Consider the following 144,179-nt stretch of genomic DNA (forward strand, 5'->3'; position numbering starts at 1 on the left):
TCATGCTATCGGCCACACGATTTATTTTGTCTGAGAATGTAAAATTGTTGTTATATGATTCACTTTCCTTCTTAAAACTGTGCAATTTGTACCTTGTCTGGGGCACCACAATGAGTTCCAACATACAAAGGCTTTTTTGATTGCAAACAAGGACTGCCCGTTTGATTGTCAATGCTCCGTACAATGAACACACAAGACCTAGCTGTACAAAAACCTAAACGTAGTACATGCTGTCGACATGTACGATTATATAGTAATAACCCGGTACAAACACTGTATTCAGACAGACAACCTGTACTTGAAGAAACTTACTAATTTGACAGAAAGGGTGAATGTCTATGACACGCGCGGAATCAGTTTTTAGTTTTCATAATGGCTTCGTATTGCCTAGTCTTTTGAAGCCACTAACATCGTTTTCCGTAGTACTGATATTGCTTTTTCTTTCTGCAAGATTTAATGAATTTTGATGTTGCGCAGAAAAGTATTTCTTTCTCGTGTTAGTTTCTACACATTTAGTAATATATTTCACATGTGTCAGTGTATGTTTCTTGGAGACGAATATTTTGTTTTGCTTCTGTCAAAGTGCAGTTATGGATTACAGACCCCGTGAAGCCTTTTGTGGCTTTTAGTCTCTGCCCCAAGCATTTTATGCTTCAAACGTACCAAAATGCCGAAATAGATCAATAAAGAAAAACTCGAATGAATGAATAAAATAAGGCTGCACAGCGTCTGTGCATATCGACAATAGTTTGCTGTGTCCACACCATTAAATTTGGTTGCTGTTGTTCTTAGGCAGCTATTAATTTTACTCGTGTAAGTATTTTTATCACACGCTTTCTTTATGTTTGATGCAGTGTACTTCTTTATAACATGTCAAGTGTTAGACTGCACGCCATAGGCAGCACAAGCTCTGCCAAGCCTTTGAAATTATACTGTCCGCGCTTCCATGATCTTAGATGTTAAATAAGTATTGATTTGACTTGGCGGTGCTACTGTAAAGCATTGCACGTCAATAAGCTTGTGACTACAAGCAAGTGAAAGAAAAATGTGAATTACAAAGGCGAACTTCAGATGCCCTGAATCTCGAAGGAATGTGAAGTTTCCGGTACTGTAGAGAAGATAAATTTCCTTAAAGCTTTTAAATTGTGGGTCTTGTTTCTTTGTCCATATTATTGGGCATAATATCCTGTGTGGTGTGGTGTGGTATGTGGTGATGCTGATGGTGGTGACGATGGTGGTGACGATGGTGGTGATGGTGGCGGCCGTGCAAGCGACAATAGCCTGGCAGGCTGGACTGACAGTTGTATCTCCTTAGAATATCATTGCGCATCACGATGTGACACCTTGAGTCAATCAATCTATGTCTTGCATAAAAGTGAGCAGAATGCGCGGCTACTACTTAATTTCAAAGTGTCCGTGGTCCCCACGGGAAAAACTTACAGTTCCGTGTGCTCATCAGGAAATCCGCTTAGTGTTATGCGGACCTGCCTGGTCAAAGCTGCGGAAAATAGTTTTTGCAATATTGGCACTATTATATTTGTAATCACTGCTTTTTAACATGAATCTAAGTGCTACTTGCTAAACAAAAAGAAGTAGCTAGTGTAAACTAAAGATGCCGAAACCTGACTGCCTTCACGTAAGTAATAAAAAAACATTGCTATATTTGTTTTGTTTTATTTAGCACATGTTAGTTCAAAGAGCAATTTAAGCCGAAGCGTTACAAAAGAGATGGAAGTAATAGACTCGATCAGTATAATCTAGACGAAGTGCTTACCAGTAAGCTTTCTTTTTGCATTTCGCCTCCACTAAAATTCGGCTGTCGTGGCCGAGACTGGAACCTACGACCTCGAGCCCATCAGGAGAGCGTGGTAGCCACTAAATTACAGCGGCAGGTACGGCTCAGGGGGAATTTTAGGTTTGTGAGAGACGTAAGCACATAAACAAAGCGGAAATAATCTTAGATGTCATGACTTGCGAAATTGAAGCGTACACGGTTGTTAAAACACCATGAATGAGGACAAATTTTCTTTAAGTACAGTTTTTTTGTTGTGCATGTGTTTTTGAAGGGGAACAAGAACATTCGCATGTTCAAGCTGTGTTCTTATTGACGACTTAATGGCCAACAGTTCTTCGTAAGATAGCCCCTCCTTTAGGTGGTAGCGTATGCATGCAGTGAATGGAAATAAACTGACAAAAACGATCGCGACGAGGACGGTAGACAGGGAAGACCTTTTCGTTGTGTGCTCGCGGAGTTGAGGTATTAGCCTAGGTGCAATGAACCATAGTCGCCAATGTGGTGAGCGCCTGCAAAATTATAATAATGATTGAGTCTTCGCGCAGTTTCTGGAAATAATTTATTTCCGCGTTTTCGTTTGATTTGTGCCGTGTTAGGATCAGCCTGCAGGGGTATTGCTGCAGGTGCGTCCGCTGCAGGTGCGTCGATCGATCCGGGGTGGTGGCGCCCTTCAGAGAACCAGCGACGACAGCGCTAACCAACCGTGAACTTCCTTTGGAGAACTGCGGGCTACGGCTGCTCTGGAATTTAGGGGCGCTGCCTGGGTTCGGGCGTGACCATCTGACTACAGGGCGCAGGACAATGGATACTACGACGACTGCGCTGCAAAGGTCGTCGGCCCTCGAGAGAGCACTGAAACCTGAGCGGCACCTGTATGTGAGCCCTCCTCCTCCAAAAGGGCAGGTCATCTTCAATGACGTCGAACGATGACGTCGAGCGGAGTGCTTATAAGCAGCGATTGTCGGCTGCTAGTGTGTGCTCGTTGTCGTGCTCGAAATGTACTCGTGAGCTGTGTGCTCGTTTGCGGTATGCTTCGTCTTGCGGGCTCCATTTGGGAGTCACGCATAGACTGTGTAAATGTATCCTCATGTTCAAAATGTTAATATGTAAATAAATCCTGCTCGCCTAAGTCCCGACGAAGAGTCAAGGTCCTCACTGCAACTCCGACTGCCCAAATCTTGCATCTGGTTGGCAGCGGTGAGAACGGCCTACGGCTCGTAGATCGGCCTACGACTCTAAGACAGCAACGGCAGCTGACGGACATTGGCACATGGTGACCGACCGGTATCCTGATCAAGTTGGAGGCGACTTGGGATTGACCACTTCTTGCAACTGACTGGATACGGCGGAGAAGGACTGGTGATATGGTGCTGCTTCAGTGGGTAAGCGTTTGGTTTTGGCTGTAAGATTTACCAGGCTTCAATTTCTCTGTGTTTGTAGATTTGATTTGCTGGGATATTTTACTTGTATTTTGATTTGTGTGGGTATCGCAGCAAGTATTGTGTGACAGCAGAGCCAAAGCATAAAGGAGCGACCATGGTCCTAATATGTTTGATGAGAGCTGACCTGTTGGGGTTGTGTGAAGAGATCGAGGTAAACGTAGATGAGGACTTGACGGAAGCGGAAATTCGTAAGACAATTCTAGAAAGTAACAATGATTTGAAATTCATCGAGCAAATGGGCAAACGAATTCTAAGTAAAAGACAGGAACGGGAATCAATTAGGCAAGAACGCCAAGAGCGTGAGCAAAAATGCCAAGAGCGTGAGCAAAAACGGCAAGAGGTTGAAAAAGAAATGGCAGCAGTGAACAAGCAGATACAAGATTTACAGCAGTTAAACGCACAAAGTCAACAGCGGCTTGAGAAATCTGTAGGCTGGACGCAGCGAAAGTGGGAAGTAGATAGCAGATTTTGCTGGAAAGCCGAGGAAAGTAGTAGTACTTGTGAAAGTAGCAGCACGTTCATAGTTGAACTCGAAGTGCTAGCAGCTAACGATGCCTTAGTGGCAACAGTGGCTGTTAAAGGCCAGGGTGAGAGCGACGAGGTGCTGTGCCAACAGCGGACTGTAGAGACTGCTAGGCCAGCTGCGAGCAAATTGGCACAGTTATCGCGCGTGTGCGTCGCATCTCATGGTATCGAGGTCGTTAGCGAGGTACAGGGTACTGTGGACCCGACAGACACGGGCACCCATGTCGGGCCAGATTTGCGTGCAGAAGTGAAGTGCAAGCTGAGCGATGCACTTGAGGGTAATTCTCAGGATTGCGAACTGCGTAGCTCAAGAGAAGACAACTGCATTGTTCAGGGATCGGTGCAGCTCTCCGCCAGTCTAGGTAGCCAAGGGAGGGGTGATTTAAGCGCGGGCTACATGGAGCGAATTGTCACGGCGAACGCGGCGCGGCGAACAAGGGCGCGGCGGCAAGACGTCGAAGATGCGCTGCATAGTAATGAGGCGAACAGCGGGCGGACGCCGCCGCGAGTTCGCCGTGTTGGCGCCAGTGTTATCAGACTTAGCATACGCGTTGTGGTAAACGATGAAACAAATATAAGCGCTTTTTAAAGTGGCATATACCGCTTTTATAACTGAAAAATACACCAACACTAGCGCAGACACCAACGTGGTTGCAGAAGACGAGAAAAGGCCCGCGCGCGAAAGACCAGCATGCCTAGCGACCGGAACTGGCGCCTCCCGATTTGCTGTCGTCCGCCGCTGCGCGCTCGACGCTTCCGGCGGCCGGACGAAAATATTTGGACAGGCAGGTCGGCGGCGGCCGCCAAATTTTTGGACGCCGGCCGTCGGGCGTTCGCCGCCCAAGGAAGTTCGTCGCTCGGACGCCGGTTATTCGCTCCATGTATTCCGGGCTATAGTTATTCATCACTCAGACTGTGCGGGTAAGAGACCGATCCGGGCCGACGAAATGTGTACCGGCCAGCACGAGGCGCGGGAGGACGGCATGAAAGAGACTTCAAAGAGAAAGCGCCGCAGTAAGAAGCACGCTAAAGATCGGAATGCGGTGGCTAAGGTAGCGCAGCCAAACACGGAGACAGATGCAAAAAGCCACGGCGCGAGAAAAAGAAAGATGTGGTCGTCGTTGACGATGTTGTCGCATCAAGCATGTTCCAGCCACCGGTCAAAAAGAGACCAAGAAGCATGTTCTGCACAGACGCGGACAAAGGGCACGGGGCAGTCGTTCTTGTGGGTCCATCGTTCTTTTTGAAGTTCAGCGTGTAGTACAAAGAAGCGCAAGGTTGCAAGACGAGACCAGGTGGTAGGGAGTCGTGACGCGGTCAGTCAAGTTAGTCATGAAAGCGTGGCGCCAGGACGCAAATTGGCAGGAGTCTGTAATGTCTTGGAGGAGCTGACAGTGAGTCAGCCCTTTTGTTGTTCCTCGGTAGGCAGAGTAGCTTTCGAACCGCGACCACCTACGGCTACGGCTCAAAAGCATGAGTCAGTCGTAAGCGTTTGGAACGGGAGGCCAAGAGAGCTTCCGTAGACGTAAAACGCGTTATTTTGTTTTATTTTTGAGCACTTGAAAATTTCACGTTTTAAGCTTCTTTCAATATGTAAAGGTATGAGCTGTGTTTATGTTTTCGTTTGAGAAGCTCCGAGGTTTGAAAGAGGTGTTTTGTTTAAGCATTTATTCTCGCGAGGTGTTCATTATTGAGTACATAGGCTTTCTTTTTCTTTTTTTGGTGTATGTGAGTAACCTGAAGGTCAAGGTTATCGTTGAGAGGCCTATCGTAACGCGCGTGTGTATTTGTTAACCTTGTTTTTTATGTGTTTTCTTTTATTTTCTAAGGTTAAGCGCGTAGGTTTTCAGTAAGTGCGTGATTTGCACTAAGAGCTCTTAGGTCCATTAGCGCGTGTCCTGTGTGGACGGAGGGAAGCAGAATGTTTATGACTGGGTTGCTCGTCTGTGTTGAGGGCGGCCGTGTTCTGACTTCTTTAGTGAGCGTGCGTGGAACAAGTTATTAGAAGACACATTTGTTTAAAGGTTCCTCTGAGTTGCGTAAGCTACGCAAGTTTGGTTGTTTGTTTAAGGAACGTGTCCTGTCTGGATTAAAGGAACAAATGTGCGTAAGCGTGATGAAAATTTGTGTATGACGCAAGTACGCGTTCAGAATAGGGATCACAAAGCTAGCGCGATTGTAATTACGTACCTGTGGAGTTGGCCAGACTGTTCAGTGGCCACCGTACATGAGATAAGTAGGCCACTGTGATAGGGTAATGTACCGTGCGCTGCCAAATAATAATAATAATAATAATAATAATAATAATAATAATAATAATAATAATAACAATAATAATAATAATAATAATAATAATAATAATAATAACAATATTAATAATAACAATAATAACTGCAAATTATTGTGCGCAATTGCCCCTTTGCTTCTTATACGACAGGATTGCTACAAAGTCATCGGAATTTTGTGGAACCAATAGTGCGACGTCTTTGGGCAATTTATGCTTTTACAGTCAATACAATACATTCACGTTATAGTGTACTGCCGCGTCGCCTCGCGATCCGGTACTATGTGACAGCTTCCAGTTCTGCAACGTATTTATTGCGCCATGTCAGAGAAAGTTTACTTACGTGACCATATCGCACCGCACAGGCTCTATAACGTTGATGTGCCTTTTGTTGCGCTCAGGGATATCAAATTTACAGAAGACGTCCTTGCGCGCAACTTCCTGAATTTTATCGCCAGGGGCATGAGTATCGCCGAAGCTTACCTTCTGGGTGAAGTCTTCATAGCATGTTACAACGAATTTTATTTAGTGCCAATGTAAAGCAGTGAACAATGTCTAACTTTCACAATTTTTTTTTGTATAGAGAATATCGTAGGTGGTAAAAAAATTTATGGAGTTTTACATGCCAAAACCACGATCTGATTATGAGGAACGCCTTAGTGGCGGCTTCGGAATAATTCAAAACACCTGGGGTTCTTTAACGTGCACCTAAATTTACGTACACGGTTATTCTTGCATTTCACCTCCATCGAAATGCGGCTGCCTTGGCCGGGACTCCATCGCGCAATCATTGGCGGTCAGGTAGGATGCAATGGCATTCGACATTACGAAACTATGTACCAGGTATCGCTATACGAAAGAAGAAGACAAATGCACGGTTGAAGGTATGGAGCTCGATGTTTCAAATAATCACCCCTCTGGTATAGCGTAATCAATCAGCCATTTCAGCACCTCAATTTCGAATTACCTGCGTCCCATGCAGGAATAGATTATTGCTTTTCTTTTTTCTGAAATGAGAATTTAGATTTGCGTTTAATGTAATCAACTGCTATTTCGCACTTTGCACGGAGGCTTCAAAGCTCTGTCTGTTGGGGTGCAAACTGATTAGTCACTTCAGCACTGCCTGAGAGCTTTTCGACCGTCATTGACACTGGGCTGAAAACAGGGGCTACACGCGTGTAAAAATCTAATGGGATCAGCGCGGAGCTTATCATGTAAGTTTAACACGCAGGCTACGTTGGGTAAAATACTTGGTGGCCGACATAATTTGATACTACGCTGCTATCACGATGGTTCTTTCTTTTTGAAAGCTCACAATGACGCCTGACCCAATACACCCAGTGTTGAAGAAGTCTATAGCGCATGTCGGCGGCCTTCCATGGAAAAGAGTCCGCTGATCGGGTGCCTAGGGATTTTGTGCCAGCAAGCTGAAACAGCTACTCAATAAATACCGTGTATTAATTACTTTTCAGTTGGGAGATTATAAACAACACCACTCGTTCAAGCTCACTTCTTGATTCTGTGTGTGTCATTCGTGGTTTTACGTAAATTTCGAGGCCACATTCAAGCGCTTAACTCTTTAGAGACGTAAGGCTGCTCAAACGGTGCGCTGTTCGAGCAACTGTAAAATGGATATCGTAGGTCTGACAGTGTTTCTTGCTTGTAGTGTAAGGATTCCACAATGCTCAGCGTGGCGATTTATTCACTTGTTTAGAGTTCGCGTTTGTAGATAATACAAAACAAACCAAACAAAGCAACCGCAAGGCTTGCACTTTTGCCTAATTAGAATCTCTCGGCAATTGAGCAATGAAAATTAACACAGAATTACGAGATAAATATATAGTGTTGTGACCCGCAGAAAAATCACATAGTTGCGCTTCTTACTAGTTGCTACCTCGTTATTGTCCTCGTGTATTCTTCGAAACTGAAAGTAAAGTACACGGCTAGAACACCGAAGCCAGTTTGCTGATCATAACGGAATCAAGTCGAGGCGGAAGATCAAAATGGCTTGTTACTAGGCAAGTTGGTGGGGCTTTACTATACAATATTTTTATTTTCTCGCTGCGCACTGCAAAGCCTGCTCTTGTGAAGAACGACTGCTAGTCGGCCAAGTGAGAAGGAATTCGTTATAACTGGCGCGCAAACTGAGCGAGGACACAAGCAAAGAACGACAAGGACGGTAGGCAGCGTCCTTGTTCGTTTCCTGTATCCTCGTTCCTTTTTGCGCCTGTTACAATGAACGGCTCTTGTGAGCCTTGCTTTTCGCATGCCAGGATTCTGCGCAAGACCGCGAAGCAAATAGCACCAGAACTGTTGGAGACATGCTATACATGTAAAAACGAAAAAGAAGAAACGGCTAGTTTGTGTTAACGACATGGCATTATTGCATCCTACAGAGACATTTTTTACACGTGCGATTAATGCGCATAAAGAAAGAAGAAAAGAAGAAAGGAAAATAAAAAGAACCGCACGATGTAGTGTCGATGTATTGCACATGCAGAAATAATATTCGTTCTTCTTACGCCTTTCTTTCAGTAAACAGTTGGCCATGGAGCTTATGTTTGCCGGGTTCCCTCTGGGTGTCCACTGTTTACGGCATTAAATAGACTGTATAATAAAGGCGGCCGATTACGGCGTGCGCATTGTGTATCACAAGAACCTCCACGGATTTTATGGCAAGACCCCGGCCCTCACTCCTCAAAGTTTCTCGTGAGATACGACAACTTACGGATTGTAGTATTGTGGCTAGGATGACTTGTTGAAAGTATATAGACCCGGTACTGCTCGGCCAGTGGTACTATAACTTTAAAGCTTCTTCAATAACCCGCAGCAACGTTTCTGGCCTCAAACGGGGCTGTCTCACGGGTTGGTTGTGTGTGGACGAAGAGACCGCCCAGAAATACTAGCGTTTGCAAGTCTTTGTGTTAATTTTTGTTCATGTTTGATCGCGTCAGGCGGTTGTGTAAAACACGAAGTAGGCATCATACTGTTGTAGTACTTCAGCTCAAAATTCAAGTAATTAAGCTTGGTAGTACTTACTCTCTTCCTTTCTTCTTCTTTCTATTCCCCTTTCCCCCACCCCCAGTGTAGAGTAGCAAACCGGATGCTGTTCTGGTTGACCTCCCTGCCTTTCCTATCCCTCTTTTCTCTCTCTCCCTCTCTCTCTCTCTTGGTGGTACTTGAGTTTAGTAGTAAGTAAGCTCTGCAACGAAGCTAGGAAAGCGTTCTGTATCTCGCGGCTGGTATGAGTGTTGTGCCTGCATACGACTGCAATCGTACGGGGCCGCTGTGTGCATACCACACCTTGTTGTATGTGCATACAGGTTGTCCCAGCTATCATGCACCGAGCTAAAAAAAATAAAAAAAAAAACGCGACCCTCTATACACGAATCAGACCAAGTGAATATTTTTGAGAGTGTTGTTGAGAAAACGCCAGAAATTGTTCAGTCCCTTAAATCCAATTCTTTAATTAAAGGTAATCACCCAACTTTTTGATTGTTGTTCTAATTGTCAAGGTGTCAATTAGGCGGTTGCAGAGAAACGTAAGACGCGTCAAAATAGGGTGTTTCGAGCAAGGTACACAACGCGTATTTACTTTTTCCGGCAAGTATAGTTAAAGCCCACGAATAATGAAAAATAGCGAGTGACTGCGCATTCTTGCACCCGAGATAGCAACAACATCGAACCGTCTCAGTGACGTACTCAAGGGATTTAAGTCGCCCATGGCGGAAGATTCTGCTGTCGTTGAGGCTGCACCCAATGCGATGTGTGCGCGCATGTTTGGACTTGCAATCAGCCTCGCAAATCAGTTGTGTATTTCTAAATATTCGTTTCACAAATATACGCTTATTACAACATTCTTCTTGTAGTTATAAGGTGCTGTTTAGCAGCAATGAGTTGATAAATAGCGTACGCAATGACGGCAACAGCGTGGGTACCATGCCGCTATGGAATAAGATGTGCTGTTTGCTTTGACAAGCGTTGAAAAAATGCTATATGCAAATACATTGCGCAACGACCTGAAGTTTTTCGCTTACGAACAAAAATAGCTTTAGTTACTAATACAGCATATCGTGCAGCGTGAATCAAACTTGGGTCGAGTGGCCAGCGCTTGCCTGCGGACTGCACGAGCTTCCGTAGCAGCGACTCAGCGGTAATTGTTGGGTTTCAGATATGGTTATGCCTGCTGCCCGTGTTTGCTGCAGAAAAAGAATGTAGAGATAACTAGGCACATCCTAATGGAATGCGAGGGCACCCACCCAGCGAGACTCGTAGGTAACGTACACGTTGGAGAAACGCTGGGATTTGAAGTAGATGGAAGCATTGACTGAAGAGTAGTAGAAATATGTAAGAGAAGTTTAGATCATTGCTGAGAAAAAATCAAGGAAGAGATTGATAGGATCGGATCCCCTACAGGCATATGAAATCATCATCATCATCATCATCAGCAGCAGCAGCAGCAGCAGCAGCAGCAGCATAATCATCATCATCATCATCATCACCATCATCATCATCATGGTTACGCCCACAGCAGGGCAAATGCCTCTCCCATACTTCTCCAACTACCCCGGTCATGTACTAATTGTGGCCCTGTCGTCCCTGCTAACTTCTTAATCTCATCCGCCCACATAACCTTCTGCCGCCCCGTGCTACGCTTCCCTTCCCTTGGAATCCAGTCCGTAGTCCTTAATGACCATCGGTTATCTTCCCTCCTCATTACATGTCCTGCCCATGCCCATTTCTTCTTTATATATAGCTTTCGTTTATTACAAGAGAGCGTTTGATTCTGTCGAAACCTGAGCAGTCATGGAGGCATTACGGAATCAGGGTGTAGACGAGCCGTATGTAAAAATACTGAAAGATATCTATAGCGGCTACACAGCCACCGTAGTCCTCCATAAAGAAAGCAACAAAATCCCAATAAAGAAAGGCGTCAGACAGGGAGATACGATCTCACTAATGCTATTCACAGCGTGTTTACAGGAGGTATTCAGAGACCTGGAGTGGGAAGAACTGGGGATAAGAGTTAATGGAGAATACCTTAGTAACTTGCGATTCGCTGATGATATTGCTTTGCTTATTAACTCAGGGGACCAGTTGCAATACATGCTCACTGACCTAGAGAAGCAAAGCAGAAGAGTGGGTGTAAAAATTATTCTGCAGAAAACTAAAGTAATGTTTAACAGTCTCGGAAGAGAACAGCAGTTTACGATAGGTAGCGAGGCACTGGATGTGGTAAGGGAATACATCTACTTAGGGCAGGTAGTGACCGCGGATCCGGATCATGAGATTGAAATAATCAGAAGAATGAACTGGGGTGCGTTTGGCAGGCATTCTCAGATCATGAACAGCACGTTGCCATTATCCCTCAAGAGAAAAGTATATAACAGCTGTGTCTTACCAGTACTCACCTACGGGGCAGAAGCCTGGAGCTTTACGAAAAGGGTTCTACTTAAATTGAGGACGACGCAACGAGCTATGGAAAGAAGAATGATAGGTGTAACGTTAAGGGATAAGAAAAGAGCAGATTGGGTGAGGGAACAAACGCCAGTTAATTTCATCTTAGTTGAAATCAAGAAAAAGAAATTGGTATATGAAATGGTACAAGTCAAATATGGAAGCTTCTAAGGAAGAGAGAGAAGAAGTCGGAGACATAGGCAAAATGCTAGACTGATATAAGCATATATATGCAAGGAAACTTTCTTCCCTTTGTAGAATATTACTTAACAGAACAATTGACATGACCATTTCAGCGCGCATTCTTGCAAACAGGAAATGGGGGATATAAAGAAAGGAGTGATTGCGGTGGAATATCCCGATAAGTGGGGCATACAACGCGTACTGCATTCTTGCTCTGGCGCATGCCTGCAACGTATACAGTCGGCTGTCATGATGGCGGTGCGCATTTTCGTGGCCGCGACGCGAGTATGAAATCCAGAAATCAATGAGACAGCCACGCTTTCGAGCGTTCAGACGTCGGCCGTTAAAGTATTACTACACGCTTGCATTGCTTCCGTGCACGAGGGCTGCGCAGTGAACACGTGTATACAGTCCAATGTATGCAATTATGTATGTATGTACGTATGTATGCATGTATGCATGTATGCATGTATGTATGTATGTATGTATGTATGTATGTATGTATGTATGTATGTATGTATGTATGTATGTATGTATGTATGTATGTATGTATGTATGTTAATGCACAGTTGAGTGGCGGTGCTTTGATCACTTTACCTTGGGCGAACTTGTGCCCGACAAACAGATAAACGAGAGCCTCACGAGAACGTCCACAGTCTTTTTGGAAGAGACCCGCACCTCTTCTTCTTCCCTCGTGTCCCGCGCTGATGACACGTTGGTCCGATTGTGCGTGCTTTGCGAGCCCATGTTGCCCGCTTCACTGCCGCTATCTTTCGCAGATAGCAGTAAACAACTGGACGGACGCAGGAGGCGGCTGTCGCGCGTAATGTGAAATCATCTTGTGTCATTGTCCCCCTTCCAAGAGTGTATGGTCCCGATGCTCATACAGAAGGTGGTGGTTTCTAGACTGTCATGAATTCGCAATGCTTGTAGGCGGAAGCAGTTATTGCCTGTAGTAGTACAGTTTCATTCGGACGACATGGGCGATTTCTGTTCGATGCCGCCGTCGTGATGAAGTTACTTGACGTTCTGGAACAACTTCGTAGTCCAAGGGAATTATCCTATACGGGCGAAAATAACGACGAAGAAGCTTCTTGGATAGGCCGCGCATCCGTACGGGAGTCCACACCCATATTCTGTCTCCAGGTGCATACTGGACGTCTCTTCGTCGCAAGCTGTATCGATCTGCGTCGCTTTGCTGTTGCTGCTGAGTTTGTTGTCGCGCCAGCTGCCGTGCTTCTTCAGCTCTTTGTGTGAAGTCGCTGATGTCATTGTCATTTTCTGATGTCTCATCTACTGACAGCATTGCATCTAAGGTTGGGGTGACGGTACGGCCAAAAACGAGTTGGAAAGGTGTCCTTTGAGTCGTGTCTTGCACAGCGGTATTGTACGCGAACGTTGCGTACGGTAGTACCCTGTCCCATGTTCAGTGCTCCATGTACACGTATATATTGACAACATATCAGTCAGCGTTCTGTTGAGTCGTTCAGTCAGTCCGCTTGTCTGCGGATGATATGGGGTGGTTTTTCGGTGACTGGTGTGCGTCAATTTCATAATGAACTGCGTCAAATGGGTAGTAAATATGGTTCCTCGGTCTGTGATGAGAACTTTATTAGCGCCATGCCGTAGTAGTATGTTAGTGGCAAAAAAATCAGCTACTTCACTGGCCGTTCCCTTGACAAGAGACCCTGCCTCGGCATATCGAGTTAGGTAGTCAGTTGCAACTACGATCCAACGCATTCCTGATGGCGATGTGGGAAAGATGCCAAGTAAGTCCATTCCCATTTGTGCGAATGAAGTTTCCAGTGGCTGTATCGGTTGTAGGAGACCTGCTGGCTTGAATGGTGGTATTTTACGTCTTTGGCAGTCCCGGCAGGTTCTTACGCAGTGTTGCACAGAAGTCAATAACGTTGGCCAGTAATACTTCATGCGGACGCGTGCGAATGTTCTGCTCACTCCTAAGTGTCCTGCTGATGGGTCGTCGTGGCATGCTTCCAATATCTCGAGTCGTAACTTTGAAGGTACGACGAGCAGAATTGTCTCTGCACTATGTTCAAAAGTTATTTTATACAGTATGTATGTATGTATGTATGTATGTATGTATGTATGTATGTATGTATGTATGTATGTATGTATGTATGTATGTATGTATGTATGTATGTATGTATGTATGTATGTATGTATGTATGTATGTATGTATGTATGTATGTATGTATGAACATGCATACAGATAGATAGATAGATAGATAGATAGTCCATTTGAAGAAGTTATCTTGAGCAAATAGTGGGAATTTTCTTTAAAATTTATTCTTTTGGATCATACAGCTTTCCGTAACTCCTGCAGCAAATATTGATGCTGAGCAGCAAGCAGTTCCGTTTTTGTCGAATAACGTTGAGCTTCGTTCGCCTGTGCACGATTTACTGAATACTTTAATCATCGTTGGCTCGAGAATTGGAATGTGTTGGAATGATACTCGCGCCAAGGCCACGAGCAGGTGTGCACCCTGAACGCCGCCCGTACATATAACAGCGCAAGAAAAACAACTCGCGCTCGGTTGCACAGCTGCGCCTGGCCTTTGTATGAAGCGGCATTGAAAATATCTCGCTCTCTATTATTTTCCAAACCATCGCCGCGGCAGAAATAAGTATGGGAACGCAGAGGCAGAGGTTCTTTTATTTTTCTTCTTCAACGCCAATCACTTGAACGAAACATATACACAACGCCCAGCTATAGATCACCTGGTAAGGTCAAGAAGGTTTGGTGACTATTATTCGCCGCTGCGTTTCAAAGGGAATGCCAATAAACTACCACCACCACTACCACCACCACCACCACCACCACCAGCACCACCACCACCACCATCATCATCATCATCATCATCATCATCATCATCATCATAATGAACCCTCGGGACATGCACGATTCACATTGTACAAGACACCAAAATGATGGAAAAAAAGAAAAAAACAGTTTATGGAGTTTTACGTGCCGAAACCACGACCTGGTTATGAGGCGCTCTGCAGTAGGGTAGTGCACCTAAAATGAAATTACCGTGCGACTGGCCGCTCTAGGCACCTTGCGTGTAGTTGCGGGCTTCTTTCACGCTCGGAAAAACACTTTTATATAGAACATATTGAGCAACAGAAAGCTGTATTGGGGGTTTTACAGCAAAGCTGTTAAAGGCTACTTCCCCCCCCCCCCCCCCATCGTGCCCGCATGTAGAAGAAAATCCCAAATGCTGGGCCGACCCGCGGCGGAAGTGAAGCAAGTGTTAAACACTCCCCTTACGTGGACCGATCGCGAAGATAGTGCGATACCGGGCCGACCCGCGATATCGGGGCCCACATACGCAGCTTTGCTGGACATCCTTCTTCACAGAGTGGAAGGGCGCTGAGTTGTTTCATGTTGTTCTACAATGTTCTAATTGACAATCTTCATCTAATTATAATATTTCAAGAGTAGAATAATAAATTAAGACTAATGAAGTCATTAGGCGGAATGCAAGAAATAATATGAGTATCTCCAAGCGACAGCAAACAGCATTACCGTGGTTTTGTCTGGCTACGTGGCATTTGCATATATTTAAATCTTGGTGCGTGATAGTTGGGACACCTTGAAATATCTGCCCAAGGACACACGTTTCGTTTGAACATTCGCTCACTACTGGCTGCCACTCTAGCGTGGTAGGTGGACACTGGAGCCCTACATCGTACATATTATAGGCCTCTGTTGCCGCAAGCATTGCATCGCTCTGCGGTGTGTACAGAAGAGGATGCAGGTGTTTTGGACTCATCCGTGCGTTGCTCTACAAAAATAAACGAGCTATGCCATCTGTCACGTCGGCTTACTAAATTCGCTTACCTTGACAGTGGCAAATGGGGCGGACGCGACAGCGCATGCGTGCTCGTTTCCTCCTCACCTTGAGAGTAATATAAAGACCCTTGCACGGGGCCTCGAGACGTTCAAGCGCTCGCAATGTTTGTCACGGTGCCCTTGCTGATTTGCGCCGCCTCGTTGCTCACAGCACTGCTCATGTGAGTACGCAGTCGACTGCTGGGCACAACACCTTGGGAAGCAGAATTGATTGATTGATTGATTGATTGATTGATTGATTGATTGATTGATTGATTGAGTGAGTGAGTGAGTGAGTGAGTGAGTGAGTGAGTGAGTGAGTGAGTGAGTGAGTGAGTGAGTGAGTGCGTGAGTGAGTGAGTGAGTGAGTGAGTGAGTGAGTGAGTGATACCATCTGCATAGACCTCTTTAATATGTACCCAAAGAACGATACGCGTGCGCGTCTATTCTGGGCTCTTCCACCCCGTCGAGACGCTGCCGCCGCTGTCGGGAGACGAACCCGCGACTTTGTGCTCAGAAGTAGGGCGCCATAGCCAATGACCTACTACGGCAGGGCAGGCGAAAGAGATGAAAGCGCGTTCTGGCCGTAATGTATACACACACGTTGTAGAAGGAATGAATTAGTCGTTCGCTTTTATGAGGTAGCTTATGTTCAATGCGCACAGAGACTTAACCAAATAAGGGAGAGGAAAAGAGCATATATATGCTTCCCTTTTTTCTTGTTTTCTTTCCACCAGTGTCTCTTGAAGTGTAAGCTCCATGCAAACAAGATTGCGCGCGATTCCGACAAACGACGCGATCGAGATGGCTGTCGCGTCCACTCATCGTCCTTCGCGTGGGGTTCGACTTCTAGCTAGAAGTCGAACCCCACGCGAAGGACGACGTTGTGCGTCGCCTCCCTGGTGTTGTCACTATGAGGGCAGCTAATACGCGCCGAAGCTGGCGTTACGCATGCTCTAATAATTTAATTTGCTTTATTTTGGTCTACAGAGCTGCATAAAGTATTTCTGATTGTCTTACAGTATACTTATTTATCTTTGCACGTATCAAAATTCCGTCGTTCGCTCGTTCCGTGCGACAACCGGTAGTATAACTAATGTACGTACATTCTGTACGGGCTTCACGTGATTGGCTAGTCGCTCATAGAAGTTTCGGGCGACGAGCGACGAATACTAGATTTTCAAAACCGAGAGATCGCGAGACGAGAAGGAACGATCTGTTCGCGCGTCGGCCCGTTTTGTCGCTCGAAGCCATCGCTCGTCGCTGTCGCACACAAAATCGCTCTCACGGAGTTGGGCTTTACTGCCGCCTTGATCACGCGACACTATATTCAGCTCTTCAGGCAAATATAATCACTTAAAGGTCAACGCTCTTGCTCGAGATCGCAGGTTAGATCCGGACGGCGGCTGTCTTATTTTGATGGATGCAAAATGAGAGAAAAAAAAAAAAAAGACCCCGCTGCCCTCTAAATATGAAGAAAAGAAGGAAGAAAGAAAAAGCTCGTCTACTTAGATTTAGGTTCACGTGAAATAATCTAAGGAGGTCAAAATATATTCGGAGTCCCCCAGAACGGCGTGCCTCATAAACAAATAGTGGTTTTGACCTATAAAACTAACAAATATTTAAAGCGTATAGCTTTGTTTCCCTCTTTCGACCGGTTTTGGAGTTGTTGGAGCGGTCGGAGGGCGGACTTGCCGTGCACAGGCACCGAGAGGAAGGACGCGAACTTTGGTGCAATTAGGTTGCGGTTAGGGCGGAGTAGGGGTGTGAAGGGAGGGGAGGCTATCGCGCCATGAGCTTTCACTAGTTCGTTCTTTCACTTGCTTGTTCGCTGGCTAGCTTATCCGTTCATTCGCCTTGCTCACTCGTTCGTTCGTTCGTTCGTTCGTTCGTCCGTCCGTCCGTCCGTCCGTCCGTCCGTCCGTCCGTCCGTTCGTTCGTTCGTTCGTTCGTTCGTTCGTTCGTTCGTTCGTTCGTTCGTTCGTTCGTTCGTTCGTTCGTTCGTTCGTTCGTTCGTTCGCTCGCTCGTTCGCTCGCTCGCTCGTTCGTTCGTTCGTTCGTTCGTTCGTTCGTTCGTTCGTTCGTTCGTTCGTTCGTTCGTTCGTTCGTTCGTTCGTTCGTTCGTTCGTTCTATATTCGCTTACATAGGCAATCATGGTTGATGGCACAATTTTGTTTATGTCTGGACTCTCGCTCACTGCCTGTCCCTTATTTCCTTTCAAGTATGTAGGCGCTGTGAACACTATAGAAATAAACGGCTACCAACTCAGTCAAGCTACAGCACTTTGCTTTTTAGCGCTCTTTCATGATGATACTGCATCGTGGCTTCAAGTAATATGGCAACCACTGGGCACGCTTTCACGTCATTCGACGTACAGTCTCCGTCGCGGCTGTCAAGAGCGCAGAAGCGGTGCGCTTCCGAGACCCTTAGTGCCGCCTGCCAGAAGAAGCTGGAACGACATAGTTCCTTCTGAGCATGCCCTTCTACGTGGACAGGGATTCGCATGAGACCTACTTGGTCGAAATTTGTCTTTTCCTAGGTACTACAGTACAACGGAGGAGGACACGCTTTGCTCCGTTTGTCCCTAGCCAAGCTGGACTATTCGACCGCGGATAAATACTCCGAAATAAGCTTGCTCTCTGTTCGTCTTTTCTGCATGGCGCCGTGCCAAAGCATTGCCATCGCGACATGGAGGTCCTCTGTTCGAATCGCGTGTTCAATAAAACAGTTCTTGCTTCACTTTTATTTCCTTAATGTTTCTTTTACTTTGATTTAAAAGCATCTGCATTTTTACATTATTTTCCTCCTTGCCTTCTGCAGCAGATGCTTTTTTTCTATGCTTCACCGACACATAGGGCTTCTGCCAAGGGGAGCGAAGCAATCCCACGCGAAGCACGGCGATAGGGGCTTAGATAGCTGCCACTCTAACCGCCGCAGACCAATTAATAATGATTGAGAATGTAATAGTTACTGCCAGTTCGTTTTAGTGTTAAATATGCATTTGCCGATGATACTGAACTTCTTGTCAATGGTTTGGCGGCGCACACACAGAGGGTGCCCATGTGGCCGGTACTCCTTCTGTCGCCGACGACCGTTCCACTGGTTGAGCACCGCGAAGTTATGCTGTGTGCGCCCCAGTCACATGAGCCAACCACTGACGACAATAAACTGACGCTTCGCCAATACAGACTTTGTACCGGCAGCTATGATCAAGTTTGCACGGAACTTTAGGTGGCGCTTTTTCAGCCGTAGTGCCAGGGTCATTCAATGTCTTCCATCTGGTCACGAAACTTTTCGGGAAGTTTTATATAGAGACAGAAGGTAGCACCAGAGGCACTGGCATAAGTAGAAGGCAAATGAAGACATCTACCCAGCGGTCAATTTAGGCACCACTGGCCTGCTTGAAGCATTTGAGTTCAGCGAAAGCAGGAGAAAAGTAAACATGCCTGCAATAGACGCGATTGGAAGATTGGCGGAAGAAAAGTATATACGAAACGACAAAAATCGGAGACGTACAAAAGCAAAGTTCACAACAGGGGGTCAGTAAATTTGGTTGTGGGAGTTCACCGAGGTTATTTTCTTCTTTTTGTTTTAGCCTAGGTGGGACATTAGGCAGTATAATAGCAAGAGCTTGGTGACGCAACTCACCACCCCGATTCTAAAGGGGACGCTGATAACATCCATCCATCCAACCGGTGAACAACCTGCGGCGCCAGATGGCCGCGGTGCGCGATCATGCAAATCTTACACGAGAAAAGGCGTCTCTCGCAGGCTTATTTCAGCATGTTTGTAGAGTAAACATGCAGCCGAAACGTTTGGTAAAATAATCCAATGTGCATGCATTTGTGTTTAAATTATACAAGGCCCCCTTTTATGATTGACATCGCCTCCAACCTCCCTATAAGAGCCTTCCTTGCCCAAAGTGTTTCGTTCGACTGTCTTTATTTTCACTTTGTCTAGTTAGTTGGATAGGTCAGATATATTTGGTTAGCCAGTTTAGTGTGTTAGTTATTTAATAGTTGATTAGTTAGTAAGCTAGCTATATTTGCTTGGTTATTGTAGTTAGGTATGTTCATAGTGAATAATTTTATTTCAGTTAGATAACTTTGTTAATCAATTGGTTAGCTTTCTCACTTTGATTAGTTAATTATATTATTTAGCTACCTTACTTATTTGGCTAGCTAAGTTGGTGTACTACTTAGTTATTATTGGTTGATTGGCTGAGTTGGTTTTGTTACTGTAGTTTGTTACGTTAGTTACTATTGCGTTTAGTCACTTAATGTAGTTAGACGAGTAAGTTAGTTAATTATTAGACTGATAATTAGTTGAGTAATTACCTATTTGTTTCGTTAGTAAATCAGTTGGTTGGCGTGGTTAGCTTGCTACGTAGGTATCTTCTTTCGCGCTATTATACAGAGGTGCGACGTGAACTTGCTCTATAGTCGGTTTCTAATGATGGGGTAGTCCAAGTGTGCAATTTGAATTATGAATTAAGCCGCGGTTGCGGACACAGTTGAATCTGGAAATGAAACAGGGTGTCGTAGATGTTTCGAAATTATTCGCGTTTAAGTTTCTACAGTTTCTACACATTACAGAGACAGGGCGGCGATTAGCACGTCGTGTCGACAATATTCACACACCGATACAGGCAGTCGAACCTTGCGCCACAGCGAGCGTACGCCCTGAATGCGTGTGGCCAGTGGGGTAGCCAGGTATTCTGTCAACCCCCCCCCCCCCCCCCCCCCCGCAGGGGCGTCTGCGTCAGCAGGCGTTTGGTGCGTTGCCACACCACGTACCCGAGCACACGAGGGTTGGACCCTCCCGCGTCTAACCGTGCGCGGCTTAGCCGTGTCCGGGGAAAAGGGGATCCTGGGGGTTGAGCCAATGCCGGGTGTTTGGACTTTTACGGCCCCTCGGCGGCGGCAACACACCCCTTTGGCCTCGGCTTCACGTAGACGGCGCCCCCGGACTGACCCTCCCGGGGAAAAGCGGTAGTTGCCTTTTCTTGTCTCTCTCTCCAACCTTCGTCTTTCTCTCACTTTCCATCTTTTCTGTCTCCATCTCATTTCTTTATTACTTCCGAGCTTCCTGGCAGCAAGGGTTTAACCATGTGTGCGGCTATCAACCTTGGTTGTACATATTTGGTTATAGCGGAAACGTACAGTTGGCGTCCGCAAAACTTGTTTCTTTATAAGACCTGTGGCGTCCCCTTTTTGGCTCCATGTTGGGCGGCTGCCGTTACTGCCGAAAACTGAACATTCCTTATGGATTATTCCTTTCCAAAACTACCTGATCGCCCTCAGAAGCGAGGGCGCACCGAAGAAGTATTCAAATTTTTTGGCCAACATACTTAAATCTTTCCCCGCTTTCAAGTAATTCATTCTGAGAAACCAGGAAAGACAACGAGAATGATCTCGCCTTTCCTCGTATCCAAATGTCTAACTCAAGCTATTGGCCCAGGCTATAACGCATCTAGACTAGTAAGTGGCGACCTCCTCTTAGAACTGTATGACAAAAACCAGTACCAAAAACTAAGTAACCTAGTGTCGAATGGGGACACCCCTGTTTCAGTGACCTTACACCGCACCATGAACACCATCCGCTGTGTGATCTCTGAGGACGACTTGATGAACCTGACCGAGGCTGAACATATGGAAGAGTGGTAGGATCAAAATATTGCGAACGTAAAAAGAATTAAAATTAGGCGCGACGGGAATGAAATCGATACCAAACACCTTATTCTCACATTTGGCTCCAGTGTACTTCCCGAAACGATAGTAGCAGGTTACATGAAGATCCGAGTAAGGCAGTACATCCCTAACCCTCTCCGTTGCTTCAAATGCCAAAGGTTCGGCCACAGTTCACAGAAATGTCGAGGCCCGCTGACATGTGCCAAGTACAGTAACAATGAACATTCCTCTGAAACGTGCCAGAACACTCCACATTGTGTTAACTGTGATGGCGAGCAAGCCGCATACTCGCGGTCCTGCCCCTCTTGGAAAAGAGAAAAAGAAATAGTGATAATCAAAGTCAAAGAAAACATATCTTTCAAGGAGGCACGTAGGCGGGTGTCATACCTGTCTAAGAGCAGCTTTGCCGTTGTAGCGCGTCAGGGGGCAGCGTCACAACGGCCTCCGGCGGCTGTCCGACCCACAGGTCGGACAGCCGTCGGCAGTTACACCGTCTGCCCCCGCGGCGGTTGCAGCTAGCGCTGCTCCGTCAACCCAGAATAAGGTACCATTGATCCCGAAGGTGGGCGCAGCCGAGGCTGCCTCAACCTCCCAGGTCCCTTCCGGCGCTGGAAACAGCCGACGTAGCCCAATCCCACAGGCAGCCCCATCGACATCCGGCCTGCTGGGCGCAGAGGCCTTGCCCTCCGAGGCGAGGCTCTCTCAGGAAACTTCTCGCTCGCAAGAGCGCGTGCCTCACAAGAGGCAATGGACACTACACCTATCCTCACGGCGCACCAAGCGCCTAAGGGGTGGCGAGGTTCTCTCGAACGCTCCAAAAAGGGCCACATCCCCGTTACAGGGCCTGGGAAGAGCTCTGTAAACTAAGGCATAACTCCTCTTTCTGTATACACAGCACCAATTTACTTTAAATATGGATACACAAATCATTCAATGGAACGTCAGAGGTCTCCTTAGAAACCTTGATGATGTGCAAGAACTCATCCACAAATACAATCCAAAAGTGCTGTGTTTACAGGAAACACACCTAAAATCAAAACACACCAACTTTCTCCGACAGTACACCATTTTCCGCAAGGACCGTGATGAGGCTAACACCTCATCCGGCGGTGTAGCAATCCTTGCAGACAAGTCCGTAGCTTGTCGCCAGGTAGCCTTACAGACGCCCCTCGAGGCAGTGTCAGTTAGAGGGATTCTTTTCAATAAGTTGTTAACATATCTGTAAGATACGTATATCCCCAAGCTATCACCTCCAAAAAGCCGATTTCTATAACCTAGAACAGCTCCCGGAATCCTACATACTTGTGGGCGATTTTAACGCCCACAATACGTCGTGGGGAAACGCGCGTTGCGACGCAAGACGCCGACTCTTAGAAAAGTTTATTCTGACCTCTAGTGCCTGCCTGTTTAATAAGAAGGAACCAACATATTGCAGCATTCAACACAATGCATGTTCATCCATTGACCTAGCAATAGGCTCCGCTACCCTTCTCCCTCATGTGGAATGGAATGTGATGAATAATCCATTTGGAAGTGACCACTTCCCTATAACTTTAAGCTTAATAACGCAGCATGACACCCCTTCCCGTCTTCCCATTTGGAAATTAGGAACGGCTGACTGGGAGCATTTTAAGGAATCAACTCGTTTATCACCCGATTTTATAAACAATCTGAGTATAGACGATGCTGTCGCATATTTTACCGCTTTTATTTGTGATGCTGCTGAAAAGTTAATCCCGCAAACGAATGGTGGTTCATGTAAAAGACGTGTTCCCTGGTGGAATGATGACTGTATAAATGCACGAGAAAGGCAGAATAAGGCATGGGGAATATTGCGCAGATCGCCGAATAGAGAAAATCTAATTGAATTTAAACACATAAAATCGCAGGGAAGGCAGATACGACGTCAGGCGAGGAGAGAAAGCTGGTCAAGGTTCCTTTCAGGTATAACTTCGTACACACAGGAGGCGAAAGTTTGGAATGGCGTAAGGAATGTAAAAGGGCAGCAAATAAATCCGTTGCCTCTGGTGAACGATCAAGGGAATACCTTAGAAGAACAGGCAGACACCGTAGGGGAGCACTTTGAGCATGTGTCAAGCTCAATACACTACTCAAAATCCTTTAACAAGTACAGACAAATAGAAGAACGCAAGGCATTTGAGCGGAAATCCCCACAAAACGCACCGTACAACCGTCCTTTCTCCATTGCCGAGGTGAGAGTTGCCTTGATCGTATGCAGCAGCTCTGCACCGGACCTGATAGAATAATGTACGACATGATTAAGAACATACACACTGACACACAACTGTCACTACTTGCACTTCTTAACACTATTTGGGCTGCTGAATATCTTCCACCTGCAGTGAAAGAAGCGATCGTGATCCCCGTTTTGAAGCAAGGTAAAGATCCTTCGTCAGCGGCAAGCTACCGCCCGATAACTCTCACAAGTTGCCTTTGTAAGCTGTTTGAAAAAATGATTGACCGGCGACTCATACATATCCTTGAAATGAACAAAATACTTGATCCCTACCAGTGTGGCTTCAGAGAGGGTCAGTCCACAAACGACCATCTCGTGCGCATTGAGGGGAATATTCGTGATGCATTTGTACACAAACAGTTTTTCTTATCGATATTCCTCGATATGGAGAAGGCGTACGACACAACGTGGCCATACGGGATCTTGCGAGACTTGTCGGGAATGGGCATCCGTGGCAATATGCTAAACCTGATAGAAAGTTATCTGTCGAATCGTACCTTCCAGGTGAAAGTCGGGAATGTATTCTCACGTCCATTCATACAGGAAGCAGGTGTACCCCAGGGAGGTGTGCTCAGCTGCACAATATTTATAGTTAAGATGAATACACTCCGCGCTTCATTACCAGCAACTATATTTTATTCCGTCTACGTAGATTACATACAAATAGGTTTTAAATCATGTAACCTTGCAGTGTGCGAAAGACAAGTACAGCAGGGATTGAACAAGATATCTAAGTAGGCAGACGAAAATGGGTTTAAAATCAACGCTCACAAAAGTTCGTGTGTTCTCTTTGCAAGAAAGAGAGGCCTGGTTCCAGACCCGTGCATGGAACTGTGTGGACAAGAAATACCTGTCAACGAAGAACACAAATTTCGAGCTATAATACTTGACTCTAAGCTTACTTTTATCCCACACATAAGATATCGCAAAGCTAAATGTCTAAAAACAATGAACTTACTCAAAATACTATCACACACAACATGGGGTAGCAACAGGAAGTGTATAATGGATATTTATAAGAGCCTCATTCAATCACGGTTAGACTACGGCGCCATGGTATACAACTCTGCCGCCCCGAGTGCACTAAAGATGCTGGATCTCGTCCACCACCTGGGTATCCGTCTGGCCACAGGCACATTCAGAAGTAGCCCCATTGAAAGCTTATATGTAGAATCGAATGAGTGGTCACTCAATCTGCAGAGATCTTACACCAGCTCCACATATTTCCTTAAAGGGCACTCTAATCCTGAACATCAATGTTGTGAAACTATTAACGATTTGACATGTACTGCACTTTTCCGTAATCTACCCTCTGTGAGACAGCCTTTCTCACTCCGTGTGAGGGAGCTTAGCGTGGAAGTGGATGTTCCACTCTTCGAACACCGCTTAATGCCTCCAGCGAAACAGCTACCACCTTGGGATTGGCATGTGATAGAATGTGATATATATTTTGTAGAGTTACAAAATACGCACCAGAGTTCGAAATACGAATGCATTTCCATGAACTCCAATTGAAGTACTGTTGTCCGGAATATTACACCGATGCGTCAAAATCGCATGTTGGTGTGTCTTACGCGGCTGTTGGACCCTCTTTCTCTGAAGCAGGTGTACTGAACCCCCATACAAGCATCTTTACTGCAGAGGCCTACGCAGTACTGTCTGCGGTAAAACACATAAAGAAATTAAAACTAGAGAAAGCAATAATATTCACGGACTCGTTAAGTGTTGTAAAATCATTAATGTCCTTAAGAAAACACAAAAATAATATTTTCATTGAGCTTTACTCTCTCGTGTGCAATATTTATTCGTCTCGTAGACATAGATGCGTCGAAGGCAATGTGCTGGCCGACCAAATGGCCACATCGAATACACCTCAAGCTCGTAATTCCACCACTGCTATTACTGCCACAGACCTCAAGCCTTTCTTGCGAACGAAACTGCGAAGCTACTGGCAACGCATGTGGGACAAAGAAACAAATAATAGGCTGCACTTGATTAAGCCAAGGATAGGTTTCTGGCCACTCGTTACAAAAACAAGACGGTATGATGTCCTATTCTGTAGACTCAGAATAGGGCACACGTATGATACAATTTTATGCTTACTGGCAACGAACCTCCTACCTGTGGTAAATGTGGTGAAATGCTCACCGTCCTCCACGTCCTCGTGGAGTGTCGGGAAGCCGAAAGAGAAAGAAGGAAACATTTTCCTCTAGCATACCGATATTGTCTCCCTCTCCATCCTGGTATATTTCTTGGTAAGGAACCCCTTTTTACCACCAAAGCTGTCCTAGGTTTCTTGAATGATGTGGTTTTACATGTTAATAGCCCAATAGTATCGTAGCACATCCTCTCTCTAGAGGATACTGCTGTGATAGTAGCCCTTGTACAGCACGCCTTCAGGTCCTTGCGCTTCAAGGAACCTGTTAGGGCAGTAGTGCTTTTCGAATTTTTATCCAAATGACCAATCGTACATCGTAACTCTTTTACAATGCACCTTTCGCGTCCTTGGCACACTTCATAGTCATTGTCATTGTTTCATTACATATAGCTCTTACACACTTTACAATGACCATCTTTTAGGCCCCTTTACAGCCCTACAACATTCATTGCTCGTAATATATTGCTTCACTTTGATATAATTACCATTGGCTTGGCGCCCTTTGGCCAAACCTGGCCCTTGCGCCATAAAACTCCACCCATCATCATCATCATCATCATACCCCCCCCCCCCCTACCCAGCTGAAGTCAGAAAGGCGAGGATATCGAAAATTTCCGGAGAGCGGAGCGGAGCGGGCGGGGGGGGGGGGGGGAGGGGTGATGTGTCAGCACCAGCACAGCCACCTTGGATAACGCGCATGTCTCCCCCCCCCCCCTTCCCTTTTACTTTCGTTCCTAGAGATCGCGAATGTACCAGGTATACAGGCTGTTTTATTTTCTGCGCCAGATAACACAGGCTGCTGCAGCGATAACTCCTGACAAGCGCATTTGCACATCTGCTTTCAGACTGTAAGGCTTGGCAGCCAATGCAGATGGAGCAACATGGAAAATATGGCTCACAAGTAACAAAAATATTTTAACAAAATTTTAATTAGCCATTTTAGGAATCTCTATTGCTGACATGTTTAATTTCCTCCTGGCCTCCTTGAACCCACGAACTTCAAGGAGGCCAGTGGTGCCTAAATCGACCGCTTGGCACATATGTTCACATTCTAATAAAACACGCTCCGTCGTTCCCCTAGCTATACCACAGCTAGCACATGCTTCTTCTTCCTTCTTATATCTCGTTTTATAGGCGCGTGTTCTAAGGCATCCTGATCTCGCTTCAAAAAGCAATGAGCTTCCCTTTGAGTTAAAATGAATCGTTTCTTTCCTGTTGTCGTTTTTTCCTCTTAAGTTGTTACTCATGGCAGGTTTATTTTCCATTGCCGCCACCCATGAGATTCTACTTGCGCCAGCACCGCGGTGGGTCCAGTGCAGGCGCTATATGAAGCTCTCCCATAGCCTTGCGTGGAAGTTTCCTGACCAGATGAAAAGTATTCAAAAGTACTGAAAAGTACTGGCAGCACCTAGGGAAAAGCACATTTAAAAGTTTACACACACACACACACACACACACACACACACACACACACACACACACACACACACACACACACACACACACACACACACACACACACACACACACACACACACACACACACACACACACACACACACACACACACACACACACACACACGCACGCACGCACGCACGCACGCACGCACGCACGCACGCACGCACACACACACACACACACACACACACACATATATATATATATATATATATATATATATATATATATATATATATATATATATATAATTTTTTGGGGTATTGCGTACCACAATGACGATCTGGTTAAGAGGCACGCCGTAGGTGGGAACTCCGCAATAATTTTGACCACGTGGAGTTCTTTAACTTGCACCCAGTGCATGGTACGCGGGCGTTTCTGCATTTAGCCCGCATTAAAATGCGGCCGCTGCGCCCGGGATTAGATCCCGCGACCTCGTCTTCAGCAGCGCAACGCCAAAGCCGCTGAGCAACCACGGGCGTAACACTTAAACATAACATTCCATAGCAAGAACTTCCGAGAATTCTCTCGGGACTTCTTGAGACGCACGCTTGAGAGCAGCAGGATACCACTGCGCTAGTGCTCCGTCACGTTTTTTTCCATATTTCGCGGGCTTTCTTTGCAACCAGGAAGAAAGGACTACGTGAGACGTATCATAAAGGAAACAACTCGATCCGTGATTTCTAAAGGTGCTCTACAAATCTGAGTATCATATTTGGGGTCATCAGCCAATAATAAAAATGTTGAGTAATTAAACTTAAATAATTAGTGAGCTATGGCGAAAACAAGAAAGTGTCTGAGTTACTATAGGCTATTGCGAATAGTATGCTTTCGGTTCAGTTCATTTCCGACGCGCTTTCATTTTTAAATTCTTGGCTCAAGTTATGTGGGACACCCTGTATAGGCCGGTTTGATGGTGCTTTTATCTCGTGCAAGTGTAATCATCATCATCATCATCATCATCATCATCATCATCATCATCATCATCAGCCTGATTACGCCCACTGCAGGGCAAAGGCCTTTCCCATACTTCTCCAACTACCTCGGTCATGTGCTAATTGTGGCCATGTTGTCCCTGCAAACATCTTAATCTCATCCGCCCACCTAACTTTCTGCCGTCCCCTGCTACGCTTCTCTTCCCTTGGAATCCAGACCGTAACCCTTAATGACCATCGGTTATCTTCCCACCTCATTACATGTTCTGCCCACGCCCATTTCTTTTTCTTGATTTCAACTAAGATGTCATTAATTCGCGCTTGTTCCCTCACCCAATCTGCTCTTTTCTTATCCCTTAACGTTACACCCTTCATTCTTCTTTCCATAGCTCGTTGCGTCGTCCTCAATTTAAGTAGAACCCTTTTCGTAAGCCTCCAGGTTTCTGCCCCGTACGTGAGTACTGGTAAGATACAGCTGTTATACACTTTTGTCTTGAGGGATAATGGCAACCTGCTGTTCATGATCTGAGAATGCCTGCCAAACGCAACCCAGCCCATTCTTCTGATTATTTCAGTCTCATGATCCGGATCCGACGTCACTACCTGCCCTAAGTAGATACATTCCCTTACAACGTCCAGTGCCTCACTACCTATCATAAACTGCGGTTCTCTTCCGTGACTGTTAAACATTCCTTTAGTTTTCTGCAGATTAATTTCTAGACCCACCCTTCTGCTTTGCCTCTTCAGTTCAGTGAGCAAGCATTGCAATTTGTCCCCTGAGTTACTAAGCAGGGCAATATCATCAGCGAATCGTAAGTTACTAAGGTATTTTCGATTAACTCTTATCCCCAATTCTTCCGAATTCAGGTCTCTGAATGCCTCCTGTGAACACGCTGTGAATAGCATCGGAGAGATCGTATCTCCCTGCCTGACGCCTTAATTTATTGGGATTTTGTTGCCTTTCTTATGGAGGACTACGGTGGCTGTGGAGCCGCTATAGATATCTTTCAGTATTTTTACATGCGGCTCGTCTACACCCTGATTCTGTAATGCCTCCATGATTGCTGAGGTTTCGACTGAACTAAATGCTTTCTCGTAATCAATGAAAGCTATATATTAGGGTTGGTTATATTCCGCACATTTCTCTATCACCTGATTTATAGTGTGAATATGGTCTATTGTTGAGTCGCCTTTACGGTATCCTGCCTGGTCATTTGGTTGACAGAATGCTAAGGTGTTCCTGATTCTATTTGCGATTATTTTAGTAAATACTGTGTAGACAACGGACAGTAAGCTGATCGGTGTATAATTTTTCAAATATTTGGCGTCCCCTTTCTTATGGATTAGGGCTATGTTAGCGTTCTTCCAAGATTCCGGTACGCTCTAGGCCATGAGGCATTGCGTATACAGGGTGGCCTGTTTTTTCTAGAACAATCTGCCCACCATCCTTCAACAAATCTGCTGTTACCTGATCCTCCTCAGCTGCCTTCCCCCTTTGCATAGCTCCCAAAACTTTCTTTACTTCTGCCGGCGTTACTTGTGGGATTCCAAATTCCTCTAGACTATTCTCTCTTCCATTATCGTCGTGGGTGCCACTGGTACTGCATAAATCGATATTGAACTCCTCAGCCACTTGAACTATCTCATCCATATTAGTAATGATATTGCTGGCTTCGTCTCTTAACGCATACGCCTAATTCTTGCCTATTCCTAGTTTCTTCACTGCTTTGAGGCTTCCTCCGTTCCTGAGAGCATGTTCAATTCCATCCATATTATACTTCCTTATGTTAGCTGTCTTACGCTTGTTGATTAACTTAGAAAGTTATGCCAGTTCTAGTCTAGCTGTAGGGTTAGAGGCTTTCATACATTAGCATTTCTTGATCAGATCTTTCGTCTCCTGCGATAGCTTACTGGTATCCTGTCTAACGGAGTTACCACCAACTTCTATTGCACACTCCTTAATGATACCCATAAGATTGTCGTTCATTGTTTCAGCACTAAGGTCCTCTTCCTGAGTTAATGCCGAATACCTGTTGTGTGGCTTGATCCGGAATTCCTTTATTTTCCTTTTTACCGCCAAGTCATTGATCGGCTTTTTATGTACCAGTTATTTCCGTACCCTCCTCATGTCTAGGCTAATTCGAGTTCTTACCATCCTATGCTCACTGCAGCGCACCTTGCCGAGCACGTCCACATCTTGTATGATGCCAGGGTTAGTGCAGAATACAAAGTCTATTTCATTTCTAGTCTCGCCATTCGGGCTCCTCCACGTCCCCTTTCGTCTATCCCGCTCGCGAAAGAAGGTATTCATTATCCGCATATTATTCTGTTCTGCAAACTCTACTAACAGCTCTCCCCTGCTATTCCTAGAGCCTATGCCATATTCCCCCATTGACTTGTCTACAGCCTGGTTCTTGCCTACGATGACATTGAAGTCGCCCATCAGTATGGTGTATTTTGTTGTGACTTTACCCATCGCCGATTCCACGTCTTCACAGAAGCTTTCGACTTCCTGGTCATCATGACTGGATGTAGGGGCGTAGACCTGTACGACTTTCAATTTGTACTTCTTATTAAGTTTCACAAGAAGACCTGCCACCCTCTCGTTAATGCTATAGAATTCCTGTATGTTACCTGCTATATCCTTATTAATCAGGAATCCGACTCCTAGTTCTCGTTTCTCCGCTGAGCCCCGGAAGCGTGTGTATTAACATATGTATAATATACGCTTCAAGATACTGGCTGACCGATCCCCCCAACCGACCGGCCGACCAACCAATGGAGCGAAACTATGATGAGCTAGGCGAAGCAAACTTTGCTTCAATAATAGTGACTTTATCCATAAATGGCCAACAAGTCGCTAATCGCATCTGGCTTAGTGTAGCGCCATATTTTTTTGTATTCCTGTCGAAATAAAGCTGGGACGACATAGCATAAATATAGCCGTGGCAGCTCTGTACAGAGACCTTTCAGCATAAGATCGCAAGCCATCAGTATGTTGACCTCTTCTACAACAGGATGTAGGCCATTTGTGGCCCTGCACCCGCGAATGTTCGTTGTAAACTTTAAGAACAACAATATTATGACTCATCCTAACATGATGAGCGAACCGGGTACCCTGTTTATTCGAAAGTCGGTGCGGCAGAGGCGCTTGTCCAATGGACAGCTGTTAACTGTCGCAAAAAAGTTATAGTGACGTTGGCCTTCATGAACTCGGGTGACGCGCAAGCGTATGATTGCAATAGCGCACACGAAGCTGTCGGCCCTCGGTGCGCCTAGACGCCTACACTGTCCGTATCGCAGATAGCATTCAAGAGAGAGCTCGTGGGGCCACGCCATACGCAGCATCCGCCAGAATAGAACGCCTCGTTGTAAGCATTCGCTTACTAACTAAATTAACAAGCGTGGTGTCAGAGCGCACATGCAAGCAACAACACACCACCCTCGATGACGTTGTCGAGAGCAAATACAATACGGCGCCACAACGTTCTTCCTCGTGCCGTGATGTAAAAGTGACAGTAACCAGATTACATAAATCGGCGCGTATACAGCGTCCCGCATTTTTAGCTATATCGCGCGAGAACACTTCAGTATTCTCGTGCGTCGTCCTGACGGGAACATCGTATTAAACGACCCTTGCACAGAAGAGTGCTTAGTGCGCCTGAGCGTACTTCTGCCGTTCTCACTGATCATCGCCGTTTCAAGGCCCTGAAATGACGCGTGACGGACGCTCCCGTGATATAGCTAAAAACGCGGGAGGCTGTACACGCGATGCGGCCATACATAAAATGTCAACCTTCAGCCGTTCTTACTCGACGCGAGCCGATGTCAAATGCGTCGCCAGGGCATAGGGGTTGCCTTTTCTTTATTTTTTTAAGAAGCAACACATGTGGTTCAGAAAAAACCTTGAAGCACCTCGTTTGCGAGTACACCCTTCGTAATGTTTACCCGGGGCTGTTCTACGCTCCGCTTTGGGGGTTTTAATGCCCCTTTCACACGGGAGTATATTCTGGCGTGGTCTCGTGCACCTAGGATGCACAAAGCTACAAAATATTTGCTGCACTTCTTGAAATGCAATAGCCCATATCTTAACGTTCGGGATTAATTGAGCGACGACTGCGTGCTTGTGCGTGCTACGAATTTTTTTCTCTATCCTCCTTTCATTTCTCGTCACACTTTGCCCCCTCTCCAGTACAGAGTAGCCAACGGAGAGAGCCTCTGGTTAACCTCCCTGGCATTCCATTCCATATATATATATATATATATATATATATATATATATATATATATATATATATATATATATATATATATATATATAGCAGACCTGTAAAAATAATATAATGTTATGTAACTGCAAACACTCCATGAAAAATATCGCAGTGTGATGCACTACAACCTTCATTGCATGTTCATGCGTGTTACAAAAACAGTGTAGCTCATATGTGCGTTAGTTGCAGTTCAGTAGCACATATAAGTGTACGCACATGAACCATACATAAGCGAGACTGCTCCCCCATCATCTACACACGTCACACTCCATTGCTGGTTTCTACGACCGTTGTTTCTTGGCCTTATAAAATTTCGAATCTGCCGTATCAATATAACAGAATGAAATGTATACAGGTGAGACAAGAACTTCTGTCGTCTAGAATAAGGATGCTGAGCTGAGCTACAGATCCTCGAATTCGAAGCTTCAAGATCGGGATAATAGCCACTAAAGGCACATTTTTTATCGCATCACAAGGCGCTCCTGTGAATAAACAGAGCTCACCTTCTTTCCTTAAAGCTGGCGGAGGCGGCACTTTAACTACTTCAATGAGTTGGGCATCCCGGGACCGAAGCCAAACTTGATCTGGGGAAACATCAGAGAATACCATTCTATGGTAAGTTCTGGGATCACGTTTATATGTTATCATTTTTTGTTTTATATTTCAGTTGACTTTAATATCAAGTCTGCAAAGACGGTTAAGTCTGTTTGAGGGTGCCGCTACGTACGTTTGCGTCGAGAGTGTTCATGGCACACTTTACCACATAGCTATCTGACCGTTATTCAGGAACTGCTGAGTGACTTTGCTCGTCGTTGCTCACTGTATGAAGTTCTTTTTTTTTTTCGACCTCGAGAAACAGCCTACAAATACAACGCAAACTTAATTTGTGGCATCTGCGATGAAGCAAGGCACCGATTTATTCCTCGGCTGGAAATTAGTCGACTGTCCATTGTAAATAATTCGAAAGGAGATGAGGACACAAACAGAGAAATAATGACAATGACGTAGCGCTGCATCCTTGTCGCTATTTTTATGTTTGTGTCCTCGTCCCCTTTGCGCATTAGCTAGAATAACTTCATTACGACGAGCCCAACTAGCACTAATTGTATAGTCGACTATCGTCCTGGCAAGATTCTCATAGAGTAATACATTTCAGCGTTCAATACGTGATGCTTGAGGAGCTGTAACTTTGGATAAATTTAATTCAATTCGATTTTATTTTCCAATCTTACAATATAGATGGAGGGGTTGCAGAAGAAAGCTACGCCAGGACAGCTCGACGACTGTACAAACCTAATGTTGAGCAGGCAGGCAGTACTGGAACTTGTACAATTTTATAAACATAGATAAGTACACCAAGAATCACTAAAGAATAAAAGAAACAGCAATACGTATACACAAGTAAACTTACGCCATGTTATTGAAATACATAGTATGAAGCTCTTCGCGCGAACAGGAAAACAATTTGAAATTAATGAGACCATAACCCTTAATCAGAACCATAATCATGAAGATAACGTGGTCATTTTGTAGCAGTGATGTTTAATTCATTCCTAGATGTTTCCTTACCTTCCAAACTATGCGACTGTTGATAAACTGCAGTTTTGTCTGCCCGAAAACTTTCCCTTTGCTGCGAACAGCTGTTATAAACTAGGAAATGCGCCGATTTGCGTTCCTTCCATTGTAACTACTTGACTCAGACGCTGCACGGTGCGACGTAAACGAAGTTACCTGGCCTGCGTTCGGACCAACGTTCTCACGTTTTAAGGCTATTTAGTTTATCCCACTACGCCAGAGCCACTTTGCGCAAGCGCACAGATAATATACTTGGATTGCGTGCTCACAAGCACCGACGGTTTTGCGATGGGCTCATCTCGTGTAATAAGATGCATAGTTTGTTGCATAGTCCTGCACCCAATTTCGGAAGCGTGGCGCCACTATCCCAGATACAGATGTTCTGGTACACACTGTTGTGTAGAGTACCAGGAAGCCCGCTAGCGAGACTAATCAGCGGAGCGTTTAACAATGCAGGGCCGATCACCGCACCCTTCCTTTCATCCCGGTTCAGAATAGCAGGTTGGATGGGTTATTTTTTAAATTTTATTTAATACGTACTGCAGTACGAAGTCCAAGTAGGAGGGCCCTTCAGGCAGGCCTCTCTGCCCTTCTCGAATAAATTTTCTCCTAAGCCTTTTGTTTCAAATACTGTGTACCCCAGCACCATGCCAGAGTCCGGTGGTGCGAGGCGTAAATCGACAATCGGTGTCTATGATGTCGACGCCGCGCTCTTCATTTGCTCGAACGAAGCGCTACTGGAGGGAGTTCATATAGCGCTGCTGAGAGTAGTTTCTGCTAGATATCGGATTTGTGAAGGGATGAGATAAAAGAAGAAAAAAAAACACACAATAGAAGCTATAAGAGTGCTGAACTCAGAAAAGGTTACACCATGGAGGGCTCGTTAAGAGGGACGTGTATTTGGTGCCCTGGGGCGGCTTGAACGAACATTTATTAACGAAAATAATAACGAATTTAAGAACGCGTTCTTGAATTATCCCTAGACAACTGCTGGTACGCACAAGAGCGCGTTCTTGAATTCTTCATTATTTTGATTATTAAATGTTCGTGCAAGCCACCCCAGCTTGCAAACAGATGGCGCTGCGGACAGGCAGCCTTCGTCTCCTGCTGCGTGCTCATTTAGATTGCGGCGGGGGAGCCCGCGAGCATTGCTCGTAAGCTTACAGGTTTTTTTTTTCCTGCCACAGTAGAGTATGCTCAAAATCTTCCAGGGGCTATGGAGGCTATTCAAGATCACCTGGAATTCCCTAAGCGTATCTAGGGGTCCAGGTGATCTCGTAACTGAAAGTCGCAGTCATTGAGTGAAGAGAATCAAATATTCCTAGGATAACGACAATATTGGTTTGTCGTAGAGTGTTTTTCTTTGTGCCGTTAAACTAATATAAATTAAAAGACAACGGATAGTGATGAAGTAACAGGAAGAACGGCACTATTTCAACTAACATTTTTCAACACCCCATAAAGTGGCTCGCGTAATAGGAGTTGAAAGTGTGTTTTTGATTTTACTTCTTCACTGCCTATGTTAATTTGCCTCAAGAGCTCGATTCCCTCTGATCATTTGTTATCGCTTTTTATCTTTGGCAGGAAATTTACAAGGTTATAGGAAAATGGCTCGACAAGTACGGTGACGTGTTTGGGTAAGGCTGACTCCAGCAACCGATATCGATGTGGGCCTTCATCATCATCATCGTCATCATCATATTTGTATGTCCACTGCAGGACGAAGGCTTCACTCAACAATCGCCATTTAGCACTGCCTCGCGCTAGCTGACTCCAGCTTGCGCCTATAAATTTCCTAATTTCGTCATCCCACATAATCGTCTGTCCTTCTCGACTGGGCCTTATACTCACTTCAGGAATCGCAGGCTATAAAGTGAGTATAAGACCCAGTCGAGAAAAACAGAAAATTAGGTGGGATAATGAAATTAGGAAATTTACAGGCGCAAGGCGCGGGTATACAACAAAACCATAGAAACACAGATAATATCCAACGCCCCAAAGCCAAGCTACTCAAATAGGAAGGCATTCCACTCTCATTACCAGCGAACACACGGAAATGAAAGAGGACAACCTGATAGGATTTTACAAGCGTTTATTATAAGTCGCATCGTGTACGCTACACCCTGCCTATGCCTCTCCAACGCCGAGAAACTGAGGATTAACATCATTATAACGAAGGAATACAAGCATGCCCTGCACATCCCTCAATCGACAGCGAATCACAAGCTAACATAACAACATTGATGGGTTAATTCAGGCCCGACACAGCGCACACTACAAGCCGCTCTCACAAACAAAGACCGGGCGCCATATCCTCCGCACCGTAGACATACAATACTTTAGGCAGACCGGAGCCAAGGTCCCCAGGCACCCGGACATCCGAGACACGTTCGTCATCCCTCCAATACCACGCAATATGCACCCTGCCTACTATGCAGAGCGGTGCGCCGACCTTAACAGGCATTACAAGGGGGCCACACATATGGGTTACGCCGACGAAGCGCAGTACCCGCAACTATCGGCCATGGCCCTAGCTGGGGTCGTGTGGCTGGACCATACCAGTACCACCACCAGCTTCCTACGCCGCACACAGAACAAAAAGCGCGAAGAAGCTTCAATCGCTTTAGCCTACGGAACGACTACGGCCTCTTGCGTCATTAGCGATTCCAAGACTGCTATCCGCAACTTCACCAGAGGCCTCACCTTACCGCAAGCACACCGCAAACTATCAACACCATCCCCATCCCGTCGTCGCCGCGTTCAGTCAATCTGGACCCCAGACCATTCGGGCCTTGCCGAGAACGAAGCCACTCACGATGCTGCCGAGAAATCGTCCGCCGGGGGCGTCACCCGTCATAGGAGCAGCGCACCCTCCCCCCCCCCCCCCCCCTGACGACCCGTAGCCCAGCAGGCTGAAGACGAGGCCGTCGTCTCCTGGCGCACCCACGCAAAATACAGAATGGTCACGTATGGTGAAATCATCATGCATCACCGCAAGGCGAGAATGAAGTACCCATACACCTCCTGATGAGTCACTCAATAAGTGCAAATCAACAACCTGGCGATTATTACAGACACGCACATTGCCCACACCCTCGCTGTACAGTCGCATCTAGCCAGATGTTTACACACCACCATGCAAAGCGTGCGGGGCGGCTCGCGCCGGCCTCGGGCATGCACATTACCTGGGCTTGTCCCGCAGCGACAAACACCAATAAACATAGCACCAATCCTAAATTTAAAATCACCACGCCTGAGCAGTGGCAGGCTGTGCTGCTCAACGTATGCCCGGAGGACCAACTCTGGGCAGTCCTGCCCGCCGACGACACCGCCAAGATTCAAGGTCTGGCAGCCGCCTGAGGAAGAGGAGCTCCGGTTGTGCTGGTCTCCTCGACTCCGCCCCCTTTTACCCCAGCAAGGACATTTAGTTCAGTTGTGTCTCTCTCTTATACTCACTTATTGGCTTAAACAAGGCTGAAGTGAGCCTTACGTCATAAGAACGCCTTGCATCACAAAAAACTGGTTTTTACTAAAATACGTATATTCATCGCTCTCCTAATTTACCGCCATTGTTATAGAAATATTTGCAAGTGCACGATAGAGTACGCCGGTAAAGGTAACACATATCCAGTAATACATTCAATACATTTGAACCACGTCTATTGGAAAGAAATTACTGTAGGATACATCGGATGTGCAAGTTTTCACATAAAAAATGTTTATCTACAGGTGACTTTGTGCCGCATGCAAGCGATATTCATTGCATAATAAGCGTTGGTTCGCTGTACTGTTTGTAGTGCACAGTACACCTGAATTAGGATTAAACATTTTCCATCCCTGGTAGAGTGTATAGGAGCGACTGAACGAGGACGTAAAAAGAAACAGATACACACAGGCAGCGCTTCTCTTTTTTTTTCACTTTCAACTATAAATTTTATTGTCGCACGCATCGATAAATATATACCGTACGAGCGGAAACAAACGTAAAAGCAAACAAGAACATTCAGTGGTGCATGTCGATGAACCGTACACGTGTGCAAGGCATGGTGAAAACATATACTGCATGGTTACAGAGATAAACCGAGGAATCGCATCTCCTTTTCAGATAGCGACATTGATGGCTTGCTCACGCACCTTTACTCTAATTTTGCAATTTCGTAGGCCTCCACGATCTCCCTTGTCATCCTCCTATGAGCCCTACAGCCCTATACAGAATGGAAGTACTTCCAAACACGAATTTGAGGAAAGGATATCGGCAATGAATACCCAAATGACCCGAGATTACCCTAGTGACGTTATATCGATGCTCTTTTAATCTCTCATTGATGCATCTGCCGGTTTGACCAAGATACGTTCTTCCGCAAGAAAGTGGAATGGCATCGACAACGTTATGAGTGCAGGTTACAAATTGTTTGCGATGTTGCGTAGAACATGCGGGGCTTTTGTTGTTCTCTGTATTAACCTGTTTGCATAGCTCCTGTAGACGCTCAGGGGCAGAGAATACCACGTCCACCCCCGATCTTTCCGCTATTCTTCTGAGATTATGTGAAATGCAATGAATGTATGGTAGCACAGCAACTTTCTTTGCTCTAGCAATGGCACTGCTTCCATTCGATGCGTTTTTTACACTTTCTGCTTAAGCCATTCGCGACAGACGTGAGCATACGCATCGGGTAACCAGAATCTGCCAGGAGCTTGGCCTGATCTCTGAAACTGGCATCCACTTTGTGGTCACATGTCTTCGTCAGAGAATTATTGAAACACGAGTTAATTTGTGCTTTTATGCGTAGCTAACAGTTAGGTAGTAAACATTTTCCGCTATGATCGCCGAACACATTTAGCGCTAGCTTATCATCCGATGTCTGCCGTGTTTACTGTGAGCTCGACATTGTACGAGCGCGTTCCTCTAGTTACAGTACTAACAAGTATTAACAACTTCACTGTGCAGGTTCTTCAATGGGGATGTGCCCTTTGTTGTGATAAGAGACCTCGACTTTATAGAAGATGTGTTCGTGCGCAACTTCCAGAACTTCGTGAACCGAGGAGTGAGGAAAGATCTATCTGTTTGATTTGTTGCAACTTTGGGTACGCCTTTGGCTTACACGCAGATATTGCGGATTCACAAGCGATGTAAAATGCTACGAACAGCTTCGTCGACGACTGAAGAAAATTGTATGGATTCAATTCTGTCTATCACGTGAATGCAAGCGTCTGCGAACAATTTAATATTTAAAAAGCAAATAATGCGAATTCCTATATCGGTTACTTTCTGGAACTATAACTAGTCATTTATAAAAAAGCACTAAAAAGCCGGAAGGGTTAACCATCCTTTGTGGCTTAAAAAGAGCTAATTAAAGAGGAAAGTTAAGTTGAGCTAGAGTGGTATATTAGACTTCTGGAATAGCCCAAACTCCTGTGTTATCATGGGACCATGCCGTGGAAATCACGAGAGGATAAAACGAACGAAGGGCTTCAAGTTCAGCGAATTCTTCGTGATGTCAGAACATATGGAGAGGTTCTTCTCGCGACTAGATAATAGTTTATTTATAAGCAAACATTAACATTCATTTAAAGGGACGTAAAACAACGACAGAGCACTCAAACCAGTGTGTTTTGAGAACTTATCCTCAACAGCCGAGACATGCGACGTCACTTCGAAAACCATGAAATCATGCTAACAAATTGTCGATGTAGTTCGATCGTAAAGCGTGAGAAAGAAAGATAACTTTTAATGACAGAAGGATCACTGTAGAGTCACTGTAGATGCTGTACTGGGAAAAGTACCACTGTTCGAAAAACTCTTCGACGCCGACTTGGAGGACTGCGTATGTGCCACTCGGTCTGTGCTGCTCTTCAGCAAACCTGTTCGATGCCGACTTAGGTCACTGGGCATGTACCAGTTAGTGTGTGTAGCACTTCAATGAGCGTATTTGATGCCAACTTGAGTAACCAGCTATCTGCCATTGTGTTGGGCTGCACTGCAATGACGGAAAATATCCCTTAAATTTCTCCGATAATGAGCGGAATGGAACCCACGTAACAAGCGTTCCTCAGGGACAGCAACCCGATGCACTAGCAGGATGCGCCACAAATGCACTGGGTATGTGGCGCTTTTAAACGAACGCCTCGGACGCCAATGCTTTAGCGAACTGCGCCGTGAATTCTATGGTTATGTGCCGCTCTTCAGCGAACCTCTCACCAACGTGGGTCACTGAGTATCTGCCACTGAGTGCGCGGCAAGCGAGAGAACTATTCTCAGCGTTTACAGGCATGGGTGCGCCGCGCTTTTCGTCTCGGGGGCCACGCGCGGACTTCTCCGCAGCGCCACTAGATGGCGCGGCGTGTCCGGGAAGAAGCGCGAGAGTGGAGCCTGGTTGCCGCATGAAGCGTTTGTCACCTTTTGCGCGCACGGGCGTGCCATGCATTTTGTAGGCCACGCGCAGGCGTTGCGGCGGTGGCGCTAGATGGCACCGAGCGTTCTTAGAGAAACGAAAAAAAGGAATCTCGCTGCAGTACATGCCTCATACATAACTCCTTTAGACGGTGGCAATACGTTGTGTTGTCATAGTTATTCAATGCTAAACGCATTACCATCGAGAGTCACTTAGTCGGGCTCCGCCGCTTTCTTCTCAGGAGTTTTGTTATCAAGAACGTGTATGTTTTGGACAACCTTTTGGTGACTATCCACTAGTATTTCAATCTCAATACCTTCCGCGCAGGCAGTTCTTTACATACTATGTGCACTGTGTTAAACTGCATTTCTTACAAAGCCATATATATATATATATCTATATATATATATATATATATATATATATATATCTATATATATATATATATATATATATATATATATATATATATATATATCTATATATATATATATATATATATATATATATATATATATATATATATATATATATATATGGAACCCGTGCGCGCGACTATCGGCATCGGCGATCCTAGTCTTCGTCAGTCTTCTCTTCATCGTTTGCTATTGCAGCGCCTGGTAGCAATGTATACAGAGAGACAGACAGTAAATAAGCTGTGAAAGGCAGAGAGGTTAACCAGATATATTGTCCGGTTGGCTAATCTGCACGGGGGCACAGGGTAAGAGCTGAAAAAGTGAGAGAAAAATATTACGAAAAAAGCTGTTTTCTACACAGCTCTACTGCTTAAAGACCCCATACCATCGGTAACTGTTTCGATTGCTCAAAGAGCTGATCAGAGCTTTGTCTCCTTTCTAGATCACAATGATGACAGACCAAATGCACCCAATTATGGGACAGTCAATTCTGCACGTCGGCGGCTACAAATGGAAGAATATTCGCGCGTCTGCCTCTCTCAGTCTGACTTCCAAAAAGCTGAAGATGGTGAGTAGGTAGTTACCCCATAAACCGGAATAGAGTGGCAATATGGTGTGTACACCCCATACCTTGATATAAAAAAGAAAAAGAAAGAAATGAATATATATATATATATATATATATATATATATATATATATATATATATATATATATAAAGAAAAACAGACAGAAAGAAAGAAAGAGCAATTGCCAGTACGCGTTTATTATTATAACGGCACTGTCTCTGCTAGAGCGCGCACGATGCTGCCGCACAAAGTCTGCAGCTGCTTCCGCAGGCTCTCTGGATGTACTGCATGACGCACGCGAAATGGTGTTTCATGTGGGTTGCATGCCGACAGTTTGTATATCTGTGCCCGACAATACCGCACGCATTTTTTTTTTCTATTCAAGGACGCCAAACCGACGCTGAGCGGCCATGTTGCCGTGTTATACGCTGTATAAGGCTCGTTTGTTACTGCGAGCGCATAATTCGACGCGTGTGCTCAGCGTTCGCAGCTCTCATTTGGAGAAAGCAACAAGCATGCACACCCCGATAGTGCACTGAAATCGACCACTTATGCGTGTGCCTGTTACCACTCCATTCAGTAATAGAAGTTTACGTCGTTGCCATGGTATCCAAACTTTTGCTGAAGATAGTACATACCATGATGTGTACAGTGCCCATTTCAACTGTGTATGCATGAAGTGCGGCTAAACGCGTTGTAATCTTTCTTCTCATTTAGGTATGTGTATAAGTAAGTCAGAATAAACAAGGACACTACGGGCAAAGTCCTTCTTCATTGTAGTTAAATTCAAATTTTTACAGTGTGGTTGTACGAGCTTTCTCTGAACAATTAGAAAATTGTATCCATTGTTACATATACATTTTATGTTTAATGTGTCAGTATGTTAATATTATTATTCGTAGAGTCAGCGTATGTTTTCTCCTTCTTGCATGTCTTATCGAAAAATTGGAGGACGCTTAAGCTTCGCCTTCAAGAGTGGAACGCGACAGCGTTCCCATCGACCCGCCAAGGGGGTGTAAGACAATGCGCTACGGCGCAGGGATCACTTACGAGGCGCCCCGCATCGGACTTTGCGCCCACCTATCACATGGAGAACGTGGAGCAACGCAGCGTTCGGCGCGGCAACGAAACGTGCGCCTGAGCAAACGGAACGAACCAAAGAACTCGGTGTCTCGGAGGGGAAAATGATCTACGCCAGCCAAACGTCGTGATCGGCACGGGCAGAGAGATAGATAGATAGTAATCTAAAGAAAGGAATGGCGCTTGATTCTGCAACCCGCGTGGGAGCACGGCGAAGCGTCGTCAGGGGAGAGGGAGTCGGGGCCGCGACGCTACTGGCACCGGTCCGCGCACAGCCCCAATGCGCGCATGGCGCGCCACCTGTCGGGGCAGCGCCATACATTGAGAGGAGGGGGTCTTCTGTGTTTGCCGCAAGATGGCTCTGCGTGTGCGGTAAGCGCAGAAGAAATGTAGCGGAAACGTACTTCGCTACTCGTGTAAATGCGACTTCTGTAAGTTACATGCTCATAATTACCGATATACACCGCAGTATAACTTTCTACGGCACGTTTTTAAGGCAACACCGCGTTCACTAGAAGCGCGTTTGTACCGCTTTCAAGCATCGAATTCGTGGCTCAGGGGTAGCGTCTCCGTCTCACACTCCGGAGACCCTGGTTCGATTCCCACCCAGCCCATCTTGGAAGTTGCCTTTTATTTATGAAGTGCCTGCCGTGATTTATCGCTCACGGCCAACGCCGCGTGCGCTGACACCGACGCCGACGACACCGGCTTTTCTGCGACACGAGCTCCTTAACGCTGTCGCGTTAAAATGCCAACGTCTCCTACAGGAGCACATTTATTACCAGAAAATATTTGGAGACGAAACAAATCACGAACGCGTGTAATTCGTATTGCTGTGATTTGCCCAGATGATGCCGCACATCCAAGAAGACGTCGGCACCTTCGTCCAAACGATGAAGCAGTACGCCGACACGGGTAAAGAGGTGCAGATGCTTCACAAGTTTGAGGAACTCTCCATGGACTTGACGGCACGAGGGGCGTTTGGCATCAACGAGCGCTTCGTGGGAAAGCCTGACCACCCGTTCATAACCACGTCCAAGGCAGTAGCCAGGAATATCATGACAGGTCCATTCTACTATATTGGACGTAAGTTATGCGTCAATACTTCGCTCCTCTGCTAGCCTGTAGAGCGGTGACGCGGACAAATGCCTTGTTGATTGCTACGCCGTGAATGCAAATGCACAAAGCTGACCCCTTATCACACATAAGATCTTTTATGAAAAAAAAATTAACAAGGTATTTCTGTCATGTAGGACTCGACTGTTCCGCGACGTGCGAGCATGAACTGCTGGACAGGCGGTGGAGACCAAAGTACCTTTGCCCACTATAGACGCTATAGTGGGCCCAAACATAATGGCGTATGAGGCAGAACGCCCCGCCGTATTTAAACCGTGCGCGCTTTTACAAAATGATGCGCCCGTAGCCCTCTTCCTGTTCGGTCTTTTGGTGGTACCATAGGTGAACCCTTAATAATTGTGCACCCTTTGGGGCCTAGCTTTGCCCCACAACAATAATCGCCATCTGCCTCGCTTGCGTTTCCTTTCCTGAAAACGCTGCGCTCGCTACTTTTCTGTCGAGAATGCTATGTCACGCTGATACCGCGGATGCTGTTCGTTACCTGGAAGTACTGGGCTCGCAGTGTCAAAGAAAGGAAATGCGGGTAAGATGGATCACGATTATTGTAGTAGTATAATATAAGACCTACAGGGTATAAACTTTTGTAAGAGTGTGTATGCGTAAGACGACAAGCTGCTTCACACCCTTAATCGTGGAAACGTTTTTAGTGCGCGCTACATTGCTAATTAATTCAAGCGCGATAACGATAACAACTGATCGTCACTGTGTTTATTGGTGTGTCTCATTCTTAGATGCTCACCTATTAAGGCCGTTTCTGTGTGCTCATTAGAGAATCAGCCCTTATAAAAATACCGGTCATGAAAGTTGCCAACATACCCAAAATCATCAACTAAATCAAGTGAACATTCCATTTGGCTAAATTGATTATAAAAGGGTATAGTACCTACTATCAAAGCTATCTCAGCAAAGCGCAGGGCTCCTATTTGCGGAATCTTCCTGTTAACAGCCCATGAATAGCACCTATGCCAAGGACGTCGCAACTTTTGATTACAGTTAACGGGCGGTATCCCACACCATGGCCTCCGAGATTTTGATATTGTGCGGGCATGCCGAATCTCGAAGGCGGGCCAAGGCGTCGCGCTGTAATTTCCGGCAAGTGGTAATGTTGCCGTTTCTGTTCTTTTTCTTTTTTCTGAGTTAAGGTATCAAAAGCGTACAATATGTTGATAGCTCGTTGTACTTCATTCTTTCACAGTTAAAACGGGATGTTTTGCAGAGAGGCTGATCCTTAACTACACATTACTGATACATTCGACAGGTTCCTATCGCTATGCAACTCGATTTACGGTGATGCTGAGCCCTCTCGAGATTCGACCCAGAGAAAGCCTGCCGCAGCCGAACGTGCTAGCGGCTCCCAGGGTAATCGGAGTATCCACACGATCAAGTTTTTGTTGTATCTTGGCTGCGCTCCCAGATTGAAGATATAGGAGCTCCTTCCTCCGAGCGCTCTGGTGTAGAGCGCGGCGCTATGAATATGTAAACCAGGCGACCGCGTACCGAGCGCTAAAGCCAAAAAGCCGAATGTAAATCACACTGCGAGAGCACATTAGAGCGCTTGAGGTCGGCTACTCGAATGTCGCCATATATGAAGCTGAGTATTTGTTACACTGTTAAATAATTTCCTGCAGATGCGCTTTTATAGAGAGAGGAACATGTCAGTAAGAATTAGTTGCCAGTGAGCCATTGTGACCGTGTGTCCCTTCGTTTCTGTGGCTCTGTTGATTGTGCGCGCAGAAATCTACATGAAAAAAAAAAGGAAAAGTAGTGATTGACAGCGAAGGTACGTAGCTGTTATTGTAGTTGAACTAGATTAAACGAAAAATAAAATATAATGGGCCCCTTCATCGGACGTAAGCCCTTCCGATATGAAGGTGCCCATTTATGTACACTTACAGCTACACAACACGCTCCTTCAATAGAGGCAGCGAAGTAAAACACTGCGCTGAAGCTCCTCAGACGGTGCTCTATGAGAATACGCGAGGGCGAGATTGTGGCGCAGCACAGCCCCCAAAGAACCTGCTGCTCTGCGGCAGTAGAAAGAGCGACCTGGCAGCCATTGTGCGTCTCACAACGCAGGCGCGACAAGGAGACAAGGAGCGCGTCGCCGTTGCTGTTGCAAGAGTTACTGTATGCGCCGAGATGCGGTATGCACGCAGCTCTACAGCAGGAATACCGTACCCGACAACTTTTTGTGGCAGCACAGCCACAGCCACGCGCTCGCGCTCACACGTGCGGAGCTTCCGTTTTTGTGCTACCAGAATCGTTGTCTTGATAACGGTCTACGTGACAAGAAAAACCTGACATGGACACCGTCTAAGCGTCATGCGCTGGCTGCACGTGCGTCATCGATACCGGGACAGCACGGCGGCAGCGGCGCCGATGGTACACACGAGCCTGGAGTGTCCGTGTATGTAATCACTACCGCGATAAGAAGTGGCCTTCGGGCAGAATATATCTTGCGTGGAGCAGACAACCGATGGTCTACAGGTATATAGAAGTAAAGCGTCGGGAGAGCTCATCGTCCTGAAATGAAAATAAACAGGATGACCATAAGCGCGACTCTGTACTATTTGATTGATTGATTTTTTTTTCCGTACCGTTGGTTATAAAAAAAATGAACACATTCTTTTTGCTTTCGCTAAATGTGATGATCTTTTAATGGCCTTACGAGGAATGCATCCATCAAATATGCCCTTCGAAAAAAAGAAAGAAAGCTCGGGGATAATTTTACGTAAGTCTAAGCTATAAGAAAATAACACATGAGCACTGCTATCCTAGTAACGGGATTCTAACTTAAAGAAACATATGATTTCGTACGCTCGTCTGCGCCACTAGGGAACTGCCATTTCAGGATCGCGATGGCGCCTGCCTGATAAGTGGTGTTGTAGTAACAACAATAAGAAAATTAACAGCCTGGAAATTACGTGTCCACTCCTGTACGCAGGACAGGCGTCGTTACAAATTCTAATCGCTGCTGCAAATGCGAATAAGCAGTGGTGGCCGCGTTTTCCACGCACTTCTGGATGTTACGTAGACGTGTTGTTCCAATACCTCCTAGATAAGAGAAGGCATGAGCGCTCGGCGAGTGACGTCATGGAAAAGAAGCCGGCGGCGTGCTCGGGAATACGGGTTGAATGAAGGGCTCCCGCATTTATGGACAACGTTCACCAGAGCGCAGTTTTTTTTTTAGGTGTAGTTGAGCTGATGGCCCGCAGAGAACAGAGGGTGTTCCAAGAATATTTTATTTATGCAAAACTATTTACGTGCTGCATTATTAAGAAGCCCGTCCATAAAAAATGAAATAGTTCAACCTTAGGATGGAGACCGAATTTCGGGTAAATGATGACAGGGAGCATGGCTTATATTGAGAAGTCACAGTGCTGCTCTCTTCTTCAGAGTAGCTTCTTTGCCTTAATTTATCGTCGGTGTCAAAGAGATTGCCGTTCATACGACCACAAAATTTCTTCAACAAAATGTTAGCACGGCACCATAACACATATCTCATGACAACGTCACTGGTGGGCCCTTCTTCAAATTCGGCACTCATGTATTTATTCATCTATAGATTGGGCTCTAAACGAATAATTTAGCTTTCGAGGCATTATTACATACAGTAACGCAGTCCACATGTTTACAACACCTCAAACGAGTTTAGCAATGGAGATACAAAACATTCGTGCAACTATTTACAAAGAAACAGCTGCCTTATTCCGCAGAATTCCACATTTTCTCTTCTTTACCTTAGCATTGGCACCCAATATTTTGTCATTGAACTTGCGGAAACATGAACACATAATTTTTTGGCCCCGATTTGTAATTGCTCCAGCAATTGGGCACGCAGCACTTACTGAGCATATCATGGCATGAACATAATCCAAATTCCGCGGCAATGAAGGCTTGCCGGACACACAACCGCAATCACCGCACAAGCGCAGAGACAACATGCACGGTTCACGTCCAGAAAAAAAGTTCGCTCGGAAGCCTGTCGCAGCATGCCCGGACTTTTCTAACCCCGAAGCTATCCAAGGACCGGCAGTGCTCGCGGAACTAATCGAATTGTTATCGATGTCGTTGCCCACTCGGTCTTCCGCGTCTCATTTTCAACATAGGTGCAGCGCTCGTAGCTTCGTAGCACGCTGCACGGAACTTCTATGTGGGCCTCTTTTGCGTGACATAGGTCAAGGGGAGAGGGTACAGCCAGAAGGCCTTAAGTTCTCTAGAGGGTGTTGGTTGTTCTCCCTGTAATGGAGAGAGTGCGAGAAATATTTAGAATAATCTTGCGTGAACTGTATAGAAATGAAGTGTGCAGAGGGATCAGCAAAATTGTGCTTCTTTTGTGGGCTGAGACCTTGTCTATACAGCGACTGCTGATGTCGCGAAATAGCCAGCTTGTTTCTTGTATGCATGCGAATGAGGCGTGACGAGTACGGGAAGATTCACCAATGTCAGCGCGCCCCGTTCCAAGTACTATATTGCTCTTGCTGTCTTTTTCTTTCCTTCTAGAATGTACAACAAGATTCGGAGCTTTGATGAAACCGCTCTATTGGCTATCATTGATCATCGGGGATTACTCTTTCGATCCCCTGAATGCCCAGACCATGGCGGTGATCAATTTGAGAAAGAATAATCCTTCCGTAAGTCTGAATTCTCTGCCTTCTGCATTGGGCACGGGACGAACAAAAGACGCAACCGTGTAGCCGCAAGAAGGCTCTTCTTTATTTTAATTGGAAACTCTGGGCGCATTTCTGCCGTCGCCGTGCTGTTCCGTATGAAGTCCAAGGGCAATAACATCGTCGCTGCACGCCGTATGTTGAATGTGCGAGTGAAAGCGTGCGAGGGTGAGCCGACAATGGCGGCTTAATTTCGCGCGCGCGAGGGAGCAAAAAGTTTAGAAAGTAGGGAAGGAAGGGGGGTGGGGGGAGGCGTTTGACTACGGCGGCTGTTGCGCTTGGCGCGGCCGCGCAGGCCTTATCTTGAAAGCGATCTGCCATGGGAACAGAGAGCATACGCCGAGTGCTGATAGCTTCGTGTGCGCTCCGTTTTCGCCGCTTAGTTCACGTTGAAGCAAGAGGCAGCACGAAGGTCAATTCGCTCGCTGCTGCTGCCGCACTTCCTCACTCTAGCGTTTTGACAGCGGGTTTACACGGTCATCGAGCGAGATGTGTTCATGTTTGCTTGTGCGTGCCTGATACCATGCTTGCTAATTTAATTAGTAAGCGAATGTTTAAAAATTTCTCCTATCCTTACTTTGCATATTATTCTTACTTCGTATAGCTGTCTGCTAATTTGCTATCGCAATCGATACTTCTCCTTTCGAGCGAAACTGCGACTTTTTAAGAATTGTTAATCATTTTTTTTTTGTTACGATGGCAAAAACTTTCATTGTGAGTAGTGAAACTTGCGCATGCGCTGATTCACTCCGGCAGCTGCGGAAGTTGACGTGCTTAACCGGGCTAGTCTTCCAGTAAGACTGGGAAATTCACGTCAATATTTACTCGAATGCCCCAGATGGGATCACGTAGCAGCCGGTCGTAATGTCGTCGCGTCTGCTTTCTGCATGGCTTTACATATCTCGAAATAAAACGCTAAAACACAATTTGCGGATATCGTCCTAACGGAACCCGCATCCCGCTCGACCGGAAATTTTGTGAATCGAACGCTAAACAGTCGTCAAAGAAGCATTTACGGCAAGAATTACCGCAAGCGCGTTGCGTTTCGCGATAATCCCAGTTTTCCCAGTGTTGCTGCTTAATTGTACACAGTACCGCATGCCAATCTCTGACGTTACAGCCAGGGCGTGGGACCCGCTGGATCAGACGTATTGTAAGAATATTATTTGCGGGGAAACTAGCTGCTCTGTATAGATTAAGACCGCACGGGCTTTCGTTTATATATTCAGTTGTTCTTGCGGTGTTCATAGCTGTGCTGTTTTGCAGACACGATCGTAAGCGTGTGATCTAAGCGTCGGGCTTGTTCGTTTTCAATGGCGAAAACTGGTGAGGGGCCTTAAATGGCCCCTAGTCAGTTCGCAAACTAGTAGCAATACATTCCCGAAAAAAATTATAACCCGGATATGGAATGTATTTGACGGCGCTATTTGTAGGCAAGTGATGCGGGCAAGGACACTTTCATAGCTAAATTGTTCCAGAGGAAACTGTCCATTACGAAGTAGACGTAATTTCGTAGCCGTGATGAGATGTTCGCTTGTGCGCCGGATTCAATTGATTCAATATGTAGTATATGCAGACACAACTAAATTTTTGCTCAAGGATAACATCTGGGTGAATAAATATTACGACACCGGTAACATTAACGATACCGTATAGCAAGAGCAATATTCAGAAGTCACCCATGCAGAGAAAGCAAATGCGAGCGCATAACTGCAGTAAGGACCCGCCCATGTGTGTGCACCCTACAAGGTATACTTTAATATAAGGCGTAGATTTATTGGGCGCATAACTTTGAACCTGTTCTTGAAATAACGTATGGATGTTTTTTTTTCTACGCCTTTCACAACAGCTTCGTAGGCCCGACATCTTGCAAAACCTTCTTGACGTCGAGTATGTTGAAGAGAACGAAAATGAAGACGCTGGGGACAAAACGGCCGAAGGTAATGCCTATTCAAGCTTTGACCTAACATATAATTTAAGTTCTCTAATGGCACGCCGCTTTCACAGCCTCAGTTATAAACGCAATAGCCTAGCAAAGACAATCAGAAACATCATTTTCGACTTTTCAGTACCTGACATCTGAGACGGCGAATGGAGCGTCTTGGTCTATTACTGCTGAATACGACGCTGCCGCGCTACTATCCAGTTTGTACGATCGTACGCTATAACAGTGCCATATAAATAAGCAAAATGAGCGGCGACGGCAGCCATCGGCATGCTGTTCATGACGTCTGCAATCCTGTGAAGCGCGTATGAAAACTGCAGTGACGTCAGGGGAAGCGGTCGCATGACGCAGGTGATGATATAGGGTGAAGAGGTGTGGATGCGGGATAGGATGGCGGCTGCTGGCTCCAGACGCACGAAGATTTCTCTACTGCGGCCGCTACCGCTACCCAAAGACGACTCATCGCAGTAAAATGTGAAACGTTGCCAAAAATGTTGTCATGGACACGCTGTACACTGTGCAGACTAAGCGCATGCAATTCGGCCCGCTCATACGCTCTGTTGCATGAGAAGATGTCCGCCGACAATGGAAAAGCTGTCTGGACGTCTTTGTTGGATTTTAGTTGCACATGCCTTTCTAGGTTACCGACGAAAGGTAGTATATATTTATTGCAACACAAATCAACTTGTTTACTTCATCATTCGCTTTCTCGCTTGGAATTTCACGTGTACAGCGCTTTGGAAGCCTGTTTTCTTTTTTGGTTTTTCAACAGGTGTCGTCAAGTCTAGGGCGCTGACCAATGAAGAAGTGTTAATCACTGCTTCATCACTATTTATAGCTGGGTAAGAATTGGATGTATCTTTATGTGAACCAGTATTATTTCGCAAACATTGCCACATACAACATACTAGACATGTACCAATTAGGGAGAAGAGAGTTTTAGCCATGTGGCATTTAGGATGTCGTAAGATAGTGCATCTTGCCGCTAGGCAAATTTTTCCATGATGTAAATTGAAGCAGGCGCAAGGCAGCCGATTGCATTACTCTAAGACCAGGTGCTAATACGATCGATATTATGGCCTGACAAGGTTTTCAGTGTGTTAATTGTTGTGCAGCTCGCTGCTGATGCAAAAGGACTTGGCTGCCCATTGCCTTTCTCGTGTTTATCGCTCCTGCAAACGACCTCTTGGAAGAAAATTTGCGAACCCCATTTTAGAAAATACTTCGATCAGCGAGAAGGGCCATAACATAGCCAGTCATAAACGTGGTCACTTTCTTCAACAATGCCGTGTTTAAACAATCTGACGGCAAATTGCACGAGCATTGACAGCAGCCTTTATTAATAATTTCAAGATTGATCGAAATTAAGTACAACATGCAATGGCAGTTAGAGACCAATAAATTGAATTATGTGAGCAAATGAAAATATCGAAATTGCATAACATGGACACACTGCAGGAACGAATGAGGAACAAAACAAGAGTTTTTTTTTTTTATTAATGTAGGTGGCGTGAACATTTCAACATTGTATACAATACCTTTGCGTAAGACCTGCTCCTGATTGGTCAGCGTTCGGATGCCGACCAATCAAGACAGGGGCCGGTGCAATGACAACCTACCGGCTGCGGAACGGCACTTATATAAGATATATGAATAAAAGCTCTGGCCATTTTTTGAATCAGTTCTATGGAGAATTCATCTGCTGCAGAATGATCTTTTGAACCTGGGATAATTTCACGCCTCCAATTTTCAACCGCAATGTGTTTTCGCACACTGAATATGATTTGACATGTAGTATAAAAGTAATTGTAACGTCTTTTCCTACTTACGTGTTTGAAATTGATCAGCAAAAACAAACTGGGTTTGTTCTGTGTGCAAAATGTTTGCAAGTATTTTATCTATTCATAAGTGTGTGTATATTTATATCGACCACTCTGACGTGAATACAGTTTCGAGACAACGGCAACGGCTCTGAGTTTCATGATATATGCCCTTGCAAAGCATCAGGATGTACAAGAAAAGGCTCGCAGGGAAGTGATTGATGCCGTCGGCACCAACGTAAGTAGCGAAAAAGGCGCTAAGGCAATATAGTGCAATAGCGTGCTGCTCTCAATTATTAGGTTCGAGCGAGGTTAGGCGGTCGTCATTTGAGACATCAGTGGAAAATTTTGCAAACGCGTGTTACATCGTGGACTACTACGCAATGCCGGTCCACGACATAATCTGATAACAGCGTATTCAAATTTTCAATTGCGCTCATTCCTCTACCTATGTATGAAGGAATATGCATACGTTTGAAGGACAACATCGTAAAATGTCAGTTTTCAGTGAAAGCAACTTTGTAAGCTAACGACACAGCCTCCAAATATATTACCTCGTTCCAGTGAAACCGAGCTGAGTGTAAAATTGAGATAAACCTTGGTGTTGTCTAAAACACAGTTCAAGTATACGAAAAAATCTTGGCAAGGAGAGGGTTCATTCAAATATCGAAGCATTTCTTGCCAGTCACCCAATGTGGTATATGTCTGAGACAAATGTGACCAAGCCGCATCTAGATGACAGCCCCGTGTAGAGTGTCACGCTTACTTTTCCCCCTACTTGTGCAATATGCAACAACAAAATGTACTTTAACGTTTTCATCAGGGAGAGCTGGACTACGAGACCGTCACGAAGAAGCTCAAGTACACGGGATTAGTCGTGGACGAAACACTGCGCCTGTATCCGCCGGGACTATCGTAAGTGTGCTGAAAAGGTGGCACCAAGGTTTCCTTAACAGCAGCCGTTCATCAGAAGTACACTCATGAAAAGAGGGATAGGTCTGTTTTACCTTTTTACTAGCGTATGAAAAAAATATGCTTGAAGGCAAAGGGCAAAGCTCGTCGTAAAGCAACGATGCATTCGCGATATTAGCAGACGCGGTCTATAAGACACCAAAACGGCGCACTGACCGTGAGACACGTCGTGGCTTCGGGGCTAATGCTCACCTTGTCGCGTCCTTTATCATGCGCCTAATGAAATTCAATAGCAGATTCGCTTTCTGCCACCTGTGGGTTAAGGCTCCGTCAGAAGGGAGTCAAGCTCACGACAGTGTAGGCAGCAGGAACTTACCATTTCCACTGAGCAACAGTGGTGTCCGAGTATTCAAAATTTGGAATACGAATCAATTAGGTCTTTGCTTTACAATTCTTATTCGATTCGGTAATTTACTATTAAAAGTTGCTGAATATTCGTTTTCGTCCGAATACTATCAGTGACAACGAGAGTTGTTGCAGTCCACGAGGAGAAATACTGATGCAAGTTGAGACTGTACCGAATAATTTTGCAAAAGGACATCTTCGGTTGTCACGCCGACAAAGCAGTTATGAACGCACAGAGGTATTTTATGAGGAAGTTTCTAGTGGTTAAAGAAAGCATGCCTCGCCTGCCGCAGCCTACAAATTCGCTGCCTTGATTTAGGCAAAGTAATTAATTACTTGGACAATCTCACTATATCTCGGTTCCTTTAAAAGAATGTTGGGTGCTGTAGCACTGCCTCTAGCTCCTTTGTGGAGCCGTACAATTTACAGCGTGCATTTAATGACATGTTCTTGCTTTGATTCATTGCTGTCCGCTGTCATTGTCATGGTGCGCCATATACGAGCTTGTTTCCTTCTCGTTTGTTTTAAAAGTGTCTTTGTTTACCTGACATCCAAGTAAAAACATTGCATGTATAAAACAACGTAAATAAGCCTTAAGAGAACTTCTTGCTGGGCAAGTTGGTATTGATTCATTATACTTACTTTTAATGCATCGAAAAACAACGCACACTACACAAGAGAGGACAACAGGACAGAGCGCCAGTCACGAGCACTTTATTTTCACAGAAGAGACGTAAATATATGGCCACAGTCAGCGTCTGGGCAACAAACACACTCAAGCATCAAGTATGGCAAGATAAAGCCCTTTCAACAAACTTTTTCTCTGACTTATACAATGCTAACGGCGTTTCACTAACACACAAGCTACCTTTCTTAGTGATATAAAATGCTTCCATTAATTCTTTAGCTTTCGTATTTTGGCTTCCGACCAGAATCCGCGCGTCAAAAAAAGTATGCCTCACGAGAACGCGAGGGTCAGTTTGAGTGAGTGGCGTTCTGACCCGTTGTCCTCTCTTGTGTGCTCTGCGTTGCGTTTGGCGTCTTAAAAATGGGTACAGTTAATAAGCCACGCAAAAATTAGACACATTTCAATTTCGTTTGAAAACTGAAAGCACTCAGGATTATATTTGACATTCGAGCGTTGCTTTTTTGAAGCATTCGCACTCGATTAATAATCGAATATTTTGCTGTTCCAACAACGCTACTTTGGAAGCTTCATTTGCTGGTCACTGTGCAGGTTACTGAGTAGTGTAAGGAGGAGGTGGAAAAACTTCATTTGCTCTAATTGGTTAGAAATTAGCGGTGGCAGATGTGGTCGGCCGTCTTCACGGTCTTCTTCCCCATCTGCACAGGATCGACGCCCCTATTGCAGGGCACCACTGAGGGTGGCTACTCGGTAAAAAAATTAAAAAAAATAATTTAAATTAGGGGGTTTTACGTGCCAAAACCACCTTCTGATTATGAGGCACACCGTAGTGGAGGACTCCGGAAATTTCGACCACCTGGGGTTCTTTTACGTGCACCTAAATCTAAGTACACGGGTGTTTTCGCATTTCGCCCCCATCCAAATGCGGCCGCCGAGGCCGGGATTCGATCCCGCTACCTCGTGCTCAGCAGCCTAACACCATAGCCACTGAGCAACCACGGCGGGTGCTACTCGGTGAGCGTGCCTTACTGGTCCATGCTGGACTTTCGGGTCGCTGCTGGAGAGCACCATCTTCCACTGTTCCGCACTCGGGTCTTTTATTTGAAGGAATTGTTGATTGTGAACGCATACCCATGTAATGTGATATAATGTGGGCTTGGCGCCGCACCAGGGGCAGATGTCTCTGTACTGGGTGGGAAACATTTTGCTTAGTGTGTTTAGATTTGGGTATGTTCCTGTTTGCAGCCTCCTCCAAGAGGTTGCTTCATGCTGATTTAGGCTGTTGTGGGGTGAACGGTATTTGATTCGGACCCCCTTATAGTGATTCAGAATGTCAGAGTAACTTGGGTCGACTGGTGAGGGTTCCTCGGGGTCGGTGCTTGTGGCCGCTAGGTTTGTGTGCTCTCGAGCTGCCTTGTCCGCCCTTAGGTTCTCTTCTATTCCCGCGTGTCCCGGTACCCAGAAAATCGCATGCCTCACTTTGTTGTTAGCCCTGCAGGAGCGGAGGATGTGAAGCGCTCTGCGTCCTATTCTGCCGTTCATGTAATTGCGACACGTAGCTTGCGAGTCTGTGAGTATTATTAAGGACCTTTCGGATCGGTAGCCCTCCACTGCCGCTAGAGCTACGGCACAAACGTTGGAGCTCGATTTCCAATGCTTATGCAAACGTGCGCAGCCTTGTGCAAGTCACGGCACAAATGCGCAACTAAATAAGCCTCTCTTTCGTACAGCAAGCAATTTCTTATTTTAAACTGCTTCTTTCTTTTCGCGTTCATAAAAGCATTAACAAAGGTCTATTAGAAAGTCGTGAACTTCATGTGTTGCTGTTATCGAAGCCACACAACGAGGCGCCTGTCAAGCTTGGCAGCGTAAGCTATTATTTTTCATAACTTCGGTATTTGTTGCCTGTGCATGAAATTTAGTAACTGGTTAAATAAAATATAGTTAATTTATGATCTGGTTTAACCTCTCTAAGTGTTGAGTTGCGACAGCTTCCGTTATCACTGGAGGATAAAGTACGACATTATATATTCAGAGTGTGGCTCAACAATATTCGTCTTTCAGATTTGTTACACGGCAAGCCAAGGAAGATTATGTATACAACGGCGTGCAGTTTAAGGCGGGAACGTGTTTCATGGTGCCGCAGTACCAAGTGCAGAGGGACCCGCGGTATTGGCCCAATCCATTGGAATTTAAACCCGAAAGGTGAGAAATGTTCTTGCTGATAATATCCGAGCAGCTATGCGGACGCACGTGTTCTCAGCGCAGTTGAACGAATGCCAAAAAGATGCGCGGAAGCAGGACAAGTTAAGAAAGGGTACGGGGGTGAGGTTTGTGGTTGCAGTAATATTGCACAGACATATCACAGTGTTATTTATTGAGCTGTAAGAGAAGTACACCCATTCTGATTTAGTCACACGACTGACTGTAGAAGAGAAAATGAAGAGTTGAACAACAACTCAGATTTTCTAAAACAACTTTCGCTGATATGCACCCAAACACACTCGACGTTCACGTGGGTGGTATTGTGGCTGCTCACCGCAGTGGCACATTCGTTTAGGTTATCAGCTTTGAATGTCCATGAAATCACTTATAACGTGCGCTTGATGCTGAAAGACACTGATGCTAAATCGCCAGACTTTTTATATAAAGACGACGGTATTATGAACAATAAATTTATTCTTCGTTGCCGTTTTGAAATTGAAGCTCTATAAAAAGAGTATTTGAGTTTCACCCAGCCATCAGAATTAAATCACTGAAGCCGCCACAGACACATCATGAGTAACGCAAAACGACTATGCGCGGTATTGCATTGGTCACATTCACCTAGTCAGTTAAATTTTTTGAAAGTTTGGTTTTAGTTACGCATAGCACTCCTGTACGTGCTACAATGTTCCTATCATTTGTTTGGTGTATTTACCCATGTATTGGCAAATGTCGAAACGCTTAGAACTACGTTTGCCATAGATTTTGGCATATATTATATGTTTATGTTATAAATTCACTTCCTGCAGCACACTTTCCGAAAATCATTGAAGAAAGTTACCAATACCATGTAATGAACCACTTAAATTGGCCACGGCACTGTATTCTCTATCTTGAATATACATTTCATGTCGAACCGTACGCGTCCCACAGCAAGCTGGCAAAATTTTAGCGCATTCGGTGTCGTAGAAAATTTTGCACAAACAGCAAGACATGCACAGAAGCCGGATCACAATACCACCACATTATTATTATTATTATTATTATTATTATTATTATTATTATTATTATTTGTTTTGAAAACATATTTACACTACACAGTGAAGGGAAAGCGAGGAGCAGGCTGGCAACTTCCATCGGAAAGGGCGCAACGCCTGCCTACTCTTCAGAAAGGAGGAGACAGCAACACAAAAATGGAAGATAGGAAGATGGGGAGCGAGGAGGACAGAAAGATCAATATTATAAATCTCAAAGAATTAGGCACAACACACACAGTACAGAACACGCACAGTAGGGCCGGTCACTCCGTGCTTCCTATCGCCAACATGAAGGTACTTAACAGGCAATCTGCGTCGACGTCACTGGAAGCTCTGGTGCCAAACGAAATATCGGACATTCGAGTGAAAACGACGAAAATATTTACTGGCGGTTTATGTACAGCATGCGGATGGTCTGACCAGTCTACGCAGCGTAACCGACCAGAGCATGCGGAGAAAGGCTTCCGACGTGGTTTCCATCTGCTTCAAAGCAGATGGAACAAAGCTGGCCCCGCATTTCCGCATTTTCTGACGTCATGCAATCCATGTCAAAATGGTGTTCACTGTCGGTGAAAGGGCTTAAAGGTAGCAATTTCAATTTGACATTTCGACTGAACATGTCTGATAAGAGCTCAGTTTTGTATCTTTTGCACAGACACATTTGCTCGTATTCTCTCAGGTAGAATAAGCTGAAAATAGTCGAGCGATGGTGCCGTGGCCCCTTTAACGATGTGAAGATACCATACAAGAAATTCAAAAAGATGAAGCTCTTTGATGTCTGAGTTGATAAGTTTGTAAATGTTTCCGCAAATCTAGGAATCGCTTTTTCATCGGTGCTTGATTTATAGCGACGACGACATCGCAGGTACTTGTCGGATAACGAAGCAGCCCTGAAGCAAACGGCATACACGGCCTTCGGCGTAGGGCCTCGGCAATGCTTGGGGACGAGACTGGCATTGCTGGAAATGCGATGTGTTGCGGGTAAGATACTGCAGAAGTACCGCTTGGAACTGGGCCCCTCGCAAAAGGTAAGAATTAAATAAAGCAGCAGAAATAAAGTGCAAAAAACTACGGCCCTAGTTGTAAGTCATGAAAGCCGTCGTTACAACTCCCGTCTTCAAAGTGACATGCCGTCACTATGCGTGGCTATAGAGTACTAAATATTTTTTCTACTTATCAACGTGATCTCCACCTAATTACGACTGTAATAAAACATTATATGATCTTGCCTTATTTTGCGGTACACTCATCGGTGAGCTTACATTCGATTTGGGGATGCTAAGGTTTCCGTGCCTTGAAAACATGAAAGGTAAATCAGGTTTTACAACATCATTGCCTGTGAAATTTATTTGTACTATCATTCCCCTAGCTGTTTACTGACTGAACTGCTCCTCGCACATTCACTTTACCACCCGTAAGAAAAAGAAAATCCGCAGGGCTACTTTCTTTCAGATTCGAAGCAGGCGAGCGCATGCGGTACGTGCTTGATACGATACGAATTTACCTTCCCCTAGCCAGAGGAGCACAGTGGCTCACATAAAAATACTAGTTGTGACTTATGCCACCCGGCAGATCGTGAAATGAAGAGAGTGGGACAGACCTATAGCTGTCAGAAGCACCTGGGTTGCGACGAATACTCAAAGTTAATGATGTGAACAAAATAATCAGGAACAAGAAGACGTCGAGGAAATTTTGTGTAACTGTACCGCGGCACAAATGTAGAAACAACCTTTTTTTGCGACCTTTCTTTTAAAACCAATCTTGTATCATTCCGGGCATAGATTCTGATTTACAGATTTCTACTGTTAGTGGAAAGAGCTTGCCTTAAACTAATTTTCAGTTTTCAGATTTGATGCACTTTTAGCGTCGTTCGATCCGTCTTAGGCGACAAGGCATGAACTCTGTAACAAAGACAACAGACAAGAGGGCGTGGCATGCGTTCCGGGACTGACACACAACTCAAGTTTGAAGCTATGAGTATATCTACGCACGCATTGAATACGCTGTTTAGCCATGTTTCTGAATAGAAAACCGGAAAATACCACAAAAATATGTGTGAAATTGTTCATGAGCCATGAGCGAACTTGTTATGCAACGTACTAAAAACGGCACAAAAGACATGGACGGTACAAGCGCTGGATCGTCTGCTCTCTCGTCTGTGTCTTCTGCTGCTTTCCATAAAAGTAGTATATAAACCATTATTACGAGCCGCATGTTTTCCGACGCTCGCTACCGGCGTGGTCAAGCAGGTGAAGCAGTGGGCACGGGCGCCCCATTTTGTGATTGCTGTATCTAAAGGTCCGTCGGACGTATGCGATTCCCAGATGCTCACGATGTGTCGGACGGACTTCCTCACACCTGCGGCACTGGTGTTTAGCCAGTCATGCCGGGTTGAACCTTTCTCGTGCTCTCGTGCTACATTAAAAAAAAAAAAAAAAAAACATCACCCATTCTTTCGAGGAAGCAGTAGGGGCCGTAGTCGAGGCTGGGCCTGCTCTTGTGGAGCCGTATCTTCGCTCCTGGCAGGCTTTTTCGCATGCTACTGTCCGCGCGACTTTTCAAGACCATTTTTGTGTGGTCCCCTTCGAGTGAAATAAACGCACAGCGCCTTAATTAGCAACCGCGGTTGAACGCGATTGGTTGAAACGCCGCAGGCGACGCCTTGATGTCACGCCATGAGGATTACTGGCTTTGCGTCTCACCTGCGTTAGCTGAGGCACGGAGCAAGAATCCTTGAGGAGGCGAAACAGCGATGAATATAGTGCTCGCTCGGGCGTCCTAATAAAGTGACGGCCTGGGGAACGGCGCTGACACGCCCTCTCTCGTGAGTCGTCTCGCCGGGAAGGCAGTACGCGCGCGTTGGCATTCTGAGCGCGTACAAACACCGGTTCAAAGCCGTTGGGTGTCGATTCACCCCTAGCGCTTTACGCACGAATGGGTGCGTCTCCTGCGCCGCTTCGCCGGCTCTAAATGCTATGAAAAATTAACGAAAAGAATGCGTCACTTACGCAGCAATTGCCTGCGTGGCTGGATCCCGATATGAAATTTCCTATTCTGCGTGGAATTCCACGCCCTCATACATGCCTGATACACAGACTGCGATTAGGCGTCGCCTTCACGCGCAAATATTTGCACATTATTGGACGGACAGATTCCCCGGACTGTTCAGTGTGTGGCGCTGTAGAGACTATCGAACATGTGCTCGTAGCGTGCCCCGAGTATGCGCGCGAAAGACTGACAATGGCAGATACATTGAGACATTTACACAATGGACCACTGTCGGAGGACCTCTTACTAGGCGCATGGCCACAGAGTTGGCAGACGACAGAGACAATGCGTGCACTTTCATGTTTTCTAGGTGGCACGGGCCTGGACTCACGCCTGTGATACCAGTTGTGTAATGTGTCCTTCACCTCGTTCCTCCCATTATCATCCCCCATTGTGACCCTTTTGCTTCCCCTCTTTCCCTTCCCTTACGTAAAGTAGCAGGCCAGATGCTCCATTATCCGGCCGACCTCTCTACATTTTCCAATCATTAAAATACTTCTTCTTCTTCTCTAAAACGCCAAATCTATAATGTATGTTTCTTTTTAACGCGAGATCGATAAGTTAGGTGTGGTTTGTTGCAGCGAATGGCGGTACTAACAAGCTATGTCATTAGTTCATATTGAAATTGTTCTTCTAACTTCTTCCCCGCAGTGCCTTAGATAGTTGAAAGCATCGTTAATGACAATGCTTGGAACCCATAACTCCTGTGATAGCATGGTTTCAGGTGTTTCACGATCTCTAGGACGTTGGTACAACAAAGTGCGCGGAATGTACTATGCTTACTTCTATGCCCTGTGGGTCAATTTTCAAACATAACGATTCGTTTTCCTTGCTGCGCCTATCTAAATATATATACTGCGAGAAGGCAACGATTTTGTCCAGATATTCCTGATTCTTCACATACCACCCTGCTGGTCGATGACTCTAATATTCCACGACCAACCTATTGTTAGTCCTGTTGGTAATTGCTTCACAGCTTCCATTCGGAAGTCCTTGTTCCATGCTAAGAATTACACGAGCCCGCTATTTCAATCGTACCGGGTCACTCGGAAATTTGAAGCTAATTACCTTTTCCCTGCAGGATGTGTAGCCGCTGCTACAGTTCGGCACGACACATTTCCGCCCCATCGTAAAAGAAAAGCACCGATGGAAAGCGCTCGCCTTTGTTGCAACGTGGAAAGCGTACGCAAAGTCTGAGAAGCCAGCCCTGCCCGCGATCGCGAAGAGAGATAACAGCTGCATGTCTACATTGGGAGCTTTTCCTCCCAAGGTCGCCTACCAGGCATGTACCCAGAAGGGGGGACACGGGTGCCCCCGCCACGAAATTAAGTAGCATACCCCCCCCCCCCCCCCCCCCTCGCCGCCTACGCCACGACTCCTCAGACACATTCCTAAAGCGCCGTCAAATCTATATTGAGGCTTGACAGCTATGCGACGGTCAACATTTTGCTGCCGCTTTCACTCCTTTTGGGTGGCGGTAGTTATCGGCATCTCCTGGGGTGTGAAGGCAAGCTTTCTCATCGATTCGGTGCCCGCGCGATTAACTCGAGATGCGTTCAGTTGTCACCACCTATCCAACGGTCACGCGCATCGCTGTTGCTTCCTTAGTTCAACCTTCATTGTTCAGACTGATCCAGGGACCAGGAAAGGGATTCGGTTCGTAGTCAGCTGGTCTGTATGCTCGAGGAACGAGTTGCGGTAGGAGAAAACGTCAGTTGCTTTTAACTTTGCCTTTTGCTTCATTATTTCATCGAGTGAGCGCTCGCCGCGACGCTGGCAGATCCTCGGAACCATATACCCGCGATATGGGTTAGACAAGATGGAAAATAAAATAATGCTAAACAGCGTTCATCATCAAAGCCTGCAATAACCCTTAAATGCATAGGCAATATGACTGTCACCCGTAACTTCGTCTGCTTTTCCCTAATCGTACAGCACTTTTCGTGCAAAATTGGCAACGGGAAACAAGAGTTGCAAGCAGTTGAGAAACAAGGTGATATACTAAGGGAGAGAGCCGAGGCAACAGCCTAACAGGAAGGAAAAGCGAAAATTAACAAATTTAACCATTGTTTATGAAAATATTTACGGATCAACATCTCTTTATTTAAAAACGAAGTAGAGAAAACGACACCGGGAGTGGAGAGTGATTTTGTGTGTTTTTAATGACGCTTCTACATTTATAAGTCGAGCCGCCTGACGTAGCCACTTCTCTGCTGTGCTATTGTGGGTGTTTTTCTAACATTCTGTGGTGGGCGCAGTACGTCTAGAACCGCAGCGTCCTGTGCTCTACGCGGCTGTACTGGACTGGCAGCCACGCATCATTACACAATTTCCCCAATTACAATACGAGTCCGTTTTGGCACTTGATAGAGCAGTAAACGAGGGATCCAAAGGAAGTGTGATTGTTCCGCAAATATCTAGATCTCTATAATTCTTCCGGGGCTAATTCAAAAAACGCTACTATAGTCGGGGAGAACTTAAGTGTGCAGTGAAGCCCCGCCCACGCCCTCATAACCGCCAGCCACTGTTCCTCCACGAGGCTGCAAATAATTTGTACTTCGAACTTTTCCGTTACCTAAATAAGGCAGTAACCACAGAAATAAAACTATTAGTGCGTAATTTTATACGTTTTCCCTCGCCTATTATAGTGTAACGGCGAAAGCCTAATTCTTTATTGAACTGAAATAAAATGCTTGCATCGCTGCAACTATGTATCGTCAAGTTTCACTTGAGTTGGCAGTAAAATTTATGAGTAAAATGGGTTCAGCAGTGAAATGACCTGTACCGCAGGCTTTTTAAGATATAATTAATTAATTATGGAGTTTTACATGCCAAAACCACGATCAGATTATCAGACACGCCGTGGTGGTGGACTCCGGAAATTTGGACCAACTGGGGTTCTTTAACGTGCGCATAAATCTAAGTACACGGGTGTTTTCGCATTTCGCGCCCATCGAAAATGCGGCTACCGTGGCCGGCATTCGATCCTGCTAACTCGTGCCTAGCAGCCCAACACCATAGCCACTAAGTAACCACAGCAGGTAGACTTTCGAAGAGGGAAACACTCAGACTACTTATATGTATGTTTTGTATACACTCTGTTGCACACCTCATTGCTTCCGTGAATGAAAACACTCTTCAAGAACAGCAGACACTCCGGACACTATTTTGAAAAGGCCACAAGACGACCATTTTGTTTGCTTCTGTGATTGGCTGGAGAGGTAACAAAACCCCGCTTGGCCGGTCCGTGTGCGTCGGTTGCGAAGTGCAGTTTTTTTTTTTTTTTTTTTAAGTTGTATGCTACTAGAGAAATCTTAATTTTACACTTTCGCTTGTTTACTTGTTCTTGGCAGTGTTCTTCCTGCGCTTCTCCCGCACAAGTGCATTTGATGTGGTTTCTTGTTTGCCAAGTAAAGGAGAGGTGTAACTCCACAGGCGTACCTGTGAGATTCACCTTAGTTCATTTCTTTTTTGCGGGTTTACGCGTCATTATGACGAATGGCGGGCGTTACTAATATTTGTACTAGAAAAGGTAACCGCCCCCAATTGCATTGGAAAGTTACCTTCTGTTGCCCCCCCCCCCGAAATAAATTCCTGGGTACGTGCCTGTCACCTACGTGTGTGCTCACACCACATACGGGCGAGTGAACTGCTGTGGCGCCGTCAGCAAACGTCGTCTTCTTCGTGATTACTACTAGTAGCTCGTTTCAAGTGCAGTACGGCATGTAATAAGAACAGTATTCATTAAGAGCTATAGGTAAAATGTCCGCCACTTCTATTCATTGACGTTACAGAATGAAATCTGGGAAATCTTAAACATCAGAGACAATATTGCGATTTTTGTACGTCGCGTCCATAGAAGAACATGTAAACGAAGGCAACGCGCCGGTCGCGTCATCTGTCGCGCTGCGGCGAAAACTGCATTTTCTCCTCGCCCGAGCGTGACTTTAACGCGCCGCCCGCGCGCGTTGTCGCGGCCTAGCAGATTCCTCAAATACTTCGTTCTCCGTGGGTTAGGTTATATTTAGATGAGGTTATGTTAGATTAGCGTAAAAGGCGTTAGGTTGACTCAGCGTACTCCCAGAACGGTGGCAAGGAAAACGAGCGTCACCGGCGGCCTTTCAGCCACTCGTGTTTAACCGCGGTTTCTAAGGTGCTGTGCCTTCTTGATTTTCAATATGTGCGACCCGGCCTCCACTACAATCCCTTCTACTCCCACGGGAAAATCAGCTATGTTATTCTGAAGGTGGAGAGCCGTAAGGCGTGAAAAAGTATAATCTGGCACGGCTGACTCAGCATTAGCGCCGCAGGCGCGAGAGAGTCTCTGACACAGTGATTACCAAATGGGGCGTCAATGCCCACTGCTTCACCTGTTTCAGCGCGCCGGCAGCCAGCGTTCGAGCGTAAGCAAACTCGACCCCGCTCCGCAATGCCATCGCGCCTAGGGACAAACGCATACAACACGAGCAAAGAAACTTCTCCGTAGTGCCTAGGCAGAGCCAGATATTCAAGGAGCAAAAGCCCCCATATTTCCTCTCTCGCACGCACTATTACCCGCACATGCACACAAACGTCTGGCGCCTCCGGAAACGCCACGCCTCGTTGTACTTCCTAGCAATTGTAAAGTCACTACCGGGTTTGCGTCTGACGATTGAAAGGCCGAGCGCCGTGCGAAAAGTACGGAGCAGCAACGCAAGCGGCAGCCGGCTGAACGCGAGTCAACTGACCCCGAAGTCGTCGGCAAGCACTGGGCTCGAGCTGAACAAGATCGTCAGAAGGCCCGAAGACCGTGGTAGATAGATTGCAACAATGTGCGTGTGTGAGGCAACACGGCATGGCTTAGAGACGTCGGAACAGCACTCATACGTTTGCGCGTAATCCATGTTCACCATTAGAAACGTCACTGTAATATTTTATCTACTCATGCTAGGTGCCGCGCCCAGCATGGTGCGTACACCCCTTCCCTTTAGCGTTGACAATTGTGACTGCATTAGATCGGCTGATCGTTCAACCGCATTTAGAACAGTGCCAACGGCACTGCAGCTACAGTGTCATGAGTGTACGACATGATAGACTAGAGGTGCTATTATGGACATTTTCAAGTTGTACCGTACTGCTGAATACTGTAATACCGACATATTGAGCCAATCGGAGAGGCTGTAGCTGGCCTCTGTGCCAATATGGGCATAATACATGGCGGAATTCGACACTCCGCCGAATAACACCAGTATAAAGTAGCAGAATTAGGATGTCACACTAGGACAAAGCCTACTGCAGGAAACGTCATAATCTGGGTTACTGATGTGGAAGAGAGTAACGAATTTCCTTATTTTGAATATTCTATACAGGGAACCATGGAGATTGGGCAGTACGCCATGGTGTCGACACCCGCTAATGGTCCTTGGATCTTGCTGCACAGTTTGGCGAACGAGAACCTCGCAAGCTAAACTTCGAAGTGAACCATGTAAATAGCCAAATAAATTTTTCACGGAAAGCGATTGGCGAGCCGAATGATCATGCAACAATATATCACGAACGAAAAGTAGTCGATATGATCTTTCATTAGGAATTTCTAGATGGCACATATACTTCTTTGTGTTAACAGTGCAAAACGTAGAAGGGACACGAGACGAGAAGATGACGCCAGAAGTGCTTCCTTTCAACAACGTTTATTTGAAAAAAAAAAAACACGGCTTCTTATATATTTGCCCGCACGTGTCACAAACGCGTCATTGCACATCATGTGAAATACGCAGTTTTTCGCAATCAAGATAATGATTGCACTTGCTAAAGCTCAAGTTCTTTTTATTTTGTTAGCAACAAGAACAGCGTGCCAATACATTGCTCCCGAAGTCTGGCAATCTTGGCTGCCTCAATAATTTTCCGAACCAGCAGGTTATTGTGCTTTTTTGAGCACTTCAAAGCGTCTGAATTCTGTGGCACAAGCTTTGTCGTTGAAAGTCAGGGCTTGTGATCTCGTCTTTTCGTCTCGTGTCGGTTCTTCGTTTTGCGCTGTTAACACTAGGATGGAAAAACAACAAGCCCAAGTTGCTATTCTAACATCATCATCATCATCAGCCTGGTTACGCCCACTGCAGGGCAAAGGACTCTCCCATACTTCTCCAACTACCCCGGTCATGTACTAATTGTGGCCATCCGCCCACCTTTATACTTACTGCCGCCCCCTGCTACGCTTCCCTTCCCTTGGAATCCAGTCCGTAACCCTTAATGACCATCGGTTATCTTCCCTCCTCATTACATGTCCTGCCCATGCCCATTTCTTTTTCTTGATCTCAACTAATATGTCATTCACTAGCGTTTGTTCCCTCACCCAATCTGCTCTTTTCTTATCCCTTAACGTTACACCCATCACTCTTCTTTCCATACCTCGTTGCGTCGTCCTCAATTTAAGTAGAACCCTTTTCGTAAGCCTCCAGGTTTCTGCCCCGTAGGTGAGTACTGGTAAGACGCTGCTATTATACACTTTTCTAACATATCTACTGCTAAATACTAAGTGTTTGCCAGTTGAATCATTACAGACACAAAATTTTTGTGCTACAGTGAAAGTCTTGCCGTGATAGGAGGTTTGATGAAAATAGACACAGAAATGAAATATGAGTGGAAATGCCCCTTTAAGTATAACAGAGAGCTTTAGATTAGGGAACGCAAGCAGCCTGCGTGCGCAAGTACTAGGGGCTACGGTACTGCGCATGCGCAGAACCTTACGCCTGCGTCTGCGCATGGGCCCTAGTACTTGAGTACGCAGGCCGCTTGCTTCTAGCACTCAAAACTCTCTATAGTGTACTGGGCCACAGTGGCGTCATAGATATTTGTGTCTATTTGTGTAAAGAAGACTCCATCTAGCAAGACAACATTTGAGAAGTCTTTCGGCGTCATAACGGTCCGAATTGAACATAATAGTTTATATCTACATTTGTGTTGCTTGATTCTAGTATGGCGCCTGCTACATGGACCTCACGGGGGTGTGCAGCATAAATAAATAAATAAATAAATAAATAAACACGTTTCCGCGCGGAAATCAAGAAGGGGATGTTTCAAGAATTGGTGAATCAAGAATTGGGCTTCATACAAAAATCTTTAATATGTCGTTAATAGTGTGGGCGAAATGAGATTTGTTCGTCGCTTTAGAGTCGTCCAATAACATTTGTGGGCTGTTTCACCAGCCACGTAAGTAGGGGCACATAGATCCGATATCCGCGAGTCAGTTGCTCTCAATTTCTGATAACAATACACGTTCTCTGTGTGAGAACCGTACCATTAGAAACATGGCGATACGAGGCGACCCATGGGGTCGCCCCTTATCCTTAAGATGGCTTGCGAAAACCTGGTTAGAAATAAATCGTTTAACGAGGCGTAAGCCCAATATTACGCTACTCTCGAGTGCACACGATATTGCAATAACTCAAATCCAGTATCCATGCGGGTCTCAAGGCCGTGCTATATACCAGCGGAGGGAGTAGGAACCCATTTTGGTCAACTCCTAGCGGAAAACTCCTTGCAAGTGCGTATTAAAGGAGGCGCCATTCTCCACCCGCTGTAAGAGTTGTCGGACGATCTCGCCGCTGCCACCAGTTGTAAGGGTTGTAGGTCGTAGGGAGGAACTTGGGAGGACAGGACTAGGCGATCAGGATTTATTTACAGTAATTACAGACGAAGCATGCAGCATGTGAGCACGATCACAGAGCACACTGACGAGCACACCCTAGCAGCGACAAACAGCCGCTTATAATACCTCCGTGCTCCCTGGATCCCTAGGTGAGGGAAACGTTCGAATCATCGTACCCGAGCCGCCTTTCAGCGGGAGGGCATACACACACGCGTGCGCGCTGGTTTCACTGCCCCCACCAAGGTGAGACGGGCTTCGGAGAACTCGGGGCTTACGGCTTGAAAGGCGCGTGGGGAGGTGCCGCCAATTACCTTCCCTCGAGAACTCCCCCGCTCACGGCAGACCAGGTCGGCGGTGGCGGGTTCAGTAACAGAGCCTGGTTCGTCGATCGCGTCTCAGCATTCTGGCGACGAAAGGTCGCTGACTCGGCGTATTGTCCTTCGCTCACAGTACACTTAGTGGCGCCGTTTGGCTAGAGGATGACGGTGGCTTCCCAGAAAACGCCAGCCCTGCTGCTGCAGCTGGCTGAGAAACTTTGCATGTTGGCACCTCGGCAGGCCATTCCTAATAGCTCCTCCATGGCCCGGAAAATCTCGACTGGCCAGTGCTGACAACCGCTGGGCAGAAAGAGAATGGCTGGCGAGCAAGAAGATGGCTTTGCTCTCTGCAATCCCTGCGCACTTGGAATGCCTTAAACCATCTTACAACAACCGGCACGGAAGAGTCGATCCCGGCAACACAAAATCACTCAGCGTGCAAACACCCGGAATTAGCTGTTAATCCACCAGGCCTCCTATCAAAATTTCAATGCAAGCCACTCAACTGGGAACCCCAAATTTTGCCCCAAAATTTCGTGCCGCCAAAGCGAGCGTACACGTTCCCCCTGACTTTAACCAGATCTCACTGTCGTGCTGCACAAGAGCAAAGGTTTACGCAGAACCGTGGCATAACTAAACCGAAGGATCTCAAATACCGACACCCAAACATAACTTAAGCAGCCTAACTTCTCGAACAGCCTGTTCTTACCCTATCGCAGTGGCGTACTTATCGCACGTACTGGTGCCACTGAACAGTCTGGTGAACTCCACAGGTACGTAACTGCAATCGCGCTAGCTTTGGGGTCCCTATTCCGAACACGTGCTTGCGTCACACGCAAACGTTCCATCACGCTTACTCACATGTCTTTCTCTAGTCCATACAGGACACGTAACTTAACCGAGCAACTAAACTTGCGTAACTCACGCACACCGCATAACCCTCAAAAAATGCGTCTGCTAATAACTCGTTCCACGCACGCTTATTAGAGAAGTCAAAATACGGCCGCCCTCAACACACGAGCAACTCAGCCATAAACCATCTGCTTCCCTCCGTCTGCACAGGACACGCGCTAATGGAACTACGAACGCTTCTCAGTGCAAATTGTGCACAACTGAAAACCTACACCCTTAACCTTAAAAAATTCGAAAACACTTATAAAGAAAAGGTTAACTAATACACATCGGCGTTACCATAGGCCTCACACGGACAACCTTGACCTTTAGGTTACTCACAAGAAAAGAAAGCCCATCTACTCATTAATTAACAACTCGCGAGATTAAATGTTTACATAATACACCTCTTTCAAACCACGGAGCTTCTCAAACGACAACATAAACAAAGCTCATACCTTATATATTGAAAGAAACTTTAGTCTCAAATCGCAAAAATTTTCTAAATGCTCAAAAACAAAACAAAATAACACGTTTTACTTCTACGGAAGCTCTCTTGGCCTCTCGTTCCAAACGTTTACATCTGACTCATACTTTTGAGCCGTACTCGAGGTGGTCGCAGTTCAAAAGCTATTCTGGCTACCCAGGAACAACAAAAGGGCCGACACACTATCAGCTCCTTCAACACGTTACAGTTTCTGCGCCAATTTGCGTCCTGGCGCCACGCTTTCATCACGAACTCGACTGACCGCGTCGCGACTCCCTAGCACCTCGTCTCGTCTTGCCACCTTGCGCTCCTTCGCACTACATGCTGCACTCCGAAAAGAACGACAGAACAACGAGGAACGTAACTGCCCCGTGCCCTTTGTCCGCGTCCATGCAGAACATGCATCTCGGTCTCTTTTTGACCGGTGGCTCGAATGTTTTTGATGCGCCAACATCGTCAACGACGACTGCACCTTTCTTTTCTTCGCGCCCTGCCTTTTTGCGTCTGTCGCCGTCTTTGGCTGCACTACATTAGCCACCGCATTCCGATCTTTACAGCGCTTCTTTCTACGGCGCTTTTTCCTTTGAATTCCCTTTCATGCCGCCCTCTCGCGCCTCGTGCTGGCCGGTACACATCTCGTCGGCCCGGATCGCTCTCCTATCCGCACAGTCTGAGTGATTTGCATTTAAATCTACTCTCTCTCTGCCTCGACTGGCGGACAGCTCAACCGACTCTGGAACAATGCAGCAGTCTTTACTCGAGCTATGCAACTCGCGCTCTTGCGAACTGCCCTCTACTGCATTGCCCAGCTCACGCTGTGCATCGGCACACAACCCGTCGGTATCGATCGCTGTCTCACGCGCACAGTCCGAATGATTCCTAATTAAATCATCCCTGTCTTGGCTACCTAGACTGGCGGAGAGCTGCACCGATCCCTGATCCATGCAGTTGTCTTCCCTTGAGCTACGGAGCTCGCAATCCTCCGAACTGCCCTCAACTGCATCGTCCAGCTGGCCCTTCGGCATGCTGATCTGACTCGACATGGGTGCCCACGTCTGTCGAGTCAGCAGTACTCTGTATCTCGCTAACGACCTCGTCAAGATTAGATGCGACGCACACGCGCGGTGACTGTGCCAATTCATTCACAGCTGGCCTAGCTGTCTCTACAATGCTCTGTTGGCACAGCACCTCGTCGCTCTCATTACAGCCTTTAACGGCCTCTGTTGCTACTAACGCATCGTTAGCTGCTAGCACTTCGACTTCACCTATGAACGTGCTGCTAATCTCACAGGTACTACTACTCTCCTCCGCTTTCGACTGAAATCTGCTGTCGACTTCCTCCCATTTTCGCTGCGTCCGGCCTACAGATTTCTCAAGCCGCTGTTGACTTCGTGAGTTTAACTGCTGAAAATCTTGTATGTGTTTGTTCACTGCTGCCATTTCTTTTTCAGGCTTCTCCCGTTTTTGCTCACGCTCTTGGCGTTCTTGCCTAATTGATTCCCGTTCCTGTCTTTTACTTAGAATTCATTTGCCCATTGGTTCTATGAATTTCAAATCATTGTCGCTTTCGAGAATGGTCTTACGAATCTCTTATTCTGTCAAGTCTTCCTCTACGTCTATCATGAGCTCTTCACACAACCACAACAGGTCAGTTCCCGTAAAATACAATAGGACCATGGTCGCTACTTTAAGCTTTGGCACTGCTGTCGCACAACACTTGCTGCGATATCCACGCAAATCAGAATACAAGTAAAAGATCCCAGCGAATCAAATCTACACACACAGAGAGGTCGAAGCCTGGTAAATCTTACAGCCAAAACCAAACGCTTACCCACTGAAGCAGCACCATATCACCGGTCCTTCTCCGCCGTATCCAGTCAGTTGCAAGAGGTGGTCAGTCCCAAGTGGCCTCCAACTTGATCGAGATACCGGTCGGTCGCCATGTGCCAACGTCCGTGAGCTGCCGTTGCTGTCTACGAGTCGTAGGCTGATCTCACCGCTGCGCTGCCATTCAGTTGTAAGGGTTTTAGGTCGATGCCACCACTGCCACCAGTTGTAAGGATTGTAGGTCGTAGGGAGGAACTTGGGAGGACAGGACTAGGCGAGCAGTATTTATTTACTGTAATTTACATTAGAACATGAGATACATTTACACAGTCTAGCGTGATTCCCAAATGGGGCACGCAAGACGAAGCATACAGTATGCGAGCACGAGCACACTGCTCACGAGCACGATGACAGAGGACACTGACGAGCACACCCTAGCAGTGACAAACAGCCGCTTATAATACCTCCGTGCTCCTTAGATCCCTAGGTGAGGGAAATGTTCTAGCATCGTAGCCGAGCCGCCTTTGAGCGGGAGGGCTTACACACAGACGTACGCACTGGTTTCACTGCCCCCACCGAGGTGAGACGGGCTTCGCTGAACTCGGGGCTTGCGGCTTGAAAGGCGTGTGGGGAGGTGCCGCCAATTACCTTCCCTCGAGAACTCCCCCGCTCACGGCATACGAGATCGGCGGTGGCGGGTTCAATAACAAAGCCTGGTTCGTCGATCACGTCTCAGCATTCCGGCGACGAAGGGTCGCTGACTCGGCGTATTGTCCTTCGCTCCCAGTAAACTTAGTGGCGCCGTTTGGCTAGAGGATGACGGTGGCTTCCCAGAAAACGCCAACCCTGCTGCTGCAGCTGGCTGAGAAACTTTGCATGTTGGCACCTCGGCAGGCCATTCCTAACACCGCCTCAACCTCAAAATGAATCTCCTGGCCGATTTTCACAAGTGAAAGAGAAATGCAAGTATAAGCAGTTACGCATTTATTTTTCTTCTGCAAGAGGTACACTCGCGCTTACTAGCAAAGAAACTAATTTCCCCAACATATTGTCACAGGCAGGCAACTGAACGATAGGAAGTTCACGAGGGTTGCAATGTGGGCTTGTTGGTAATGTATCTTTAAGGGGTGTACGGTAGCGCGATTAAAAGAGGGGACAAAAGAAGATACAAAGGCACCCAAACAGCTCTGTTTGTGTCCTTTGTGTTTGCTTTTATCCCGTATTTTAATCGCGCTACCGTACGCCCATTAAACGTTATGGTCGCATAAGTCTTTGCGCCTATCTGGCAAGAGTGCATAGCATCATTATCGCGGTATCTTATTCCCTCGATACAAGCAAGGCAATTTTATTTTGAAGCCACGCAAAACGACCACGTTCGAGTCAACAGCGAATTGCCACGGGTGCACGGTCGGCAAACAGAAATGTCGGGCCAATTTTTGTTCTCATTCAAAGGAGGAGTACCACGGGCGAGCCAAGTTCATTCCCTAAATCGATGATCTGAGAGCCTGCGAGTGCCGCTTCTAAAACCATCTGACACCGATCAACAGTGTACCGACCTTGCAACTTGTCCTACCAAGGCACGTTGCCAAGGGTAGCTTTAACCCTCTGCCTCCCGCCTTTGAACTTTACGTAAAAGATTTGTGAAAGGCGCATATCCATATACTAAAAGGGCCGTCACAGATCTAGAAGGCGAGAAGGATTATGCATAACCTATTTCACGAGGACTGTCGACGGTGATGCGATTAGCAAAGATTAGCGTTTATTCTTTCGCTGATTACAGTGTCTCCGAAACCGGCCTATAGTCTGTAGACTATCTCCCGGATTTGGCCACAGTTAAGTGGTGCAGACAACCGGCCACGCAAGGCAGGAGAAGTCATGTTTATTTAATATCGGTAATGGTAATCCTGAGACTTTCACTGCTTCGGCTATATAGGATATACACGGTCTCTGGTATCAACCCGCATAGCTTTGGCCCTCTCTTGGCAAAGTCGCCAATGAACACGACGGCGTGACGATGACTGCGTGACGACGACGCAAGGCCGACAACTAAAATATGAAGACTGAATGACGTCGATTGAATGGCAAGGGCGGGATGACGACATCAGTATGACGACAACGACACGAAGATTCTGAAATGATGAGGATGGCAGAACGAGAACAGTGTGACGACGCTGGGCATGAAGAAAATGGGAAGACGGCAGTGAAGTACGACGACGGGACAACAACATCCAGATCACAAAGCTGGAATGACGATAATGGCAGAACAATGACGAGAATGGTAGAAGAACGGGTGCATGAGAGCGACTGTGTGACGACAATATAATGACGACGATGGCATGACAACGGCGACATAATTACGATTAAATGGCAACAGCAAGAATTCAGTACAATGGCGGAGACACAATGATGTCAGTGGAACGTCGTAGGCAGTATAATGACGATGACGTGACGACATTGGGTTTGGGTTAACGGTTCAGAATTGATGAAGATGGCCAAATGGCAACGTTACGATGACGGCATGACGTGAATCAAATGACGAATTTTGAATGACAACGACGGAACGAGCACGTCAGCACGGCGACGGTATTGTAGTGCAATCATCACGCCATCTAACCGTCGAATAATATTATGCCTCTTAGGCGTGCAAATACGTTGTCGCATCAATGAATAAACTACTATATGTATTTAACTGAGGTTGAACCCTCATCTGTGACTGTGCGGACTGTGCGAATGTCGCACCAGCCTGTGCGACATTTCGCGTTTTTTTTTTCGGTGCTTTAAAAACGATGCTGTTACAGAATGACGGATCACAGCTGAACATGAATATTTAATCCATGTTTGATGCTCCTTCACAAGTTTACTTGGACGCATAATCAGCTAGACGCCGTTTATGTAATAACACGTACGTAATATCAAACCTGACGTATAAGGAGAGGCAAACATGAAGTGTTTGTTACATTTCTTTAATTTCTATTTCAAACAGAGGGTACTTGTTCTGGGTATGAAGTGTCCTAGTATGTTTTGTAATATATATACGGGAAAGCAGCTTGTTGTACGGACCACTGCTGCCTCCTGCCCCCTCCGAAAATAAATACTGGCTTCGTGCCTGGCTGCTTGAATGAGGGAATTCGGGACTGCAGGCTGGTTGGAGCTGTATTCTAAGATAGCCGGGTAAGCCACCTCGAGCTCATGCCAAGCAATTCGCGTAACGTTGTCGCAGCTGCTCAAAGGCCAAGAAACTTCGGCCCAATATCGTCAGTGTATTATGTAGTACGGTTCCATAGCAATATAAGGAAATCATCTGCAAAGAAGCGCACCAAAGCTTTTATGTTACCTGCAATGTCTGGATAATATATACTATGAAGAGGCGACTGCTGGTAAGACTGTTCCTTGTGGTACTCCCTATGAAACGTCGACCCAGTTGGATCGTTGGCGTTCTGTTTCAACAAATTGGCGTCGACAGGAAAGGTTAGCTTTTATCAAGTGCTACCGGACCTAAGAATTTATTCAACCTTGCTCACTAGTTTACGATGTGCTTCTCCGTTAAAGGCTTTCAATAGATTAGGAAATATTCATTTCATACATACTCGTGTTATGTATAAAGTAGATGAATTCCATATATAATCATTCAGAGTCCGTGGAAGACGTCAAGAACGAGAGAGAGAGGAAGTGTATTAAACATACAGAAAAGATTTTTGCCTGTGACAAACTATTCCAGGCTGCTGAAGGGGAATGAAAGAGTCATAAGGTGTGACGGTGAGGGAAAAGGACGTGCATGAATGCGGTCATTTGACATACGGTCATATCACAGCCGTCAGTCACAAGTGCACATGAATATTAAGGCGTAAGTAAGCCTTTAGTGGCTCATGAGTGTACGGGTGCAATCCCTGGTGGAAGCAGGAAAGCGGTGATCACCCGCGAGGGGAGCAAGGAGAGGAGGCGCCATGCCAGTAGCGCTGGGCGAGTGGGCGCTTGGGAGGGCGCGGACAATCGCGATGGGGTGCGTGCACATCGGCAACAAACCTTGCAGCCAACCTGTGATTGCATCCCATGCTCGCGGCTATGGCGGCGTCCGCTCGTAGAACAGTTCAGACAACAGCTACCGAGGTATTCATAGATTGGCTTTCGCCTATTTCAATTTAGCTCAGCGAAGTGCCCATAGATTTTTCCGAAGCATCCGCATTGAGATGGAATGGAGTCGCGACAGCATGCTTGGCCTACAACGACACAGCGCAAAAGGACAGCGGTCAACAATCACGAAGCTGCAGCGTAGCCGAAAAAGAAGCAGGCGTCTACGAAGCGCTCTCCCGAAAGACGTACAGATAGCGCGAATGAAATAATGATAACGCACAAAAAAGGTTTATCTCTCTTTTGCTGCCGAATCAGGAAATTGGCATGGCTAGCCACCTGTCGATATGGCTAGCTGGAGGACACGCTGCGTAACCTGAAAAGCGCAGTTACGGCCACGACAGGACAAGTCGCAGAGGGTTCCATTTGTTCAGTGACGCTTTCTGAAACATTTCTTCTATGTTGAAGTCTTCATTCAGTTGACACGCCTCCACGTCTGTTTAGGCGGGTTCCGCTACGGACTGGCAATCATATTGACGCGCCAGGAAGACGACGACAACATCGGGATTGATGCCCAAAGAAACACGGCGCAACGATATTATCAAGATCATCAAAGCGTGAGATACTCAAACGACCTGTTTTATGTAACACGTCTTGCTGGGCTAGTCGGCTCGTACTTGCAAAATGCGAACACAAGCATCGAGGGGCGCGAGAGAAGAAAGACGACACAGGGCATATGTTAATTCCTGACCCTGATCTCGGCACTCTTCGGTTGGAATTCGGCGCTCTCTTAATATGTTTACGTTTTTGTAGCATTGAACAGTGCAACGTGTGACAATGACAGACTAGACGCATGCTGCGCTTACTTCCAACAAAAATTAAGAAAAAGCGGCCCACTTATGTACAACAGTATACCGAGACAAGAATGACAGGATTTCATTAAAATAAAAAGAATGACAGGACGACAATAGAAAATAGCTTATGAACTACAAAAGAGAAAAATAAGAAGCTTTTCAGGGTTTTCATACATCCACGAGCGTGCTAACTGTAGAAAAATAAATATTCTTTAGTATAGCGATCAACTCTCGGATGTTTGTAGCCACGAAAGTGTACAGCGTCTGGTAAACGCTGATTTGCGGCTCTTTGTGTGCACCCAAGCATTGCGCACGTTTCTTCTCTCATTTTTGCCAAAGCTTTCTTTTAAAAAGCCCCACCCGCTAAATCACCTGAACATACTACATTTCCATCATGCCGTAACAAGGTGCCATGTAGACGATCGGCCGCCACGTTTACCAATGAGCAGTAGGCTTGCAACGAAGCCTAATTCATGGCTCCGTTATTAACTTCTTTGCAGCAGTATTCAATTTGTTCATTCCTTTTCGATTTACTTTGATTAGCTGTCATCTTTCCTGTCAATGACGAGTATTACCAATTGCTAAATCTTAACGCTTCACAGCCACCATAATACGCGTTGTGTCGAACCGCTTATTTCTAGCAGCGTCACATAAGTTGGCAATAGCACTGCAATATGCACCCTTGATGTTACATGAATGGTCTCTATAGTTGCACCGACATCTCCTTGCTATCAAAGATCTCAGTCGCGCTCGCAGTAACGCCGAAATCTGACTTGATATGTGAACTTTGTACGGGTGCAGTGACCTTGGAATGTTTCCGACATGTACTACAGGTGTTCTACGGCTTTTATCTGACGCATCCATGCGCCACAATTCACAGAGGCACTAGCAACATATAGCGCAAAGAATGCGACGAAGTTTGTGTCACCCTTGTGTTACCCAACAGCGATAACGCACCTTCAAAGAAAAACAGAACTGAAGGTCATAGCAGGTCCTCCTCACGTAGGATCAATAGAGAGATAACCTTATGGGTGGCGTCAGGACGTCCGAAGAAAAGAACGATGACATGTTCTAAGCGTCGCAGCCTTCCCGTGCTAGAACGACGTTTTGTGATCATCGTATCTTGTTTTGTCTTGCGCGCAGGCTAACGGAACCAAGAGACGACATCCCATGCCTTGTGGAACTCAAGGAGACCGCAGACGACAGTATGTGGGTGACGGCGACCTTTCTCGCTCTTGTGTCGATGGCTACAGCTTGCCTGCTCATGTAAGTTAGTCTATCGCATCAACAAACGTAATACCTTACGCCTGACTTTACGTGCATACAATACCACCACGCTTTATTTAAGCTCCAACAGACGTTTCAAGAATCTCAGGGAGGCAATAGGGCGATTAGGCATGTTCAGGTGCATCCCATTACAGATCGCAATGTCGAGGTTGCTAATTAAAAAAAAAATCAGCAATTATCTTTTATAAATGGCTCTCTGTGAGATACAAGGTTCAATTTTCGAAATTAAAGATGATAAGTGATGAAGTCATGACTGCTTATCATAAATGATACGAATAGCACCACCTTTGGTAAATCCGTCCGATAGGTCTGCTAAAAATGCATTGGCGTTCCAGTTAAAGTCGCCTTTAACTGCTAAAGAGACGCTTTTAGAACACTGTGAAGTAGAAGGCTAATAAATATTGCAGTACATTTTAAAGATATATATTCAAAGACTGGTACTAGCTTTAGAAGTTCTGGTAAGCAAAAGTGTTTGGCTTCAATTTCGCCATATGAGCGCTTGCAATGATGTTAAAGATAAAAGCTTATTTAGGTAATATTTCTTATTGTTTTTCTGTTCAGTGCGTGTTGCAGTGAGAGTAATGTCCGCCTCTTCACGGAATCTACATGAGCTGGTCGGTTTTCACTTTATTCTCTATGTAATTAAGAAGTGTTCCATATACAGGGTGTTTCAACCAACTTTAGCCATAGTTTAAAAATATGCCAGCGCACTCTAAGATGACGCGACCAAATCCATGTTGCTCATTTTTGTATTAAGTATGTCACGCTGTTTTTGTATTTTGCTTAATTAGATAATTATTCAACATTAACTATCCAACTTATGAAGCAACGAAGCTGGGAAAGAAATTCCACTCAAAAAGTTCCAGAGCAGTTTGCAAAACGTCCGATTAAACACTTTCTAACTTTCTATGTATTAGGCATTAATCTTTTCCCGCTTACTGCAGACGCCCGCGAAATGCAAAAAAAAAAATGATACCACGTGAAATGTCCGTTTGCGCGCCGTAATTTCAGCGCTCCCAAACGCTACGCGTACAAACGAACGTAGCAATTAGGCGGATGTGTTGCCGCTGCGCCTGCTTATCGCTATCATGAACCACCGCGAGGGAACCCATCGGTGGCGTAAATAGACCAGCCAAAGCCCGCGTCACGGCCCTGACGCCTTTTAAGCGGCAGCACACCCTGCTAGGTGCTATGTTAGTTTGTGCGAGAAATGTTTGGGAGCGCTGCAATCACGATGCACAAGCGGGCTCGTCACTGGCTATATATATATTTTTTTGGCACTTCCTGGGCATCTGCAGTAAGCGATAAAACACTAATACTTAATAGACAGAAAGAAACAAACTGTTTATTCGGATGTATTGCAAAGCACTCTGCAACTTTCTAACTAAAATTTTTTCCCTAGCTTCGTTGCTTCAGAAGTTGGTTAATTACTCTGGACTAATTGTCTAATTAAGCAAAATTGAAAAAAAATTTCGTGATACTCTACAACAAAAGTGAGGAGCATGCATTTGGCCGCGTCGACTTAGAGTGCATCGGCATATTTTTAAACTGGCTAAAGTTAGCTGAAACAGCCTCTATATTAAAAAAAGTACATCTGGTATAAAGATGACGCTCTGGCATGTATGCGTCATCTTGGCATTGTAGGTAGAGTGTCATACTAATTTCAGTGGGCTTAGCTATTATCCACAAACCATTCAACTATACAGATGGATTCATGCGCCTACACACGGACTTTTCTGCAATCTGGCAGGACTTCATTTAGAGAGAAAATTGTATCTTCTCTTATTATTCGTGTTCCGCGCTAGACATGAACGTTTCTTTAGAGTAGTTAAGTGCGTTGGTTTCAAAACCAATTTAATTTCATCTTGCGATTTACAATGAATAAGTAGGTCTTGGGATTCTAGACTTTAGAACACAGCCTGTAGGAACACACATGTAGATGTGTCGCTAAACCTAGCTGTATTTCTGAATCAACAGCCGCCCCTGTAAGCGCCATGTTGGCACTGCACACAGACATTGGCTGGTATATTTTCTTCTAATCGTCCTCAAAGAGAAATCCAGAAGAAAAAGCACAAGTACAAAGATCATTGAAATACACCTCAAACAAAAACCTATACCCACAGTGCGAACGCTCCGCATACTAGAGATTCACATTCAAGATAATGGTCGCAATCACCACACTATAAACGCGCTAAGACAAACTGCCTACAGCGTAGTTCGCATGATCAGCAGAGTCGCTAGTCGCAGGCATGACATGAAGGAAGAAGACCTACTGTGCTTGACTCAGGCCCTTATCGTCAGCAATGTCACTTACGCAACACCTTACCTCCATCTAACATCACCAGAAAACGTCTGAATAAACGTATTACTACGGAAAGCGTACAAATAAGCAGTCGGCCTTCCTCTGGGCGCGAAAACAACGAAGCTTCTATCCCTGAACATCCACAAACCTTAGATGAACTAACTGAATGACACCAACATGTGCAACGCACGCTTCTCAACCTGAGTAGAACAGGCGCAACAGCTCTTCGAAAATTACAATAGACGTTGACGCCAAACAACGGTCGACAAGTAGTCCTCAAGTCCCTACATCAACAAAGAACACGCACCCGCTTTATCCATTCGGCAAGAGAAAAGCACAAGCCAAATCAATAGAAAGAGGATAAGGGCCTCTCTCCACTGCTCGATGGATAGATGCTGCAAAGTACCCAAATGGGCAGGGCATAATAATCAAAGTGGCAGGACACAGACTCGAGGAACTGGCATCCGCCTCCATTCTAACGCACAACATCGCTACAGCAGAAGAGGCCACCATTGTCCTCAGCATCTCGGCATTGAGACAACATCAGGAAATATACATACTTACAGATTTTCATTCAGCATGTCGAGCCTACGCGAACGGCCATCTGCATAAAGTAGCATGCGATCTCCTCTACCACCTCATCGAAATATTCCGCACCACGGTAATCTGGACACCGGGAAACGAAGCATCAGCGGAAACCATCCTGCATACGCGGTATCTCAAGGTCACTGCAAGTTGGCACTGCGAGAGACGACAGAAGACCCTATTCCAGAAGCACTACACACTTCCTATGGCACTATCGCCTTTCTAGAAGAACGATGCCGCCACCACACCGATGCCGCCACCACACGCAAGGCACGGGCAGTGGGAGGTAGTGCTCACCAGCTCCACATTGGAGGAGCTGATCGCAAGAGCCGAAAGTGCTGCCACCGCTGCTGGGGCCCTGGACTGTGGGCTCCGCCCACCACGCGGACTCGCCCCTCTCCAAGCCACATGAAAATGCAGTTTTCTTTTCTCTCTCTTTCTCTAGTGTGCAGCGTTATTACTATTTGTGCAAGAAAGCTTTCCACTACTGTGGGCTGAAGTATGAGGATTAAGAGCTACCGGCTTTTTACAGCGAAGCTGTTAGCCTCTCGGTGATTGGCATTTTTCGTTTCCGTCAGTGAACAAAAATTATCATCATCAGTCATCACTCATACCCCACCCCTTAAGCAAGCAAAAATGGATTGGCTCATTGGCCTCGCAATGCAGAGCCTACAAGCACTCAGTAAAGTGAAGCGACGAGTGCATACATTCCTTGGAATCACGCATACAATGTACGCAGCAGCATACGTTTCAATAAAGATCAAGCTCAAAACAACCATCTGTCATCATCAGCAATGACTCTCATTCAATAATCAAGCAGAAATGTAGTTCATCAGAAATGCAGTTCAAGGCAGTAATGCACTCCATCATGAATGAGTGAGTGAGTGAAGAAACGTTATTGTAGGTCCAGCGAGGACGCGAACTCGTGGCGCACCCGGCCAGTCTCACGTCGGGACCGGCAGGTCTAGCCCACCGGCTCTCTCGCGGGCACGCCGGACAGCCTTGCTCGTCCAAAGCGGGGCTACGCAAAAGCGAGTCCCACTCCTCCTTGATGAACTTGGAGTATGTCGACCCGCACTCCCAGAGCACGTGCGCTAGAGTGGAGGTCTGCCCGTAGGATGGGCAGGCGTCATTGCGATATACGTCGGGGTAAGCCTCGTGGATAACGGACAGACCTGTGCTGTGCTGGTCTTTAGAAGTCTTAGCGAAACTGCTTGCACCCTAATCAACTTGGGGTGAGGGGGTGGAAAGACCCTGCTGGACATGTAGAAAAATTTAATAATCTCGTTGTGAATAGCGGGAGTGTCCCTGTGGCCGTAGAGAGGAGGGAAGTCAGAGCTCGTTATAGAGGTAGCGCGGGCGGTAAGGTCAAGGGTAGCCTCGTGAGCAGACTCATTGATGTTCGGGGCAGCACCCTCCACCGACCCTACGTGAGCGGGAAACCAGTGAATTGAATGATGTGTGAGAGCATATGGACTCGAACCGCTAAGAAGACGAGCAGCTTGCTTGGCGATGCAGCCCTTGTGAAAAGCCCTAGCTGCCGTTTTGGAATCACTATACATCTCGGATCCACGACCTTCTAGCAGGGCGAGGGCGATGGCGGCTTGCTCGGTGATTCCGGGGTCTGAAGTGCGAATTGAGGCGCTATTGGAAACCTTGCTGCTGGAGTCGACCACAACGACGGCAAAGGTCTTCCCGTCGCTGTACTCCATGGCATCGACGAAGCTTGCTCTAATGTCTTGTTGCTTGATCTGTTTGAGGATGACTGCTGCTCTGGCCTTGCATCTGCCCTCGTTGTGGACGGGATGGACATTTCGGGGCACAGGGGCCACTTCGAACTTGTCTCGAATGCACCTAGGGATCAAGGTACTGACCATGGGGAATACAGCAATGTGGTAACCTAGCTCTTCTAGGTTGTGTTTACCTGCCGCTGTGGAGGCCCGGCGAGTGAGTTGCGCGCGTTTTTGGGCTTCGGCAATCTCCTCGGCGGTGTTATGTGCTCTCAGCTTCAGGAGATCTTCGGTATGGGTCCTGATGGGTAGCCCGAGTGCCCTCTTGACTACTTTGCGGATGAGAGCGTTGAGCTTGTCTCGCTCCGCTCTTAGCCAGTTGTGCATAGAAATCGTGTACGTGAGGTGGCATAGTACGAAGGCATTGATCAGCCTGAGGAGATTGTTTTCCCTTCATGGCGTGGTGCCGGTTTGCGATTCTGCGAACGAGGCGGAAAGCGTTGTCCGTCTTTGCGATGATCTTGCGAAGAGCGGTTCCGTTCCCACCGTTGAATTTGACAAACATGCCCAGGACCCGAATAACGTCGACCCTGGGTATCAACCCCCCCCCCCCCCCCCCCCAAGACGCAAGTGCGAAGACTGATGCTGCTTTTGGAGACTGACTTCCAATCTTTGGGTCTGCCTCCCGTCTCTTTTCTGTAAAGCAGAAGCTCCGACTTGGCAGGGGAGCATCGAAGTCCGGTGGGGCGGAGATATTCCTCGATCACGTCGATCGCCTACTGCATGGCTTCCTCGACTCTGCCCTCGCAGGCGCCGGAGCACCATATGGTGATGTCGTCGGCGTAGATGGTGTGCTTGACGCCCTCGACGCATGCCAACCTCTCGGAAATACCAATCATACAGATGTTAAACAGTGTGGGGGAGATGACGGTGCCCTGAGGAGCGCCCCGCACTCCGAGGGGCACATCTTCGGAGCGGAAGTCTCCAATGTGAAGCTTGGCCTTCCTGTTAGCTAAAAAAGAGCTGACGTAGCTGTCGCACCTGGAACCGAGACCTAGGTGTGAAATGGTATTGACGATGAAGGTGTGGAGCACGTTGTCGAAAGCCTTCTCGAGCTCCAGACCGAGCAGAACCTTGACGTCTCTGGAACGGCCATCCACAATATTATGTTTGATTAGTTTCATGGCATCCTGCGCTCAGAGTCCGGCGCGGAAACCGATCATGTTGTACGTGTAAACCTCGTTGTCTTCGAGGCACCCGTTGAGCCTGTTGAGGACGACGTGCTCCATGACTTTGCCTACGCAGGAGGTTAGAGAAATCGGCATGAGGTTCTCGATGTTCGGGGCCTTGCCGGGCTTGGGAATGACCACCGTGCAGGCCGTCGTCCATTCTGCCAGAACAATGCCGCTCTTCCAGGAATCGTTGACCTTGTCGGTCAGAAGGACAATCGACGTGTCGTCGAGGTTTCTCAACATTCTGTTGGTGACTCCATCCGGACTCGGTGCAGACTTACGGTTGAGCGCGAAGATGGTCTGCCGGAACTCGGCAACGGAGAAGTCTTCGTCCAGCTCGGGGCGTGGAGGGCCTCGGTAGTCCGGGAGTTGGGTCGACGGATCCCTGCCGCGACGGACAGGCAGGTATTTCTGTATGAGTTTGAGACAAGTTCAACGACCGTGTGAGACCTGGTGGCTTCGTCAAGGGCCCGGGCCAACGTATGCCTTTGATTTGACTTCGAGCCGCTTTCGTCGACAAGGTGCTTCAGCATACCCCAGGATTTGCCCGTTGCGCATCTGTCCGTCGATAGATTCGCAGAGCTCGTCCCACTGCTGCTGGCATAGTGCCTTGCAGTGGTCATCGATGACCTCGTTGAGCTCCGAGATCTTCTTTCGGAGTCTGCGATTGAGCATTTGACCCTTCCATCGGCGGAGCAGGGTGTTTTTGGCCTCGATCAGGTGGCCGAGTCTGCTGTCCATGCGCTCGACGTCGAGATCGGCTTCAATTTTCTTGGTGGCCGCGGAAGCATCGTTCCCGATGCCTTGCATCATTCTTCGAGAGTGGCCGGTGCCCTGACTCCGGCGGGTTCTTCGCGAATCTTGCGAAAATGGTCCCAATAGATGAACGTGAATTCCCTGACCCTACTCCGAGACACCTTGAAGTTGGTCTCGAGAATGTAGTGGTCGCTGCCGAACTCCATGGCGGTGTTCTCCCAGCCCATGTACTCGGTGTTTCTGACGAAGGCGAGGTCGGGTGTCGAGTCCTGGGGGATGGAGTTGCCGATGCGCGTAGGGAAATCCTTGTCAGTGACCGGAGTGAGGTCCATCTCGTTGGCGCCTTGCCACAGGTTGCGCATTTGGTAGTATCGCAGACGTAACCCCAGATGCCATACGGTACGTTGAAGTCGCCGACGACGACCAAGGGTCGAGGGCGCACACGTAAGCAAGCAAGAATGCAACGGCTCATACTCCCGTAAAACAAAGGCTACAAGTGCTCAACAAAGTGAAGCGAAAAGTGCATACATTCATTGAAACCACCCATACAACACACAGAGCAGGTTACGTTTCAATAAAGAACAAGCTCAAAACAAGCATTCGAACCATCAATAAATCAATGCATACCCCCTCAGTAGCTATCGTGGTAGTTTCGCAACAGCTTGGCTCAACATCGACTTTCAGCTGGCCGGATGGCGATTCACTTTTTATTAAAAAGTTCTGAATAAAACACTAATCGTCAGTATTTAGCAAGCAAAATGAGTTCTACTAAATTATTTGCATGGTTATCAGCCCAAAACTACTAAAAAAACCCAAAAAACGAAGTGTAGAGCTGCCTAAGAATAACGCTTCATTACATTGAGAACATCAAAAGAAACGCTGCAGATGCAAAATGTTATATTCGCAGCTTTAATAACAAAGAAAATGGGCTTCCCATTGCGGTGATTCAGTGGCCATGGAGATGCGCTGCGGCGCATGCTTGACCGGTGACCTGGCAGCCGCCATGAACGCGGAGCAAAACGCAAAAAAAAAGTTCGCGTTTTAAGGCTTAGGCGAGAGCGAACTGTCTCGCGAAGGTCATAATTCAGAGCACTTTACTAAGGGTGTTCCACATGGCCCAATTGTTGCTTTGCGGTGTTAAAGCCCACACGTGATTAATTCAGGTGCTTCGGAGCCGAATACCCCTCCTTCAAGGGCGTGTTCCGTTCTTTCAGATGGCGGTGGCGTCACTTTTCCTACTTCAAGAAGCTCGGCATACCGGGCCCAAAGCCAAGCCTTATTTGGGGAAACATGCGAGAATACCAGTCAATGGTAACTGCGTCTGTAAAATGCATTACGAACGTCTTGCAGGCGCTGCTTGCAAACGAATGGTGCTGTGCAAATCGCGCGCTTTCCGCTGCATGCAAACGATATGTTTCTAAATTTCGAAGGTACCTCCCCGAGGTGTCCGGGAGTTTGCAGAAGTAAAACCGAGGTAGCATTTTTTAGATTCATTGTCTTGATGTTTTTATGTTGCACCGGAGAAGATAGAAAGGGGAAGGCGTTCTTCCCAATCTCGCGTGGAGTTCTAGAAGCATATTCCAATGTCGGGGGCTGATAACCGCTGTTCACAGTTACTGAGTAAGGAGAATGAAGAGTCACTAAAGTCTGGCGCCATAATGTTTTTTATTGCAGCCACACTATAAGGTCCTGGAGAAATGGTTCCGACAGTATGGCGACATGTTCGGGTACTGTGCACCCTACTGACACTACTTTACCTGTTCTATTGTTAGATGATAGTTACTGATTATGAAAAAGAAAATGCATCTTACAGTGTGATCACACTGTATTTACCCAAGTCAACGGCACGTACTTGAGAATGAATTATCGTTTGAGAGTGTTATAGTCGCCGACGGGACTCTTTTCCTCTACGGGTCTCTAAAGAGCTTCAGCAAAGCCAGAGACTGGCATGCTAGTAATTTGCATACAAGCGCTTTGCGGGAACGCTCGTGCCCATGCGCACGTCATTCGTGCTAGCAGTGGAACATACATCAAGCTGATTGGGCGGAGCTTGAAGGCGCGTCAGCTTGGCTTCTTAGCTTCTTGGCCGATAGCTCGTCGCTGGCGACTGAGCAACGCACCACTACCAAGAATTCCAACGCAGTTCCCCGCTCCGCCTCAGTGCTTGAAATCTTATTTCTTAAGACCTTTAACGTAAGCTGACAACACTCGATCAATCGCTTAACTACTTAGACGATATATTGCTTTTACTCCATCAGCTATGTTTTAGGGCAAATAATTAGTTATAATCCTCAAAGAAACCAAAGAAGCATCACCATTTTGCCGCAAACGATATCTGAGACGCGGGATCGGTAGTATTTGATGAATTCATTTTTGTCGATTATTTCCAGCGACACTTATTTTGCGGTCCTCGCAATCTAAGTGATCAGGTTGGCAGCGGGTCAGGGATAGAAGCTTCGCTTTAATAACATTCAAATAAATTAGTTGAAAGCAGACATTTGGAAGAATATCGTATTGTCTTGCCCACCACTGACCGCTTAAAGGCGTCGTCAAATTAATAGCGACACATCGCAACCAGCGCGAAATAATATTTAAAAAGTGTTACGTCCCAAGGTAAAGGTACCAGGAGGCAGTTACTGAAAAGGAAGCAGCTGGTCGACACGTCACCGACGCTTTGGTTGTATTTCGATTGCATAAAATATTTGCGTGACCACGTTGTAACTTTTCTCTCCGCACGCTCCCAGGTACTACAATGGAGACGTGCCGTTTGTGGCGCTGAAAGACCTTGACTTTGTCGAGCATGTCTGTGTCCGAAACTTCCAGAATTTCGTGGACCGTGGTGTGAGTTGCGAAAGTACTACTCCTATGATAATTTAGTGACTTGTCGCAGCGAAACATTCGTTCGCTAATTGCTCAAACAAGTGCTCACGCGCACGCAGGCGCGAATATTTATCCGCAAATTACTCTACGCGAAAACGAAAAGCCGGTCATATGTGCACTAACCTTTTGCTGAGTAGGAGTTTGTTTTTATCAGATAAAGAAGGATATATATCTGAAAACAGTGCCAGACTAAGGATCACTAGCTCGAATGATTTGAATAAAATGAGCTAAAAACATGGATGCCCCCATGAGCTGCCTCGAACTTCCTTCTATCGCAGATCAAGATAGAATTTACTGTGAAAATAGCGTTGCTATTTTTCATATGAACTGTCGTTCTGTGGGCAACAAGGCTGATGAAATACACAGCCTGTTTACTTCCCTTAGTTTTTCGTTCCATGCAATAATGTTTACTGAAACCTGGTACCAAGATGATTCAACATAGTTTGTGCTAGACAATTATACTCACTTTGCTAATAACAGGCAAACTCGAAGAGGTGGTGGTGTATCCCTGCGAATTGCGAATTCGCTTCCTGCAACAATACTTGAGAAATTCACGTTCTGCACTCCAGAATGTGAAGTGTTAACCGTTCAGAGGGACAAAAATATCTTTTGTGTTGTCTACCGCCCTCCAGACGGAAAACTTGAAAATTCTTTTTCGTCGTTGGAAGCACTTTTTGATTATGTGTCTATAAATGAGCACGTGCTACATTTTTCGGTCATATGAATATTGATATGCGAACCGCGCCACAGAGCAGACAGAATTTGCTTCTTTATTTGATTCTTGTGCTCTTGTGAATGTAATTACTGTACCAACGCGCGTAACTTGTTCCACGTCAACTACTTTGAATTTAGTTATCACTAAGAACGATAAAAGCACTATGACTTCCGGAACTTTGATAACTGACATCAGTGATCATTTTCCAGTATTTGCCTTTATTGCTAATACCAACCCTAAACATGCTTCTAAATCACCGGTGCCTTATTATCGCTGCATCGATTCAAAAATCCCTCGACACCTTTCGTAATGAAATATGTACAGCCGACTTCTCCCATATACTGTCGCTACCTGATGCAGATGTTGCGTATGATGCACTAATGATTGTGTTAAACCACATATATCAAAACTGCTTTCCTTTAAAATGCTGTCGCAAGCGAAAATCGAAGAAACCATGGATTACGTATGCCTTATTGAAAGAAATAGAAGAAAGAACGAAACTATATGCGCAATTCGTTAAATCCAAGGATCCCGTAAAATTGTCTCAATATAAGAAATATCACAACAACTTGAACAAAGAACTGCGTCAAGCCAAGTACGAATACTTCAGCTATTAGTTCTCCGATAACTCTAGCACGAACCCTCAGTATCCATGGCATCAACTAGGTAAACTACTTGGACGTCACTACAACAGTGGTCCAAGCTGCATTATGCGTGATGGTGCTGTGCTGACAGGGCAGGATCTCTCAAATGCCTTTAACGATTTCTTTGTAACTATCACAAATACAGTATGCTCTCCTATGAATTCAACAAACACGTCAATTCACCAAGCCCCAGGAGTCTCGATGTCGATGTTTATGTCCCCTACAACCGAAAATGATATAATTTCTGTATTCAGAAATCTTAAATATAGTAAGGCTTTAGATATTAACTGTTTTTAAATAAAACCTCTAAAGTATGTAATTGATTTGTTAGCCCCAATCTTAACATACATATTCAACCTTTGTCTCAGTAGGGGAGTATTTCCTAAGCAGATGCAGATTGCAAAAGTTATTGTGATACACAAAGGAAGCGATACCTCTGAATTGTCAAATTATAGGCCAATTTCTATTCTACCGGTAATTTCTAAAGGCATAGAGAAAATTATTCACACTAGAATAACAAATTTTTTAGATAAGAATTCCGTTTTGTCGAATGATCAGTTCGGTTTCAGACCAAAAAGACCCACTGAGTTGGCACTGCTCAAGTAAAAGGAAATCATCATAAATGCATTTGAAGACAAGCTCCTTGTCCTCGGAATTTATATTGACTTTTTCAAAGCCTTTGATTTAATCGATCATGACTTGTTAGTAAATAAACTAAACGACTATGGTATAAGAGGGATTCATAATTCTTTGATACGGTCATACCTTCAACATCGCAAACAAATTGTAGCACACAATGATGCTCTGTCTGATGGCCAATACATAAAATCGGGCGTGCCGCAAGGCAGCATCTTAGGCCCTTTGTTGTGTTTAGTTTACTTCAATGATATATTTTATACTAAGCTACCGGTAAACCTTACTGCCTACGCTAATGACCTTACGGTGCTCATTACGGGTAGTAGAGAAAATGACTTATCCTCTACAGGTAATGAGTTTTTGCAATACATGTGTCAGTGGGCGCAGGAAAATTACCTAAAGGTGAACACAAGCAAAACTAAAGCCATGGTATTTCGAGCGAAAAACAAAGTTGTAAAAGATATTATGCTTATGTTTGGGGACAACTATATTGTAATCGTGCGTAGTATCAAATGTCTGGGAGTAACCTTCTCGGAATCGCTTAATTTGGATGCCCAAATTAATAACATATGATCAAAAATGAACAAAGTGAATGGGGTGCTATGTCGTCAACGGTATGTGCTATCAACAAGAATTAAACTATTAATCTACAACGCTTTCTTAGTTCCAATAGTTAACTATTGCCACACTGTCTGGAGCACAAGTACGAAGCATAATTTATCCAAGATTATTGTTACTCAGAAACGTGCGATAAGATTAATTGCTAACGTACCATGGTATGCCCACACAGAAAGCTATTATTCCGAGTTTAGCATCATTCAAGTGCCTAATCATTACGCCTTCAGAATAATTCTTATGTACAAGAATGCTATTAGAACAAACAACGCAGATATCTTGACACTATTCAACCTTCAAAGCCATGTGCCCATGTACAATGTACACCGTTGCACCGCTTGGTCTACACCGTTTTGTCGGACTGTGCACCGATTTCAATCAAGCGCCTATAAACTTCCCTGTTACCTTAACACACTTGAACGGAATAATATCTCACTGGAAGAAATATCGAAAAATAAGTTAATTAGTGTTTTGCCGCTCCTGCACTAATGTATGGTGTTTCGTTCTGTTTTTTGTATGTCGCGCTATTGTTTCTTACATCAAACAATGTTAACACATGCACTAAGGCTGTTCTCAGTTTTGTACGTATATTTTATTACTGATCCCTACTGTATTGTTGCCCTTGTAGGTTCACAAATTTGGCAATGTATTCCAATGTTTTCAGTATTTCTCTGCGTTTGTCATGACTAAGCTGTTTCCTCGTCATGCTGTCATGTGGGGCGTGATGGGGTTTTTTTCAAGCCGCTGCATGCGGCTTTTACCCTTACGTCCGCTCTCATTCTGTATTCTGTGGAAAGAGAGAAATGAAGAAATAAAGATTTTTGAAGGCGATGGGAAGAGAAGCAACGAAAACACCTTTTCAATAATAATCATAATATTAATAATAACAACAACAACAACAACAACAACAACAACAACAATAATAATAATAATAATAATAATAATAATAATAATAATAATAATAATAATAATAATAATAATAATAATAATAATAATAATAATAATAATATAGTTGAATTTTATGATCTCAGATATCATGTGGTCATCAGACGTTAGAATAATAAATATTCAAATGGTTCCCCGAGTTTACCATGGAAATGAAGAATAAACTGTTTGATTCCTCAACCAAAAACCAGTATTTTACCTTCCGAACTCTCATGCGCTCTTGATGGTTGCTCTTTTCTTTTCTAACCTTGTCAGATACGTGTGACTGCGCTTTGATCATAGAACTAACCTGTCTTCCGAGTCATTCATCCCCATCATTATGCCTACCTGCGTTCATAGTCTTCATTCAAGATGATAAAATTTTCAAGCCTGCAATTGGTAGTCACTTATTACCAAATAACTTGCTGCTTATAGTTGCGAAATCTTTTGGCCTATGCACTCCTTTCTCTGACGCCTGATCGGCGCTCAAAACAAAGGAGATGAAGTAAGATGAAAGTGTATTTACATACTGGGGGCGTACTCTGTAAGAACTCTTTTCCCCCGATTGTATTCGTCTCTCCCCTTTTTCACCAAGTGGCCGATCCCCATGTGGTTGGAGCACGGTTTTCTCGTCGGACCAACGCTGAACGACAAAGTGAATAAAAGAATTGAAAATTCAATGTATCGTCAGAAAATATGGCGCCACACAAACACTAGCATCCAATGCTGATTTGAAGGAGGAAGGAAAGAGAAAGGCAGAAGGCAGGGAGGTTAACCAGAATAACGTCCGGTTGGCTACCCTACAGCGGGGAAAGGGGAAAACAATGCTGATTTGAAGCTAGCGAAATAACGTATATAGGAGCAGAGTTACCGCCTCTTTTTCCTCCAAAATTATGAGCGATGCAGTCTAAAATATATTCCATATTGACGACAAGAAGCGAGAAGAGCGCTGTGAAGCACAGATAAAACATTATGAAACAGTACCTATTGGCGCTAATCATGATGTTACAAATAGCACGTCATAAAACTTAATGACTCCTAATGACACCATTCACGCCACTTGCTACGAGGCTTTAGAGTGCGAAAATAATCGGGCATGTCGTAGTGGTGGACAATTCTAATTTGTTTATTGTTTCTTCTCATCCTCATTGTTTCTCAATTCTCACTGTTTATTGAGGGTTCCTGAGTTTCTAGTCGCTGATTAAGAGCTCTATTCCATGACCAACCGTGAACTACCTTTCGATAAGGGAGCGCCAAACTTATTCAACAGTTTGATCTCAAGGAAGCTGTGACAAACTTCCCATGGCCACAAACTAGATTTTAAAGGGACACTAAAGCGAAACAATAAATCAGTTTATACTAATGAAGCATTGTTTGAGGACCCTGCAGGCAGTCATTTCCAAAAAATAGTTTGATTATTAGATGAGAAAATGAAGGTCCAAGTATTAATATTTGAATTTTGCGCCGAAACCCCAGCGCCGGTACGTCAGCGTGACGTCAGGGATTCCAAAGCATGTTTTCGCATTTCGGCCGCGTTAGCTGAATAAAAGTTCCCGAAACTTGCCATGTTTAATATTTGGTTCCTTTAGAACACACTGTAGTCGAACTGTACCGCTATATATAATTAGTAGGCCTTAGAAGATGCCATCAAAATCCAAGACGTCGCAGCCCCCAGGTGCGGGAACTTAAGTAGGCGTCGCCATCCCTATTTCGTTATTGCGCTTTTTCTGTCTTACCAAACGTCTTATCGTTGTAAGAGTGGTGTTTTTGGTGTTGTAGAACGGTAATTTAGTGATGCAGAAGAAATCATTTTTCAGTTTAGTGTCCCTTTAACATAAGCCAAGAAATGCTTGTGTTACGCTCTGTTTGGTTTTTAGGAACGGGTACAAAAATTTCTTCAATGATTAGGTCTTCAACTATTTTAGCCAATGTTGTTAATTTCTACAAAACAAAATACAGGATCTCATGCTGAAAATTCGCTATGTCTGCAAAAATTAAAGTGTACTCGCTAAACATAGTGACTCTGGCCAGCTTGCGCCTACCCGTGTTATTGTGCGTCACGTTGTGCAACTATTGAGGTTTGTTGTTATTGCTGTTTTCTTGACGCGGCCAAAAATGAAGCAAAACAAGTCAGACAACTCTTATATTTTTTTAGTTGCGTCTTAAGAATTCTGAGAACGAATGTACTCCCTTCAGTCATCAAAATGAGATTGACGAACTTCCTTTTTCCCGAGTTCCAATAATCACCCTCAGCGGAAGGGCGACTGTATGAGATTGACTGCATATCCCTCATGGTAACAAAGGACAAGTCAAAAGGAGTTTACGGGGGGATATAGTGACACGGTTATAACGTGTTATTACGCTCCCATATTCTAACCCCCTTTTAGTTCAACTAAACTGTGACAGTGCGGAATAGGCTGTGTCGTCGGTTTCAATCCCTGGATCAGCGAAAATGTGTATTCAAGTGAAAAAGCTAAGCCATATTATTTTGTCATTTTCGTGCTAATTGGTACGATACCATGGTTATGAGCAGCGTGAAATTGACAGGGAGTCCGGTTGTTTCTGTGACACTGCGAATTTCTCAGTGTCTATAGCCATATTTTCTAAATAATAGGATTATGCGATTGCTTCACTGCTTGTGCTTTTATACGGATGAACGCCACTTTCCCGTTCGTTCTACGTGTCGAGATGACCCGTGGTTTGTTCTATTACAGTTCGATCGAGAGAATTTATTCGCTACATTATATGGGGTGTTTGAATTACATGACGATGACAAGATGATAAACAAACGCCAGATAATAAGTGACAACTAGGAATAAACAAACAAATCAAGCACACGATTCTTAGAAGGCCAAAATATAACAGCGTAAGCATAACAACGGGTTCTTCAACGATTCACACACTCAACATAGTTGCCGAGTTCCCGGGGGCACGCTGTCTGTAGGCGAACTGCGGGTCAATGCCGAAATAAGGCGCGTGCGGAATTATCAGGATCCGTTCAAAAAAAACAACTCACGTACGCCATGCGCTGCACGCGACCAAATCTGTGTAGGGCACACAGCGGGATCTGCGGGGGTGATTGCACCAAAAGGGCGTCCTTGGCAATGCAGTTTTTGCAGCAATGATTATATGAAATAATGTTCAGGCTTTTCGCACAAATATATGCGCAAGAACGATGGCTTTCGTATGTTTCACGCTTTTTTCACGCAGATCATTATGGCCATGGACTCGAAGCATCCAATCTTGGGCCGATCCATAATGCACGAAAGTGCACCTCGCTGGAAAAGCGTCCGAAATTCTGTGGCCTACGGTTTCTCAACAACAAAGCTCAAGCTTGTAAGAGCCTTCTTTTATCGATGCTTAGATTGTAGCAAGTTTTTCGATGCGAAACATTTTTTGGGCTGTATTCTTCCTACGGTGAGCCGAATAATATGGTCGAATTCCAACCGACTAAGTAATGCGAGTCACCACAAGTCTGTTTTATGCGTAATGAAACAATAAATCAACATACAAAACCTGAACATGCAATGTCAGTTCGCAGACCACCTAATGGAATAGTGTAGCACATTCAACACCTTATTTAATTTCTGAAATTTAGACTACAGCATTCTGGTACATGCCACCGGATGCTCCGGCTTACAGAACATGCAATTTTGACTGACGAATCCAATGCCAGTAAGCGCCACATTGTTATGCATAAAGAAACATTAAATCGTGACATAAAACCTATATGCACATATAATGCCGGTTCGTAGATGTTCCAAAGGCACACAGACCTTACAACAGAATACCGCATGACAATGAACGGCTTCCTTGATTTTCTTAAATAACTTATTCCTGAATGTATTTAGATACACGTGGTGTGTACCTCTCGTTGCGATACATCCTTTGACAAGCATTGCGCTCGTCACATTTGCACGCATCACACTCACGATTGCTCGCCTTAGACAGACATGTTCACCCGTCTGGTGACGCTTCGCAAAGACTAAAACGATACTGGATAGGCAGGTATCTGGGAAATGCTTCGCATAACATCGATTCCTAGAGTGCATGTGATCTGCTCTATACATTTAGTTGTACTACAACTTGCATGGTTTTCTTATATACACGGACAAAATATACCCGGACGGAGCACTGAATCTGAGAAAAAATCTTAATTTTAGAGCAGTTTGTAATCGTAGCCAGTAAAACACTATCTTGCTGGCATTCACAGACACCTACGTTTCCTCACTTCAGGTTACAAAAGCAGGTCTTTGTACTATAAAGCAGGCTGGATATCAGAATACCATGCTATCAGGAATACCAGAGGCAGCGAAAGAAGTGAGCGTTTTGTGAGACTCAGCACTCCGTAAGCTTTTGACCCCTACGGCTCCTAAAATATTTCAGGTAGCCAGCCAACAAGTCATTCCTTACCCACCTCACCGAAAACATGCGCTTCGGTAAGCTTGCCTTCTTTTTAAAAGAAGCGAAATACGAACGCTTTAATGCTCTTTGAAGTTCGGAATCTTGAGAAGCGGTCGTTAAAAGAGATAACCGCCTGCTTTGTTTTTTTAGCTTCTTTTATTGAGCACGAACATAAAGCAAGAAAGTGGGCTGTAACATATGGGAATCAAAGGACAGTTATACTGAACGTGATTGAAGAAAGAGATAAAGAGAAAATGATACATGAAAGGCAGGGAGGTTAACCAGGACTGAGCCCTGTTGGCGACCCTACACTGGGGGATAGGGGAGGGAAAGATTAGGAAAAGAACAGAAAGTGTACTGGGGATAGTCGACGGAAGCTTACTGTAAGTTTAGAGCATGGTTGAAATACACACAAAATCAGTTCTTAGGATCGATTCGTTTGTGGGGTTTAACGTCCCAAGGCATCACTATAGGGAAATGAGAGGTATCGTTGGGCGGGGCTATGATTTTTTTTTTTTTTTTGACCGCATGAGATGCTTTCATGGGCTCGAACGTTTTCGGACTTCGCGCACTGCGAAATGCGGCTGCCACGACCAGGAACCGAACCCGCGACATTGTGGTCAACACCATGACACCATAGACAGTGAGCTACCGCGGAGGGTAATTTTGTTCCTTTACGGGTTATGGAGTAGTATAACGTAAGCAGAAGAAACGGTCGCCGAGGTAGTCGTCTTTTTCTCTTACCGTGCCAGTGGCGGCGAACGAAGTGCTTCTCTCTAATACGCAGCTCTTTACGTCTGCAACGCCCTACAGATGTTGCCCAGCATTAAGGAAAAAGTGGACACGTTTTTGAAGTTATTGGACGAGCACGCCGATTCGGGCGAAGAAGTGAACGTGTTGTCGAAATACGAGGAGCTCTCGATGGAGTGCGTCACCCGAAGTCTGTTCGGGCTCGACGAGCACTTCCTTGGAAAGCCCGACCACCCTCTCATACTCGTCGCCAAAGCAGCATTCAGGGGCCTGTTACGTTTCGCCTTCAACGCGCGGTAATGCCGGCGCGGATGCAACGGACGCCGGGGCTTCGTTCAAAGCGGCGGACATTTTGGCCCGTTCGACGCCGCCGCAACGCCTCCCCGCCAAGCGTGTCCAGGCGTGTTTCAGTGCCACGTGTCTTCGTATGTGTGTGTGTGTGTGCCCACGCTTGTCAAAGCGCGGCAGCCGGGGAGCGGAGCTCCCCAAGTGAGGAGCCAGCAGGTCTGTCCGTCGGCGGGTTGGCGATGCGTCACTACACTCGGTTCAGCAGGTCTCTCGGCTCGACCGTGCGCGCCGTCGTGGGCTCATGCTCCACCGTGTCGTGGGCTCATCCCGTGACCTTCCTTCTGGCCCGCGACGCCGAGAGTATAAGAGCAGCTGCCCCCGGACGCCAGGAGAGAGAGGCTCCGATTTGTACTGTTGAGTTACGTGCTCTCCCGTCTCTCCACTTCGGTCGACCTGACCGGCCGCTCTTTTGCTATGTTAGAATAAACAAGTTGTTCTGTTACCAGTCTTCTCTTGCTTTGCCGGGACCTTCGGATGCTTCCAGTGCCCCAGGCCGCCAGGCCAACGCTACCCTTGGGGCTTGCGACCCATTCGCAATAACGGGCGCCAGCACCGAGACACCAACAAACTGGTTGCCAGCGGTGAGATCGCGACAACGGAGGCCAGCAGCGAAGAGATGCGGTTGACTGTATGCTGAGCAGCACAACGACCATCCGGGAGCAGTGCAACGAGCCCTGTGTGATGACTGGTTGCCTGCAGCGGAACGACTGCGCGGAATTCTTGGCTGCGAGGTTTGGTGAGTGCGGGACTTTCTTCTTCTGAGTTTTGCCAGGCTTTTGTTAGTGTCAGAAACAGAGCTGGTAATTGTGGTTGTCGTTGCTGCCGGGTTAGTTTGCGGCAAGACAATAGTAGACAGTAGAGAAAGCAGCATTCAGAGCAGCCATGGATTTGAAGTCGTTGCGCAAACCGATATTGCTGGAGCTTGCAAGAGAGTTGGGTCTGGATGTCTCAGACAAACTCAGAAAACCAGAACTGCTAAGGGCTATTCTTGAGTTAGAAGCTGAGGATGACGAGCTGTCGGATTGCCTTGAGACCATTGAGGAGCGGGCAAAAAGACAGGAGCGCGAACTTAAAGAACAAAAAGAGAAAGAAAAAGAAGAGCGCGACCGTCAACACGCTTTGGAAATGAAGCGTCTCGAGTTAGAGATGGAACGCGCTCGTAATGGAAGTCAGGCACACGGTGCAGGAGAACGAGTATTGTTCAAAATGACTGACCTGATGCGGCCGTTTAAGCTTGGAGAGGACATTGGTTTGTTCCTGGTTAACTTTGAGCGAACGTGCGAGAAGCAGGGGTTCTCTCGGGAAACGTGGCCACAGCGCTTGCTCACTTTGCTACCCGGCGAGGCGGCCGACGTAGTCGCTCGCTTGGAGAGAGAGGAGGCAGAGGATTTCGACAAAGTGAAATCGAGTCTGCTAAAAAAGTACCGGCTGTCAGCGGAGGCGTTCCGTCGGAAGTTTCGGGAAAATGAGAAAGGCAAAAGTGAGTCATATACAGAGTTTGCGTACAGGCTTATGTCAAACATGCAGGAGTGGCTCAAAGAAGAGAAAGCGTTTGGTGACCACGAGAAAGTTCTGCAGTGTTTCGGGCTAGAACAGTTTTATAGTCGGTTACCTGAGAACGTGCGGTACTGGGTCTTGGATAGGCCAGACGTTAGTACGGTGGCTAGAGCCGCTGAGTTAGCCGAGGAGTTTGTGACGCGTCGGGCTCGCGGAGCTAAGGACGGTCAAAAGGGTGAATTTGGCTCCAAGTTTGAGAGGCCGAAGTTCACACCCATGAGAGCAAAAGGGGGACACACGTAGTTCGGATGCAAGTGAAAGCAGTCCGACCGAACGTACGGAGACGGCGGCAACCGAAGCCGAACGCAGAAAGCGGTTCGAGACGAGGCAAGCGCGCGTTTGTTATACGTGCCAGAAGCCGGGTCACTTTTCGGCGCAGTGTCCAGAAACAAAAACAAAAGTCGTGTTTTTGTCTTTATGCAGCACTGACGAGAACATGAAGCTTCTCGAGCCTTACATGCGAGACCTCCTCGTGAACGGGAAAGAGTGCCGAGTGCTTCGCGATTCCGCAGCTACAATGGATGTAGTTCACCCCTCTTACGTAGAACCCGATATGTTCACGGGCGAGTGCGCATGGATCAAGCAAGCAGTGGAAGCTCATAGCGTGTGTCTGCCGGTAGCAAAAGTGCTTATTGAAGGACCTTTCGGAGCACTTGAGACGGAGGCCGCAGTGTCATCTATGCTGCCCCCCCAGTACCCGTACCTATTTTCGAACAGGTCCGATCACCTCCTGCGCGAGAAGGGGCTTTTGTTTGGTGAGGCTAGCGTTCAGGCCTTAACCAGATCGAAGGTTCGGGAGCTCGCTGCAAAGGCGGTAGTTGCGGGATCGACGTTGTTGAACGATGAAAAAGGGTCAGAGGCGCAGCAAGCTGGTATTCAGAGCACGCCCGAACTGAATAAAATTGAGCCTGTAGCGTTAAAGGCACCAGATACTGGAGAGGAAAATCCCGACACGGGAAAGTTAGAAGAGCTGTCTCCAGATTTGCTCATCGCGCCTACGTCAGACGGACTAAACAGGTTGCTAAAAGTCAGCCGGTCGGCTTTGATAGCCGAGCAAAAGAAGGATGGCAGCCTAGAAAACATACGCTGCATTATCAAGGAAGGTATCGCCAAGAAAAATGCTCGCTTTGTGGAAAGAGGTGGGGTCCTGTACCGGAAGTATCTAGACCGCAGGGGAGTGGAGTTCGATCAGCTGATCGTGCCTCAGTGCTATCGTCAGGATCTGTTGCGCTTGTCGCATGGGGGTTCGTGGTCCGGACACCTAGGAGTTAAGAAAACTAAGGACCGTCTCTTGCAAGAGTACTATTGGCCAGGGTGTTTTCGGGACGCAGACCACTTTGTGAAGACATGCGACACCTGTCAGCGGGTGGGCAAGCCAGGGGACAAATCGAGGGCGCCGTTGAAGTTGGTACCTGTCATTACGGAGCCTTTTAGACGGCTCGTTATTGATACAGTGGGACCTCTGCCGGTAACAGCCACGGGGTACCGACACATTTTGACTGTGATCTGCCCAGCGACAAAGTTCCCTGAAGCAGTGCCGCTTAAAGAACTCAGCTCAGTTGAGATAGTCAATGCACTACTGTCCATATTTGCGCGAGTTGGTTTTCCTGCAGAAATCCAGTCAGATCAGGGCACAGTGTTTACTAGCGCTTTGACGACAGCCTTTCTCGAAAGGTGCGGGGTAAGGCTGTTACACAGCTCAGTGCACCACCCCCAGTCGAATTCCGTTGAGAAGCTCCACTCCGTCATGAAGCGCGTGTTGAGAGCATTGTGTTTTGAACATCAAACTGACTGGGAGCTGTGTCTGCCGGGAGTGATGTTTGCATTAAGGACCGCGCCGCATGCGGCTACGGGGTTTTCGCCAGCTGAGCTGGTGTACGGTCGCTCGCTGCGATCTCCGCTTCGCATGCTTCGAGAATCATGGGAAGGCAGGGGCGACGACCCAGTCGTGGTAGAGTACGTGCTTAAGCTCCTCGAACGCTTAAGAAGGGCACAGGAGTTGTCAGGTGAAGCAATGGCAACGGCCCAGCAGAGGGCCAAGGTTTATTATGATCGGACAGCCAGGGCCCGTCGTTTTGAAGTGGGCGATGAGGTCATGATATTGCGCACATCGCTAAAGAACAAACTCGACGTGCAGTGGGAGGGCCCAGCACGGATTGTTCAAAAACTGTCGGACGTTAACTACGTGGTGAGTCTGCCAGGAAAGCGGAAAGCACAGCAAGTTTACCACTGTAATCTGCTCAAACCCTATAAGCAACGGGAAGCAGTGGTGTGCATGATGGTAAACGTTCCCGAAGAGCTTCCGGTCGAGCTTCCGGGACTGGGCTCAGTGACGAACAGGAAAGACACCGATCAAGTCATTAGTGACTTAATAAGTAAAGCATCGCTGTCGCCTGAGCAGAAAACCGAACTACACCAGCTCTTACAAGAGTTTCAAGGTCTGTTCTCTGAGAGGCCTGGTAGGACTTCTGTCCTTACTCATGACATAGAACTTACCTCCCCAGAGCCAGTACGATCCAAGGCGTACCGGGTGTCACCCCGCCAGAGCGATATTATGGAGGCTGAGGTAAAGAAAATGCTACAGCTCGGTGTTATTGAAGCAGGTGAGAGTGATTATACCTCCCCTTTGATTTTAGTTGAGGTACCGGGCAAGGAACCTCGTCCTTGCGTCGACTACCGCAGGCTTAATTCCATCACTAAGGATCAAATTTATCCGATCCCTAACATCGAGGAGCGCCTTGAGAGAGTGAGTAGCGCTCAGTTTATTTCCACCCTAGATCTTGTCAGGGGTTATTGGCAGGTTCCACTTACAGAAGAGGCTAGTAGGTATGCGGCATTCATTTCACCAATGGGGACATTCCGTCCTAAAGTTTTGAGTTTTGGTTTGAAGAACGCGCCATACTGCTTTTCAAGCCTCATGCATAAAGTGTTGCGGGGACAGCAAGAATTCGCTTTACCGTATCTAGACGACGTAGCGATATTCTCCGCATCCTGGCCTGAGCATATGGCGCACTTGCGGGCAGTGCTAACCCGCCTGCGCGATGCGGGCTTGACAGTCAAGGCTCCCAAGTGCCAGTTAGCACAGGCCGAGGTTGTCTACCTCGGACACGTGATTGGTCGGGGTCGTCGCCGCCCCTCTGAAATAAAGGTGGCCGCTGTGCGAGACTTCCCGCAACCGCGCACGAAGACCGATATTCGGTCGTTCTTAGGTGTCGCCGGCTACTATCAGAGGTACATCCCCAGGTACTCTGATATCGCGGCTCCCTTGACGGATGCTCTAAGAAAGACAGAGCCGCAAACAGTCGTCTGGGATGAGACAAAGGAAAGAGCTTTTAGCGCCCTAAAGAGTGCCCTAACAAGCCAGCCTGTGCTACGATCGCCCGACTACACAAAAGGGTTCGTTGTTCAGTGTGATGCTAGTGAGCGAGGCATGGGCGTTGTACTGTGCCAACGGGAAAATGGAGAAGTAGAACACCCCGTCCTGTATGCTAGTCGTAAGCTGACGAGTCGTGAGCAGGCGTATAGCGCCACCGAGAAAGAGTGTGCGTGTATCGTGTGGGCCGTTCAGAAATTGTCATGTTACCTAGCTGGCTCGAGGTTTATCATTGAGACGGATCACTGCCCTCTCCAATGGCTGCAGACCATCTCTCCCAAAAATGGCCGCCTCCTGCGCTGGAGCCTCGCTTTGCAACAATATTCCTTTGAGGTGCGTTACAAAAAGGGGAGTCTCAACGGTAACGCCGATGGCTTAAGTCGAAGCCCCTAACGTGAGAATCAGCCTCAAAATTGCTTGTTACTGATGTTTTTCGTCCTGAGGCAGGATTTTTAACCTATTGCTTTTGTGTAGTGTTTCAAAGTGATGATGTGCTTTCTAGTGCAATTTTCCGATTTGTGGACGCGTTCTGAGTGCTGCTAAACTACTGTAAGGAACTAGGCAGCAGTATAAAAGGGGAAAGAGCCTGGCAGGGCTTAGTGAGGGTTGTGCCGTGCTTGCTGACTGAGCGGTTGACTTTCAGGCGTGGTTCTAACGCTTGCCGGAAACGAGAACAAAAATGTCAACTCTCCCGAAGTCACTTTGCAGTGTCCTGTGTGCACCTGAACGTGAGAACGAGGCCTTCTCTGTGCGCTGCGCTCAAGAAACGCCAAAGGACGCCCGACTTCGGTTATGAGCATCATCGAGCGACATCCCTCCGGACAGCGGATGCAGTCCCCTGACCATCGGGATCTCCTTCCCCCGGCGGGGCGGTCTGTTACGTTTCGCCTTCAACGCGCGGTAATGCCGGCGCGGATGCAACGGACGCCGGGGCTTCGTTCAAAGCGGCGGACATTTTGGCCCGTTCGACGCCGCCGCAACGCCACCCGCCAAGCGTGTCCAGGCGTGTTTCAGTGCCACGTGTCTTCGTATGTGTGTGTGTGTGTGCCCACGCTTGTCAAAGCGCGGCAGCCGGGGAGCGGAGCTCCCCAAGTGAGGAGCCAGCAGGTCTGTCCGTCGGCGGGTTGGCGATGCGTCACTACACTCGGTTCAGCAGGTCTCTCGGCTCGACCGTGCGCGCCGTCGTGGGCTCATGCTCCGCCGTGTCGTGGGCTCATCCCGTGACCTTCCTTCTGGCCCGCGACGCCGAGAGTATAAGAGCAGCTGCCCCCGGACGCCAGGAGAGAGAGGCTCCGATTTGTACTGTTGAGTTACGTGCTCTCCCGTCTCTCCACTTCGGTCGACCTGACCGGCCGCTCTTTTGCTATGTTAGAATAAACAAGTTGTTCTGTTACCAGTCTTCTCTTGCTTTGCCGGGACCTTCGGATGCTTCCAGTGCCCCAGGCCGCCAGGCCAACGCTACCCTTGGGGCTTGCGACCCATTCGCAATAACGGGCGCCAGCACCGAGACCCCAATAGGCCTTATGACGGGATGCTTACACGTGATTGCCCGTAAGTGAACTTTTTTTTTGTTGCTTGTTTTGCCAAGTTCCTTTGATTGTCATGGTACAGCATATTTGTCTTGTAACGAATGCACCGAAAGATTAGGTGGAACGCCTATAGACGGGAATCCGAATTAATTTTACCACGTGAGATTTTTTTACGTACACGAAAATCTAAGTAGTACACGCGCGTTCTCGCATTTCGCTCCCATCAGAATGTTGTCGCCGTAGCCAGGATTGAACCCGCGACCTCGCGCTCAGCAGCCAACGCCATAGCCGCTAAGCTACCGCGGAGGGTTAGCACTACTCAGCCTACTGAAAAGGAAATGAGGCCACATTTAGTACAGAGGGTGTTCAATTTACGAGAACCTTCGTGACTGTGGGTTTTATTTTTTCTTGCCCCAATGGGAGGAACTGGCTAAAGCGAGTGACGCACACGAATGTGCGCAACGTCAATGAAGGGGAAAATGAGGCTAACGAATGTGAGCAAATGCGTGGCCCGTTGGAAGCTTTTTTTTAGTGTAAAACATTCATGTTTTCCTTGCGTTTGTTTCAGAGAGCACGACGACGTTCGGCACGCTTATGAAGCCTTTCTACTTCCTCGCGTATGCTGCTGGAGAATTCACCTTTCAGGCGCTATCGGATGAAACGGGAAAACTGGTGAACATCAGAAGAAACAACCCAGCGGTAATGCCTACCTGTCGCAGGAAATGATGACCTTTCCTAATTAACCGACCACTAGTATTCAGATCTCGGAGAAAGTCTTGAAATCATAGCGGCAGCGCCGCTGCTTGTTGGTTGTGCGGTAACGGTTGTTGCAAGCCGATTTCTCGTCCTCAGGTGTGTTCTTTCCGAGCAGACCCCGTTCCGACTTCGCCCACTCGAAGGTGGACAACACCGCTTCGAATTAAACCAACTGTTTCCGCGGCGGTAAAGGCCTGCGTGAAACGGCATGGTCGATATAAAATGTGAATGCAGTCGCAACGTGTGTCGGAGCCCCAAATTGGCTTTTAAACATAATGATCAATGACTTGATCAATCAGAGCGCCTTGATTATATTTGAATGATATATATATATCGTTCAGATAGAAGACAACTCACATGAACGTTTTTTTTAAAAAAACTAGTAATACGTTCTATTAGTTTATCACGTCGAGGTATAGTGGTTCCACATTCAAGGTCAGCCGGCAGTTTGTACGGCTTCAGCGGCGAAGGCTGACAGTTAAGAACAGCCAGCGCCGACTGTGCTCAAGTCATGCGGCGTTAGACCGATGCCTGGAGCCTCCAAACCAATCTCTTGTACTTTCGATGATTGGTGCGATAACCCGATGATACAGCTTCGCTATCTTTGATGCATCAGTTGTCAGATTGCATATATTAGACTTAACCCTCGCAGTGTGCGCCAGCACAGCCGATGGCCGTGGCGTGGATGCAGAAAATCCACCGTCATGATTTTATTCTTACAAGCAAATAGCAAATGCTTATTTACGGCTAATATTTTGCATATCGCAAGCGGTGGCACAGGAGAAACACAAACCAAGGGGGCGTCGTAGTCCCCACGACGCCTCTTCCATGTCATTTGCATCTGAGGAATTCACCAAAATTCGTCGTTTTGGTGAATTTCGTCGTTTTGAGTCCCTTGACAATATTCATTAGACTCTCTTATTGTGAGTGAGGCCTCGTAGCGGCGACTAAGTAAAACATGACTCTACTAACAACAGAAGAAATCATAGCTATTCTGAATCTCCCAAACTGTGGCTTTCAAAAGAGCATGTCAAAGAGAAACATTTCTCGCAATTATGACTCTGAGTGCACGCACGTAATAGATACGCCGATTATTAATTGTATGCAAATACAAAAAGAGCAATAAAATGCACGCTCATGCGGACTCACAAACGCGCATATTGTTCGTTTGATGTGAAACATCAATACATACATTTATATGAAATGACAGCAGTTTTATATCGGGAATTACTCGTCGTCAACGATAAAAATCGTTGCTTGGGCGTTGGATACCTTTTTAAGGCGAAAGCCTTAAGTGCCTCATACCACCGATGGCCTTGAAAAAAACTTGAAATATGGTACAAAAACTATCATCATCAGCAATTGCTCATGCCTTCTTAAGCAAGCAAAAAATGCAGTGGCTCATACCCCCGTAAGGCTGAGGCTACAAGCGCCCAGCAAAGTGAGGCGGACAGTGCATACATTCATTGAAATCACCTATACAACACACAGAACAGCATACGTTTCAATACCCTGCTGAAAGGATGCAACGCAAAGTCGAAGACAAACGTCGTTGGGGCGAGTGTGACCCCGCTATACGAGGGCACGAAGCCGCAGCTAAGCGTCGAAAACGAGCCGAAGAAGCCGAACTGCGAAAGCAGCAAACGCGACGATGTGAGACGGCCATGTAGACAGCAGGCCAAAGCTCGCAGACAACGGCTTGCCACACGTTTACTTCACACTGCGGCTCGTTATATCTTGTAACAAGTCTGACCCCTGCGGGCGTATAACTTAATGCATTACCAAGTGTGCAGCAGGATTTTGCCTTGACGCGTTACAGTAGCGTAACATGCTGGCGAACTTCTTTTCGCAAACATATTTTGTCATGAGTCAAAGAATGAGTTTTAAGTATAAGTGTAAGTATAAGTAAGTTATCTAGAAGGATAAAGTAAGTAATCTAGACCTAAGTAAACAGGTGCACGATCTTTACGCGGAACGAAGGTTAGACCGAGTTAGTCGAAAGTATTGCCACGAAAGCGTATTGCCACGATAGTATGACAAAAATTAGGATATGCCAGCTCTTATTGTGACCCAACTGGCATTATATCTATTTCTGGTCTCGTGTTCGACTTACTGAGGCCACAATTGTTACACACAGCTTCTATATTGCGAGAAATTGACATCTATTTGCCCAAACGCTATCAAAGCACAAATAAAAGAGGATACTACAAAGAAAGCTATGTAAGGTCGAACATTTCATGGTACAGTGCTTTTATTGTAGCTATATGGCTATTTGATAATTAATTCAGTATTATACCAGGACTTTTATTTAGCTGCTTCAAGTTTCAAAAAATACATATTTATGTGACAGATAGCACGATTCTAACCCTTGAGCTAAATTACTGAATAAGGCGGCCATTACTTCTGCGAGAAATCAAAATACCTAATTGGCTAATTAACATACTTACGGTAATAAGCTTTTAAATTAATTACATTACAGCACATATTTCAATGCACAAATTTTAGCGAATCAGTTCGCAAGGCGTATCCACTTGGAACTAATTCTTAGGACTGTATGATTTTGGAGAAATTAATTTACAAAGTATTCCATGAACTGCATTGGCGTTCCGGTTACTTCTGTGCTTTGATGCAGAAAGCAGCGTTTTTTTTTTTTTTAAGGTAAGCGGAACAGTGCATTTTTACCACGAGCTTGGCGGCACATATCTCGAAAAAGGTCCCATCCTTAATTTTGTCCCAAGTCGACATGCCTTGTAAACTGAATAACTACGATTCGTACGTGGAAATATGCGTCATAAGTTAATTAATTAGAATGTCATTAAGGCAATTAGGTTAACCTCTCAGTTAAGCATACCGATTTCCCGTAGAAGGAATGGCTGCCTCACCGAGCAATTAGCTCAGGCGTTAGAATTGTGTGGTCTGCAATAGGCAATTTTTTAAAATTTGGCGCAGCTAAAAAAAGAAGAAAGAAAAACACCCTTTTTAGCGCTATACTTTCCTCTTCCTTTTTTGTTTGGTTATAATGTCACGTCTCGCATTGCTTTATGATGATACTAGTTATGTTAAACAAATCCGCCATGTGTGTTACATATCTTTTTATATTTTTTAAGAATTATGCTATCCTTGCTATGTTGTCTCCGCCAACATTTGGAGCGCTTATGATAAATAAATGAAATAAAAATATGATGATACCTATAGGCTTGAATTGATGTTATAAGATGCTCACAGGAATGTTTTCGTTTCTCGAAAGTAGTACAGAAGAAAAGACATGCTGCAAAATCTTCTTGACGCGGAGTACACTGACGAGCCGACAGGCCTCTCAAGCACAGCTTTGGCAAATGGTGATTTTCATTCCTCCTCGCTTCCTATTGTTAATACTAATATTAATACTAATAATAAGTCACCAACAGCTTGTTCAATTGACCTCTGTGAATAGGGCAGCTTTTGCTAATTCGTTCAACTTACATTTCGGGGCACTGAAAGCGTGGCGCGTTAGCTGGCAGTTATGTGGCATTCTTTAAAATTTCGCGGACTTTAAAGAAAGACTAGACAAAAATTAAACAGGGCAGTTAGCTTAGCATAGGTGAAATAATGCGATGTTCCTGAACAAGCGCTGCAACAGCTGTATTGAAGATCTTTCGCGATATGACTCAGAACAATACTGCGGCAATTCGAGACGCGTAGCCCCTATGTTTACTTTTTTAATACTTGGCCCAAGTTAGCTGAAACACCTTGTATAAGCGGTTGTCCATTGTCGCATGCGTTGTACATCCAAAAGCACATAATAGGAGCTAATTGGGCGGTTATTGAAAGATGAGGTTTTTGGGGCACTGATTCCAATGACATGTTATTCATTTCTTCATGCGCAGGTAATTCCAAGACACGGCCGCTGACTGTGCAAGAAGTGGTTGTGAATGCTGCCACATTATTCGTTGCAGGGTAGCGATAACTGTTTTGTGTATTGTCATCCTCCTTGCGCTTTCCGCGCGTTTTTTGATAAAGTTCAGTTCACATTAGTCCGCGTTTTTCTTCTATGTAAGGATACCACGAACTGTTTTGTTTTTCATGTATTTCACGCGTAATTGTTTTGGTCACCAGATTTACTCTACAAAAAATTACGAAACCTTAGCAGCAGATTCTGCTCATTTCTTAGCTTTCTGTCGACGTACTTCAACTTTATGGAATTTAGCCAACCAACTGATAACGTATATCAATTCATTTCTGGTGGCGCGTTTCTTTTATGAGAAGCAAGTCCTCCTACAGAAAAAAAAAAATAAGAACTCAACATAAAATTTCTTTGTCTGCTCCTTGAAAGAACACATTTGCTTCGTGAATACAGTTTTAGATTTTCTTCTTACTACTGTACCTCACTGTTAATGTTATTCGCCATAGAATTTATGCATGCTTTGCAAGGTGGCGTTAGTCGTGTGAAAATTCTTTCAGGTTTGAAACAATGGCTTCAGCTCTAAGCTACGTGACGTTTGCATTGGCAAAGCACCCGAAAATTCAGGAGAAAGTCAGGAAGGAAGCTGCCGACGCTATCTCAGCTTCGGTGAGTGATATCGTCATTATTTTGGGTTTTTGTGGCTACTCGATCAAATTGTTAAAAAACGTGGCATCTGTTGAAGTAGTCCGTTGGTAAGTTCTTTGCTACACAGCGAAAGCTATTACTTAATTGTACTAAAAACTGCATAAGACAGGCGCTGACAATCAAGTGATTGTCAATTGCTTTCTGCTCTCGGCTATTTACTTGCAATTTATAATTTGTATTTGCAATCGCTCGTGAAACATGTCCGAAGCACCTTGTGTGTCATATGTACCTCCGAGATGTGTGATGACGCAAATCTTGCAGGTTATGCTTGTAATGCGAATTCATACTGAACAAGCGTGTTCATTCTTGTTAGGGTCATCTTGTCTGAAGTATGTCTTGTGTGATATATTACTAACCACGAGGAAAGCAAATGAACAAAATTGCGAAAAAAAGACGCAACTGCGTGCACAGAAATTCCACACGCACGAGCCACCATTCACCGAGTGCATGATAGACAGCCCCACAATACATCGTCACTGTAAATGCAGAGGTCTAGCACAAGTTGGTAAACGTGAGCTTCAAGCGACACCTGGTGAGCAGGAGACCTATTTTCGCTGTCGTAAGTCCTTCAAGTGGCGTTTCATACACAGGGGCTGTAACTTTTCTTTTTCTTAATGTTAGTGTATGCAGGTTTCAGCTCATAAAAGCGTCTTGTAAACAATCCAAATAACATAGCTTGATAATATCATCTTCCTGTAGGGGTCACTGGATTACGAGGTCGTAACGAGAAGACTGAAGTATCTAAGTCAAGTAATCGATGAAGCGTTGCGTCGGTATCCACCGGCTCCGACGTGCGTATGCAATTTGCTTTTACCCTTGTTGTCAATGCAGTTGCAATAATTGCGAAGTCACTGCCCGCTTGATCGAAGCTGCTACACGGGAATCTGCCATTGAGTTGGGCCTTTACAACTATGCTAGCCCCAAAGCATTTAATGATAAGAGTTACAGTTCTCCGCTGTCCATTCGCTTTCGCAATACAAAGAGTTACAAGAGCGCGGGCCGAGACGCAGTGACAGGTTCTGGCATTACAACATTGGCTCTTTTGAACACTTACCGAAGGCTATACGTACCTGTTCGGCTCACGCTTTTGTGTGGTAGTCCTTTGGAAGGCGGTGTTGTTAATTACGCCTGCCTCACCTCAGCTGCGTCAGGTCTTAGAATAACCAGCGTGTTGTCTTTTGTGAGCTGTATGTTTCAGATAAGAAATGCGGCTCCAGTTCTGTGAGCATTACACGCGGGGATCCTGAGAGCACCAAATTTAACCCATTATGCGCTTCAGGTCCATCACGAGGCAAGCGAAAGAGGACTTCGTCTACAACGGTACCAAATTCAAAGCAGGAACATGCTTCATGATTCCACAGTATCATCTTCACATGGAACCGCGTTTCTGGCCCAATCCTGAAGAATTTAATCCCGGCAGGTAAGCATGCAACGCTAACAGTTTTTCCGCAGTGCCGGTGATAGCGAGGTGAAATTGTTGATTGGCTCATGGGGTTTGATGGGCCAAAGTAACACTGCGTACATGAGAGATGCCATAGCGAGGAGCTCCGAATTCAACAGCCTGGTGTTCTTTAACATGCATTTACATTTGGGTATACGAGCGTTTTTAATGTGATAGCATTATAGGCGGGCTCCACACATTTGCTAGGTAACCGTCTGATGAAAAATGTCGGACGATCCCGACGCCAGTGTAGTCTAACAAAGACTCTTAAAGCGCTAGCTGACACGAAAAAAAAAAATGCGAGAAACTGGCACGTGGCGCATGGGTCAGGCTTTTCAAAGAGTGACCGTGGCACGCGAAAAGCATGCATAGAGCAGTGGGCCGCCATACGTGACGGAGGTTCGGTCACGCATTTCTTTACAGCATTAGAGGCCGATTTCACCCACATTGGAGGTAACTAACATAAAGCTAGCACGAAATCGAAGGTTTGTAAGAGACACAACTTGCAGAAATCTATTCTTGATAAATAACGGGGGTTTGAAAGGTCACCCGTGGCGCGCGCGCGCACACGCACACAAGCACGCGCACACACACACAAGCACGCGCGCGCACACGCACACGGTACACGGCACCGGAAGGCTACCAACGCCGGCGTTTATATTCTCTCAATTGAAGCGCCCTCATCACTTTTCCCAAGGACTTGGTCACGTGCGGCCGGAACGCGACCTAAGCAAGTGGATTCACATGCGCGCCCGTGGCGCCGGAGGCTCACTACCCTTTTCACACCAGTACACCTTTTCCCTAATGTGAGCACAGCTCCGAGTGAACGAAGCAGAGAGAGAGAGAGAAAAAACATTTATTCGAACCACCGAGGTGGTTGCTATGAGGTCGAGTGGGTGGTGTCCTCATTCCAGGACTCCACTGGCCATGGCTGCTCGACGTACTTGCTGGACGAGAGCTTCTTGTCCCGCCAGGGTATCGCCGGTCAGCTGTACCTCCCACCGCTCAAATGACGTGCTAGGCGTCTTTAAGTGTTGAGGTTTGCCCCCGCACCCTCACGAGATGTGGAAGAGTGTAGGGCGTGTGTCGCCGCACCAGGGGCAGATGCCGCGATATGTATGTGGGAACATTTTACTGTGACAGCTTCTAAACAGGTCTCGCTTTCCAGATTCTCTCCGGAGAACTCGTCTGCGCAGAAAAAGTGCGCGCACGTGCCCTTCGGAATCGGACCACGCAACTGCGTCGGCAGGAGGATGGCGCTCCTCCAGCTCAAGTACGCCGTTGCCAGGCTTGTGCTGAAGTATCGATTCGAGCTGGGCGCTTCGCAAGAGGTGAGTAGCCCGATTCAAGTACTCGTGAGGAGTAGAATTGCTTCCGCTCTAATTACGTTGATTGCACTGCACTGGGAAAGAATGGATAAATTCTGTTGTCCCTGTCTTGAGGCCCTTATTTAGGGCCTCCAAATATTAAAAAAAGAATCGTCAACATTCCGAAAAAAAAAATTGAAGCACTAAGTTCTCAAGGCTTCGCACAGAAAACGGATCACACTACTGTAAAATGCATCCCTTGGAGAATCTAAAGCAGACAAATCTAACAGATTAGTTTAGAGTTTTTTTTATTGGTAATGTTGACTTTGTGTACGTTTCTTGTATAGAAGTCTATTCAGGAGAATTTTCTGCATAATTTATACATCATTTCATCAGGCGCCAATCTTGTTTGCTTTTGTTGCTTTGATATATGTTTCCCGAATTGCAGTGTATACATAGCAGGGAAAAAAGAATGCACTGCGCACTATGATTAGTTTAGCCAACACAACCGGAAAGCTGCCGCCTACTCTGCAAACAGGCCTTCGAGCGCCTTTGTGTTTGCCGTGCTCTCTCGCGGGTGAGAAGCCCCTTTCACGCAAAGATATCGACGTGTTTCGCAAGCCATTTGGCAGCGCTTAGCAAGTTGTCAAAAGACTTCGCAAGTACCTTGCACATGCAAAGCCTTTTTTTTTATTTCTGCACAGTCGGACCTTATTCCAAGTAGATCACCTTCACGGGGTATCAATTTCACTATGTGTTAATTAACTAAGCCAATGACTGAAGTAATGCCTTTTGCTCCGATGATGCGTCGCGCTGGCCCCCACGTCACAAAGAAGGTGAATGAAAGCATTCCCGAAAGTTATCGACCAAGAATACGGGTCATCTCTCTGCTATATATTCACTAACCCAAATTCAGGAGATTGCATCTATTTGGCTTACTTAGGTCAAAATCAAATTTTTCGTTTCAGGGTGCCATGGATATAGAGGAATATTGCTTTCTCTCTGCGCCCACCACAGGCCCATGGATTGTGTTTCACAGGTTGTAACGCACTGCGTCGACAAAACTTTTTAGCGTTGTTAAGGCCATCTATACCCGGTGCCAGTTTATTATAAACCCAGTTGACAAATCTGTGTGCATGTACGGACCACTTTGAAGGTTGGCCGGTGTGATGGTCATCTCGTGTATCGTTGTCGAGTCTCCAATTGGCCGATTATGCTATACGAACGGCCACGAATCGCGAACCACGCTTGCACCAAACCTCACCGCTAATTAGGCTCTTCTTTGAGCAAAACCAGCTCTGTAACTACTACAAGACTGCAAATCCACACGGAAACAATAAATAAGAGCGCTAGTGTGGCTTGAGCATGTCGGACGCAGGTTCCCATTGCACCCCAGTTTACTCTGCGTTTTTAATTATTCAAAGAAATCAGTGACAGAATGCCTTTGTAGCGCCCACCGACGTCGCTGCGCACGGACGCTAAAGGTCCGCGCTCTCGGTCGGTGCGCTGCAAAAGATGACGGAAATAAAGCTGGGGGGTGCTTGCTCGCTGCTCAAGCAGCGCGCTAGTCAGTATCTAACAGCCTGGTATGCTGATCATCTGGTTCTAGCGCTACGCTGAAACCACTCGGTTCCCGACACCTTATTGTGTTTTAGCGAACACTTTCAAAAATCTTTGAAAGTTGCCTGTGGCAGATATCACAATTATAGTTGATGAGCTGGTCTACTGTAAGCGGCGGACAATACTTGCACAAAAAATTGAGATGCGAAATCGACTAATTAATAAAGAGTCACTAATTAAGATTTTAATTAATTGCATTATGACCGATATTGCAATTTGCAAATTCCAGCCGAGGAGTTCGCAAGGCGGATCCACTTGGAACGAATTTTCAAGATGACACCAGTTTCCAGGTATAAATTACCGAGCTTTGCGGAGAAAGGAATTGGCGTTCTAGTTAATTTGTTAACAAAACGTCGTTTCGCGCACTGAAGCACACAAGTGACTGGAACGCCAATGCATTTTTCCGCAAAGTTCGCAAATTTATAACTCGAAACTGGTGTCGTACTGAGAATTCGTTCCAAGTGGATCCGCCTTGCGAGCCCACTGCTGGAATTTGTAAATAAGATAATTACTGAATCCTTGTTAATTCTTCGATTTTGCATTTCAATTTTTTGTGCAAGTAGTCTCCGCCGCTTCGAGTAGAGCGGCTCAAAAACTAGAATTTAGCTATCTGCCACAGGCAACCTTTAAAAAATTTTGATAGCGTTCGCTGAAACACCCTGTGTATACCGAAGTATTACACGGGACACTGTAAAATTCCGCTGTATTATCGAATTTGGCAATGGCGGCATTTTGAGCCACTTAGAGAGTGCGTAGCGGCCCTCTGGGCCAATGAGAAGTTACCAGATTGCAAATTCGAAAATGTGGCAGAATTCGACAAATTCCAGAATAGCACCCCTGATTTTAAATGATACCCATACTGTCAGTGAACACATTAGCCCCAATTACTATTATTTTTCATTGTGTTCACACTATGTTTCTTGCTCATGTTATTTGTTCACCATTGTTTCTAGAAACGTGTCTGACTAAGCTGCTTTGTTGATTGCTGTCGAATGATTAGGGAGATGGGGCCAATCAAGATGCCAAATCTGCAGATGTTGCCTCGCCTTCCTCATGGCAAATTGTGCAGCGTACAATTGTGAGAAATGAAATAAAGTCAAATGTAATATTCCAGGAGCCCACGAACCGTGGACACCGTGTCGAAGCGATGCGCTACGTAAAGTGGTACGCCCTCGCAGGCGCCACCTGTTGGAGCGCACCGCCCTTTCCACGGGGTCCACTGCACGGCCTTCTCGAAGGCCCAGCCGCCTCTACGTCGTACGACGCCACAAGCGGCGTTTACTGTGAACATTCAGCTTCTTTCAATCTCGCAGAGCATGCTTCTCTTGCCGTAGCCTCCGAAACACAACGTGCGATCTTTGAGGTCACGCTTCCCTTGGCGTTGTACCGGGATGACGCGGCAGATGGCGTGACCGAGGTTGACTTGCCTGCGTTGCACTGCGAAGGTGTTTCTGTATTTACCGAGTCGATCCGCATGGATAATAGGTATCGTTCTAATCGCCTCACAAATTGAGCGAAAGAGAGAAAAAATCAAGAAATAAAAGAAGTCAGGAAGTTTGTTTTTGCCGATGAAGGTAAGTACTGGTGCCGTTAGCGAAAAAAAAAATGAAAAGAAAAATACGGAAGGGTTAGCAAGTTCTTACTTAATGTAGTTCGAAAAGCGAACATATCGAGGTTCAGAGAGCTATCATTGGAAGATTGCGAGTGCTGCCTGTCTTCCGGAACAAGCCATTTCCTGGTTATTCGGCGCTTCGATCAACTGCGCCTACTTCTTCTTCTTCTTATCCTCCTTCTTATTCTTCTAGTTACTATTGTTCTTAACACTTGTAAAATTATCCGATAGTCAATGAGGGAAAAAAGGGAACCAAAGAGGAAGAAATAAAAGATGACAGATCACAGTGACTCATGTAAAACAACGACAAAGAATAGAGCATGTGAGTAGACACAGTGAAATTATCGCAGGGCGCGCTAACTAGAACGAAATACTCAACAATAAAAAAAGCGATAGAAAGTCTGATGTGTCGTAACTCTGAAGCAAATAAAGACAATAACCTTCAAACTAGCAGCCAAGCTACTTTCCTCTCTAAAGTAAGGAGGGTGCGATGAGCCTCTCGCGTTGCAATGCACAACCACTTAAAGGTAGACATTCATCGAGCGTCGTATACGTCGCGATACGAGCAATCGACAATGTGTAAGCAGCGACGTGTTTTATGTACAACGAATGCAAAAGACAGACGTGTATGCAATATAGTGGGGATGTAATGGTACCTGGACGAGACAGAGCGGCTTCAAGGCCACATTAAGGCCACATGCCTCCCCGTATTTTGCAAGCGGGGTACGGTGGCGATCGCCGAGACCACCGCTGGCGTAACCGGTAATGATGCTGCCCGGACACAGGGATATATTTGATTTCAAGTTTTGCTTTAACGGAAGCTAATACAAAACAAAAGAAAAATCCAACTCCTGCAACATTTGTACAAAGTTATCCGAAAGCCTAGTGTACTGCACCCGTTGCAAAAAAAAAGGGCTATCATGAAAGTTTTATACTGAAAAAAAAAAACCTATATAGCACTACAGAGCAGAAATATAGTGTAGCAAAACATACAGACAATACCTAACAGGAACTGCTTCAGTGTACTAATTTGAAGAAATTTCACCTACCTTCCAGTCAGAAAATTTTTTCAACGATGCAGTGTAACTGAAATTTAATGTTATTAGGAAGGTTACTTCGAATTATTGGCCCAACAAACGTTATACTTTGGTGCTCGTGATCATTGTTAGGTTTCTCTAAATTTAAGTTATTATGCACTGCGTGTTTAATAACTCGCTTAGCTGTGACGTGACTGACGAGCGATGTGGTGTGTCAGTTACAACACAAACACAGATATGCTACCATGATCGCCTTCAGCAGAGCTAAATAAAGAAGTAGGAAACTCTTCTACCGTTTTCAGAATGACAATAAGTTATGTATCACTCATACCTGCCGTACCCTTTGTTGCCGTCTCTATAATTCAACATGAACTGAAGAGATGTCTTCGTATACAACATTATCTTGTCGTGACACTCCATCTCGCCACAGACTGGTTCGTTGATTGGTGTCTGGAGTTATGACCCAAACAAGTACGGGCAACTGTCATTAAACTGGCGGTAGTCACAAAAAGATATGAAGAATTACAAATGAATCGTGTAAATAAAGAGAATATTGTGATAATCGTATTCATTAATGAATGGTGACTGAGAAGGAGCGTCCATTTCTGGACAATTACTAGTAGTTTTAGGGATATATAAAACAGAGGAGGTGCTTATATTGAGGTAAATACATTGAAAAAGAAAGAAATCAAGAATATTAGCATGGCCGTACATTAGTTTTATTTACAAAATTAAATACGCTATCACATTGCCGCAACCAGTGGCGACGGCCCTAGAAAAGGTATCACGGGAAGCGTAAAGTCGGCAGCCCTTGTTGGCGAATAGGACCTTCACGAAGCCGTTTCTCTAGAACCCCCCCCCCCCCCCCCCCCCCCCCCAAAATTCGCAACATTCTACAAAAAAAAAAATTCGATGGTTTGAGCCACAGAATTGCGTGGTACTTCTATAGGTGCGACGATGATGAAGTGGAGGTCGACCGCAGTATAAAGTCGTGAGTTGTAAGGACAAATGAAAAAAACATATGTCACAGCCATTAAAGCTTGAAGAAGTAATCGCAGTCGCAAAATAAAAAAACTGACGAAGGACGTGCAACCAAGACAACGAATGCATAAAAAAAATTATACAAAGAAAAAGAAAGGAGGGTGAGGGGATGTACGCAAATGCGGGCAGAAGATGAAATAGGAACTCAAGCGTCAATGATTCCGCTGGCAGCGCGATTTTCGCGGCGGTGAACCGAGGAAGTCGTTAATGGGTAATCGATGTCCTAGAGGCAAACGAGAGTAAATGGGCGCCTGCTTAGCGCACGCATTATCAGGCAACCCGAGATGAACGACCAACGAAACACCGCGGGGGAAAAACAAACACAGTCAAATCTAGCTCGTAATGAGAAGCTCGTTTTTCATGAGTTGTGAATTCATAGAATAGACACGCGCGAACACACAGTCACAAAAAGAAAAAGAAAGCATGCAACAAGGGACGCTGTCTACTGGGAAATAAGAAACCGGGAAATAGGAAACCGGGAACAGGATATGTGCTGCACAATCCACGTCCGTAAGTACGTAAACAAACTTGCTGGACTTTAATGGTACGCCCTTGTCGGTCTGTGCTGTTACACTCAAGCAACTACGAAGAGAGCGATGCAATTAAGACGGATGGTCCTAGAATGCACTGAAACATCTACTGCTTACTTTTTGATTAGGGCCGCTACATTTTGCTGCTTTTCGTCGGAATTGAAGCGACGGTGTCGTGATGAGTTCTTAATACTCACGTACTTACCGCGTTCTCTCAAACCTAAGCACCTCCGACGCCCCTTCGCCGAGAGTATAGAAGATTGAAAAAAATATATAAGCTCCGTGCCAATGTAACCATGTAAGCACTACTTTCACTTGCTGCCTCTCTGTGGGCTGTCTGCATGGATACATATACTCAGTGTACTGACAAACAAGGTACCATGAAAGAGGGCCTAAGGCGCTGCGGTTGTAGCTGTCCTTAGCGGACTAAATAGAAACTTTGGGAGCACAACATTCTACATTTACTTTAGACTTCTTCTTATGGCGAATCAGATTAACCGCTGCGATGTAGGGGGAGGAAGATCAATCTTAGACCGAAGGAGAATCGCACGCTCCAGACAGTGCAAGGACAGTGTGGGACGTGCGAAGTTGTTTTCTTCAAGCTTATTCTTTGCTTAGCCCAACTTGGTTTCGCGTCTGTCGATCGGTCATTAATCCGGCAGGTAGATGTATTTCGCAGGATATGTTTACATATATATATATGCGAATGCCGGGTCTGCGTAATCAGTAAATATATCACGACCTATATCACTTACAGCCTCCGCCATACTTAATCCGAACTCGCCTTAAGCAAAGCGCCTTAATGCTTCTACTGCGGTTGCGGAGTGTGCTAGCGATTTCTGGGTGGGTTGCCTTGACTTTCGTTCTTTAAGGCGTATTCTTTCCAAAACACTAATTGTTTTCTTCTTTTCTTCTTACAAATAATTGTTAAACTTAAATCTCTCGAAATGTGTCTTCTATGTTCCTATTAACTCTGACAGCGGCTTTACATATGTTGTTGCCTCACAGGTACCTCTGAATTCCGCAGCCCCTCTAATAGAATAGCGCGCGTGATATTGAACGGCTTATTTCATTTTCATAACCTGGGCTACACCATTCTTTATGACTGTCCATGTGCCACCCGACGCTCCGGGTTACATAACAGTGAATTTGGAACACCAAATTAGTGCGAGTAAGGGCATCTATATTTTGTGTTTTTAGAAACTAAACTACTACATAAACTCTGTCAATATAATGTCGTCTTATAGGTATACGTCTCCAAAGTGCACAGACCTCTTAATGGAATAAAACATGTCTTTCAACGTTTTCTTGTATATTTCTTATATCTGCTTTCCGCCGTTGTTCGGCCACTAGATATTTGCCACTGTGATACAAGGAGGGGAGGGAGGGAAGGAGCGCGAGGGAGGAAAGCGGGGAGAAAGCGCGTCGTCTTCCGTCGCGTCCAAGGCACCGGGCGGAGGGGAGGTAGGTGGGGCGCTTTCTACTCCGGCGGCTGCGCGGGCCTTATCTTGAAAGTGATCTGCGATGAGCACAGAGTATAGGTGCACTGAGGGCTGATAGCTTCGTGTGCGCTGTGTTTTCGCCGTTTACTTCACGTTGAAGCGAGAGGCAGCAAGAAGGTCGATTCGCTCACTGCTGCTGCCGAGCTTCCCCACTCCAGCGTTTTGCCTGCGAGTTACCGCGGTCATCGAGTCAGATGTGTTCATGTTTGCTTGTGCGTGCGTGACGCTATGCTTGTTGATTTACTGAGTAAGCGAATGTTTACAAGTTCACACGGCCGATAAAACTACTATCCTTACTTCGTATAGCTGTCTGCTAATTTGCTATTGAAATGGATGCTTCGCCCTTCATGCAAAACTGGAACTGTTTTACGATGTCCCCGTAAAAATTTATTCGGAGGTTGTTTACTAGACAGCAATATACGGCTCAAAGGCAACGTTATGGTGCCAGCCGACTGAGATCAGTCCAGTGCGGTGCTGGTTTTTCATGTGAGGTTCTACACTCTGCAGCGGTAGTTCGCGTGGATAATAAAAGCGTAAACGCAAGAAAAAAACATAAAACAGAAGGATCCAGTTAAGCGACCATAGTTGCTGGGGGGCAACAATCGAGTAACAAACGCTGGCTATATATACGGCTTCTACAGCATTTACCTTGATTTTTAACCGCGAGAACGCGTTTGCTCGCGACGAGTACCTTCAAGGTAAAATCAAATTTTTTTGCATTTCTTCCCAGAAAAGTTCGGCACCATGAACGAGGACTGAAATAACCTTCCAGTATAGATTCTGCCGGGACAGTTGTCCCTTCGAACTGCTTGTCTAAAATTCGACCGATCTTTGCCGATTTATTTTCTTCGGTGGTGATTTGAAGCAAATCTAATTGAGGCTTTCAGCTGTTGGCACGACACGAGAAGGCTTTGACCAATATTTATTCCAATTACAGGGCTACACATTCCACTCATTTCAGAAGCTTACAGGTGCTTGTTGCTTGGAGAACAGCAGTTCTGACTGATTGGTTTGGCGAAACTGCCTCAGCTGCTCCGCACAACCTTTAGGGGGAAATATACCTTTTCTCCCGCCTGGCTGCAGCCAACAATAAGCCGAAGCCTCACTCGTTATGGTGGTGTGGGACAGAATGAAGCTGTCATCATCCAGCAGAGGAGGTAAAAAATGAAGTGAATTCATATGATGCTTTCCGTGTCTTTGTTAGGAGGCGGCTGTTCGAGGTGGTCTTTTGTGAATTGACCAAACGAATAGTTCTCAGTTTGTTTAACTAAGCCACGAAGGTTGCGCGTTCGTGATGCGGAAGATAGATGAATTTTCCTATTGAAGGCAGCCTAAGCTACCCCCATACTTCCTTGAATATAATTTAGGCATTGCAATTGGCGCTGTAAAAAACTACTTCATGGTTTCAATTCGGAGCTGTAGTGAACGGATGGGTTTCGCGAAAAATGCGTGCTTCACCCTAACGCCATAACTACAATCGGTTGCTTCCGTTGCGGGAGGGGTGTACCATAATGACTGCAGCAGCCAGGACCCTATGAAACATTCCATCGCTTGTAATGGCTCGGCTCTGGATCTTAACGTCAAAGGTTTTCTTTTAGGTGATGGCCGTTATGGTGTTCGTGAAGTGTATGCTATGCATGACGAGCAGTCATGTTACCAGCCAGGAACAATGCTTCTTCTGGGTGCCTGTTTCGGAGAGCGGTGAAAGTAATGGCAAATGTTTTCAAGCAAAACGTGCCTCCACCTAATCCTTTTGTGCATTATTACAGTGCATACATTTCACTAGAACAACTTGCCAGAGCAATAAGCAGCTTGAAACATTCGCAGGCAATATACTTCTAATATAACACCAAGATTGCTATTCTGCGTAAAATGCAATGCCTGCCAGAACCAAGTACTAAGGGAATGGTATTCTGAGTTAAGCATCACACAAAATTTTATACAAGAGGCTCCTCGCCTATTGTCAGTCAATTAGATAAGAAAAAGAAAATCTGTGAATGACGGCAATGCTATTTTCTTTCGAAGCAAACAAAAGTAGCCTCCTATAAACGAGGAGAGAGTTTAATTGGGCTGTTCTAATAAATGTTCCGGTTGACCGCCCGATGCCTACGTCGGCAGTTACTTTAGTTTAACGCCAGGAGATAGTAATAAAAAACAAATTGAAATAGTTTTACTTTATATGATCCCAGCGTTAGTGCTCATGTGGGTATACAGAACTACATTTAGCCAGCTCCGAGCTGTCTTATTGTTACTGACAGAGTATTGAAATTTTGACTGTAACTTTGTACACATCATCCATTTATTACAACGGCCAGAAGTACGTGGCATTCTCCTCTCGTGAACGATTTCAGCGCTTCTCTAAAATACATGCGGTCTAGCCTCATATGAAAATTCCCCAGGGAAACCAGACCTCTAAAAGAACGTCAACCATCACTGAAACCAATGCCTTAAAATTTCCAAGGGTTTTAGAAATTTACCCAAGAAAGTTGATGGGAAAACAGCGCTGCCGTAGGTCAATTGGTTAGAGTATCGCACGCGTAATGCGAAGGCGTCGCATCGTTCCCCACCTGTGGCAAGTTGTTTTTTCATCCACTTTCATTGCCAATAATTTATCATTCCTTTAATTCAATTAGCAAGTACAATTATTTTCCCCTATGTTGTCCTCGTCATCTTTGTTTGTTGGATTCTCATGATATGATTAATAAAAATCGGGCCCCTCGGTTAACCCCCTTTTTTAAGGGTTTCAGAGACGGACAGAGAGAGAGAAATGAGACAAAAGCGTCACAATGCAAAAGATGGAAGTAAAAAGCTTTCCCTTGTAATGAGCGAATGTTCATATATCCTCGTTACCGACATTAAATGAGATCTCCGCGACTCTGAAAAAGGACACTAACACTTGGAACTGATTTTTCCCTATATATTCTTTCTTTTTTGCTATTAATCAACTAATGGCTTTGTTCTTTCGTTATTTTCTTCAGTTTAGTAGACTATATTTGATTAATTTCGATGCTACAACGAGAAGTTGATATCGTAACGGTGTATCCGAGCACAAAATGAAAGAGAAGTTGTTAATATAACTTCACACTAATGAAGATATGATAGAAATCTCGCGCTAGCGTCTGCGTATGGAACCATTATTTCGCATGGACATGAGAATAATGATGACGTGAATATGTTTAAACTTTGGCCTTCCGCCTTCAAACGATATTGTGAATTCTTATAGTAACAGTATAGAAGCACAACTTTCATTACAACTTGCTGTATGCCAAAAATTAGTTTCACCGTAATATGGCTTCTCCGACATTGCAAAGAAACTGTAACCGTTTAGAATGCCCCCCCCCCCCCCCCCCTGTATATATATATATATATATATATATATATATATATATATATATATATATATATATCGCACGGCGATTATCGCCTGCAGAACGTCCTGTGGATTTAGTGAAGCGCAAACTCGAAACTGTCATGCCTTATTTATACGGTTCAAGGCATGCAATGAAATGAAATAATAATGAAATAAAACTGTTAGTTACTCGATGAAATGAACTAACAGTGACAATAACACAGTTAAATACACTGAAAAATCGCTGTGAGGATAGCACTGAATGCAGTTGAGCCACTAATAACATTAATAGAAGTTGCAATCTGTTTTGGCAATGATTTCGATTATAGAAAAATTTATTTTTAGGATATCCATGATTCCCATCGTAGCTGAATGATTGTGGCTTCAAGTTTCCCTGTAGTAATGTTAGTATGGAACAGTACTCTAGTCCCCACAAGTCCCCGCCTTGAATTTTTTTTTTACACTTCGTCTATGGCTGCACCCTGACAATATATACGACATGAAATAGTCCACTGCCTTCTCGTATTTTCCGTAAGGCCTGACACGAGACAGCGCTTTCAATATAGAACCTGCGTTGTTTGCGCAAGAACGCTTACGGAGAAAATTGCATCGGATATCACGAACTCGCCCGGATCACAGTTTTGTCGGACGTAGTGGTCGTTTTCGAAGAAATATCGCCACTCTAAAAGCCACGCTGCCCGCTACCTTATCACAGTGGCCAAGAATTTATAACCACAATAGGGGAACCAGGAAGATTTACGACGATTTGTTCACGTCCTAAAGTGGAGCCCAACGTTGGAGGCCTTCAGATCCTGAAAGTTTGAGGCTGAATGAATGCGCTTTTATTCGTTCGTTCATTCGTTCTTAGGAATGAAGCAAGTAATTGACCAAAGTCAAAATAAATTGATGTTCGAAATCCTAACGGATCTATCGTTCACGATCTCCACACATGGATGAAAAGAAGGAATCTGTGCGGATCTCAAAAGATATTTTTGTTTTGACTATATGGCTAGTGATCTGTTTCATAACTAAAGATACTACAACGTGACTAGAGAGTACTCCATTGAACTCTCGGCTAAATATATTTGTACTTTTTTTCTTTTTATTCGGGGGATTGGCCGCAAAGCACACCTAGTAAGAAAGAACAAAAGGGCATCAGATACGAATGGAGCCCTGTGAGATGCAGGTACTGCTTTAATAGCTCATTCATTCATTCATTCATTCATTCATTCATTCATTCATTCATTCATTCATTCATTCATTCGGTAGGCCTATCAGCTGCAGCATTCATTTTAAACAGTGTTAAATATCACCATAATTTACTGCTTCCCTTGCAGCATCGTCGGTGGTGCGTCAAAGCTTATGCGGAGTGTTCTTTGATTTGAGCTAGAGAAGCTTTAATGCGTATCAATATTTCCGAGTGCATTGTACGGGTATATTATATTGCGTAGTTACAAGAGCATGCGGGATGTTGGACGAATAAGTTTCTTGCTTTTACAGTTATGTGGGTAATATTTATGGCCTTATGTTCAATTACAAACACTAAGTTGTACATCATTGAACGTAAAACCATAGGCTGGAAAAAGAACTTATTTCATACGAGACTGTTTCGGGCAGTCCAACTTTAGTTCAGTGTGTGAGTCGTTCTAGCCACAGCTTCTCGGCAGCTGTTTCAATTCCACGTGATAAAACAAGATGAGGAGAGCGCGGAGATAAGTGTACAGGAGAACGTAACAGCTGAGGACATGGCCTTCAACGCGATTGCTAGAAGTCACTCGTGATGCTGCGCCAGCGTTTCCCTCTGCGTTTGGGCAAGAGAGAGAGAGTGGAGGGAGGAGGGAAAGGCAGGGAGGTTAGCCAGACTGAGTCCAGTTTGCTACCCTACACGTGGGGATGGGCAGTGAAAGAGAGAGAGGGTGGGCAAGATTTGAGATTGCGCTGTGACCCAATACTGTTGATCACCTAACGCTCGTCACTGCAGACGAACAGAAAAGCAGGTGAAAGGTTGGGCAATCTAGAAAATGAAACAAGGTTATAGAGTTCACTGATATTTACTGACAGCTCTTGCTAATGACGGCTTCAGTGCACTGCTGCAAAAATTATTATTGCCGTGACCACAACTTTGGCTTCATTAATATAGCTTAGAATAGAGAGGCAAAACAGCTTCATACGATAGTCTGACTAGCCTTCACAAACGTGACTTGCGCATTCTGCTATAGTTGTTTGCAGGCATTGGCTTGAAAGCATAGCACAGAAATCTTTGTTTCGTTGAACGTAGGGAGGTGCCCCGTCCTATTCTTTCTTTTTCTCTCTTGCGCACACACAAACACACAAACCTCGCTCCTATAGGCTTTTGTCGTGAAGAAGAAAACGCGCGCAATTACGCGAAAGCTATTTGACGTGGTTTACAGTGTCATAGCAACATCGCCGTATCCAATAAGACATCGGAGAACTGATGACATTGTTACATGTACATGCGCGACAACGCTTTGTGCAAGCCAAAAAGCACAAAGTAAAGATATTCGAGCCAGAAGTGAGCAGCGCGTGGTGACAGTCATTAAACTGTCTGAGTGGACCTGTTACCCTGTCCCGTACTTTCCGAGTTGTATTTTTATTTGTAATACATTTTTCCTCCTTCCTGGAGCATGGATAAAACTTTCCGGATTAAAGCCTTTTTATATTCTGCGTACTACGAGACACCAATCCTGAGCGCAATTTTTCTTTTGAATTATACTTGACCTTCATACAGGCAACGTATTTCGCATTATATGTATATACAAGGGAAATGTACATGTCGTTTGTTAAAGAGACCAGCAAAATATCAGTAACGTTTATTTTCTCACAACGGACACACTTTCTTAAGATCGCCTATGGGATACAGAGCAATTCTCCTAATCTGGGTGTTGGAGTTCTCAAGGAAAGGTGAATAACGTGACAAATTGCAATGTGCGCTTAGCAGATCTACATAGTTTCACTGAATCCATATTTTACTTATTCACTTTTGGCGCTATAACAGTTGCGGGACCGATGGTGGGCAGTAATGGTGGTTCAGTGCACTTAGAAGGAATTCAAGCTGATACTGGAACTAGGTTCAAGACATTCGCTCCCAGAACGTTCTGCAAAATGCAAGTGCACCTACAAAGTACAAATTTTGACATATTTGCCCGACCAATATTCGTCTAGTCCTCACTGTTCCCCTGGTGTCCATGTTTCCTACATCTGCATTTTCATACTGTTAAACATTGACAATTGGCTCTATTTGAAACGCATATCGCGCTACATTCTGTTCGCCAATCTACAAAGTCGACGACGCCCAGTTCATAAGTGCAACTATTTGAATCGCATAAATGCACCTAAAGCTGTGTTGACATCGACCATGAACTGGGACAACATGCAGTTTCATTGTCCCTATAACAGCCTACCCTGGGATGCTTGAGTGGTGCTAGTTGGGCACTCTCTTTTACAGCGAATCTGTATATGACTCGGATCACGTAATTTCTTCGTCTCCGTCGACAGAACAGTCGACAGAAAAGAATCCCACGAACTGAAGGGAAAAGTGCCCATCTCCATTGAAATTGCCGATGCAAGACGCACCCCAGGATTCGTTTCAATAAAGAAAAGCCCAAAAGGAGTGTCAGAGCAACATGATAGATGATAAGGTGCGTTCGAACAAGGTGAAGCACGTAACGTTCGCTGCATGCATTTCTAGGTAAATATTACGGTGGCGTAACATACAGTTGCCGGGGAGCGGCAGCTGTAGCATACGGAGGAGGTACTGACAACAGTACACTTTCATACGTAAAAAAGGAACCCGCATGGCAACTGATTTCATTTGTGTTGTGATAGGCTATGGGAAGGTAGGACTCCCGAAGAGCAGCGTGAACACGATAAGCGACGACAGGAACATGAACATCAATATGCAGCAACGGCGTCGTGCTCAGTCTAGGCAGGATGCAGTGGCTCCTATATCATTGTCAAAATTATTAAAGCAGTTATCAATATCGCCACAAAGAAATGAAGTTTTTGTAGAGAGAGAAGTCACAAGGGAAATGCAAGGTGGCTAACCAGGCTCGGTGCAGTAGGCTACCCAAAGTTTTGGAAGAGTGCATTTGTATTGCAGCCAATCATTTCATGGAGTTATTGCTCAATCGTTCAAGTCTATATCACATTGGTCTGTCAGATCAGGTGATACCACATCTTCGCTGGCCGATCATCTTCACAGCGTGGATTGGAGCCCAATTTTTTTTCCCTTCGCACTCAATGTCACTACAGCAGTTTCTTTCGGCAAGCCTGTATAGATAATAGGCTCCTTCAATTTTATGTTCCTCTCTATTGAACCCTTCGTGTTCTAACGGAGCAGCGGCTCTTTGTAGACTGCTAACGAACCGACCAAGCCATTGCCAATACACGCTTAATGTACTGTCGAAGCGAGTGCCCCAGAGAACTCAAGAACAACAAAACCAAACTAAAAAAAAAATATTTTACTTGTAAAAGCTCCGCCGAGTGCCTGCTCTCAAAAGCACATCCGGGACAATGGCTCTGATGAAGTGACGGTAAATAGAACACCATCACTTTCCCATGAGCGACACTCTTTTGTCGAAACCATTGTGCTCGTGTTTGCCAGAAGAGTCCGAGATCGATAATTAATTACGACGTTCCAATTTCACGGCCGACGCTGGCTCACCGGGTTACATTGTTCTCAGTTTTTTCTTCTTTATTTTCTTGCGTATTCTCGAGATTCTTTTCCAGATTCCAGTACTCCAGCACATCTTGGATGCCTGATTGAATAGCTGGTTAAACAAAAGGACTTTTCTTTGGCCGGGAACCGTTTAGTCGCGATACCGCAGAAACACTCACTGTTTCTTTTTTGATGTGTCAGTGCATGCATTCTTTGCGAGCTCTCTTTAATCTCAGATTTCTGCTCAACGTTTAGTCGTAAGTATCTCGGGTTACGGAGATTTTTGTGCAGAGGAGTTGGAAAGCTCTAGCAGCATTCTTTTCTCTTACATTCTTTCTTGCTTGTGATGCAATTGGTGTTGGATTTAGTTTGGTTAGGTTCGTTTAGGTTACGGCGTGAAGATGGAAACCTTGTTTTAGAAGTGTAGTTTGTCGTACGAAAATTTGTCGCATAGCCGGTGCCTGCGGTGGACAGCTGGCTCTCATCTCTGAAGCATGGGCAATGCTTAGTACAGTATTTTGTGATTTAGTTTTATCACACGGCGATAATCATAATCAATCTTGTGTCGGTTTTCTTTATTTAACGCTGCGCGCCCGCCACTTTTCTGTAAGGACGATTTTATGCTCAGTTGTGCGTGGCGTTTCTGAGAAGGAACTGCTGGTCTAGCAGCGTTGAAGAAGCGCAAAATCAACGAAGATTGATGACCATTCTCGTTGCCCGATAAACATTATACACACTAAATCCTGTAGAGCTCTCGGGAGTGCGTGCTGGTTTCGGCCTGCCCGAATGCAAATTTGTTCTTGGCCTATAAATTTTATCCTCTGAACGACACGCATACAGCGAAATATAGACCATCGCTTTTCTGTGCAATAACACAAATGAACATATGACTTTACTTACAGACAAGATGTTTGAATAAGAACTTCTCTGTTCGACGGCGCACAGGGCTGAAAAAGAGCTACCGTGTTGCATTATGCTTAAAAGGCCAGTGTGGTCGTTTTTGACGACTAGATAGATTCCTTGAGCGTGCATACATGCTCGGAAAACGTTCCATTTTCTTATTCCTGTCATGTTTCTATTTGATTCTCTCTTTTATGCAGTGCAAGGTATACCCCAAGTGGATGCTCTTCTTCTTGGCCTCTCTACCTGCTGCTTTCATACGCTCCATATCTTTATGACGCTGCCAGCGTAGGTCGTGCAAGCTTTTCTTGCGTCAGGCTTCATCCTTTCTTTCTTTCCATTTTTTGTTTCTTTTTGCGGTAAACCTTCGTTTTATGACTCATACAATACCAACTTAATAAATAGCGAAATGAATTTGTAGGGTGGAAGCAGAAAGACAAACGACCAGTGGTTACGCAGTGCCACCTTCGAAGAAATGCCGCCATGATGGGGGGATAATTTAGCTTGGAAGCTCCCATGTGCATGTATACAACAGAATAGAGAAATAATTTTGTTTGGCATCCAGTGTAGATATGTGCCTGATGTTTCTTCGATTCTAAAAGTGAACGTTAAACATACTGGCTTTTAGGAGCCGCGATAATTCATCATCACCATGAACATTATCCTCATCATTAGGTCTCGATATTTTTTTAAAGTAACTTTACAAAAATTCCAAACATAAAAGAGAATGAAGCATTGCTTTGATAACTTTGAAACTTCTAACTAAAATGAGCATTGCAGGGAAGTTTTAAAGTTAAGCAAGTCCAATGAAGGCGAAACGGTTACAATACACATCATTGCAGCTATTAGGCCATTAAATTTGAAATCGGACGTTTGCAAAACTGGCGTAAAAATAGAACTTTTTTGCGTAAGGTCACGATTCATATACAATATAGGCACATAACGCAGTGATATGCATGGGGCATATCGCTGTACGTATGTGCTATCATTTGCCCGCTCTAACACATACAGCTTACCTAATTAAAATACTTATTGTTCTTCAATATGAATTAGAGTAGTTGTAAAGTGCGCGCCTATTCTTCTGTTAATTTAGCGATTCTATTCAATCTTCGTGACTATATTGTAGGCCGTAAAAAATTTAGTATAACAGCTCGTCAACATCCATATTTATATAAATGAATGCCAAAAAGAAGTTCTTATCAAATCAGCGGTAGGCCAAGGACAGCGCTTCGCGTTTCACATACTATATTCGAACGGGGAAGAGGAAGTTGGTGCCAAGCTACTCATAAGCATTCCACCTTACGACGCCATCGAAGTGCCGGCCGAAGTCAGGGAAGTCAACGGAGGAAGTTGAAGGAACCGGCTGTGTTCGACCACGGAGAGTGACAGAGGCAGGCGTCAGTGGAAAGCCCGACTCAGTGGCACGTACCCGGCACGCACGACAGACGACGCTTGTCTCGAGGCCCGTATCACTAATTACTAAACCATGACTACGGGCGAACGCCGTCGCGAAGTGGACGCTGAGAACGGAAGTATGCAAAGCAGTGGTTACCTCGGGCGATGTGCTTCTGGATAACATTCCACGAGAGGAAAGCGAATGAATATATGAATGATGAATTCTAGGTGGAAATTCATTCGCAGGAGGAAGCGTACCCCAAGGACAGGATGGAGCAGATTACGAACGCTGGGACTCACGGTTTTCGCACTCGAACATAATTGGATCGCAAAGCGGAATAACGGCTTGACGAATTTAGGACTGTCTATGCCCACTTGTGGCTCGCGTTCATCACCGAACATAAACTCTAGTTGTTTAATAGGCACGTGGCCGTAGCGTGAGGGCTTCATGGCGCGCGGACTTTTAGGCGCTGTGGTCGGTGGCGGTGCAGTGTCATGTTTGTGGGACGCTCTGCGTGCCGAGATGCACCATGTCAAGATGCGGCTCTTCGCGTAGCCAGCTCGCCCCAGCTCAGCTTAATACCGACTCCCACAGGGCGCGCGAGCTGCGCGATATCAGGGCGAATGGTGGAAGGAGAATCAGGCATCCGTTGGAGTAAACGAGCGGAGAGGAAAGCATAGGTTGCTCGGCCATCGTCATGCCATCGCTGTCACTCTGTCGTCGCGTAGTTGACATCGTCTAGCTTTGGTCATGCTGCCGTTACATCGTCTTCATCGTCCTCATTCCATCTACTCGTGCTCAACAGCGTAATTCAACGGAAACTTAGTCATTGCGGCGGGTCAAGAATGTGAATGGATGACCTTAATTTTAATGCATGGCATACACCTTGAAAGAGGCGGCTTTGTAACAGACGTACATAAATTTCGCAAGACCTGGAGCACAGAGTGAGTCGACGTGACTCCCTTTGTTTCACAATAAAATATTGCAAGGTCCCCATAAAAAGATGAATAAGCAATGATTGAAACTCTTTCGCCGTAAAGCTCCGAGTAATTGGTTTCCCCGTGGTTCCCCGAGGAAGGATTCTTGGAAGGTTCCTTTATATGAGATGGTCCGTCTGAACGCGCCATATACACAGAGCGACCCTCTGCACAAAACACACACACATGCTTAAGAACCGCCATTCCTTGCGTATTTTTTTTCCCGCCGGCTCATTCAGTAGTCGTTCTCCGAACGTCAATTTTCAAAGCGGCGGTCACGAATCCGCGCCAGCCCCGCAAGGTTCGAGTTTAATAAGAACGACGCGTAAAAATACGAAGCCCGAATTTGCCAGACAGGAAAGAGCGAACTTGAATGAGGTCGCCTAAGTGCCCGTGATAGAGCAAGAACAAAGAATAAGGAGGATGACGGGAAGGGGAAACCACACGGTCAATCTATAACCCGACTCACCTCCCCGGCCGGCAGCTATAGCCTGCACGTTAAGCTTGAACAGAACGCACCTAGGGAAAAGCTACGATAAAATGATAACGAAGACTTCGAAAGCAGAAAGCGAAAGAATGTATATAACTCGCGCTGCCTACACAGAAAAAGGGACAGTCACAATAAAGAGGAGGACATCGGCTGGTCGAGACATAGGGGGTCGGACGAGCGGAGAGGCTTAAATTGGCTTGTTCGTCGGCGCGCCGGAGGAAGCCAGCCCGAGTCAGTAACAGCAAAGCAAAGGCTGAGGGCAGGCGGGCACACGGTCGGCCGGTCGGCGGTAAAGCCGAAATGCCGAGCTGTCCAATTTTGCCGCCACCGTCCGGAGGAATGCCCGCCGTTCCGGAACGAAGCCCAGGGCCGCCGAGCTTGGAAGGCCGCACACTGGACGAGGCGGCGGAAACGCGGGTAGCGGGCCGTGCTTCCTCTCTACCGGAGGGAGATGAAGAAGGAGTGAAATCCGCAATGGTGGAAAGAGAGAAGAGACAGAGATCGAGAAAAAAAAAGGAACGGTGCTTTTCTTGGTGCGAGGGCTGGTCGAGAAGCAATGCGCTCTGCGAAAGCACAGTGATTGCGCCGGACGGTGCTCCCTCCGACGTAGGCCGCTATCGTGAATCGACAGAAGGATGACGGGAAATGAGGGCGTCCGTCCGGTGGTCTTCCGCGCCACCTCTAAGGGAACGAAACAAAGATGAGCGTCGTCTATCGCGGCATCGGCAATGACGCGCAGTAGGGCGCCGTTCGCTAGCGACGAGCGTCCTTCCAGAAACGTGGTGGCTTTGATTACATGTGAAATGATTATCATTTGGTTAAGCTGGTGGTTTCAATACGAGTGGCGCATCTAATACGGAGCCGTCCCTATACCTGTCGTAAAGAAGGACATGGGAGAGAGTTACGGAGAGACTAGACAGTAACGCTAATCCAAGTTTAGATAGGCAAACCATCCTCGTAAAATAACAATGCCCTTTCGTCAAAACTACGTTAATTATTAAAAATATAAACACAAAAAGACGAAGGGGCACACATGCGCTCCCCGAGCGCAGTGCATACAACGAGCGCTCGTTCTACACATGAGTGTTCCTTCGCGTTTGCGTGTGCTTTTGTTTATTTTTCCTGGTGAAGTTTTCACGATCACGTACAAAATAGCCTCGTTCTTCGCTCTTCTAAGGTTGTTTATTAAGAAATAAAATAATCACCACAATTTTTTGTTTTGAACTTCGCACCGAAATTTCAGAGGCGGTGACGTCACGCCACTTCTGGGCCCACCAAGTGTTTTCAATACTCGGCCTGGTTGAGGCTTTTGTTGCATTACAATGCAGAGCTTGTAACCTTTCAAAGAACCTTTCCCTATAGGAGAAGGTGCTAAAATCAGTGTCGGTAACTTAGCGAGGAAGTCGCTAAATTTATCGACTCTTTTGTAACTTTAACGACTACTTTGTTCTTGTTGGGGCTTGAACGAGTTTTTAGTGACCTTTATTTTACTGACGTAATAGCCAGTAAATGACCTTGGTAAGTTTATTACAATAATTTGGTCAAGTTCTTTGCCTCGCCCCCATTTAATGCCAAGCGGGATACATGCGCGTGCATTTGTCCTATATATAGTTCAAGAGGTATACCGAAGAGGCTATTATTATTGAGCCGTCTGCATGCGTCGAAGTTGTTTTTCAAAGCAAAGCACAATATTGACATTTTATACCATTTTAGAAAAGCGGGTATTGATATCTCCTTTCCCATTCCCATCTCTGACACGTTCTGGCAGAAGGTTACTTAATATATAGCTTTAAATATGTTCAGGAAGAAGTCTAGGAACAATGAAATAAAGGAACACAATATTCTGAGCAAGTGAACATCATTATCCTCCCTCAGCGACAATTCACTAAAGATGAAGTGTTTTTGGTTCACAACACAGCCCCGATATCCATAAAGGAGTTACTAGCGCTGGTTGAAATTCCACGGAGTCCCGGGGAGCTTAGGGCTGGTACGGCGCTCCGAACGACGGCTCATGGCAAGACTGGCCGTTTTTTCTTGCGCTTTCTTTTTGTTTTTGAAGGGTACCAATCCAGCCGCATTTTGTCTTATTCCGAAGTATCCCTCCAACGTATCCAAAAACACTTAATGGCCGCCACTGAGCTAACGGCCCGAGAGCATGGAGTGGCAGTCTTATCGCGTAATCGATGTGCCTCCATCCCACCCTGCTGCCCGACTTCAAAATTTCGGACGCCGCTGCTGCGCACATTAAACGAACCACCAGTCTATCACGCAAGTGAAGCCAGTGCTCCTGCGTGCGGAGCTTACTGCTATACCCACTCCGGAGAGGTAGCGCAGCTTTACGTGTAGCGTGGGTGTGCAAGAAACAAGATGTAAAGTTGAAGGAGCAGTGCGCTCCCGCAGAATTGGGAGAATCCGTACTGCTTCACAACTCCGCGCTGCGCGGCGCAGGCTATGGGGCTCGTGTCAGCCAATCAGTAACGAGAACCGGCTCCGGCTGCATGTTCCAGGATGTGAAGGCGGGTCTCGCCCATCGCCCAATTAGCGCTACTCCTGCATCATTCTGTAAAGCGTTTATTTAATTGGCTTTATTCGGTTCGCTTTGTTCAGTTGGCTTTACTCAGGCGGGCAGTGAAGGAAATGAATTACTTTGCGGAGTTTAACGACCTGAAACTGCACAGTGGGCTGTGACGGACGCCGTAGTGTATATAGCTCCAGATTAATTTTGCCCATCCGGATTCTTTGACGTACACGCATTGCACCGGAATGCGGTCGCCACAGCCGGGATACAATCCGTGACCTCGAGCTCGATAGCGCAACGCCACAGCTACTGAACGGCCAGCTGCGAGGGATAGTGGCAGAACCGTCCTACCGGGCCCGTTCTAACGAAAAAGCTTTCAGGCTAAAAAAGTGTTCGTATATAAGAGCAAATTCCAGCCAATCCTGACACCCGACGTACAATTAGCGTAGGTGGTCAGTTGATGACTTACGAAGGAAAAGTTTCGTAAATTAGGCACCTGGTTCCCTCCTCTTGCTGGCTGACTAGGCTCATAGCTTCAGCTGCACTGCATGGAGTTGGTCAGTTAGAGTAGTGACGTAGGACGAACCAATAGGTAAAAGGGCGTGGCACGCATCACGCATGAGGCGTGCGTACCCACAACTCATCATTCCCCATAGAACCAATGGGAGAAGCTATATGAAAGATACGCCCTACTTGGCACCGTCTCCGGCGGAATAGAAAGCGTTCCGCGGAAACTCTCTGATTTTTGGACCTTAAAACAACGAGGGCTGCCTGCTAATCTTTGAATTTAGTCAAGAGGCAGAACGAGGGGATATTGGAGTTTGCCATGCGCGTACACATTCTCTGTCTCTCACACACCCCCAAAATAAGATTAAAATGAACTTCGACAACCTGCGCTGCCTTCAAGTCTTCGCGTCTTTGTCTCCGGGTGCCCTTAAAGCGATACCGGTATTGGGTACTCGCTCACTGTAAGACGCGATGCTGCTATCATAAGCGAGCGTGGAAGTTGTCGCCATTTAGAAGGGAGTTCCCGTGTCTCACTTATTGCAAGACACATTCTGTTGCGGCCACTCTACGGATGTTTCATATTCTTTGACAATAAAAAATGATCTCTCCTCCGGCTTAATCCATTCAAAACAATCAACGTTCTGACGGCAGCAGAGTTGTATATAGCGGCATTTTACTTTAGTTGCCATCCTTGGCGTTAATTCGACTTCCTTTAACTTTCAGTGACACAGTTACTGAACAAATATTGTTAGCCCGACTGCCGTGTATACAGTGCAATGGTTTAGGCGACTAAACCCATCGCAGCTTGTAAACCAGGCTTGCCTCCGCCCACCGATATTCTGCTTTACAAAAGCAGCGGCAGTAGCCACGTTCTGCAAAAGTAACGCTCACGACGGAAAACACGAGTGAAATAAGACGAAAACATGTATAAATGAAGAAGAAATAACCAGACAGAGGAATAGAATAGAGCCCACTGGGCCGGAGAAGCCAGCACTCTCGTTGGTGCCAGATTGGCTGGGCACATCGGACCGAGCACTTAGCCCCGTAGATTGCTCGGCCTGCTATGACGTCTTGAGAGGGAGAAAAATGGGGGGGGGAGTGAGCCGCCAATGTGGTGTGGTGCGGGGGCGGCCGAATAATTGATACCACCGGGGCGGAGTTGGCGCACCAGCACACCGGTGCCGGCTTTGCTGCGACCGGGATAGCGTGGATAGGAGGGCATTGAAGAGCAAGGGATGGGCTGGGAGGGGGTGGTGGGCAAGGTGCCACGACATGTGACGTCAGCACATCCCATCGGCGAGAGATGTAAAGAGGGAAGCGCTTTACGGGGGTACCTTGCTTGCCGCCGCCGCCGCGTATATACTCCGTTGACAAGAGGCCGCCGCTCGCTCACGCGCCGGGTGGCCATCAAATTTGCAGGAGCCGTTCGCCCACTTATATTGATCCGCACAACCGGACGGCGAAGGAGAAATGGTCGAGCAAGAAGTAGTAAGGTGGGCGGGAGGAAAGGGGGGGGGGGAGGGGGGACGGCGTAGCGGCATTACCGGGAGAACTTGAGCTATAGCTGTCTGCGCGTGTGTGCGTGTCTTGTGCCGTACTTGCGAGCGTATTGTCTGCGCCACTGTTTTAGCGATGTGATTTGTGCCAACTTTTCTCATTGGCTAAGGCATCCCGCTGAGGAGGTTATCGGGTTCGATTCCCAGCCGATGCGGCAGTGCCCTAATTGGGTCTATATCTGCTAGCTTCATCACGCGGCTTATGTGCATATGTCCATCATGTTTCACCTTTCTTCTTTCCTGTGTGTTTCCAATCAAATGCGAGCCACAATAACGCCTGGTAGCTCGTATGGGAGTCAAGCCATTCATTCCTGCGTCATATACAAGAAATGTCGGCAAGATACGCCATGTCCTTGTTCAATATACCGAAGAGCAACTGATTGGATTTTTTGAGGGATTTTGGTGTGGTATAACCGGCATTTGGCACTCTATAACCGACAACAAGAGGGTGTAGTCAAATCTCGCCAACTCAGAACCGTTATTCTTCACTTCAGAGATTGCCCAACAATGCAAGATGAGGTAAATTTTGGGTTTCACGAGTCAACCCACGGAAGAATACCTTGGTCCAGTATTGAGATGCTGCGAACAACTGAGATTTAACGAAGAACTGTCGCAGTCCACGTCGCGGCAAGATACGTTCAGAAGACCATGACCACACACAGTGCAAGTATGTGTGTCATTCAAAGTGCGCTAACTGCAGCGGCAGCCTTACAGCTGCCTCCTCCGGGTATACTCCCAGACAAGGCCGCTTCAGAGCAGCGTACATATAAGCTAATGTGCGGAATGATGTCTCCTCATGATGCGTTTCCCCCTAACCCGAGTATCGTTCGTCACGCGCCTTTAGCTCCTTTCAACTACGAACGAGAACAAGGGACAGTATCCACGTTCACAGAATGCTATGAATCTTGCTCATGCTTCGCGTCAGACTCGCCGACCTGGTCAGCGACAACATGTACCGATGTCACAGCAAGATAATCATAGATCTCAAACACGAAACACGACAACAACGTCAGAACACCTCAGATACCATTTCAAGCCCTTGCTCAGCGATCCGCTCCGGTCATGACAGCCTCTACCTCCGCTCCAGTCATGCCTAGAGATTCAGCGCCGAATCGTGATTATACGTCTGTCTCCGTGCCACAGATGATCTTACCCATGGTATTCGTCATTCTTCGTGCAACACTGACCACCCTTCCACAAGCAATGAAACTGGCAGAGGTAAAAGCATTGCTACCTATGGAGTCACTGGTACTTCTGATTACCAGGATCAGCTTCACGGCAGGCTTATTATGAATAATGGTTACAAGAATGTTGTCATGTTTCAATTGAATGCTAACAGCCTACGAAATAAGTAAGCTGACTTTCGCGAACTACTCGCTCAACATCATTTCAGTGTTTTATGTACACAGGAGGCAGGCGCGTGAGATGACTTTTGCCTCTCTAATTAGGTGACAGATGTAAACCGTCGCGTCCAGTTGGTAACAGCAGAGCGATGTTATGCGTTAGAAAAGATCTACCATCGTAATTAATACAGTCAAGTGAGTGAGACATACGGCACTTCGTCGCTTGTAGATTCTCATTCAAAAATACATCTCTTCATGTGGTAAGTATTTATTTACAACATTCTAGTAGGATTTCTGTAGAAAGCCTTGTTAATTTGTTTAATGTCTCCAACTCACCTGTACTGGTCTGCGGGGACTTCACTGCGCATAAGGTTGTCTGGGGTATTGAGTATAGTGATGCTCGTCGAACTAATATCCAGTACGCAGCCGGGAAATGTAATGTAACGGTGTCAAACAACAACTCTTCGACATTACTGCATGGTTATAGCTACTCTAGTTGTATAGACGTTACGCTATGCTCACAATATTTCCTTGGGGGCGCAGAGGGGACAACGAACACAGAAACACATGGCAGCGACCCCTTCCCTGTTCTGGTAAAACATCAGCTGATTCGACGCGCAGAGGCCCGGTGCTACTAAGTATTTACGAACTGGAATGATTTTCGTCATTGCATAACTAACAAGGTGGGCCAAAAATGCAGACCTCAAAAGTTTTACAGGTATGTTGAGTAGCTCTTCACAGACTTCTACGATACAAGCCCCTGTACCAAATGAATGGGCTGCAAATGACAGGGAACACAAATGCATAAGGGCCGTTAGAAGACGGGCAGAACGTGCGTACTACCACAGCGGACGAATTCAGGAAGTACGAAAATGCACAAAAAGTTCATTCAATCTCACGCAGTCGCTTTACTATTGCAAGTAAATAACGCGACACTAAAGCAAGAAGTTGCTTATTTCACACATACAAATTCTTCATTGGTTGTCACAAACTGCTGAGGAGCGACTTCATTCTTTACTGGCGAGAGAACTTAGGGTGTGCCTCGGCCTTCCCCAAGCAACGTACAGACCTCTAGTCATCATTGAATCGCGTCATCCACCCTTTGCAGTTATACGTTCGGTTGAAGCTTGCCGACACGCTTACGGCATTTTAACGCAATATGAGCAGCATCCACTAAACCAAACCTCCAGGAAAAGGGACAAAGGCAAAAGCCACAAGGTTGTGCAGGAACATAAAACATTATTCCCTAGCTTTGAATTATACACAAGTAAATATTAATGGTCCTCCTTGGACTCTGGCAACACCAAAAAAATAGGAGGACGCTTGAGCTTCGCGTACCCCGTTCGAACCGCCCACTCATTCACTCGGCATGCTCTTGAGTCACACAATGACGAAACGTGCGCCTGAGCAAGCGGAACGAACCAAAGAACTCGGTGTCTCGGAAGGAGAAACGATCTACGTGAGCCAAATGTCGTAATCGGCACGGACAGCCGGACCGCGACGCGCCATGAAGGCGGACGTGATCATGGGGCTGACACCTCGATGGGATCGTCCTCTATCTCGCGTGGGAGCACCACGCAGACGCATAGCTCCTCGCCAGCACCACGCCACATATCGCAGGGGACGCTTGCCCACCAGACGCGCTACGGCGCAGTGCTCACGTCAGAGGCGCCCCGCATCGAACGCTGCACCTAGGATTCGCGCTGTGAGCGGAAAGAGGATGTGTGATGTACCAGAGACAATTGAACATTGTTTTAATAGCGGCAGCGACGCCATCCTGTTTCGGGATGTCCTCCAACGGACTTTAAAGAAAGACTTTGAGATTAACGCTCATACTGTGCGATACCTGCTGCCAACCTCTGATAATAGTGCACCTTTCGATATGTTTTTTGTCATGGGAATGCACAGTTAGTGGAAAACGCGAATGATGGACCGAAACGCCGAAACGGTGGTACCTACAAGGGTACATTTTATCCAAATGACCCTAGACCTAAAACATGTTTATGATGGACTCGGTGTACAACCGGACTGGTACCCTATTTTGGTGAGGTGCTTATCCTTGCCACCCTTCTAAAGTGAAACGAACGTTTCTACTCACAGTATGAACGCTGCCTTTTCTGTGTGGGACTTTCATTGTGCCCTCCATTCTCTGACTATGCAGAACTGGTGAACGTCTGGTTGAATGCAACTGTAACAAATACCATTAAAAAAAACTCGTGGCTGAGTGGTAGCGTTTCCGTTTCACACTCCGGAGACCCGGGTTCGATTCCCACCCAGCCCATCTTGCCAGTTGTTTTTTATTTATGAAGTGCCTTCTGGGATTTATCGCTCACGGCCAACGCCGCCGACGCCGACGACACCGGCTTTTCTGCGACACGAGCTCCTTAACGCTATCGCGTTAAAATGGAACTCTCGGTAGAGGGAATAAAGTGCTAAGAGAGACATGTTCATGACAGCCGCGCAACAACTGGCACAATACCAGATTTCACTTTGTATCCAGGTGTACGCGGATCGTGCCATAACAATTTTTCTGCATCAGCATTCGTCATACCACATTTGGCATTACAGCAAACATTTAAAATATACCGAGTGACATATAACAGGGTAGTTGAATTTCTTGTTATGGTCTCGGTGTTGCGCTTAATAGCATCAGTTAATGGTTATTTTTAGTGATTTTAGCAGAGAAAAGTTTGTTGCATACGTATTTATTGTACGAGAGGCTGAAAGTGCTCACAAAAGCAATTGCGAGGAATTCCGTTAGAGAGTTTCAATAGGCACCAGGTCAGTGCAATATCCCTGAAAACGCTGCAGTGGATACAGCTGCGAATCGGGCGCACAATTCCCAAGAAAGATTAAATCTTCCCCTCTCACGCAGTGAAGTTCGCTTGCTCCTGAGACAGCTGTCGTATTGTCTCACCAAAAGTACCTGGTTCGAATAATAGTATAAAACATGGTTTTTTATTGACCCATCTATATAATTGTCAATTCCGCCCCTAGTCCAAAGTGGTCATGTGGTCAACCGGACGTACAGATGCACCACTTTTTTCACGAGCGCTTAAGGCACGAAGCTGCAAGCCGAAATTTAGGGCAGTTATAACGCTATTAGAAATACGACCATTCATTGTAGAAAAAAACTTGGCCCATAGCCAACAGCGTGACTTCATAAAAAGCGCTTGTCGCTTTAAAATTTTTCATAGAAGACACCAGTATCTTGGATCTAGAGTACATTAAATTCTAGTGTCGCCTGAAATATACATGTATGATATAAGTATGGGCTTATAAGTTTGTCAGAAGTTACGTAGTATGTTATGTATGGGTGTACTTACGGTGTGGGCGCTGGTCTGTGAAAGTGAATTCCTTTATCTGTTAAACTGAGCTACTTTTATGTGTTCGGGGACAATCCGAAGCGCATGAGTTTACATATGCAACGATATACGTGTTAACCTTCTGCCGGTTGCTGGACTCATGTACAAAACATTTTGATATTGCTGACTGACTGTTTTTGACATTATTTCCTGTCTATTTTGTTACAAATTTCGACACACTATTTTTTGTTTGCCAAGCGACGAGGAGCAGCCGGTGGCACTTAAAGGCGCCAACCTCTCCTATTGCATGATGTAAATAAAAAGTAAAACGCCTAAATAGGAAGAGGCTTGCGTATTCGCACTGTTACATGTACGCACGCACACACTCACTCACACACTCACGCACGTCTTACTCAAAGAAATACTCAATGAAGTAATGAAAGTGCCAGCCGAAGCAGTCACAAAAACGCTAACCCGACGATGGCACAACAATGGCACAACAACGGCACGATGGTGCACGCGTCATGCACGTGAGATCGAAACGCGTATAATGCACTATTTGAGCTTCGTAGTTTTATTCATTCTCCCAGAGAAACCAGTTAGTTATAAACATGATGATGATGTCTGTCACAAAATACGCGAAGCTTTGCGAGCACTATTAAATGCTATCGCCAAAGGAGAGAAATAAGTTGCGAATAAGCCACGGATAGAAGATATGGCCGCCTCCTCCAACCCTGCCGAACCTCCACCTCCGGCACCAATAAAAAGCACATGTTTCCGGTCTCACAGCGTATTGAAACCTATCAAAGCGTCCTCAGATTCCTTTATCTCGGCCGTGCCACCTGCATCCGCAAATATGCGGTATGCCATGCGCCATCTCCCTGCTCGTACACTTTCACGTTGCTCGACGATTTTTTGGATTGCGAGTGTAAGCTGGCGCGAAAGTCCGGCGGTAAAGTAGCCTACTACTACTACATGCGTCTCATTGACCGCGCCGGACGGCGAGAGAAAGGACAGGAAGGGCCACGGGTGTTTCGCAGAAGGTGTGTTGAAGGAAGCAGCGACTGCGTCATAGGCCCGAGGGGTGCACGATATGTAGCAACTCGGAAAGCGGTGGGGGAACGGGCGTTCTCTTGCCTCTCATGCAAGCGCCAGCACAAGAGACGCGCAACTGCTATACGTATATTCGTATGCGATCCGACTTCTTTCTTTAGCGCTAGCGTTGCGTCCGTGACCTGCATTGCAATGAGCGGGGCGACAGGGTGTATAAAACTTCTTTCAACGTGCCTTCCCCCACACTTCTTGCGGTTGTTTGCCGACGACCGTCTCCGTTCGCGCCATTTTTACTTTGTCATAAGGCAAGTAAGTGTGATAACTAAGACAAATTGCTTAAAGATGGCTTCTTTGGTGTTGTAATTAGCTACCGTCGCTTCGTAGCGGACATCGATAATAAATACTACATCGCACTCGCTGCAAATTTCAGCACGTACTAACTCTAAGAATTATGCTCTTACGGCTCTTCGACAAGTCGAAATTTGTTTGTATAAACAAGAAAGCGTATTATTATCAAGAACAACTGAGAAAACGTTGCTTAATAAAAGAAAGATGATTTTCTTGACGGTCACTAAGAGTTGATGCATTCAACACCTGTAGCCACAATTTCAAATCCATTTCAACTCCGAAAAACATTTCAAATCCGAAAAAAAAAAGCGTGCTGGTCTTGATGAGCACTCCTTTTTGTTAAGTATTTTTCTAATACCTTGACATTAAAGGGGTAATAAAGGAAAACATTAAGTCGAGCTAGATTGAAAGGTTAGACATCTGCAATAACGAATTCGTATCTTGTAAGCTAGAATGTGACGAAAACAGAAAATCGGCATGACGTCACTTATTCTGGACTATGATACCTCCCATATGATGTCAGCACTATAGACGATTCATAGGGAGAGCCGTATAGGGGGGTCACGTTCAGATATAACTCATCCGTTTAGGAGCGAGTGATTCAGATTAAGCACAAGGCCCGAGGACTTTCGGTGGCAGTTTACTGCGCCACAAAGCTAGATAATAGTGCACTGAAAACAATTATAAACTTCTAGGCGAATAATCAATCGACCTCATCCGGCTTAATATTCTCGTTTAGTGCCCCTTTAAGCGTTCAATAAGCTCAGTAGCTCTTGTCAATGTAGCAAAAGAAAATTATTTTAGTGCTGGCTTAGAGGAAGCGCTACCCTATTACTTCTCTGCCTAATTGATAGAAATAAGCACGATTAACAGTGCTATTTGGTGGTAAGCTACAATAACTACCATGGGGAGGGAAAAAACGTGAAATGGTGGTTAAATGCTGTAATCAAAGCGAACGCTCGCTTTCTTTCTCCTCGAGCGTTCAATACTTTAAGATGCTCCAATATATAGACGAAACCGTCAAAGTTCATCACGACGTCAAACAGAAAGGCCACGAAATTATTGTCCAGTCCAGTATTGACCTGGCCATTGCGGGATCAGTGGAAATGATGTAGCCGGCAAAGCTTCCCGAGAGTCACATCAAGAACAACACAGCGTTCCCATTCCTCTCTCCAGGACAGACACTGCAAGGCAGCTTCGTCACCTGACACGCAAGCTCTTTTTAACAGAGTGGAACACCCCAAATATATGGCGCACCAGGTTGAACGAACTGAACACTTCGCTCCAACTCCGCCCTCCGGCCGGGCTTCACCAACCTGAGGCATCGCTTCTATACCGGCTGTGGTTTGGATTGGCTTTCACGAAGGCTTGCACTACTTTGATTGCACCGACCGACAGTGCTGCATGCGACGTCTGCGGCGTCAAAGAGAACATCGAGCACTCATTGTGCCACTGTCATCGATTTTAGTCGGAAAGGCGAACATTATATATCACATTGCGACGACTGGGCGATCGGCCGTTGTCTGTGCAGGTGCTAATTGAAGACTATCCCCATCGCTCGTTGGTCCACAAAGCTATGAAAGCACTTTTGTCTTTCTTGAGGGTGACTGGCCTATGTGAGCGCCTTTGACTCGCTCAGGCCCTATGCGTGCGTGCACGAGCTCACCGCGGCTTTCCTCCCCCTCCACTCCCTCTCTTCATCTTATCTTTCTATTCCCTCTTTCCCATCCCCCAGAGTAGGGTAGCCAACCAGACGCATTTCTCGTTAACAACCCTGCCTTCTCTCTCTATTTCCTCCTGCTTCTTACCCAACAGCGGTATACGGCCTAATATAATATAATTTATTTATTTTTCTATTGTACGTTTGGATTGTATGTTTGGTATTACTGTTACCTACTGCATTTTACAAAGTGTGAACATGACGACAGTGACGCAAGATGGCTTAATAAGGGGAAGCGTGGCCTCGAGACCGTACACGCCCAAGACTCCAGCACCTAATCGTAGCATGCGTCTCAATACAATAAATAAAGAAATAAAAAAAAACCCGGCGAAGGATCAAGTTTAGGAAGGCGACTTATGATAATCGCCTACAGTCGCATTACAGATCGCCTAACAGCCGTGATGCTTGATCGAGTCAACATTATCTTTTGGTGTTGCGTACAAACGCAAAATTTTCTCGCAGTTAATTCATCATTATTATCTCAACTAGCCGGCTACACTTCATTTCGCTAGTTCCGTGCAGTGCAAGGCACAATATCGGTCGCGTAAGCCAACCAGGACACAAGAAAAGACGGGCTTAGTTCCTCAGACTATCGTTGCCTCTTATCGTGCTTCGCGCGCAGACAACTGAATGGAAGTCTCACGAAATTAGTACAGCACAACGAGAGAGACGCCGCCCTTCTTCAAGAACGCGCAGTCGGCTCTCGTTACCGTCAGGATGACACACATTGGCTCTACTCATCGCTGCGTTGTAAGGAGTTATTGGTAAGACTTATCGGAGGTCATCAATCATGGTTTCAAGAAAGCAAGCACGAAATGAGTGCTTCAAGCGTTTTCAAGAACATAGCTGCGTCAACGAACAGCGCTCACCCCCGCCGTGCGCAAATGTAGTAGAAAGGAACTTCCACCAAAGACCATTGGAGACCAAAACAAAGTGGATCAGTCTCCGTTGCGTTATTAAGAAGCCATTAGGGTGGAGCAGCGAAAGCGTCCCATTTTTCTTCCTTCCACTCATCGCCGGAATATTAACGCACGAGCGTTCTCGCATCACGAGAAAACGGTTGCCGAGTCGCTCACTACGTCGTAAACAAACAGCAAATCACAGTGAGACGAGGTCCTAACACTTTTGTGCGCTTTTATGCGAAGTATATCTTTTCGCTTGAACTGGTAACATGCATTTTCCTTTTACTTGTAATGCTTTTAAAGAACAAATTCGAGACGAACTTGATGGAGGTGCATTTCGTTATCGAGGTGTATAACAAATGTTTCCCTTCCGTTCGCTCCTTCTGCTAATGCTCATGATTGCTCATTCTATTTTCCCGCGTCCTCATCATTTAACAAATATATATTGTTACATTTTGTTGGCCTTTGCTTGTTCGTTTGTGGTATGTTGGGACTTCGGTGTTTAGAAGCAGCTTTTTGCCTGGCCCGCCTTGCTATGAGGTGCACTGTAAACAAAATTCAATTAAAGAAAAGGAGAGTGAGTGAGGCTCGAAAGAAAGGAAAGATAGAAGGATTAGAAAATAACTGGTGTGTACCTACCGAAGGGCGTCGCCACAGATGGTGGCGGTTCGTAAAGTCGATCTGCTTGCGGAAGCTGAAAACAGCGCATCACATGCAGAAACTTCGAATTTGTCTGCAAACATAATTTATTCATTGTTTTAGCATAATTTAACATTTGTTTGCGTTTTCTTCTTCTTTTTTTACAGTGACAGCTGTATATGACTAACCTTCCACAGTTTTTCGGCGTCCGGCAACAGAAACAGGCTTAGCGATTTCTAACAAACCCATGCGCGTGCAGTGCGGCGGCGCAGATGTCAAAATGTGGAACAGATTAGAACGCTCGCCGAGAACAATAGCTCGACGTCAAGGTTATCGCAGTACATAAGCAGGAGAGGTATCGGCGCTAAAAACAGCCGCGTTATCGATGGGACGGACACGTATAGTTCGTGCACCCGAAGAAAAACATGCGTACGAGGAGCGCTGGAGGGAACAGCAACGAGAATGTTAATGGCGGCGAGAAACGACCACCGACGAAGAACGTTCCCTCAATGCTGAACGAAAACGACAATCGTGAGCCCTGGCACCCCCGAATGAGC

General features: G+C 45.9%; 2 protein-coding genes across 3 annotated transcripts; both read left to right on the top strand.

Annotated features, from left to right (window-relative positions):
* The first annotated feature begins 3,115 nt into the window (after positions 1-3,115).
* LOC126537071 (cytochrome P450 3A1-like) lies at positions 3,116-65,667 on the top strand. Of its 2 annotated transcripts, none has more exons than XM_072287818.1 (14): positions 3,116-3,177; positions 32,831-32,927; positions 35,472-35,524; positions 38,836-38,932; positions 41,138-41,263; positions 43,193-43,430; positions 47,985-48,115; positions 50,001-50,091; positions 50,869-50,938; positions 52,046-52,154; positions 52,740-52,831; positions 55,944-56,084; positions 57,987-58,149; positions 65,518-65,667. In XM_072287818.1, exons 2-14 carry the CDS (start codon positions 32,925-32,927, stop codon positions 65,614-65,616), a joined length of 1,413 nt encoding a protein of 470 aa, XP_072143919.1. In that variant the 5' UTR covers positions 3,116-3,177; positions 32,831-32,924; the 3' UTR covers positions 65,617-65,667. The 2 variants fall into 2 exon arrangements, with proteins under 2 accessions (XP_072143919.1, XP_050040163.2); XM_050184206.3 differs by lacking the exon at positions 3,116-3,177 and adding an exon at positions 15,664-15,721.
* Positions 65,668-84,336: 18,669 nt separating this feature from the next.
* On the top strand, positions 84,337-110,811 carry LOC126536659 (cytochrome P450 6B1-like). Its single transcript, XM_072287602.1, has 10 exons — positions 84,337-84,381; positions 85,807-85,859; positions 86,877-86,973; positions 93,757-93,882; positions 95,764-95,968; positions 107,130-107,199; positions 107,704-107,812; positions 108,551-108,642; positions 109,131-109,271; positions 110,461-110,811. The coding sequence occupies exons 1-10, from the start codon at positions 84,337-84,339 to the stop codon at positions 110,744-110,746; spliced, it is 1,224 nt and encodes a 407-aa protein (XP_072143703.1). The 3' UTR covers positions 110,747-110,811.
* Positions 110,812-144,179: the final 33,368 nt, after the last annotated feature.

This window comes from Dermacentor andersoni, chromosome 4, assembly GCF_023375885.2.
Source record: "Dermacentor andersoni chromosome 4, qqDerAnde1_hic_scaffold, whole genome shotgun sequence".
Classification (NCBI taxonomy): Eukaryota; Metazoa; Arthropoda; class Arachnida; order Ixodida; family Ixodidae; genus Dermacentor; species Dermacentor andersoni.

Excerpts from the sequence above, each read along its gene's own strand:
- LOC126537071 (XM_072287818.1), top strand. Across the intron at positions 38,933-41,137 it reads AGAACTTCGTGAACCGAGGA|ATCACAATGATGACAGACCA; the intron begins GTGAGGAAAGAT and ends TCTCCTTTCTAG. Across the intron at positions 41,264-43,192 it reads CTTCCAAAAAGCTGAAGATG|ATGATGCCGCACATCCAAGA; the intron begins GTGAGTAGGTAG and ends TGATTTGCCCAG.
- LOC126536659 (XM_072287602.1), top strand. The coding sequence starts at position 84,337 with ATGGCGGTGTTCTCCCAGCCCATGTACTCGGTGTTTCTGACGAAG. Across the intron at positions 85,860-86,876 it reads CAGTATGGCGACATGTTCGG|GTACTACAATGGAGACGTGC; the intron begins GTACTGTGCACC and ends GCACGCTCCCAG. Across the intron at positions 86,974-93,756 it reads AGAATTTCGTGGACCGTGGT|ATCATTATGGCCATGGACTC; the intron begins GTGAGTTGCGAA and ends TTTTTCACGCAG.